Source organism: Aedes albopictus, chromosome 2 (genome assembly GCF_035046485.1).
Source record: "Aedes albopictus strain Foshan chromosome 2, AalbF5, whole genome shotgun sequence".
In the NCBI taxonomy this organism is placed as follows: domain Eukaryota; kingdom Metazoa; phylum Arthropoda; class Insecta; order Diptera; family Culicidae; genus Aedes; species Aedes albopictus.
Genome location: NC_085137.1, coordinates 162,260,047 through 162,379,726, shown reverse-complemented (window position 1 = coordinate 162,379,726; position 119,680 = coordinate 162,260,047). Strand labels below are relative to the sequence as shown.

Genomic DNA, 119,680 nt, shown 5'->3' with positions numbered 1-119,680 from the left:
TTTTTCCAAATTTAAAAACCCAATTGAACGATCGTTGACGTATGTGCATTACCCTTACTATCGCGACCAAATAAATCATAATCGGGATGAAAACCGCGGCGTGTATTTCCATATAACTAGTGCATCATATCACCTACCAAGAGTGGTTCCAGGATCCAAACCTTTTCCTACCCTACTAAAAATACTCCTTCTCGAGACAACTGTGGGGGTGCTGTGGATTCCACGGTTTCTAGTAGCAACGGTTGTCGAACTAACATTCCTTCCCCGACCGTAAGGACGATGACCGTAAGGACGTGGCCGGCGCCGTTATTGACTTTAAAATATTGAACTCTCTAATTGTGCACATTAAGAATGTGTAGCTAGTCCCAAGCACCATCCATTGGATCTCTGTGCAACTTCGGTCAATCACGGAGTAGCAACTACGATGTGTGCGGTTATCTTTGCTTTGCTTGTTCTATGCTCTGCATTTCAGCTGTAGATTCATGATAAACATTAATGAATTGGTTAAAGTTTGGCCGTAAGATGAAGAGAGCAAAAAGTTTGTCGCAAAATGGGGCTGACAAAATCGGGTCCTTACTGTATTTTCAGAGAGTTTCAGATCCGTTACAGTGGGTTACAAGAGGCGTTTAAAGGGGTTTCAGAGAGCTTCAGTAGCATTATAGGGGTTTCGAAGGCACTTTAGGAATTGCCAGAGAACTTTCAGCGGTTTTTTTTAACGATTTGCAGACCCCTGAAAGGGTATCTACTGGGCGATCTACTGTAGTTCCCCGGGTTCGGCATCGTAGCGCTACAGGAGATGTGTTGGACAGAATCCATGGCGTGTAAATGGTTGGTTGCCGATCGACGGACGAATTTGCAGGTTGAGGATCAAGAACTGAGTCTTCAACTTCAGCATAATCATCGTGCACAGCCCTCACACTTGAACGGCATTTCCCGGATATTATCAACATCAGGACCTATCGTGGTGCAAACATCGATACCAAAACGGGCTCTATACCTGAAAAGGGCTCTGTAAAACGCATAAGCGTAAAGAGAACCTATAGCTCATTAGAGCTTGTGATGTGATGCGACTTTCAATATGACATTGAAAGGCACGTTATCGGAAGCATCCTCAAAATTTTTAGAAACCACTCAAACAAAAACTACCTTTGAGCGAGTGCTCTCTTGAAAACGCATACAACTTTGTGTAGAAGAGTCACTGTGGACACACCAAATAGTGAAGCACGTGAGTTCACATGAATATACATTGCCACCTAAAACAAATGATTTCGTGGGAAGTTATCAAGCCGTCTTTATCGTCGGCCGGTCGACAAGGATTCATATCTTCTGAGACAAATCCTCCTGAAATACCGTGAATACCAGGTCCGAACATATCACCTGTTCAAAGAAGGTAACCAGACTGATCAAAGCACTGTGCGTTGCTTTGACAGAAACGGCCCCGTAATCGGGCTGTGTTTAAGAAATGGTAGGACATTTTACCATACTTTACCCTATATTCAAATTAAAATATCCTACTACTAAATCCCATGCTGATGATTTTTTGAATAGTAATGTACAAACTGAATATTTTATCTTTACAGAAATAGATGGCAGTGATGGTTTGTGGTGGAATTACGGGAGAACTCAAATAATAAAAATCGGTAGGGATCCTGACAGGAATTATGGAAAAATATTGACAGGAAAATTCCGGAGGAATCCTAACAATAATTCCAGAGGAATTCTAACAGAAATTCCTAAGGAATTCTAACAAGAGTTCCGGATTAATTCTTACAGGAATTCCACGGGAATCTCGACAATAATTCCAGCAGAATCCTGGCAGAAATTCTAGCAGGATCCTGACAGGAATTCAAGCAGAAATCTAGCAGCAATTCCAGACGATTTCTGGAAGGGATTCACATTTAAATCCTGGCATAGGATTCCAGTGGAAATCATAACTAGTAGAAATCCTGACAAGGATTCCAGTTGGAATCTTGACAGCGATTCCAGTTGGAATCCTGACAGGGATTCCAGTGGAAATCTAATTAGGATTTCCCAGAAATTTCTGTCAGGAATCCCCGTCAAGATTCCCCTGGAATCCCTGTGAAATCTTCCCTGTTATCCCAGTCACGATTCTCCTGGAATCCCTGCATGGATTCCCTTGTTGTCTCTGTCAGTAATTCCCTGGAATACCTGTCAGGATTCCCCTGGAATACCTGTCAGGATTCCCCTGGAATCCCGTTCAGGATTCCCCTTGAGTCCCTGTCAGTATTCTCCTGGAATCTCTGTAAGGATGCCCCTGGAATCTCTGTCAGGATGCCTCTGGGATCCTTGTCAGGATTTCTGGAAGCACCGTATACCATCAGCATCATCCCATCCTGTAAAATTGATAAAGTTAAATTAGAACATTACTATACTAAAATATCAGTATCGGATTTAAAGCGATATTTTCACCAAAATTATAAATATAGGGTGGAATAGGCTAGAATGGGCCACTTATTGAACTCAGCACCATACACCATCACTGCCATCCAATTCTGTAAAGATAAAAACATTCAGTTTGTTCATTAATATACAAAAAATCATCAGCATGGGATTTAGTATGATATTTTCATTTGAATTATAAATATAGGGTAAAGTATGGTGAAATGGACCATTTCTTGAATTCAGCTCCTCATCTCATCACTGCCATCTAATCCAGATAACATCCAATTATTGGACTAAGCATAACATGATATCTTCGTCGTTCAATTTTGTAGATATAATAGCATGAAACTTCTTCAGTTATGTTCCAGAAAATCTGAATGAATAGAAGATATATGCATATATTCAATAAAACAATAGATATAGGGTGAAATAGGGCAAAATGGGTCACTTATAAGGCTCAACACTGCATGAACTCTTCCTTAGTCTATTCTCTAAACATAATAATATCAAATTCGTCAATTTATATACGAAAAAATCAGCGGCATGTAGAGTTATGGGAGTATACCCATTGAAAACGGCTGATTTAGGATAAAATGGGGCAAAATGAACTCCTTCCCGAGGTCTGCACAGGATGAAACCATCACCATTCGATTTATCAGTTTGAGTTTTTAAACCAGCGGCTTCTAAATAAGCCGCCCTTCTCATCACTGCCATATACTTCAGATTACATCAAATTTGTCAATTACTTTGTAAAAATTCCATAAAACTATATTAAAGAGTTCTGTTTAAAAAATAACTTATATAGGGTGAAATGGGGTAAAATGGGCCATCACTTAGACATGTGGCAGCATGATCCCATCATTAATCAATGCTGTAGAGCATATTACTTGTTCAATCATGAGCTTAAATTTTTGCAGCATTGGAAGCTATATCGGCACCAACATTTCAAAAGGGCGTAACTGCATTTGGAAGTAATACCTTCTTTCAAAGCTGTAGGTCGTACTGCCTCCCTTACACTCAAACCATCGTGGTTGTCGGAAAGAGGAGAGTTTTTCCCATCTGGTACTTGTTGTGAAAAACATGGAAATCATAACACATGATCCACAGCTTTAAAAGAAGGTGATGATTCCAAAAGCAGTTACGCCCTTTTGAAATGTTGGTGTCGATATACGCTATATTCATCAATATTACTAATCTAGGGTGAAACGGGGTAAATACGCCACTTCTTGGACTATGCATATCATGATGTCATCGTCATTCAATTTTGTAGATATAATAGATGAATCCGACTCTGGCTATGATCGGGTATAGTGAGTGATCGTACCGCCTGTACAGTTCAGTGAAGTTTTTGCTATGTTTTGACTGCAGTTTCAATCTGAATTGCTGTTCAACAGTTTATATGTGCATGCTCTTTGTGTGGCCTATGGAGTTGTGCTGATTTAATGCTGATTATCCATAATATTGACGCAATTTGCTGATGGATATCTGAGTCACCTACTACACATTTGGAGCGCCATTCCTTTCATCCACGATATCAGCTGTCAATTTTTGGCACTCACCGTTTTATCTATCCGACCACCTGCACTCATTGTTTACTGATGATGGGTGGCGATGCAGCATTGGTACTGCAACGGAATCAAGAATTCGTCACATCTCTTGATGATCTTCTGGCGAGAATGCAGTCCATGTTCTACGAAATGGTAAACAAAACCATTGCAATTATCGAGTCTTGTAAAAGTTCTTTGCAAGCGGAAATCAACGTTCTTCGCGAAAAGATCCAACTTTTCCAGGAGAGGAGCCGAGCCGAAATTGCTACAGTGACGAATAGTGTGGACAAAGTTAAAAACAAAGTCTGTTCTATGGCTGGGCGTACTGCTGCTATGGAGAGAAGCAAGGATTTATTGCTGTTTGGGGTTCCCTTCCACCCGTCTGAGAATCTTCCTGGAGTTCTGGAAACCGTGTGTTCTGTGCTGGGATACAGTGGGAGAAATGTTCCGCTCACCTTTATCAAACGTCTTGCTCGAGCACCTATGAAAACTGGTGGTACTCCTCCTATCTTACTCCAGTTTGCCTTCAAAAGTGAGCGTAATGATTTCTTCAGACGGTACCTCGCAGCTCGAAATCTTTCACTGCAACATCTTGGACTTGCGACGAAAACCAGAGTATCTGTACGTACAAATCTCAATACGAGATTGAGAAAAGTTGGCTGTGAGCACATGAAAATTCCTTGAGCTTGAGACTCGCGATGTTGGTGCACATCACATTAGCATTGCGAGTCTCAATGAGACATCTCAATGAGACAAGCTCCAGGTACCTGACACCAACCTCATACACTCCCAAACCCTGCACTAGAATGACATTTACAGATAATGTTCAGCTGAGATTTGGTTGACGTTTTCCGGGGGCGGAAGGGGTTTGGGTCATAAGTATGCTGAGGCATATAGAATGCAGCCGGAGGTTGTTTTACGACGGGAAAATGGTAGGAGGAACAATCCTGGTAAGGGCTTCTTCCCAATTGACGTTAGTATGTATGTCCATAATGTTTTGGGAGACTGCAGTGCTATTGGTACACGTTTGATCAGCTCGTGTACTTCCAATTGATGGTTTTTTGGTGTGTTCTGTTTGACCAGCGGAGAGGGATGAAGAGTCTCACGAGACGTCTCATTGAGGCACGTACACTGGATTTTTCATGAGCATGCTATGATCTCAAATCTCACAAATTTTCTTGAGACGCATTTCAACCCAGCGCATGGCACACTGTCTCATTCATGTATACATGAGCTTTTAGACACTCTGACGAAAACTAGGATATATCTCAGCGAAAACCTTACCAAGCTTGGTCGAACGATCAAAGGAGCCGCACTGAAGTTGAAGCACGATGGGAAGATTCACTCCGTTTTCACTTATGATGGAATCGTTTATACAAAAGCTGCTGCTGATGCTAAACCAAATCCAATTTTCGCACTGGATCAGTTACCAACATAATCCTTATCCTTCTTAAGTTTCTATTTCCTTCCCAAAATGTTTCCATGCCTCCTATCCTTATCAATCCTTCGATTATTCCGCTCCTGAAAGTTATCTGCAAGTTTTCCTTTCCGAAAAGTTTCTGAATAATCCTTCCGTAGATTTCCGTGACTCCGTTCCTTATTTTTTCCCTTGTTTTCTTCCGTCCTAAAAGTCGATGAGCACTCTTTCATCGAGTTCGTCAAGTGCTTAATGCTGCTATGCTGCCGATGCTACTAGACCCGCTTTTGCTGCTGCTGTTGTTGATGCTGTTGTTGATGCTGTTGTTGGTCATTTATACAATGTATTTACTTCCTTTCATTCGAATTCACGAGCTGTACTACTTTTGTTAGTTTTATCAATGAGTTGTTTTTTGATAGGTTACTTATCATTCACCTTCGTTGCTGATCTGCTGTTGTTGGATGGGGTGGGGCCGTCTCGCTTACTATGTCTATAATAGATGCCGGATAACCAACCTAATGCTCGTTCAAATGGTTGTATTTCCTCGCTTACTATGTCTATAATAGATGCCGGATAACCAACCTAATGCTCTTTCAAATGGTTGTATTCCTCGTGCTGTAATGAACAGTGTACTTAATTGCAATTATCTGAATATTTGCCACATTAACATGCAAAGTATGTGTGCCCGACAGATGTCGAAATTCAATGAATTTAAGTTATGTTTTCTACAAAGTAAAGTAGATATTGTCTGCGTTACGGAAAGTTGGCTTACAAGTGATATAAATGACAACTTGATTGCTATGGATGGGTATAACCTCTTGAGACTCGACAGAGGTTACTGTCGTGGTGGTGGAATTTGCGTTTATTTTAAGAATGATTTGAAATTTAAAGTTCTTTGCCATTCTGAATTATTACCTGGTGTTGAATACTTAAATCTAACTGAGTATATATTCGTTGAAGTCCAATATAAACTGGACAAATTTATGCTTGGCATTTTTTATAACCCTCCTAGCTCAGATTGCTCTGATTTAATATTGGATCAATTGTCTGAACTGTCCGTACAATACCCTAACACAGTCATAATAGGAGATTTCAATACAGATTTAAATAAACCTTGTAGTAAAACACATAGATTCAAAAATTCTGTTGATTCTCTCGGATTTACATGTGCAAATTCATTCCCAACTCATTTTCATAATTCCGGATGTTCTTTGATAGATTTGATGCTATCGTCTAACCAGGAGTTTGTGCTTAATGTACAACAAGTATCAGCCCCAGCGTTTTCATGTCACGATGTAATTTTTTCATCGTTGAACATTGCACGAGAAGCAATCCCTAACAATTTCATGTACAAGGATTATAAGAACATAGACTTCGCTGGATTAACTCAGGCCATCAATTCAATTGACTGGTCTATCTTTGACAGTATTACCGACTCAGACAGAGCCGTTGATCTTTTCAATAGAATATTGTGTGATCTACATGATTGTTTTATTCCTCTGCGGTGTTCTAAGCCTAAACGTAATCCATGGTTCAACAATGAAATTCAAATGGCTATGGTTGAGCGTGATATTGCGTATCGTTTGTGGGTTTCCAATAGAACCTCAGTAAATCATAACCAATATAAACGGTTACGAAACAAGGTTACACAACTTATTCATGACGCTAAGTCCGATCTTGTGTCCCAAAGAATTAACTCTTCTAGCTCTTCTAAGGATCTTTGGAACAAACTGAAACATATTGGTGCAATTAGTGCATCTACAAGTAATAGAAATTTTGATAACACAAGCGCGGAAATTAATGAATATTTTGCTTCAAACTTCACTGTTGACAATAGTACTTTCCATATTCCTCCTGAAAATAGTCATGGATTCCAGTTTTCCCCGATTAGTGATGATGATGTCATTTTAGCTATTAAATCTATAAAATCAAATGCGGTTGGCATAGATAACATTCCACTCCAGTTCATTCGATTGATTCTTCCTTCCATAGTTTCTCAAATTAGTTCTATCTTCAACTTAATTATATCTACATCGAAATATCCTCGTGGTTGGAAATCATCCAAAGTGATTCCAATTCGGAAAAAAGCATCAGGAAATTCTCTTGACAATCTCAGACCTATAAGCATTCTGAGTAGTTTACCCAAAGTGTTTGAAAAAATCCTCAAATCACAAATACAGGAACATCTGTCAAACTTCAAATTACTGTCGGAATTTCAATCTGGTTTTAGAGCAGGACACAGTACTACAACTGCTTTTCTTAAAGTGCACGATGATATACATACTACTATAGACAAGAGGGGTGTAGCATTCCTTCTTATGATTGATTTTTCAAAGGCTTTCGATAGAGTATCGCACACGAAACTTTTGAACAAATTATCATCGGAGTTCATGTTCTCAAGATCGGCGGTCCGTTTGATGCAATCATATTTGTCCAATAGGTCTCAATTTGTTTGCATCGAGGATTGTTACTCGGATAGTGTTAATATATTATCTGGTGTTCCGCAAGGTTCAATTTTGGGCCCCCTGCTCTTTTCATTATTCATTAACGATTTAACAAGTGTTCTGAAACATTGCCGAATCCATTTGTTTGCGGATGACGTTCAAATTTACATCATGGCTACCGATCTTTCGACTGTCGAATTGGTCGAATTGCTAAATGAGGATCTATTGAAAATTTTGGATTGGTCTACGAGAAACCTACTGCCTGTCAACCCTGATAAAACAAAGGTTATGATGATTACTAGAAACAGAGATATAAATGTTCGTCCAAATGTTTGGTTTGGGAATGTGCTTATTCAATATGTTGAAAAAGTGACAACGCTAGGTTTCGTTATTCAAAATGATCTCGAGTGGGAGGGTCATATTAATGCACAGTGTTCTAAAATATACAGTTGCCTTCGTATGCTTCGTATCACTTCAAATACTTTACCAATTTCTATTAAATTAAAGCTGTTTAAGTCTTTAATTTTTCCGCATTTTATGTACGGGGACGTTCTTCTGCTGAACGCTTCAGCAATGTCGATAGGTCGTTTGCGAGTAGCTCTAAATTCTTGTGTACGCTATGTATTTAATCTTTCCAGATTCTCAAGAGTGACCCATTTACAGCCACAGCTTCTCGGTTGTCATTTTAAGGATTTTTATATGCTTCGTAGCTGCGTTCTTTTATTTAAAATTATATCTAAAAAGTCCCCTAGATATCTATTTACCAAACTCCAACCATTTCAAAATAGTCGTAATCGTAATTTTACTTTACCACGGTTCAATACGTCGCACTACAGGAATACACTATTTGTTCAGGGCATAGTGTTTTGGAATCATCTTCCAACCCATGTTAAAAATGAGACTAGTGTAAGCGGATTTAGACAGGAGTGTGTCACTTTGTTCAACAGTCAGCATCAGCAATAAGTTAAGTTTGTTTGTAAACTAATAGTCGGTATAGCTTCAGTTTCGGATTAAATTTGTATTTTTATTACGTGAATTCAACGTTTGTAGTATTTAAAAAGGAAGTTCCTTACGCTACATTATTATATGAGAAATAAATAAAATAAATAAATAAATTTCTTCATTCATGTACCAGAAAATCTGAATAAATTGAAGTTACAGGCATATCTTCATTAATACAATAAATATAGGGTGAAATAGGCTAAAATGGGTCACTTATAACATAATAACATCATATTCTTCAATTTATATACGAAAAAGGCATGTAGAGTTATGGAAGTATACCCATTGAAAACGGCTGATTTAGAGTAAAATGGGGCAAAATGAACCACTTCCCGAGGTCTGCACAGGATGAAACCATCACCATTCGATTTATCGGCCCATTTTCCATGGAAAATGCATCAGTTTGAGTTTAAAACCAGCGGCTTCTAAATAAGTCCGATTACGGGCCCCTTTCTGCCCACTGTGCAACGATGGACGCGTCGATTGACAAAGCTGTCTAAAAGTTTCGGGTAAACTATCTAGTTCATCTGTCCTTTTTACTTTATCATTTTTTTTAGGCTTATGCGCCAACAGGCATAACGGAGCCGAAATTCGTTCAATTTGTGTGCTTTGTGGACATGGGCATTATTGCTAGAAAATTTAAAACGATGGCAGAGCTGCAAGATTCAGATTAAGGGTGAATGCTCCGAAAAAATACAAAGAATATGCCGGTCAGTAGGCAGAACCAAGCACGACAAGTTTCGATGTCGATCGGGAAAACTTCTTGAGCCAACAACTTTTTAATAAGGAATACACTATTCTGTGCATTATTTTCATATCTGTATGACGAGAGTAATCCTTGGGAGGAAAAATGACATAAATTGTCGTTAGCCCTTTAATAGCATTCAAGAAAGGTAGTTCGATTGGAAAATTCTCTTCCACCCACGGGCGCTCTGACCAACCAGTAGTGCTAAAATATATTACGATGCATCGAAACGACAAGAACGATGAGCAAAGCATATAATCATCATCACCGCCATGCGCCATCGTCATCGCCATCCATTCCCAATTCTCGACCAACATAATGATCCCTTAATTACCTTGCAGCTGAGTCATGTAGGCATCGCTGTTTTGATTGTCGAAATCGCCGCCCCCGCCGCCGCTGTCGAGGTGGTGATAGGAAGACGCCGGAAATTGTTCGTACAGCGAGTGGATGTGGTGGTTGTTCACGTTGAGGCCCACCGGTGATGCGGACGCCGACGCTGACGCTGCCAGCATGTTGGGCCGTTCGTCTTCCAGGGTCCGCTCGGTGCGCTGCTCGTACACGTTGTAAATTCGGGCCACACATGTGAACTGGTCCGGTCCCACAGAGGGGCGGCAGTATCCGGATGGGCGTGTGATGGGAATGTGAAGGATTGTGGCACGATTGTGACGGTGGAATGTCATATGTTAATCAAGAGGGAGAACAGAATTCATTAGTACAATTGTTGCTGGAACATGGGAAATGTATAAATCGTAAATGTATAAATTGGCAGAGATATTGTTTTATTGAGTGACTTCAAATTTTTGCTCCGGAGTGCTTATATCTTATATCATATTTCCTGATTTTTCATCGAACATCCAATAAAGTATTTAAGCATTTCACTTAACGGTCAACTGCGCATTAAATACTGTTCATTTCGCCTCAGCTTACCTTCAGCTTGCTGCGGCCCACATAGTAATTGGTGACTTGGAAGAACAATCCCAGGATGGACGTTTCCAGACCATTGTCCGGATCCCGAACGATGGAGTACAGGACCGTCTGCTTCGGGCTGACCTGTGGAGTATGATGTATTCAAGAATATAAAGCCTACATTATAGATCCACACAAATATTGTACAGCTTTGGGCTGTCGTTCGCTGGATTCGATTCGCTTGCTAGCGCAGATGTAATGATGATTAAAATGAAATAACAGCCAGGGTTGGTGGGATGTACAACACGGGAGACTCACGTACTATACCTCATTGCCATTGACGAGCCACGTCAGATTGGCCGCAGGTTTCGAATAGTAAGATGTACAGTTTCCCATTAGCAGGTCTCCTATCCGGTAGTACGGCTTCAGTCCCGAGATGAGCGGTTTGCTCATGGGAATATCTGGAATGGCAAGGCGGTAATGACTATGTAGTAGCAACCACACGGCGATTGCATCGATGATGTGATGGTGGGACAAACGACATGCGGTGGATTTAGGGTGGTTTGTATATTGATGCATATTTATTGCTGCACGGATACAGTGCAGATGCCAAGAAATGACCTCAGGCTATTTCCGCAATGTTCGTTACATGTTATTATTCTAATCGATGATTATTTTCGATAATGTGGGACTTCACTTGAATGGTTTCGGTAGGCGCTTGAATTAGTTTTTCAGGTGTTTGCAGGCTAGACTGGCCCAAATACAAAAATGTCGAAAAATTCCACGGGGCACACTCTAGAATCGTGCCTTTGCATGAGAAGAACAATCTGTGAAAGATTCAGCTCAATCGGTTGGAAACTGAGCTGGTGCAAATAAGTTGAAGGTTTGCAGTTGAAAATTAGCGCATCATAGGCATCATTGTTCTTCATTTCCATTGCTCAATTTCCTTTCAGTAAAAAGGCCTCAATACTCAATATTCAATGGGAATACTCCCAATAGATGGGGTCGGAGAGCCCGCTCTCACTTCACGAAATGTTAACAACAGGAGGAGGCAGATTTGCACATCTTTTGCATTTATTATTTATCATCAAACACAAAAAAAGATCTGACTTTTTATCATATTCGTTATTTCAATCAGTTTTCTAAGACATGCTTTTATCAAAATCTGGGAAAAAATCATGAAGAGATTCATAGCCATTATGCTGAAATCATATTTTTTAGTTTTTTTCAGGCTTTCCCTGCAACGTAAAAACTATTCGAGATTAATCCACCTAGCATTTCTTGTAGGCTATGTGTCCCTGTATCTTAAGAATACTTTATTTAGAAAAGCAAGAATTTTATAAAAGACATCGTCCAATAGGGTTCTGAAATGAAAAATATTTTCTCGGTTTTGTTGTTTAACGCGAAGAAGCATGCTATTTTGATCTCACCAGTATTTTTTCTGAATTTAAACAGTTGACAGAATACTTAAGAAACTCAAAAATAAAATAATGGTAAACAGCTGTTGTTTGGCATTCGAGGTCAATCTTTATCGCTTTAGTTTTGTCGAGATTTTGTTCTTTTACACAGATTTATCGCGTACATTGATTTTGTCCGTTTTCGTAATTCTGACGAAGCACCCAACGCTGGTTCTGCAACACTACTGGTAGTCTCTATTATCGTCTAAGCCTATTTTCTTGCTAGCCGATCATTAGGATTTTAAAATCTGTGATTTGATGCGTCGCATACATGGGTTTGGTTCACTTTTACATCCGGCGGGACACCTGACACTGGTTCCAGAGCACTTCTGATTGTCCAAATATGATCTGAGACTATTTTCTTATCCTTCATTAGGTTATCAAAAACTGCTTCTTGATGGGTGGCATGTATGAGTTTGGTTTACTCACAGACAAACAGACATACTACTCAAACCTAAATCATCGCACGATTTAACGGTCATTTTGAAAATAACGTGTGGTTCGAACTGTGCTCACATGTGTCATGGTGGCGCTGCTGTGCCTACATCACCTCTTAATTTTGGAGAGAAATGAACGCGACGCCGATCAATGTTTACATAAAATGACTCAATCATGAACATTCATTCATGTTTTATGAATGTATGACGCCACGGGGGAGTCGTCACCTGCAAAATGGTTACATCGAGCCGAGGGAAACAACACCTGCAAATAAATGCTTCGGATTGAACATTACAGAGGGTGCTAGTGAGAGGCCAAATGATGTTTTTAAAGCAATTTTCTTCTAAGTAATATGTCTGTTTGTCTGTGGTTTACTTTCATATTTGACCACTTCCTGTGGGACACCCGGAATGGGGCCGGAACACAACGTTCGAGGCCATGCTGTCGTTAAATCGCGTTTTTTTTGCGAAATAACGTCCAAAAGTTTGGATGCGTTATAACATCCTATGTGCTTTCTTTCCTTGGATTTTGTGGCATATCTGCATGTTCGGACGTTATGCCATAAAAAACGCGTCATAAAATCATGGGACATTATGGCATCGGACGTTATGATACTGCGCCACTCGGAATACTTCCGGTGGTAGTCTTCGAAGTGTTCTGAGACTATTCTCTTGCTAACCGTTCTTCAGGTATAGGACAGATGCCCCGAACGCCCAGCGTCCTATGAATATAGCAGTCCCTTTGATGTGAATATCTTCAGAATTATGCAACATTTAAGAATACTTTTTTCAGAGACGATGTTATCCACATCCATACCTTGTTCATAGTGGATAACATAATTTGTGACTGGTTCACTAGGTGGCGAAAACGATGCTGCAAAGTTTACATATTGTCACGATCAAGCACATTTCCAATACGAGAGAAATTTATTTTCCTGAATCTTAACAATTGTTGATCGTTATAGTTCATGTCAAGCAATTCCATTCAAATTTGGCATATACATTCCTTTGGTTGTAGAGGTGATTATAGGGGTATTGGAATCCAAGATGACGTTTTAGGTACCAAAATGACTGCCAAAACCCTAGAATGTATGCTATTTTACTGCAACGCGCTTTCGGATACTGTACAATATGGGTCTCCATCGATAGGGTTTGATGAGTAGAACTTAAAAATAAATATCCGCCGCCATTTTGAAAACCAAGATGGTGGACTATAATCAAAGATGGCAGCCACGAAATGGTGGTGTGAGCTATGATACTATGCAATATGGATATCTAGCGATCGGGCTTGATGAGTACAGTCATAGCACAATCATGGGTCACCCACAATTATGGGTCATTTCCATTTGAATAGCATGGAGAACTGACTGACTAATAATTGTGACAGAGTGACCCATAATTGTGCAATGACTGTAAAGTAAAAAAAAAAACAATTTAAATTACATAAAAAGAAAATCGGGTTAAGTACGGTTCCTTTGAATTCCACTAAGAATTTGCATCCTTTGACAGATACGTATTTCGACCTCAAAATTCTCTAATAGATCATTGATTACAGTTGTAGATCAGATGCCCTTATCTCCAGGGAGTTCTCGGATACTCGCATACAACCATAGAACCCACCACTTGATAGAACATAGCTGCCTGGGGCTGTGTGAGTATAAACTTCATTCTTAATGCATTGCTCTTAGATATAACTAGTAGCCCTCGTAGATACGATGACCTACACTTAAGAGAGTTCCTGGAGACCCTTAAAGGTTCTGCAAACTCAAAACTTGATAGATCATGCTTACCTGAGATTGTGTGAGTATAAACCTTAGTCGTTAATCTCTTAGATACAACTAAATACGTTACCGATGACCTATACTCAAGAGTCAAGGAAGTTCTTGGAGATCCTCAAACTGACAACGAACTCACTACCTGACAGCACATAGTTGCATGAGGCTATGCAAGCATCAATTTCATTCATAATACTCCAATAGACCACTGATTACGCTAGTAGATCAGATGGCCTACTCTAGGGAATTCTCGGATATGCTACACAATCATAGAACCCACCTGGGGCTGTGTGAGTATAAACCACATTCATCATGCTCTTAGATACAACTACTAGCCCTCGTAGATTCGATGACCTATACTCAAGGGAGTTCTTGAAGAACCTTAAAGAATCATTGATATGACCGATGACCTATCCAGCTTTTTACGCTATGCTGAGGGGTGATTCAATTTTGACAATTCTTGCCGACAGCCCTTGCAGCATCAGAGCACATCAGAGTAGCCAAAAAAAAATTCAGTTCAATTCTATCAAAACGTCAAAAATTTTCACCATTGTTGTTGGGTTGCGTTTTTCTGCAGGACTTAATTCTTTTCTCTAACTTTCTTTTAATTTTATGCCGTTTTTCTTTTTTAACCTGGGTTGGAACTGGATTGGCGCAAAATGTGTAAACAAACAACGTCAAACAAACTTTAGTACAAGCGAAACCGAAGTCGGGTTGGGGTTGAAACTGTGATCTGATCCAGTTCCAACCCAGGTTGGAACTGGATAATAAAGAAAAACGGCATTAGGTTCATAATTGCCGTCACCATTTGTGGTACCGAAATTGATGGAATTGAAGGGCAAAACTATGAGCTGACATTAATGGGCTATCAACCAAAAAGACAAATCCAACTTGCTCTGCAATTAAAAAAATATCTAAACTTGTATCGTTTTCCCTGCCAGTTTACCTATCCAGTCGAAATTCTAGGTCGATGTTTCAAATGAATGCATGAAAGTATAAATCCATTATTATGTGGTGAAATCCTACAAAAATGGAATGACTTTTCTCTAGCTCTAGCTTGCTGGAAAAGGCTGGAAGGTAGGGTTAAGTTATTGAAAATAAACCATACCTATTGTTCAAGGTCACAAAAAGTGGTCACTCTGTCTTCTATACCATATAACCACTTCAGCCACGCAACGCATTTGAAAAAAGGTTTCCAAAGAAATTGTGTATATCATTACATTGAGCATATTCAACGTTTCCTTATAATCCTTTTCTTCGCTGATCCAGAATGTAATTGGTCAATGCAATTAATCTATTATGGAATCCTTTTTCTATGAATCAAAACATAGAAAAAAATTCGGACGAGTTTCGTGCTTCAGGTTTTTTAGTAATCAAAATATTTTTTTATACTCCCTACTTCTAGCCCTACGTTGCAGATAATATTTATGGTTCATATGTAGCATGCACTGCCGAGTGAATGGATGGATGTTCCGGTCATTTTAACAAAATCATTTATCCCATTAATGTCAGCTCCTAGGTCAGCTCATGGTTTTGCCCTTCGATTCCATTAATTTCGGTACCACAAATGGTGACGGCAATTATGAACCTAAAATTAAAAGAAAGTTAGAGAAAAGAATTAAGTCCTGCAGAAAAACACAAGCCAACAGCAATGGTGAAAATTTTTGACGTTTTGATAGAATTGAACTGAAAATTTTTTGGCTACTCTGATGTGCTCTGATGCTGCAAGGGCTGTCGGCAAGAATTGTCAAAGTTGAATCACCCCTCAGCATAGCGTAAAAAGCTGGATATGCATGAAAGTTCTTGGAGATCCTCAAACTGACAACGAACTCACCACTTAACAACACATAGCAACATGAGGCTGTGTGAGCATAAAACTCCAGGGAGTTCTCGGATACCCTTAAACTTTTAACCCTTAAACACTCCGTAAACGTCCCTTAACTCTTAATTCTGCTTTTTTCCGTAAACCAACTTTATCTGATTTCTTGAGTACTCCAACTGGCTCTGAACACAATCAAATTCCATTTGGGTAACGTTACCTAAATGGAGGGACCTAAATAGATTTTATCTAAATGTATCCTACCTAAATGGAGGTTTCAGTGTACCCTAGCAGTTTCTTCTGGTGTTCCTCCAGGAATTAAATCTGGGAATCCACAAAAAGTTTCTTCTTGGATTCGTCAAGTTCCTGAGGATTTCCTTTTAAGACAATTTCTCCAGCAGTTCCTTTTGGTGCTCCGAAAGTTTCATCTGTGATTCCTTAAGGAGTTCTTTCTGAGATTCCTCAAGGAATTTCTTAGAGTCTTTCTTGGATGCCTCCAGAAGCTCCTTCGAGGATTTTCTCAGGAGTTCCTTTACGAATACCTCCTTGAGTTTATTCTGGGATTCCTCCAAGATTTCCCAAGATTGATCAGAAGTTGCTTCTGGGATTTATCCAAGAGTTATTTCAAAGATTCCTATTTCTGGGAATTTTAAACGTGATTTCTTCCGCCAAATTTTGTTTAGGAGCAAAATATATTCAATTATTCCGACAATGATTTTTCATAAGGGCCTAACTTACTTGATCGATTTCTCTTCGTCGACTATCTCTTTCGCTAATAACTTGATCAAAACAAACAAAATCATTATTCGTTTTGTTTCTATAGCAACATGTAGTCGTCTTCTTCGCATACTCGAAAATGTCAGTTAGGCCCAAATGAAAAATCAGTGTCGATTTTAGCTTTTCCACGTTTTCATGGGATCGGGATCCTGGTTTCAAATTTTTATCTTAAAATTCAGGAAATTTGGCGTAACGTATAAAAAATCAGATACCATTGTTCCTTAGTTTTTGAGAAATTTCCCACGCAAAAAAAGCAATACAAGGCATAGTTGAATGACGAATTACAATATCAGGCAATTTTAGAGCAGCTAGTTTTAAATTATGTGGCCCTCTTTATTCAAAAAAATCATATCTCATAAACTAAAAACATACATCTCTAATTTTTTGTATGTTACGCCAAATCTCCTGAATTTTCTGATAAAAAATTAAATAAATAAATGCATATTTTTTTTAAACTATTAGGCTGAAACAAATTTATATTTGACTTTTTGTTCCCCCCCCCCCTAAAATTTTTCTGGATGGATTTTACATTTTGAGAGGGCAGTTGAAAAATATTTATCAAATTTCCTGTTCTTGCTAAAAATTCTTAAACAAATCAGATGAGTTTTTAATATTTTTCAAAATAAATGCTTTATTATTTTTATCCTCCCCCCTCGACCAGTACAAAAGTGGTGGGACAAAAAGTGAGATAAATATTTGCTTTCAAACAAAATAAAGAAGTTTATAATCAGTCAACTGGTTAAAAAGTTATGATTTATTGAAAATTTTTAGTTTAGGGCCACCCTATCTAAAAATTGGTCACCTCAATGACGAAATAAAAAAAATCGAGTCTAATTATTTTCGATGAACTGTAAATCCACCAAGTTTTACGAATAGAATTCAAACGCCATTTTTGAAAACCAAGATTTCGGACCATAATCCAAGATGGCGGCCGGAATGTTTAAGCTATGATATCATGCAATTTGGGTATCTATCAATCGGGCTCGATGAGTAGAAGCCAAAAAGCGATATTTGATGCTATTTTAAAATCCAAGATGGTAGGCCATAATCCAAGATGGTGGCCACGGAATGGTAGTATGAGCTATGATGAAGGCTGGAGGCTAGAGGGTTAGGGAAAATGTTAGGATGGAGAATAGTGTAGAGTGTATGGTGAAGGATTAGAGTAGACGGTACGGCCAAGGGCGTAGCCAGCTTTTCGGGTAGAGGGGGCTGGTGTGTGGGCAAGCACCCTTGGCAAATTTGTAGCTTCTAGCTTGAATAACTAAACTCAATACGATTAAATAATAACATTATATCCTAAAAGCATTATTTAACCCTTCAGCAGTCACGCTGTTGTATATTATACAACACGTTAAAAAAGCTCGTCTGATCTACATAAATCAACGTGGTGCTAGTAGCGGTGACCAATTCCTGGAAGATTAAGGATTTTTAATTCATTTGTGCATGATTTTGCTCTGATTTTTTTTTGATGATGACATTCATAAGAAATTATAGAAAAACATTCATAAGAAATTATATAACTTTTGAGGAATAACCTAGAATTTCCTGGTGCCTGTATAAGTCCTTTAAAAATTATCTTCCAATACTATTCTCTGGAGTATTTAGTTCTTCCAGAAATTCTTGAAATAATTAAAAAAAAACATCAGGTAATCCTGGAGAAGTTCTTGGGTACATCCCTGAAAAGATGATTGAAGGATTAATGAAATTTCCGAAAGAACTCCTGAATGAATTTTTGAAGACAACGTGAGAGGAATTTCTGTAGAAATCATTTGAGGAATTCCTGGAGCAATCCCTGGAAGATTTCCCTAAATCACTAAAGAAACACCTGGATGAATCCCTGGAGCAATTCCTACAGGAATGCCTGGTGGAAGCCCTGTAGAATCCCTGATGGAATTCCTGGAGCAATCCCTGGAAGAATTTCTGAAAGTCTACCAGGAGGAATTCCTGTATAAATTATGGGAGGAATACCTAGAGAAATATCTCAAGAGATCTCATGAGGAAATTCTAGAAGAAATCGATGAATTTCTGGAGGATTCCTTGGAGAATATTCTGGAGAAATTCCTGGAGGATTTCTGAGAGGAATCTCTAGAAAAATTTCTGAAGAAATCTCTTGAGGAAATCTTTGAGAAATCCCTGAAGGAATTGCTGGAGAAATCCCTGAAGCAATTCTTGGGAAAGTCTTTAAAGAGAATCCTGGAGAATCTTCTGAACAAATTCCTGGCGTAATTCCTGAAAGAATTCTTGGTTGAGACCCAGCACGAATTCTCCAGAAGAATTCTGGGAGGCATTGCTGGAGAAATATCTGAAAAAAAAAATCCCTAGGGAAATTCCAGGAAAAATTCCTCCAAGAACCCTTGAAGGAATTTCTGGAGGATTCCCTGGAAGAATCGCTGGGAATATCCCTGGAGAAATTCGTGGAAAAAGTCCTGGAAGAATCTCTGAAGCAATTCCTGGACGAATCTCTGGAGGAATGTCTGGAGGAATCCCTGAAAAATTCCTGATAGTATTTCTGGAGAATTTCCTGGAAATATCGCTGAAGAAATTCATAGAGGATTTCCTGAAGAATTTCGTGAAGGAATTCCTGACATACTTTCTGGAGGATGTCCAGGAGCAATTTCTGGAGGAATTCCTAAAAAAATACTGTGGTATTTTCTGAAGGAATTCCTGTAAAAGTTTCTGGAGAAATCCCTAGATAAAATCCTAAAGAAATGCCTGGAGGAATTACTAGAGGTATTCCTGTGAAAATTGCTGTAGGAACCTCTAGAGGAATTCTTGAAAGAATTACTGAATGAACTTCTCTTTTTCTCAAAAAATCTTTTGAGAAATTTCTGAAGGAATTTGTAGTGGAATTCCTGAAGGAATTCCTGGAGAAATCCTCGAAAGAATTCCTGAAGGATTCTGTTGCGATATCGCCAATAAAACTGAAATTTTGCTAGCTGCTACTGCACAGCTTCAAAGCTGCAATTATATTTACGAATCAAATAAAGGGTCAGTTTTTTACATTTGTGGTACTTACATTTCAGTGTAATTACTATATTCTACTTCGAATAGAACAGTTTTAGGCTGTGCCTTTGCGATATCTTTTGTCGATAACTGTGAATTTAGGTTTCATTTGAATTAAGATAGAACGTTGAATGAAATAAATGCTTACCTACCAAATAACATTATGATAGTATACGAATTCAATTTATAAAGAAAGAACTTCAAATAAAGTATTTATAATCAATAATCTAGGGAAACTTCAATTTCAACGTAATCGGATTCTCATACTTTTCTTTTGATGCAGGTACTTCAAATTTGCGGATCATCATCGGTTGACGTATTTTCCTGACAATCCTGTCCTGTAGGATAGAGGGAGTGCCCGGTCGCACTATTTACCATTGTCGACCCAATGGTTCCCGCAACAGATTCCTTGAAGAAATTCGTTTAGAAACTCCTGGATCAAATCCTGGAGGAATACCTGGAGGAATTCCTGGAGATATTCCTGTGAGAATTGCTGGAGGAAGCTATGATGAAATTCCTGGAGGAATTCTTGAAATATTTACTAGATAGAGTTCTAGAGAAATCTCTATAGAAATTCTGGAAGATTTCCATTAATTATCTATTTCTGAAAAAAATCCCTTGAAATCCTGAAGGAATTTGTAGCGGAATTTCTGGATGAATTCCTGGAGAAATCTTTGAAGGAATTTCTGAAGGAGTGCCTGGGGGAATACTTGAAGAAATTTTTTCGTGAATTTCGACTGGAATTTGATTTATGATTTCGAACTGGCTTTCTCAGTCTAGGGAAATTTAAAACGACTGGTTTTGTATTGCCCGACGTTTCGGCCTTGTGTATTTGGCCTTTTTCAAGGGACAGTTTTACCCTTGAAAAGGCCAAATACACAAGGCCGAAACGTCGGGCAATACAAAACCAGTCGTTTTGAATTTCCCTAGACTGAGAAAGCCAGTTCGAAATCTTGAAGAAATTTGTGAAGAATGCCCTGGAAGAATCTCTAGAGGAATACCTGGATGAATTCCTGAAAAATTGCTGAATGTATTCCTGGAGAATTTCCTTGAAGAATTCCTTAGAGGAACTTCTGGAGGAATCCCTGGGGAAATCCCTGGAGAAATTCGAGGAGAAATCCCTGGAGGAAACCTTGAAGCAATTCATGAAGGAATCTCAGGTAAAATTCCTGAAGAAATGCCTGAAGGAGTCCCTGAAAATTTCCTGAAAGTATTACTGGAAAATTTCCTGCAAGGATGCATAAATTATGAAAAAATCCCCTGCAGATTTTCTGGAATAAATCCTGGAGAAATTGCTGAAATAATTTGTGAATGATGTCCAGGAGCAATTCCTGGATAAATTTCTAGAGAAATTGCTGGAGGAATTCCTGAAGATATTTTTACTTCTTACTGGAGAATTTCTTGGAGGAGTTCCTTTGGGAATTACTGGAGGAATCATTGGAGGAATGCTTGCAACAATTACTGGATGAATTTCTGGGGGAATCTCTAGAGAAACTCTGTGAGAAACTTCTGAAATATCCCCTGAGAAATTCCTGGAGGAATTTCTAGAGAAATTTCTGGTGGAATTCCTGGAGAAATCCTCAAACGAATTTCTGAAGGAATCCCTGGGGGAATCCTTGGAGAAATTCGTGGAGAAATCCCTGGAAAAATCCCTGAACAAGTATTTTGAAAATTTTTTGGCGGAATTCCTAGAGGAATCCCTGCAGAAGTTCCTGGAGGAAAATCTGGAAGAATTCTTGGAGTAATCCTGGAAAAAAAATTCTAGAAGGTATTCCTAGAGATAATCGTGGAAGAAATTTTGAAGAGTTTCTTGGAGAAATTCTTAGATGAGACGCTGACATGATTTATGATGGATTTTTTTGATTAATTCCCGTGAAATTCCTGGAGAAATTCCAGAAGAAATTCCTGGAGGAATTCCTGGACGAGACCCTGGAGAAATTCCTGGAGGAATGCCTGCATGAATTTCTGGAGGTATCCCAGGAAGAACTCCTGAAGCAATCCCAGGAGAATCTCCTGGAGGAATCCCTGCAAGAATCCAAGGAGGAGTCCCTGGAAGAATGCCTGAAAAATTTCCTGAAAGAATGCCTAGGAGAATATCACGCTAAAATTGGGAATTTTCGACCCCCCCCTCTCCCCTTCGTATGGGTTTTTCCTATACTTAATACATTGCTTGTCACACTTTCACAACCCACACCCCACCTAGGACCGTGACGTACTTAATGAATGGCCCCTAAAGTTGGTCATCTATATCTTCTACTTTGTGTCAAAAAGTTCAAAATGTATGGCAAACATCCATTGTACATTTTGGCAATCGTCCGGTCTGAAATTAGTTGTATGTCAAGCGTTCGTATGGCAAACGTATTTATGGCTAATGGGGTGTTATTGATTTTTGGCGCCTTGTTTATATAGTGTGAACTGTCTTAGTCTCTTAGTCCCTTATTGCGTTTCGATCAACAATAGTTGGTCAAATCAAGTCACTACAAAGGTAGTCAGGAAAACTAGCTAGCAAGTATAAATGAAGGTAACGGAATACTCACTCACAACTTCCATCTCGCTGGAGACAATCATTGTGTGGAAGGAGGGCGCATCTGCGGACACTTCGCAAGTGTAACGACCGGACATCGTTGGCTCCACTGCGGTCAGCGTCAAATAACTTCCGTTGGACTGCGAACGCTACACCGGAGAGAGGTGAAAGAGAAAAATGAACCAGAGGTTAGTGAATGGGTGGGTGCTTCGTCGTTTGTCTGTGTGACGGCCAATTGTGGGTAGATGATACGAATTTTGAAAATGAAATATTGTTTGGATGCAATAAACAAATAAGGACAAGGAGTCATTAGTAGTCATATGCCCCAAGTTCTTACCCAAAAAAAAAAACATGCTGGGAAAACGAGGTCCGAAGCTACACCCAACATCTTCAATCTCACACGTTTTCTCCTGTGATTACATCGATTTCGCTGTAAATCTATAATTTACTCATTTACAGGATCGGTGCCCAGTGAGTCTCGATAGATGTTATCGCGGTAACACCTGCATTCAGGATGCTAGGCTACCATGCGCCTCCATGGGTTTGAAGCGTAATTTTGGTTTATGGAGAGCACTTGGTATTTTGTAAACCATAGCAAATAACAAACATTTTTTTAAAATCTGTTCATATAATATGAGTTTCCTATTACGCGATGTCAATTAACGCCCCTGAAAGGAGAGATTCCTGTGCCATTTATGTATCACAGCAACAGCATTATCATCATCGTTTTGGAGGTCAGTCTGGTTGGTTGGCTGCTGCGGTGATCCGACTAGTGTATACCGGGGTGAAACAGAATCATGATTCTCTTCCCACTCCCCAAATGACTTTCGATGCTTTCGCTTGTTTATCTTGTCCTGGTTCTCTCTCTACCTCCGTGCCTCAACCAACACACAATATGTTTGGAATAAAAACGAATGGAAGCCAGCAGAGCGGCAGAAAGCTGAAAGATGTCGTCGTCGTCGTCGTTGTTGGCGTTGTCATCGCTGGCCGGTGAGCCTGTCGGCGATGGACAGCAGCTGTATACGTAGACCAGAAGTAGACGACTCCGAACGGTGTACTCAGGGAGCAAGTGTTTACCGCGAGTACACCTACAGAAAAAAATCTGTCGTTCGTATAGAACCACCATGCACCATGAGTAGTCCAGGTCCTGGACTCCAGCAGGACAGTCTGAGTTGGTTAGCGTCGAAGCTAGAGATTTGGTTTGGTGCCAACAGCCAGCGCAGCGCAGCGGTAGATGGTTGTTATATCGAACGAATGGCTCTGGGAATTGCGGCGAGAAGGTGACGAAAGAGAACTAGATCGTCGACGACGGTGCGGTGACGTGGGACAAGATAAAATAGTGCCGGGTGGATGCTTCCGAACTGGTGAGTACGGTATGCCACTGTGGCAATATTCACGCAGTGAAAGGATCCAGCTGGGGTTGGCAAAATATTTGAAGGAAATGTGTTTTCCAAGTGTGAGCTCCTACGGTGAAACTGCACGCAAACATTTAGGACAGTTTACGTTCGCATCGATATGGGATGATAGTTGTATATGGGGCAGGGAATATGCATAAATCAATCGCGTTAGCGGTGTGCTAATGTGAGGATTTTTGAGGCGATTAATGGTAAGTTTCCAGTTCCCAAGTAGAGCGCTCAAGTAAAATTCCTCCTTTTTCCGTAAGTAGTTTTGACATTTGTTTAACCGACAGCATTTTTACGAAACGATGCTGTAAGAAGGATGTGAAGAATAGGGCACTGCATACGGCGGTTGCTAGATAAATTGTTCGTTGTTCGTGTGGCGTTTCGTGGCCTTGTTGTTTACGATTTGGACTTAGAGAAATTTCGCTCGTTTCCTCAGGAAGTGTGATTGAAATTTAAATTTAATTTTTGCGCGCGTATGGGGTGAGATTTCAACGGAATTCCAAGGGAAATGCTAATGAGAGACATTGCGCTGGGATTCTGAGGGAACTTTTAATGGTATTATAGCGAGAACTATGGTTGGATACTAATTATAATTTCTGCAATATTGGATTTCAGACTACGGTGGGAGGAATTCTGCTGTGACTCTGACGGTTACCTTGTGGAGTTTGAGATGAAATACGAGGTAGGACAAAGCTTCACGGGGAATTTAATGAAGATCCACGAAAGATGCTTTGTGATGAATCTTTTGGCATTCCGTACGAAGGTTTTTCTTCGGGGTTTCGCAGAAAGTCCTCTTGAAATTCTTCCAGATGTTCCACGGAAAAATCCATCAGAAGTTCGCACGGGATTCTCACAAAATGTATCTGAGATTTTCATTAGAAGTTCTACAAAAAATCCCTCCGTGAGTTCCTTCTAATTCAGGATTTATTTATTTGTTTTGTTTTTTATTTTGGGATCTTCTAGGAGTTCCTTCAGGGTTTTCTCCAGAGGTGTTTTTTAAGATTCTACCAGGAGTTTTTTCGAACTTTTCTACAATAATTTCATCCGGGATTTCTTAAGTATTTTTTATTCGGGGTTCACTCAGATATTTATTCGGAGATTCCTGCAGGAATTCCATTAGGGATCATTTCAAGAGTTCCTTCTAGGATTTCCACAGGAATTAATTCTTAGATTCGTCCTGGAGTTCTTTCAGTGATTCTTCCAGGAGTTCTTTCTAAGATACAACTTTTTGAGATTCCTCTAGGTTTTCTCTCGACGTTTCTTATGTGCATCCTCAAAGAATTCTTTTTGTAATTTTTCTATCTTCTTCCGGGATTGCTCCAGGAACTCCTTCTAGATTTCCTCTAGGAGTTAATTTATGGGTTCCTCTCATAGTTTCTTCTGGTATTTCTCAAGGATTTTCTTCTAAGATTACACCAGGGGTGGCATCAGCGACCTCTCCAGAAATTTTACCCGGGGTATCTTCCGGGAATTTTTCAAAAGTTCTTTCCGGAATTTCTTCAGAACTTCCAGACTCCTGGAAAAAAGTCAAGGTTCTTCCAGGAGTTCCTTCTAAGATTTGTCCAATAACTCATCCAGGATATCCTTCCGGGATTCCTCCAAGAACTTCTACTGGGATTCCTTGCAGATTACATATTCTGGAATTCATTCTGGAAGTTTCTTAAACTTTGCTCATGGAAATACTCCAGAAGTTTTTTTTATTCTTTATGGAAGTACTTCAAGACTTGCTCTTGAGTTCCTTATAAAATTCCTCCAACAGCTTCTTAAGGAATATCTCCAGCAGTTTTGTAGGGAATATCTACACGAGCGATTTCAGAGATTCTTTCAATAGTTTCTTCCCAGATAAAAATCTGAAGACATTCCAAAAGGTTTTGGAGAAATCATAAAAAATTTGTGAAGGAATACCTGAAAGAACTTCTAGAATAATTTCATAGGAATCTTCTGGAGGAATCTCGGAAGGAATTTCTAGAGAATTCCATGAAGGAATCTCTGAAGGAATCCCGTATGGAGTTACAGGAGTAATCCTAGAGAGAACTCCTGGAAGTTCTGAACAAATCCTAAACAAATTGCTGGAAGAATCTCTAAGGGAACTCCCTTTGGTATCCCAGAAAGAACTCCTGGAGCAATCCTGAATTAATTTCTAGAGAGATATAGGAAGGAATTTCTGTAGGAATCCCAAGCAGAAATTCTGAGGGAATCTCAGAGCAATTCTCGTAGGGATCTCGGAATGAATTCCTGGAATTCAGAAAGATTTCCTAATAAAATGGTAAATGACTACTTTTTACCAGGAATAGTGTATTACGTAAAGCTAATACCATACAAATTTCATCAAAATCAGTTGAATATTGGTGGAAATATCGTTGAAACAAGAAATTTGCCATTTGAGAAGTATGAGCAAACGAACGTTTTTAAAAATATCACTTCTTCACCGTTATAGCTCTAGAACCAAAAATACTGAACCGATTTCAATCAAAACTGTTCTGTATGTGAAGTATACATGTAGAAATATTGTGTAAAAATTTCATTCAATTTGATCTAGCTGTAATAAAGTTTTAGTCGCATATGTGGCACAAAGTCACAATAAGCAAAACTTTTTTTTGTGTATCATGACATTCAAATAGTTATAACTTGAAAAGTTTTCACACTAAGATCAGCTCGGTATTTTTTCAATGTTTTTACTGAGTTCTCAACAGCAGATTTAACTCGGTACGCTCGGTTGTTTCTTTTGCAGATATTCTGTAAATGAGTTACCGAGCTCAGCTAACAAACTGTCAAAAGTTGCTGATGCACGGTAAATATCGTTACTGGTGAACGGTAAATACGATTACCGAGTGTACCGAGATAAATCTGCTGTTGAAAACTCAGTAAAAAGATGAAAAAAATACTGAACTCAGTGAAAAAATTACTGAGCTGGAACATCTGAATCTTAGTGTGTTCAAGCAATTTGGCTAAGAACAGTTTTTATAATGGTTTTACAGTTTCAAATGTAAATAAAAATCGGAACAGTCATGACAGTTGTACAAACAAAATAGTACACACGGAATAAAATGATTCAAAAGTACCTAAAATATGCCTTGAAGCGATTTGAGTTTTGAATACTAGAAAAACGTATTGAACCGATTTTGAGATTTTTTTATCAGTTTTATTGATACTCTGTTAAGAACTTCGAGTCAAATTTTCAGACGTCTTGACGAGTTACATCAAAATTATAACCTACACAATTTTTAAAACGGGTGAAAAAAAAAATGCTAAAATCTTATTTTATGATATTAACAATATCTGCGCCAATATCAAACTGAATTTGTTGCCATTGTTATGGTATTAGCTACACATTATATATTATTCCTGGTCAAAAAAATATTTGATTTTGTGAACGCAATCAAAAGCTATACATTATTTTCTGTGTCCAAATTTCACCGAATACAGTCTTTACTTCCCAGGTTCTAGTGCACCATAGAACATTCAACAAACGAAATGATATGATTATGATGCAACAGTTTTTAGAATCATTGTCTCCTTATCAGCTAAACTCAAATGCTATTTACTTTTTTTCAAAACTCGAACTCGGGTGTCTTTATAAATTTTTAAACTACGTAACGGCAAATTATTCAACCTCAAGAAATTCAATTTCGTGTTCAGATGCAGCCATGCTGAGGGACGACGGAGTACACATTTTAGAGCGACACGGCTAAATACACTGTGAACGCGCAGGCGCGAAAGAAGAAACACAAAGAAAGAGAAATGTCCCTTTTACTCACGGAATAATACATCGACATATTATTCCGTACGGAAAAACAACAACATGACTGACAGCATCGCATGACAGTGCCATCTGTTGGCAAATAGCTTTCTGGTTGCGAATTACTTATCAACTGCGAACGCTTAAGTAATTTTGATTGCAAAAGTTTTACGTGAGCATTACTTATCCTATCCTTTTACACAGTACTTATCAAGTGGAAACTAGCCATAATCGAGAAATGTGAAGAGAATAGGATAAGGACTAGGAAAGGACTAGGATTGGGTTTAGATTGGATTTGGATTGGATTTGGATTGGATTTGGATTGGATTTGGATTGGATTTGGATTGGATTTGGATTGAATTTGGATTGGATTTGGATTGGATTTGGATTGGATTTGGACTGGATTTGGATTGGATTTGGATTGGATTTGGATTGGATTTGGATTGGATTTGGATTGGATTTGGATTGGATTTGGATTGGATTTGGATTGGATTTGGATTGGATTTGGATTGGATTTGGATTGGATTTGGATTGGATTTGGATTGGATTTGGATTGGATTTGGATTGGATTTGGATTGGATTTGGATTGGATTGGATTTGGATTGGATTTGGATTGGATTTGGATTGGATTTGGATTGGATTTGGATTGGATTTGGATTGGATTTGGATTGGATTTGGATTGGATTTGGATTGGATTTGGATTGGATTTGGATTGGATTTGGATTGGATTTGGAATGGATTTGGATTGGATTTAGATTGGATTTGGATTGGATTTGGATTGGAATTGAAATTCGTGGAGGAATCATTGGAATACCAACGGAGTCGCTGGAGATGGTTCTGAAGGAATCTCTGGAGAAATTTCAGGAGGATTTCCAGGAGGTATTGCTAAATGAATTTCTGAAGTAATTTCTAAATGAATTCCTGAAGCAATTTTTGAGGAAATACTTAGATACCCAAAATACCCTTGGGAATTTTTGAGTGAATTTCTGTAGGACTCTGCTCTGGTGGAAAAAAGTCCTTCTAGAACCTTTAAAAGAAATCATGCACAAGTATTTAAAGGGATCCCTGGAGGAAAATTTGTAGACATGTCATCGAGAATTTCCAATAACAGAATAACTGGAGGATATTCTTTAGGAATCTCTGAAAAAAAAATCTATAGAAAACTTTGGAAGAAATTCTAAAGGAAGAATCCCTGAAGGGACTTCTGAAGCAATCCCCGAAGAAATTTTCAGAAGAGTACATAAAGAAATCTATGGAAGGCTTTCTGAAGCAATCCTTGGAGAAAATTTTCGGCAATCTCTGGAGGAATTTGTGAAGGAAACTCTGTAGTAGTTTCTGAAGAAATTCTTACAGGAATATTAGAAGAAACCCCTTGGTAAAGATTTCCTACAAGATTCTCTCGATATATTTCAGAAGAAACTTCCAAAGGAATCTCTCAAAGATTTTTAAGAATACCTTTCAAAAATTTTCGAAGGAGTCTTTGAAATAATGGATTTTTTGGGAATTTATCGATGAGAAGCGGGATCAAGGAGATTTAAGAGGTTTAACAAGGCCTTTAACTGGTTGTAAGTAAGGATTGAGAGATCGTCAGGGAAGTTTTGAGTTAAAGTGTGGTCATTTAACGGAAGGAGGTCAAGAGGGCCTAATAAGAAATGAAGGGAGGTTAAACGTCAGTTTCAGAACGAGATTCGACGGAGTTTTCAGGGGTTTAAGGAGTGTTTATAATTGTATAAAGGATGATCAGGTGTGGTCAAAAAAGGCTTAATGTAGTGTGGGTTTTTTGATAAATCTTTTAGAGGAGTGGAGGCATTTCTTAAAAAATATAAGGAAGATTTTCTGGAGGAATTTCTGGAGATATTTTTAGATAATAAAGCAATTTTGAAAAAAAAAACCAGAGGAATCTCTTTGAAGGAGACTCTGAAGAAATCTCTGAAGCAATTCAAGCATGATTTTTTTGAAGGAATCTGTTCAAGATTTTCTGTAAGGAATTGGAGAATTTTCTTTCTGAATAAATTATTGTTGTAATTTTTTAAGGAATTTCTGGAGGATTTCCTCAACTTTTTTTAATAACAAAAGAAGAGTTTCAAAAGGAAATTTTGAAGGTACTTCTTAAAAAACATATTGATGATTCAATAAAGAAATCTAAAGAAGAATTTTGGAAGGAATTGTAAGAGGAATTTATCAAGGAGTTTCTGAATTTGAAAACGAATCTCTGATTTTTTTGTGACAGAATTGCTGGAGGTATTTTTGTAGCAACCAGAGGAAAATTTTCTAAACGATTTTCTGAAGGAAGTTCTGGAGGCTTTTCTATAAGAATCCATGGAGGATAACCGAGGAATCATTTGAGAGATTTTCTAAAGAAATTCTTGGAGAAATCTCTGGTAAATCTCAAGGGAAATTTCTTAAGGAAACAGTGAAGGAATTTCTGATACAACCTATGAACGACTTCCTAAAAGTATCACTCGATAAATTTGTGAAGAAACTCCCAAAGGAATTTGTGGGGATTCCTTGGAGAAAATTTCCAAATGAATCACTAAAAGATTTTCTGAAGAAATTTCTGAAAAAAAAATCCTGGAATATTGTCTGAAAAAATCTATGGAGAAAATTCTTTAGAAATTCATGACAGATTTTCATATGGATTATTAATTTGTGGAGACATCGTTAGACTAATTTTCGATGAAATTCCGGGAAAACTTCCTGAAAACCTCTCTGGAGTAGTTGCAGAAGAAATCCCAGTAGTACTTTCTGCATGAACCCATGGGGGAACTTTTGAATAACTCTGTTGAAGGCTTTCCAGAGGAACCCTTTGAGGATTTTTTAAAGAATCCTAGGAGGACTGGATTCAAGGATTTTCTGAAAATAATCTGAAAAAATCCATAGAAGGATTTGTTGAGCATTCTATGTACGATTTTTTTTTTAAATTTGGTAAATTTCTGGATGAAATTGTCGTGTAATTTCTCAATTTATTTAGCAAATTACTGGAAAAATCGCCATTGAATTCATGGGTTAATATTTAGAGAAACCCTTGAAGAAATTTATGGTGAAATTTATGAACATAGTTTGAACGTTTTTCTGTAAAATAATCTCGGGAGAGTTTCTGAAGTAATCTCTGAAAAATATTATACAGTATCCTTGAATTTCTGGAAGAATCTCTGGGTGGATGAAAAAAAGCCCTGAAAATAATTCCAATGAATATTTGGAAGATTTTTTTTTTAAGAATCCGTAAAGAATCACCTGGGAAATTTCCGGAAGAATTCATTAGGAAATTTCCAAAATCCAGAATCCCTGGATAAATGTCTTTGAATTTTTCTGAAGATCAAGGAGATTTAAACGGTCTAATGTGTGCTTTAGAAAGGCTGTGAGTGATGATTAAAAATCATTGGAAAAAATCTCAATAAATTATTAAAGAAACATCTAAAATATTCTCTGGATGAATTTCTCAAATTTTCTGGAATTTTCTGAAAGAAACCTGCGAGGAATTTCTAGGGGATGAAGAAATGTTGGACAGAATTCAGGCATTCTTAAACAAGCATTAGATTAATTTCTGGAAGAATCTCTAGAGGAATTTCCGAAGTAATCTTTGAAAGGATTTATATATTTTTTCGCCGAAAACAATCGATGAACCACCAACACATAAAAGAATCATTGGAAGAATATAACATGGAATGTTCGGAGTACAAATTCTGGGAAATCGCAGGAGCAATTTTTGAAATGTTTTCCAAAAGAATCCCCGGAAGATTTCTGAAAAAAAATTAGGGAGTCCATAGAAGATTTGCTAGGTAGTGCCTTTGATAAATTTGTGATTTTCAGAATTCTTTGAAAGAAAGGAATTGAAAGGATTTCTCAAAGAATCACTGGAAGAATTTAAGACGAAAACATTGGAGTAGAATTTCTTGATTTCTGATTACATGGATACTAGATGAATTTCTGAAAGGTTTTCCAAAAATATCCCCGGAGAAAGTCCCGAAAAAATCTATGGAGATTTTTTTTAGAAAATCCATAGAATGTTTGCTAGTTGAATAAGTTTGTGGAGGAATCTCTTAAGGATTTTTAAAGGAATAGTTGAACAAATTTCTAAAGCAATCCATGCATGATTTTTTTTAAAGAATTCCTGAAGAAATTTTTGAAAGAATCCATCCAGAATTTTCTGAAAGAAATCTCTGGGGGATTTCACAAAAGGAATCCCTAGAACACTCTGTGAAAGAATCACTGGATTTTTTTAAGAACCCATGGAAATTTTCCTAAAAGAGAGGGAGGGAGTTCTCCAGGTAAATTTCAAAGGAATCCTAGGATGACTTTCTCTAGTAATCCTGGAAAATATAATTCCGAATGACTACTTGGAAGACTTAATAAAAAACCGTGAATTCTTGGAGGAATTTATGGACTAATCGTTGAAAGGAAAAGGACTGTTGAAATTGCTAAAAAAATATCTAGAAGAATTTCTGTATGAATTCTCAAACGAATTTCTGAACGCAAAAATAAATAAATAAAAAAAAAGGAAAACTCTGTAGAAACTCATTTCATTCATGTTAGTTTCTTAATAAATTTATTTGATTAATTTGTGGAAGAAACTTTAGTTGAATTTCTGAAGAAATCTCCGATGAAAATGTTTATAGAAATTCATGATGCGTTCTAATGAATCTTTAGAAGATTTGTTGAAATCTTCGAAGGATTTGCTGAGGTAATATCTGGAGAAATCCTTGAATATATTTCAATGGAAAACTGGTTGTTTTTAGATGGCTGAAGCTAGTTTCATAGAGACTTGACGAAAATTGGATGAAATTCAGGCTTCCATCAACACGCATTGGAGAAATTTCTCCGAAGGAATTCCCGAAGCAAACTTTGAAAGGATTTCTAAAAGAGTCCCTAGAAGAATTTAAGAAGACAATTTTCGAGTAGAAATTCTGATTTTCTACATAAACTTCTAAAAGATTTTTCAACGGAAAAAAATAGCAAGGAGAAATTTCTTAGAAAGTCCATGGAATGTTTGCTAGTGGATGAATTTCTGGAGGAATCTCTAGAGGAATGTTTTGATAGAAACTTTCGACAAATTTTTGAACCAATCCGCGCGTGATTTATTTGAAAAATCCCTGAAGAAATTTTTGAAAAAATCTGTTCAAGATTTTCTGAGAGAAGTCTTTGGAGGATGTTTTGAAGGAATTCCTAGAAGATTTCGTGAAAAGCACTGAAATTAAAGAATGCATGAATAATGTTTTTTAGAAATCTCTGAAAGAATTTCTTCGAGAAGCTTCTGGAAATTAAAAAAAATGTACGGAATATGAATCCTTGGAAAAAAATTCTTAACTTTTTTTAAAGTTTTTTTAAGGAATTGCTGGAGGATTTTCTGATGCATTCCGAAGGAAATTTTCCAAACGAATTTCTGAAGGTTGTTCCGAAGGCGAACTTTCTATAGGAATTCGTAAAGGAATAGTCGAGGAAATCTTTGAGAAGTTTTCTAAAGAAATCTTTGGTGAAATCTCTGGAAAATCTCTGGGGAAATTTCTGAAGAAAACAGTACAGGTTGTTTTTTCTATAAAACTATGAACATTTTGCTAAAGATATCACTCGATAAATTTCTGAAGAAACTTCCAGATGAATTTTTGGATGATTTTTGGAGAAAATTTCCGAATCAATCCCTGAAAGGTATTTTTTAAATATCCGCTAATGGGTAGTACGCAGATCGCAAGAAATTTCTTGGCCTATCTCGATGCGTGGAAAATTCAGGCAAGGAATCGCTCAAGAAATAATAAAGCGTCGCTTTATTCCGGATCCTAGTATGGAGCTGAAACCAAACGTCAAATCAAATGGGACTTGCTTTGTTAAATTTCTTGACCATTCCGGTCACGGAAAAATAATGCACTGAACGAAAATTACTTGAGCGATTCCGTTTGAAGTGGATACCTCTCATAAAGAAAGAATTCATGAAAATATTTCTGAAAAAATCTCTGGTGGAAATTTGTAAGAAATCTACGACAAATTTTCAGGAGAAATCATAAGACCAATTCCTGATGAAAGCTCTGGACAACTTCCTGAAAGCCTTTTTGAAACAATAGGTGAAGAAATCCCTGTAGGACTTTCAACATGAACTCATGCAGGAATATCTGAATAAAGGTTCTCAAGAGTAATAGAAAGTTTTAAGGATATTCCAACGGGATTTTTAAGAGGCCGTTTGGCCCCTTTGGAGCCGGAGGGGTCATATATGACCCCAGCATAAAAACGGCTGTATAAATTCACACATTTGATAAAACAAAAGTCCTCTAATAAGCAAGTTGTAGCAAATTGAGTCTTCTATTAAAAAATAATGAAAATATTTGTATTTGAGGTTTTATTGACAAACTAGAACATCCTGAACACCATGAAGTTTGGAGAAGCGAAATAATTGACATACCAGTTGTTCATAAAGTTGAATTTTAATATGGGTTACGTTCATATGCATTCATTTAACCTTAGTTAAGATGATCCAAGCTGTCATATAGCGAAGGCCTTCAAATCTACAAGAATAATTTTATGTGTTTTCGCCATAATAATAGCATTGCATAATCTTGTGGGATCCGTGAAGCTTTAGAAGCCTCAAATGTCATTTATAGACACTATAGAGATATTGCAGGTCAGCTAAACTACCTTAGAGTTCAGAACTTCAGATCTTCTGCTATACTGAGTAACGTTGCATAATCAACCGCGATTATTGGAGCAATCTGAAGTCTACTAGATATTATTAGAAACCTTTGGGACATTCAGAGTCGTCCAAACTGTCCTATAATAAAGTCCTTCAAATCTACAAGATTTTTTTTTTGTGTTTTCGCCATAATAATAGCATTGCATAATCTACTGGAATCCATGAAGCTCTTGAAGCCTAAATGCCATTTAGAGACACTATAGGGATATTCCAGGTCAGCCAAACTACCTTGGAATTCAGAACTTCAGATCTACACTCGTAATAGTAGCCATATCTGCTATACTGAGTAAGTTTGTGTAATCAACCGCGGTTACTGGACCAATCTGAAGTCTACCGTTGGAACATTCAAGGTCGTCCAAACTGTCCTATAGTGAAGTCCTTCAAATCTACAATAATAATTTTATGTGTTTTCGTCATAAATAATAGTATAACATTATCAACTGGGTTCTGTGAAGCTCTTAAAATATATAATGCCATTTATAGACACTACATGGATATTCCAGGTCAGCCAAACTACCTTGGAGTTCAGAACTTCAGGTCTACACTCGTAGCAGTAGACATATCTGCTATACTGAGTAACGTTGTATAATCAACCGCAGTTACTGAACCAATCTGAAGTCTATTAGATGGTATTATAAACCTTTGGAACATTCAGGGTCGTCCAAACTGTCCTATAGTAAAGTCCTTCAAATCTACAATAATAAATTTATGTGTTTTCGCCATAAATAATAGTATAGCAAAATCTACTGGAATCCATGAAGCTCTTGAATCCTCAAATGTCATTCAGAGACATTGTAGAGATATTCCAGGCCAGCTGAACTACCTTGGAGTTCAGAACTTCAGGTCCATACTCGTAACAGTAGCCATATCTGCTCTGTTGAGTAATAATCAACCATGGATACTGGATCAACCTGAAGTCTTCTTGATATCATTATGAACTTTTGGGATAACTAGGGTCGTCCAAACTGTCCTGAAGTTTAGGTCTTGACAGTAACAGTAGTAATTCTCACGATGAACTGTTGCATCCCGAGAAGATTATTAGCTTATTTTGGTATTGGGTAGGTATTGCGTCACCGACAAAAAATACCACAACGAGTTATTGAATTGGTATTAGGAAGGTATTATTCAATTATGGAAAGAAGTTGCCGTTACACCCGAAGTCTTTGAAATCTAAACTCAAGAACAGTTTGGATAACCTAGGATATCAAAAAAATAAAAATAAAAATCTCCATCACATTTTATCCTTTTCATGCTGTTGAGCACCAACATTTCAAACATACGTTTGTAATTTTGTTTGTAAAAAAACTCTCTAATAATGTTTGAAAAAATCCGGCTTCAAAAAGAATTACTATTCATAGTGTAACGTTTTACGATTTTTTGTCGATAACTATTCAAAAAGTATTTTCTCTAGTAAAGAACATTTTTTTCCACCGCATAGCATAACTTAACCTCTCCGTCGTCGTCTGATCCATCGAAAATCTAAGCTTCTCATAGTGGACTGATTTCATTCAAAACTTTGCACTCAACCAGGTCGATCCACATCTACATAGCTTGCTAACGTCGTCGTTTGCTGACGGGTTGTCGAATCGAGCGGCAACATGAATCATAGCTGAGCGAGCGGTGTATTTTTTTTTTGTCAAGGGTAGAAAGCAAGAAAAGCTCCCATTCTAGAACCTAGAAGTGGTATTTCCATTTCGCTGGCCGAGGAGACCTAAATGGCAGGCTGCCTCTTCACGTTTAGTTCGCAGCAGAATTAGTTTTGCACCAGTTTAGACATTAGAAGTCTTCAGAGAGATGGTAGGTAGGAAGGTACTCACTCGTTTTATGAAAGTTCTTTTTTTTTCGTACTTTCTCTAGTGTCCTCTCCGTGTCATGCACATGGTTTTCATAGTTGGTGTGTGTGGTCAAGTGGGGGGTGTCAGGTTTGCGAACTTTTCTGAACAGTCATCTCCTGCCTTACCCACCCCTCTGAACCAGTGCAGTGGGTTCGTTGCTGTTGCATAAAGGAATAACGTGGTACCTACTCGTCGCTGTCGTCGGTTTGCAGTAAATGGTTGTTGAATGGGGTCGGAATTTTGCAGCACAGTATGACTGAAAGTGAACCGACCAAGAGGCAAGGGATGCAATATTTTGTTGTTCTCTGCCATATGTTGCAAATGTTGTGTTTTGTCGAAGTTTTTGACTCCGGAGAGAGATATGTGGTAGGTACCTGTTGTTCCATGTGTGATGGGATTTTTGGTACATGGGCTTTGCGGAAATCACTGATACTGATTGTTTTTTGAACGATTGTGGTGTGTTTTTTGGGTACGATGGGAACATTGTTGGGTTGGATTTTATTACTAGAAGGTTACATGTTATTTTACTATTGGATATCAGAACAGCATTGTGTAAGCTTGTGGGTTGGTTCTTGATAATGGTTACATCGATAAACAAAACCTGGCTGATGAAGATGCACGGCAAACAGTATTCATCGTGATTTATGTGAGGCACTATGACAGAAAATTTCGATCTTGATATATTCGCATATTATGCTACCTGTTAGTATATTGTTGATATTCTGGAAAAATGTACACTTTTAAACTTATTTTGGTACGGTAGTTGACTATTACCAGAAGCTAGACGAGCGGATACGTGAAATCAACGAGAGCGATAACCTCAACACTCGTGGAGTTTATCCACAGAACGATGAGAACGGCAGCGTGGGAGGTGATAGGCACTACTTAAAGACGACCTACGAATGGGTGGTTCGACGAGGAATGCCAGAGGGTAACGGACGAGAAAAATGTTGCCAGAGCTTTATGTCGGGGACATAAGAATGCAGAACGGGGAACGATATAGGGAAGCAAAAGTAGTCAAAAAACGAATCTACCGCAAAAAGAAAAATGAGCATGAGGAAGCAGAGGCGCAAGAGAATATGGAACAGAATGATATGCGGAGATTTTACGAAATAGTAAGCGTGCAGAGCGCCTGCTCCCGTCATGTGCAACGACCGTGATGGAAACATACTGACAGAAGAAAATGCGAATACCAGGTGGCTTTTCGTGATGGCCGAATGTTCACCCTGCGGGTACATTTTGCATCCATAATATGTTTGTTGATTCCGATTTGGCGTACGATTCAGTGAAGAGAAAAGAGTTTTGGCAGATTATAATCGAACATGCACACCAAACGCTTTCAGCAACATTTTGCTGAATTTTGCCAAGCTGACTCTAGCAAAATTTTCCCTGAACTTTCAGCAAAGTCAGCTGAATTTCAGCAAAATGTTACTGGTGATCAGCAGAGTTTACTGAACAAATCAGCAAAATTTTGCCGAATTTCAGCAAAATTTTTGAAAATTGTAGAATATTACTCATCAATATGTACATATGGTCGCCCAAGGGCGTAGCCAACTCTTTGGTCAGGGGAAGGGTCAAGCATTCTTAGCAAATTTGTACAGACTAGCTCTTATAACTAAACGCAACACGATGAAATTGAATATGATATCAACAACATTATAGTCTAAAAGCATTATTTAACGCTTCAGGAGTCACGCTGTTGTATTTTGTACAATGCGATTAAAAAAGCTCGCCTGTTCTATCTGGAGTTCAGGATTTTTTTTTTTGATAATTCGTAAGAAATTATAGCTGAACTCTTTTGGAAATTACAAACTCTTTTAAGAACTAACCTAGAATTTTCAGAACATTTTTTTTTCTAGTAGAACATAATGAAAGCCCGTCTGTGTTGTACTTTTTACTTACAACAGCGCGCGCGCTGAAGGGTTAAAGGCATTCTCGTCAAAGCCTTGAAACTATCACTGTAGGAAACCCTCGAGTTATTCCTGTGAGAATTCCTGAAGGGAATGTCTTGAGAAATTATTGATGATTTTCCTGTAGGCAGGTATTTCCAGAGAATTCTCAAATAATGGAATTTTTGAAAAATCCCGGAATATATTCCAAAATAAATGTTTGGACTGTCTGGAGGAATTTAAGAAGGAAATCCTAAAGATATTTCTGGTGCATTTCCTAGAGAAATTTTGGGCGGAATCCCTGGGAGAAATCCAAATGAGTCTTCCCTGGGTGAATTCATGAACACAGTTAGAAAAAATCATCGACTTCGGTAATGTTTTACCGAAATCTCAACCGATAAGTGTGTTTAACAGGAAAAATTCGGTAAAGGTAGCAACTTTTACCGAAGCTCGTTAGAGTTTGACAGATAAACAATATCATTTTACCGAAGTTTGTTAGTTTTTTACAGAATTTCGTTAAAAATCTATTACCGAACGCTCAGCGGTTGAGATTTCGGTAAAAATTACCGAACGCGATTAGCTGTGAAGGATTCCCCGAAGAAATGTCTGAGAGCACTTTAGGCATGTAAGTACTTATATGTTTAAAGTAAGTCACAGTGACTTCTGCGCAACCAAAACCTGCGCTGTCGTGATTCTTTTGTGGCATGTGTGTTGTTTGGAAGAATCTCTGGAACATTATTGTCTCGCTTAATGTAAGAATTCCTTATAAAACCCAAAGTAAACTTCTGAAGAACCTGCTGGAGGATTCCTAAAATAATCCCTGGATAATGTCTGGATTCTTGTATGCATCCTTTTCAGTTATCTTCTACCGAATAGGGAAGAATTCCTCTAGAAATTCTAAAAGTAGGTGAAAAACAAATCATTAGATGATCCTGGAGAAATTTTCGCGTACATCCCTGGAAAATATGATTGAAAGATTCCTGAGGGAATTCCTGAATGAATTTTTGAAGACAATCTGAGAGAAATTTCTGAAGAAATAACTTGAGGGCTTTTTGGAGCAATTCCTGAAGAAACACGTGGATAAATCCCTAGAGGAATTTCTACAAGAATGTCTGGAGAGAACCCTGTAGAATCCCAGGAGGAATTCCCGGAAGAATTCCCGTAGGAATTCCCGGTGGATTTCCCGGAAGAATTCATGTAGGAATTTCTGAAAGTATACCTGGAGGAATTCCAGAATTTATTCTGAGAGGAATCCCTAGATAAATTCCGGAGAAAATCTCTTGAGGAATTCCTAGAAGAAATCCTAGATAAATATCTGGAGGATTCCTTGGAGTAATTTCTGGAGAAATTCCTGGAGGAATTCTTGGAGGAATAACTAGATTATTTTTATCTGTATTAACGAGATTTTTATCCCTAGGCTAGTTTATCTCGGGACCCACGCTTCACTTCCCTTCCGAAGGAAGAACTCACATTTCGTGAGTTTGTCGGGAATGGGATTCGATCCCAGGTCCTCGGCGTGATAGTCACGTGCTTTAACCATCATACCAGGTCAACTCTACAACTAGAAAAATTTCTGAAGAATTTTTTAGGAATTCCTAAGGAAATCCTAAGGTTTCTCTTGAATCGAAGCGAAAATGTCTTCCAGCACCTTGAGCAACTTCACCAAACTGACTAGTTCAAACAGAAGACGTTAGCATGTTTTGATCATTTTCAGCGTTTTTGGTGATGTTGGCATCATTTACGGATCATTCGGTCAACAATACTTTGTCCAACTTTTAAAAGCCTGTCTTGCGACATGTCCATATTTTACGAAAAAAAAAGCGATTGAAAGATATTTCGATCATTCGTTATTGCCTTTGCCACGCTTATTGATCTTTATTGAATCAAGACTTGCGACGGTTTTAAGTTCGTGAATATTTTCTCCTGGAGATCGTTCTTGAAATCTTCCAGTAGTTTTTTTTTCTGGAATTATTTTTCAGGAATTACTTCTGGGATTCTCCATGCATTTTTTTTTAGAATTTATCAAGAAGCTCATTATGAGATTTCTCATGGATTTCTGTACTGTGTTAGTTTTCCTAATGTTTCAATGTTTAAGACCATTGTTTATTTTGCAATTGCAAAGCACAGTTATTTTTACAATTACAAATATAAATTTGGGGGTTTCCAAGTATTTCTTTTCGTGAAGCGGACCTTGTATGACAAGCACGTGACTATCACCTCGATAACCTGGGATCGAAAATGTGAGCCCTGGTTTAAAAAACTCGTTAAGACGCTGCTCACCAATGCGTGAGAAAACCCAAATTGGCAATTCCCTTCATAACGTAGCATCTCACCAATTTTTGCTAAATCGGTTTAAAAATGATATCCTACCTTCATATATTTGGCAACCCAACCCAACCGTTGCTATCTCGTTCTTTTTGTTTTGGACTAGGATACCAAAACAAAAATCTGTTGCCCGACACCAACAATTTTGAATGATTGCGTTTGAGCCGTTAAGGAAAAGATGGATATATAGGGTAGATAAAGTTCTTTGTCGAGCATGGTTAGGAGAGTCCCTAAACTAGATTGTCGGAACAAACTAAAGTACAAAAATTGAAATTTGCAGAGAAGACACAGAAGACACACAATACGCAGAAGACACAGAAGACACAGAAGGCATAGAAGACACATAAGGCACCGAAGACACAGATGACACAGAAGACACAGAAGACACATAATACGCAGAAGACACAGAAGACACAGAAGGCATAGACGACACATAAGGCAATCAATCACACATTCAACTTTGTCTGGTTATTACTTTTTTATTTCATTACATGATTTTCATTGCTAAAAAGTTACTTTCGCAATCTCTGCAGTGTAGTTGCAGTTCAGTGCAATCTTTCAGGGGGCTACACTCTTATATATTTAAAAAAATGTGGACTTCGTGGCCGTGCGACTAGAGGCGTCAGACATCTAGTCGTTTCATAAGCCTCGGAGTGTGGGTTCGATTCCCGCTCCAGTAGGGAAAAACTCTCGTCAAACGAAAAATTCTCCACTGAGCCACTGGGTGTTACGTGTGATGTTCGTTGTCTAATGTTAGTGCTTGTTCAGTCTGTACAACCTCTGGAAAGCTACGGAAATAGCCTTGGTTCCGAATTTTCTGAAGCATGTGCCAATACCTGTCCGCAAATTGCATCTCATCGTCTTAAGAAAAAAAAAAGACGAGCAGAACACTTTACAGGTATAAATATATGTTTCATCAATAAGGCAGAATTATTGTTTAATGTTCTAAGTTTAATATTCTTGCGTTCTCTGTGTTATATGTTTTATTTTGACTTGAGTTGAAGAAATGCAATCTCGTTTTGATTGCAAGGGCACTTTCGGGAAAAGTTAAACCACAATCGTTTCCTAACACGGACATCACATTGTTGAGCTTAAGTAGTGAAACTCAAAACGGGGTGCCCGATTAGGATCAGCTTTCCTAGACAACAACAAGCTATGAATGCAGCATTACAGATATTGCAGACTACATCCCAAATTGGACTATCACACTTTTTTTGGTACGTGATAAAAGTGCACATTTGCCTCGGATCGTCTCGACATCTTCGGTGCACTTATTCCTCCATTTATAAGGAATAAGTGCACCGAACACCTCAACTCGATCCGACGTGTCCCTGCGCTGCAATCACACTTTGAAGGTGTGTGCACACTATTGTGACAGTCCAATTTGGGGTGCAGTCAGCAATACTGCGAGCTATAAGGCGAATCGCCATACAAAACACAATTCCAGGATGACTGATGAACCTAGAACAATGGATCACTAAAATAACTAAAACGGCTGCTGTGGACTGAACAAAAGGCACCATCGTAGCCTTGTGTGTTTGACATAACTCCACTGCTGTTACAATGCTAATGTACATATACGGCGGTGACTTTGTTTATATTCAACGAACGCTTAAAAAGTTTGCTTCATCGATCCATTATAAAACCTCGTCATCCTGTGATCGGAACGTGTTCTCCATCTGGATATTAGGTCATATATAGAGGGGATAGACAAAATGGTCGGGACAGGCAATATTGTCTCTTTACAAAAAAAAAAAAGATATCAAGTAGCTGCAACTATTCTCAAATTTTCAGTGTAAGTTGATCAAATAGTTGTGTATCCGAACCAAATGCAATGAAATTTTGACCATTTATAATATTTTGACTTATTTATATCTTACAGTGAAAATTTTAAAATATTTGATGCACTTTTCAAAAAATTACAGGTTCTTGAAAATTTTGTCTGTCCCGATCATTTTGTCAATCCCCTGTATGTTTTGTGTTGTGCTGTGTTAATTGGTAATATTTCATATTTGTGCATTTGTTGGGTTCTGTCGCACATTGGAGTAAACCATATCGAAACCTGATCATAAGTGCAAAAACTCAAAATTACTCAATTGGGTTTTCCGTTGTATTTTGGTCCAGTGTAGTTTTCACGTAATCGTGGGACAGCTAAGCAGTGTCCAAATGTTTTGTTTACGCGCACATCGCGTGCAAGTTTTGACCGTACAATGTGAATAAAATTTTGATTTTCAACCAATTCAATAATGCAGTTTGTTAAATAAGGTTAGTGATATTATTCTGTTCATTTTAAACCCCAATTGGCGTAGTTTTCCAAACAATATATGAAAAATATTTGATGAAATCCTTTACCGTACATTCAAAATAAAATAAGTTGATTTTCCGGCTACTTCCGGAAAATCATCTTTCAGTGTATAAAACAACTATTGTTCCTCTTTCATATGGTGAAAGAAAATCTCCTAGATGTTTCCGGTTTTAAAAGTTGCAACACTTAAAAAAAATCGTGATATTAATATTATTATTTGATATTATTTGCCTAGAAACACAATTTGGCCCCTTAAACGTATTTTTGCTGAAAAGTAGAATTCAACAGCTTTCAAACAAAAAAAAAAGAAGTTTAAAATCGGTCAACTGGTTTGAATGCTGTGATTTTTTGAAAAAAATAATAGTTCTAAAAATGATTTTTACACAATCATAAAATTTGTCACCCTAATGACGAAATAAAAAAAATACAAGTCTAGTTATTTTCGATAAACTACAAAACCACCAAGTATCACGGTGTTCGGAGACACACTATATTGATTTTCTATGGAATGGTTGTATTTAAAAAAAAATTCGATGAAGTCGGTTAGAGTAGCTGTTTCTCACTGCTAGGTGAATTTATTGCTATAAAACTCATTGAAAACTATGAAATACGTTTTATTACTAATTTGGGTTTCATTTGGGTTGCAAAAATACGTAAAAATAATTTTGATCAGTTTTGATGTATTAGGTACTCCACTGTGTGTCGTGATATGTTAATGCTTTGTACCAAATTATTTTCTTTTATTTTTTAAAAAGTTTCTTCTCACATTCATCAAGGATTTCTTCTGCTGTTCCTTCTGGAATTTTAGAAAAAAAAAAACTTCTGTGACCAGAAAAATTCCGTAAGGCCACTTTTCTCAAACTATGGGTTGCGATCCACCTGACTCATAGAAAATACCAGAATGAATTTCTAAGAAAATCATTCAAACATCTCCAAGATCACAAAAAAATCTGAAAATTCTGGAAAACCTCCTGTAGTCCTACGAAGTCTTTTAATACTGGGGCTTCCATCGAAACGTTGGGAAAATAATTAACCTCGTTTTCCCATATCAAAATACTGCGTACCCGTTTATTAAAACCCTCAGTCGATCCGCCAAAAGAGACTTCTGTAGTTCTTTGCTGGATTTTTTTCAGGATTATCCAGTGCTCCTCCTGATATTTATTCTGGAATTTTGGAAATGTCCTTTCGGAACTCCTCCAAAAGATTTTTATCTTAAATTTTTGTATTACTCCAACTTGAGTTTTTTTATAGGATATTTTCAGATTTTTTTTGAAATTGTGGGATCCTATAAAAAAATCTCAAAAATGACACCTTGAGAAATATCCCAGCAGGTAATGAGAAGAAATTACAGAAAAATCCTAAAAACTCATTGAACTCTGTAGAAATCACAGAAGAGATTTTTGGAAGAGTTTCAAAAAAAAAAAAAATACGTCCAAAATTCTTAGAAGGAACTCCAAGAGAATATTATATAAAAGTTCAGGGAAAATCTCTGAAAGAATTCCTTGGAGGTTCTCAGAAGAACTTTATGCAATAATCTCAGAAGAAATACCTGGAGGAATTTCGGAAGGTATACTTGGAAAATACTATAAGAAACTTCATGAAAAGAACACCAGTAGATAATGCTGAAAAAATCTCAAAAAAATAAATAGAAAAAAATCTCTGGAATTCAGCAGGAATCACTGACGGTTAGGTTTTTGAAAGAATATATATTACATAGATCCGTAGAATAATATCATATGTGTATTTTATTTCTGAATGTCTTTCAAATATCCTCAAACAATTTGAAAACATCTTCTTCTTCTTCTTTTTCTTTATGGCTCTACGTTCACATTGGAACTTGGCCTGCCTCTCTTCAACTTAGTGTTCTTAGATCACTTCCACAGTTATTAATTGAAGGGCTTTCTTTGCCTGCCATTGCATGAATTTGTATATTGTGGGGCAAGGACAGTGATACACTATGCCCAGGGAGTCGAGAAAATTTTCCCGACTGGAACGGGAATCGAACCCGCCGTCTCCGAATTGGCGATCCGGATCACATCATTTCAATCCAACAAGTTATTTCAGAGTTGTATTTTTTTTTTGAAGAAAATGTTTAGGGTTTTCTCATACGCCCTTTTCAAAAGCTATGTGAAGAATATTGCAAAATGAATAACGTGAAAAACATTTCCAGGTAGAGGCTCATACATGAGCAAAATTTCATTTGATTTGAAATGGTCGCGTCTACGTGATTCGTGCGTTGAGCTGGAAATGCTCCATAAGTTGACGTAAAATATTAGGCTTTCCGCCCTTTTTAAGCCGCTGATTAATAGTAATCATCAATTAAGCTTACTCTTCAAACATCTTCCAATAAGTGAACCAATGATTTAAAACTGAAAACACTAGCGCCGTGACACCGTATTTCCTTCCAGTAGCACTTACCTCGACGGTGATGCCAAGTACCGGGAACGTCTTCAGCGATGGATTCTCCTTCGGCCGGTAGCGGAAAAACTCCCGCTTGCCTTTGTACCACTTGACGGAGTAGAGTGTGTCCCCTTCCATGTCGTAATCGCAGATCAAATTTGCATTATCGCCTCGCCGGATGGCTGCCGGCACGCTCACGCGGACATCCTTCAGTGGGATCACGAAATCTGCGAAAGTGAGAAGAAAAAAAAAAACGAAGGTGGAGGATGAGATAAGTGATTGCGTCGAAGGGGTTTTTAATTCGTTTTCGTAAAGTGGCAGGGAGTAATTGCAAATAAAACCGTCCAAAGTGTAATACATATGTAATCTTTTAACTTAACGTAATGAACCAATTGAAACACAAAAATAGATGCTCATGAGCTGTGCACTGATACATGATATCCAAAAGCATTTTTATAATATTGAGCAAGTATCAACTTCAACAAACCTAAAAAAAGAGAAATAATTAGAAATCATTATTCAATCACATAAATATGCCAATAACACATAACTGTAATAAGAAATCAATTATTTTTTTCTCTTGTTTATGCTATCGTGTGCAGCAGGTCATCACCCAAACATACTTCACCCCAAAACCAACGGGGGTTCAAAAACCTTCCCGGAAAGCATATTTCCTACCCCCAGAAGAACCACGTTGACACCGAGAACATCAGCAAAAGAGATGCCAGCGCTACGTGTAGATAGATATATGGGCTGGTTTAATTGAACGGAATTATTCGGAGAGATTCATCTCGAATGCCATTCAGCCAGTGGTAGGTGCCTACTTCCGGAAAAAGAGGATCCTTTTCCTCTTTTTTTTGTCGCACCGAAAAGTTGGTATGACAGGCGGCGGAATGGCGAGATAATTTTCAATCTGAGTTTTCCCGTGCGTTGTTGGGTTTGACAGATTTCATTGATTGCTTTCATCTTTTCGGATGCTGATGGAGTGTACTTGGTTGGCACTGCCCATATTCGCATAGTCGATGTAACCACCACTGGCAATGCCATCGTTCTTCTTCTTCTTCTTGGCGTAACGTCCTCACTGGGACAAAGCCTGCTTCTCAGCTTAGTGTTCTATGAGCACTTCCACAGTTATTAACTGAGAGCTTCCTCTGCCAATGACCATTTTGCATGCGTATATCGTGTGGCAGGCACGAAGATACTCTATGCCCAAGGAAGTCAAGGAAATTTCCTTTACGAAAAGATCCTGGACCGACCGGGAATCGAACCCGTCACCCTCAGCATGGTCATGCTGAATACCCGTGCGTTTACCGCCTCGGCTATATGGGCAATGCCATCGTACAAAAGCTAATATATATCTCGTGTGCATATTTGTGACCAGTTTTATTCAATAGATCACAACATCTAACCCTTAGTTAGATGTGAACGTGGTAAAAATCTTGAAATTTTTTATTTATTCATTGTTAAAATTCCAAAAGCATGTTGAAAAGTACAATGGCGCTTACATCGACTATGCGAATATGGGCAGTGCGGCAGTACACATTGGTTTATGTAATTGCTAGTGGTATCATATCTCTTTGGATTTTCGATGATAAGATTCTGATTAATAATACAAAAAAAAAATCAGACAAAAACGTGCCCTATTTAGTATGAAAACCTATCAGTGACTGATTGTGGTAACTCAAGCACAGCACAGGGCCTACATTTATCCGGCAGAAAGAACCTCTTCCTACCTGTTATTTCCTAATAAGTCGGATACAAACTCTCCAGTTAGGGAGACTCTCCAGTTTAAACTAGTGGTTAAGGCTATGGATCGCCAATCCGGAGACGGCGGGTTCGATTTCCGTTTCGGTCGTGACAATTTTCCCGACTGCCTGGGCATAGTGTATTATTGTGCATAACTCACAATACACAAATTCATGCAATGGCAGGTAAAGAAATCCCTTCTATTAATAACTGTGGAAGTGATCAAAGAACACTTAGTTGAAGAGAGACAGGCCTAGTTCTAATGGGAACGTAATGCCATAAAGAAGAAGCATTGCACCAAAAATCTTTTGATTTTTGAGCCCCAATTTCTATAAAACAGCCGCCATCTTGAATTTTGAGTAGCTATCTTGGATTATGAACCGCCATCTTGGATGTTATTGTCACCATTTTTGAAGTCCAGGCTTCTTCCTCATATCATGTTGCATGATTTTAGAGCTTAAAATCTCATTAACCAGTCGCCATATTGAATTTTGAGACTCCATATTCAATATTCTGTTCGACAACTCCGGCTATCTTCCCGGTACCAAGTTTACCTACATTGCATAGTTTAAGAACCTAAAACTTGATTAAACAGCCGCCATCTTGGATTTTAGACCACCATCTTGGATATTCTGGTCGCCATTTTTGGTCTCCAGACATATCCCTTATACAAAATATACCCATTTCATTTATTTAGTTAACATCAAATTCATGATAATACTGAATCAACAATTTGCCGCCATAATACTCGATTTGCAGCTGCAGCTCTCCAACGAACGTCGGTCACGCCCAACACTCACCAGATCACGCTCCACCTGGTCCGCCCATCGTGCTCTCTGCGCTCCACGCCTACTTGTACCAACCGGATGGTTAGCAAACACCAACTTTGCAGGGTTGTTGTCCGGCATTCTTGCATCGTATCCTTCCGGCTTTGACCACTTTCTTGATGCTGGGTTCGCCGTAAAGTGCAGCGAGCTCGTGGTTCATCCTTCGCCGCCACACACCGTTCTCCTGAACACCGCCGAAGATCGTCCTTAGCACCCGTCGCTCGAAAACTCCGAGTGCTTGCAGGTCCTCCTCGAGCTCGTCTGTCTCGTCATGTCTCGTGTCCATAGAGAACCACCGGTCTTATTAACGTCTTGTACATGGTACATTTGGTGCGGGGGTGAATCTTTTTTGACCGCAATTTCTTCTGGAGCCCATAGTAGGCACGACTTCCACTGATGATGCGCCTTCGTATTTCACGGCTCACGTTATTGTCAGCCGTTAGCAAGGAACCGAGGTAAACGAATTCTTCTACCACCTCGAAAGTATCCCCGTCTATCGTAACATTGCTGCCAAGGCTTGTCCTGTCTCGCTCAGTCCCACCTACCAGCATGTACTTTGTCTTAGCCGCATTCACCACCAGTCCGAACTTTGCTGCTTCGCGTTTCAGGGGGGTGTACAGTTCTGCCACCGTTCCAAATGTTCTAGCAATAATATCCATGTCATCCGCAAAACAGACAAATTGGCCGGATTTCGTGAAGATCGTTCCCCGGCTGTTGAGCCCGGCTCGTCGCATAACACCTCCCAGGGCGATGTTGAATAGTAGGCAGGAAAGTCCATCACCTTGTCGTAGTCCCCGTCGAGATTCGAATGAACTGGATAGCTCACCCGAAATCCTTACGCTGTTCTGCACACCGTCCATCGTTGCTCTTATCAGTCTGGTAAGCTTCCCGGGAAAGCTGTTCTCGTCCATGATTTTCCATAGCTCTGTGCGGTCGATACTATCGTATGCCGCTTTGAAGTCGATGAACAGGTGGTGCGTTGGGACCTGGTATTCACGGCATTTCTGGAGGATTTGCCGTACGGTGAAGATTTGGTCCATTGTCGACCGGCCGTCGATGAAACCGGCTTGGTAACTTCCCACGAACTCATTTACTTTAGGTGAGAGACGATGGAAGATGATCTGGGATAGCACTTTGTAGGCGGCGTTCAAAATGGTGATTGCTCGAAAATTCTCACACATTAACTTGTCGCCTTTCTTGTGGATGGGACAGATTATCCCTTCCTTCCACTCCTTTGGTAGCTGTTCGGTTTCTCAGATCTTGACTACTAACTGGTGCAGACAGGTGGCCAACTTTTCCGGGCCCATCTTTATGAGTTCTGCTGCGATACCGTCCTTACCAGCCGCTTTGTTGTTTTTGAGCTGGTGAATGGCATCCTTAATTTCCCTCAGCGTGGGAGTTGGTTCGTTCCCGTCCTCTGCTGCACCAACATAGTCATTTCCTCCGCTGCCTTGGTCCTCCGTGCCTACATTCTCTTCGCCATTCAGGTGCTCGTTGAAGTGCTACTTCCATCTTTCGATCACCTCACGTTTGTCCGTCAGGAGGCTCCCGTCCTTATCCCTGCAGATTTTGGCTTGCGGTACGTAGCCTTTGCGGGATGCGTTGAGCTTCTGGTAGAACTTACGTGTTTCTTGTGAACGGCACAGCAGTTCCATTGCCTCGCACACCGCTTCTTCCAGGTGGCGCTTTTTCTCCCGGAAGAGACGGGTCTGCTGCTTCCACTTCTGTCTGTATCGCTCCACATTCTGTCGGGTTCCATGCTGCAGCATTACCGCCCGCGCTGCATCCTTCTCCTCCAGAACCGCTCTGCACTCCTCTTGGCACTCCTCATCGAACCAATCGTTTCGTCGACTCCGTTCTACGTACCCGATGGCGCTCTCGGCTGCGTTGTTAATGGCTGCTTTGACTGTACTCCAGCAGCCCTCTAGAAGGGCCACATCGAGCACACCCTCGTCCGGCAACGCTGCCTCGAGATTCTGTGCGTATGCGGTGGCGACATCCGGTTGCTTCAGTCGCTCTAGATCGTACCGGGGCGGCCGCCGGTACTGTACATTGTTAATAACGGAGAGTTTTGGGCGCAGTTTAACCATCACCAGGTAGTGATCAAAGTCGATATCAGCGCCACGATAGGTCCTGACGTCGATAATGTCGGAGAAGTGCCGTCCATCAATCAGAACGTGGTCGATTTATGATTCTGTTTGTTGTGGTGATCTCCAGGTGTAACGATACGGGAGGCTGTGCTGGAAAAAGGTGCTACGAATGGCCATGTTCTTGGAGGCGGCGAAATCGATGAGGCGTAGGCCATTTTCGTTCGTCAGCTGGTGGGCGCTGAACTTTCCAATCGTCGGTCTGAATTCCTCCTCCTGGCCTACCTGAGCGTTTAGATCCCCTATGATGATTTTGACGTCGTGGTTTGGGCAGCAGTCGTACTCGCGTTCGAGCTGCGCGTAAAATGCGTCTTTGTCATCATCAGTGCTTCCGGAGTAAGGGCTGTGCACGTTTATTATTCTAATATTGAAGAATCGGCCCTTGATCCTCAACCTGCACATTCTTTCGTCGATCGGCCACCATCCGATCACGCGCCTCTGCATATCACCCATCACGACGAAAGCTGTTCCCAGCTCGCGTGTGTTGCCGCAGCTCTGGTAGATGGTATGATTACCTCTAAACGTTCGCACCATAGATCCTGTCCAACACACCTCCTGCAGCGCTACGATTCCGAACCCGCGGTTCTTCAGTATATCGGCGAGTATGCGGGTGCTCCCGATGAAGTTGAGAGATCGGCAGTTCCACGTAACGAGTTTCCAATCGCAAGTCCTTTTTGTTCGCTGGGGTCGTTGCCGATAGTCTCGGTTCGTATTATTCTGTTGCTGATTTTCCGTTACAATGGGTTTTTTACGGCTGGCTCGTAGGGCCTGACACCAACCCCCTACTCTCCGGAGGACCATAGTGCACAGTTGAGCTTAGAGTCCTTCCCTGGCACTCGGACGTAGATCAGCCGCCCCTAACATGGGGATCAGACGCTGTTGTGAGCCGCTCCTCCTGCAGAACAGTCGCTCAGATTTGCCGAAACAAACCCCCCTTCCCTGTCAGCCTACGACCAAAGTTCCCACCGGGGTTGGTTACCCGATCTTCCTTAAGGTTGCTCATAGCTTCCGGCCGGTACCGCGAGGATGTAGGGATAGGAGTTGCTGGGCAGAAACTAGTGGATCACAATGGGTCTGAATTGCGCAGCATACCCATCCAGCCTTTACCGTGCCTTTTTTGAGGGAATCCCAAGATGAATTTCTTACGAGCTTCCTGGAGAAATACTTGGAGAAACTTCTTGAAAAATTCATAGGAAAAAAAATCTAGGAAAAAATAATCCTTATTTTTTGTGCTTTGATAAAGCACAGGAAGGAGGTAACCTTCATAATAGCGGTCTACGCCTGTAAATATAAAAAAATCAATGAATAATAAGTACATTGAACTAGAAGTTGATAAAAAAGCAACTGACGAAAAATTACAAGTGTCGGTGCTGGGATAGAACCCATGATCATCCACAATAAACGTGTGACCACTACGTCACGGTCCCCGGAATTTTAGTAGATCCTTAAAGGAGATCTCATTGGACATATCTAAAGTCAGATTAACCGCTGTGATAGTATAATTCGCAAGAACGACCTATTTTAAAAGAAGGCAAAATATAATGAACAATTATATTATTAGTAAGCACGCAAAAAAAAATGTCAAAAGCATTACTAGAAAGAACAGTTAATTTTTCAAAGAAGGCAAAAATATATAGGAATCAGTAATGTGTAATCACGCGTATAGCCGTAAATATGTTACTCCTAAGAACTGACATTAATCTATTACACTAAGCCCAAATTCAAGTCGAATTTCTAGATATAGTGTAATATTGTGTTTGTTATAAAATATACAAGTTAACGCAATGGCAGGCACAGAAAGCCCTCCATTTTATAACTGCGGAATTACTAAAAGATCACAAAGTTGAAAGATGCAGGCCAAGTTGCAATGATAATGTTAAGTAAGAAAGAAGAAGATTAAAAATAATATGATCTTTTTCGGTCGGTTTTTTTTCTTTCGAACTTTCGACCTTTTGACCACTTGTACTTTCGACCTTTTGTCGTACTTTTTTTATTTCGACCTTTTGATCTTTCGACCTTTTAACCTACAAACTAATTGGCTGATATCATCATTTATTACCAACAACGCTATTCAAGGGCGTAGCCAGCTTTTCGGCCAGAGAGGGGCGAGCACCCTTTAGTAAATTTTTACTTACTAGCTTTTATAACTCTATAAACGCAACACAATGCAATTGAATGTAATAACATTTTTATTCTAAAAGCATTGTTTAACCTTTCAGAAGTCACGCTGTTGTATTTTGTAGGTATGTTGATAATAGATCGCCTGTTCTACACAAGGTAGCGGTAGTTAATTTCTGGAAGATTAAAGATGTTTCTTTACTCGTGCCATATTTTTTCTGGAGCTCATTATATTTGTGGCTTCGTAGCCGTGCGGCTAGTGTTACCAAGCACTTAGTCGAATCGTGCTGAGGAGCGTAGGTTCGATTTCCGCCGCAGCTGTCAGGCAAAGTTTTCGATTGTGCTACTGAGCATTGCATGCTCCATCCGTTGTCTAGTGTCGTGCTTCTTTCAAAGAGCATTATAGCATTGGAAGCATTGAACGTGTCCGTGTCTTTTTTAATATTTTTTTGTTATAATATCCACACATCAATGGATATTCTTCATGATTTGCTCCAACATTTTTTCAAACATAATGGAAACCCATCGGAAGTTTTTTTTTTTTGAAAATGTTTTAATGTTCATCATCTTTATAACTAACTGGAGTTCTTTCAGAAAATAATCGTCTAGTTTGTATATGCTTATTAGCAATAAAGGAATGCTCGGATCTGTATTCCTTTAAGAATAAACCTTCAGTAGTATTGTTCCGTGGGCACCTTTGCCGGAATTTTTCCCAAAGATAGTTTTATATACTCATATACTGGAGTATATGCCCCAGAAAATAGTCCTAAAGAAATGTCAATTGACGTATTCCCGGAAGTATCCTTGCAAGATTTTTTGGAGTATTCAAAAAACCAGCAAAAATCCTTGGGAGAATTGGATGAATTCCCGGAAAACTCCCCGGAGGAGTTCCTGGAAAAATCCCTGGAAGAGTTCCTGCGGGAATGCCTGGGGGAATCCCTTGAGAAATATCTGGAAGAATTTCTGGAGGAATCCCTAGAGGAAACACTGGGGGTATATCTGAAGCAATATCTGGTGGATTTCTTGATTTTTCCTAGGAGGAATTCCTGGAAGAATCTCTGGAGAGATACCTGGATGAATTCCTGGGTCAATCCCTGAAAGAAATTCTGGAGGAATCTCTAATTGAATTCCTGGAGGAATTCCAGGAGGAATTCCCAGAGGAATTCTGGGAGGAATCCCTGGAGAAATTTCTGAAAAAATCCCTGGAAGAATTTCTGGAGGAAAACCTAGTGAAATTCCAGAAGGAATCCCTGGAGGATTGTCTGTTAGGCTTTCTGAAGGAATTCCTGGAGAAACTGTTGAATTAAAGCCCTGGAGGTAAGCCTGAAGGAATGCCTGAAGAAATCCCTGGAGTAAGGAATCTCTGGAGGAGAAATTCTTAGATGAATTTCTGGGAAATCCCTGGATAAGTTCCTGGAAGAATTCCTCAAGTAATGCCTGAAAGAATTCTGAAGGAATCCTTCTCATTCAGGCAATCGTAGAGGAATTTCTGGAGGAATCCCTGACGGAATTTCTGAAGGAATATTTGGAGGATATCCTTATTTCTCCTGAAGGAATTCCTAGCGGAATCTCTGGAGAACTACCTGGATGCTTTCCTGCAGCAATCCGTGAAAGAACTCTTGGAGGAATCTCCGATTGAATTCTGGAACGCATTCCAGGAGGAGTCTCCAAAGGAATTTCTGAAGAAATCTCTTGAAGTATTGAGGATCCTTTAACTCTGGAAAAAAACCTGGGGGAATCCCTGGAGGAAATACTGGAATTTTCTGGCAGAATTCCTGAAGGAATGCTTGAAGAATTTACCGGAGAAAAGCCTGAAGGAATTCCAAAAGCAATTCCAGATGCAACTTCTGGAGGAACCCTTGGAGAAATTCCTGGCTATCATCCAGAAGGTGGTCAAAGTCGGCAGGATACGGTGTGGTATCACAGTGGTTGATTTCGTCATTTTAGCGCGCTTAAATAATAACTTTTTAACTATGACGTTTAGCGTCTTGGTGTCTTCGAGAAAGTTTTTCGCTATAATAAAGAGCTTTTTTTGAACTATTGTAAAAAATGATCAATCCCCCTAAAAGTGAGATAAAAAAATTATTTTTTGCATTTTATAAGATACAAGGTTGGTGTCTTCACAAAAGTTGTAGATAATGTTATTTGGAGCAACTTTTCCGAAGACGCCAAATGTGTAAGTCCGTTACTTTTCAAGATACGTTACGTTTTTTATCATCAGCCCCTTGGAAAGGGTTTTTGCGCAATAACTTTCGAAGGATTGATTCTACATTTTTCTGATGTTCTACAAAGTTATAGATAATGGTAAAATACATAACTTTGCCGAACACGACATCCCGCTAATTTCAAAAATAAAATAGTTATAACGGTTTTTGTAGTTTTTTGGGCCATATTTCAAGCATATATACCCTAGCTACACACCAAAAATCAATTTAAGATTTCAGCAAAATGCTTTGCTGAATCCCAATCAGCAAACATGAACTTTACTGAAAAAATCAGTAAACCGACTGTGTTTGCCGAAAGCCAGCAAAGTCGTCTGAATTTCTGAAAATTCAGTAATTTTTTCCGACAGCTCGCCACCTCGACCAGCCACCTGTCAAAATAGAAAAAAAACATGGCTGTGTACACCACTTATTCCATCGATGCCTAAATCCAGTATTATTCGAGGAGTGTTTTCGTTGTAAAGTGTTTTAAATGCATGATTCAACAGTACTATCCCTCCATGCAGGTATGTATCAATATTCAACGCAAATAACTGTTATTATATTCGTATCTTTCTTCTTTTAGACGATACAATGTCCGCAATTGCAAGCATCCGAATATCAACGGATCCAACGACATTCCCGTGATCTTCTGAAGCATCCGGTCTCACTACCAACAACTCATCCAACTTCCACAAATATTGTACTTTTTTTAAATCAATTTTCAATAAAACTGAAAATCAAATAAATCTTTACCTTGTTAATCGAATAAATCAGTTAATTCCAAAATTAAAAACGGGTTTTTATTATTTTGATTTTTTTTGCTGAAATCCATCAGCAATGTGCTGCCGAATCCCACGCCGGTCGAAATCACTGAGTTTTCAGCAATCCGCAACAATTTGCTGATTTTTTTCAGTAAACTTCTGTCATTCGCGATGACATCCGAAATTGCTGAAAATTTCAGTAATTTTTATTGCTGAACGGATTGCTGAAATTTCAGCTCGGCAAAATTCAGCAAAACTTTGCTGATTTTCAGCGAAAAAAATTTGGTGTGTAGGCAATTATATGCAAATTTCCTTTTACGCATGTGAATATACAAGTAATTGCCTCTCTTAGAAAGCCAAAACCATCAAACTGTAAGAGACTGTAAGATGGTTTTTGTACAGAAACTTTCAACCATCTATGTTACTTTTATATGGGATTTATTCATATCTTCACCATATTTTTTTTAGAGTTCGTTACAGCTCGCATTTTTATTGTTATTGTAAATGTGTGAATATATAGAATGGATTGTGGTGCATTCTGCAACATTCATGAAGTACGTTACATTAAAACTTAGCATCTACTTCTATTTTCTGACTAACTGACAGTGCTGCACGTAGTCCACGCATAACGCATAACGTGTTACTTGTTTTGTCAGATCACGATTAAACAGCACCTTACTGTAAAGTACAATAAGATTTATAATTAGCTATAACTATTGTAGACATGCACTAGAGGGAGCGTTCACAAAATATGTCACGCGCAAGTGTAGAATTTGAGAAAAAATGGCACTTCGTTCGCTCATTTCGTGGACTACATGCAGCACTGTCAGTTAGTCAGAAAATATAAATAGATGGTAAGTTTTCGGGTAACGTACTTCATGAATGCTCCAGAATGCACCACAATCCATTCTATATATTCACACACACGTACAATAGCAATAAAAATGCAAGCTGCTATGAACTGTCAAATAAATATGTTGAAGATATGGAATAAATCCCATATAAAAGTAACATAGATGGTTGAAAGTTTCTGTACATAAACCATCTTACAGTTTCTTACAGTTTGATGGTTTTGGCTTTCTAAGAGAGGTAATTACTTGTATATTCACATGCGTAAAAGGAAATTTGCATATAATTGCCTATAGCTAGGTTATATATGCTTGAAATATGGCCCAAAAAACTATAAAAACCGTTATAACTATTTTATTTTTGAAATTAGAAGAATGTCGTGTTCGGCGGAGTTATGTGTTTTACCATTATCTATAACTTTGTAGAACATCAGAAAAATGTAGAATCAATCCTTCGAAAGTTATTGCGCAAAAACCCTTTTCAAGGGGCTGATGATAAAAAACGTAACGTATCTTGAAAAGTAACGGAGTTACAAACTTGGCGTCTTTGAAAAAGTTGCTCCAAATAACATTATCTACAACTTTTGTGAAGACACCAACCTTGTATCTTGAAAAATGTAAAAAAAAAAATTTCTCTCTCACTTTTAGGGGGATTGATCCTTTTTTACAATAGTTCAAAAGAAGCTCCTTATTATAGCAAAAAACTTTCTCGAAGACACCATGACGCTAAATGTCATAGTTAAAAAGTTATTAATTAAGCGCGCTAAAATGACGAAATCAGCCACTGTGGGTGGGTATCAGCATTTTGCATAAATGCCGGACAACAACCATTCAAAATTTGTGTTAGTTTCTGCTCCCCGGTTGGCACGAGGTTTGCAGCGCAGAGAAAACGATGCATCGCGGTGGGCGGACCAGGTGGAGCGTTATCTGGCGAGCAATTTGCATGACCGAGGGGAGCGCCAGTCGCAAACCGAGTACTGTGGCGTACAATTGTTGATTATATCTTATCTTGAATGTAATGTGGAGAAAATACATGTATGTTGTATGTATGTTTTCATGGTAAAAATACTTTTTTACGAGAAAAGCCCTCTAAAATAAAAAAAACCCGATTTAATCCACCTATGGTGAATAGAACCCTTCTTACACTTATTAAAGTTATTGTTGTATTATTAATATTTAACATATTTATTTTGTGTAATTGACCAAAAGTTCTAGAAAATATTGTGGATTTGGCAACCAATCCACTAGGTTTCCAAAAAAATCAGACCATGGCCTAAACTACCAGAAATGTCAGACACCTCCTAGAATCTTTTATGGAATGTTTGAAAAATAGCTTACATATTCTGGAATATAGTATCTCTTGTTAACCGCCAAAAGATCTTGAATCGATTAACAAATGGGTAAGAAAATCAGCGAGACACACTTTATCTAATATCTCTTAATCAGTCGGTTAAATTAGCTCCGAAGTACTTGGTATTCATGGTTATGGTGTAGAAAGGACAAAAATGATATATCTACTAAGTTAATCAGTTTTGGCATTAGCTAGTTATTTTGGCTGTTTGGTTCATGCATTTTTCCCACAATATATAAATTCAAAGCTTTCATTTAACATATTGTTAGTTTTCATAGAATTCCTGTGTATTTGTAATTTGTTATTTATAATTTTGTTGAAAACAATAACCTGCTAGTATACACTTTGTATGAGGTAAGCGTTATTTATTGAAAAATAATTTCCCATAGACTGGTCAAAAACTCATGCAAGATAACAAATGAATATAACAATAAAAAAATAATTTATTGAGATACTCATCGTAAGATATAGAGCGATTCCAAGCAACAGCATCAAAATTTAGGACTTTTTTTAATTCATGATTTTCTATTGAGCTGAAACTTTGCACAGTTTTTCAGTTCCATCTAAATCACCATTTTTCGATATCATATCTTCATGTTGAGTCACGACTAACTTTTCAAAAGGGTGTATATGAAAATGGTTGAAAAATATTCAAAAAGCTGCACAGCAAAAACGGTTCGTTCGATTGTTATGAATTTTTCAGCAAAGTTAGATAACTAAATGGTGATTACTAAAAAAATATACACTGTAAAAAAAATATTTTTTTTGCATTAAAAAATATAATTTTTGTCACAAAAACTTAAATATCTCAAAACCCTATCTTTTTACCAACGTCATTTTTTTAGGGAAAATGGTCCGTTATATTAGCTATCTACCATAAAAATTTGGTGATGGTAAACTAATAAACAAAAAAGTTATGACATTTCAAACATTTCACAATTTTTTACATTTAGTAGAAAAAATTTTTTTTACCGTGTAAATTATTTCGAGAATCACAGTTTGGTGCTGTTTTTTTTGTTAAGGGTCTTGCGGGAGTTGAACAAGTTGTTTTTACGATATTCAATATTTGTGTATTCATTTGTATTATGTATATTATATGTATAAATATTATATGTATTTATATTATATGTATATTAGAGTGGGTCAACGTTGTATGGAGAAACTTTAAATTTGACCGCATCAACCCGGAACAAAGCTTTTTTGACTCCTTTTTGCGTCCAAAACAACTGTGCAAAATTTGGGAGCGATTGGTTGTGTCCCCGTATTCCGCATTGTGATTGAAATTTGTATGGAAGTTAGTATGGGAAAACGTACTTTTTTGCATTTTACTCATAAGTTGAATTCTTTTGTCTAATACCGTTTAACTAATGACGTTAAAGTATAGCCTAGGATATACCAAAAAACTTTGCCGAAGACCGCAAAGTGATCCAACACTTGTGAAAAAAGTTATTCGCTTGGTAACTTAGGCCAAAAACTGAGATTTTATTATTGATGTTATTCCTTTACATGCTAAATGATAAGCACCACCAGGCAATCTGTGCGTTATAACTTTCTTCACAAGTGTCGGATCACTTTGCGGTCTTCGGCAAAGTTTTTCGGCATATCCTAGGCTATGCTTCAACGTCATTAGTTAGATAGTTTTAGACGAAAAATTTCAATTTATGAGAAAAATGCAAAAAAGCACGTTTTCCCATACTAAATTCCATACAAACTTCAATCGCAAAGCGGAATACGGGGACGCAACCAATCGCTCCCAAATTCTGCACAGTTGTTTTGGACGCTAAAAGGAATCGAAAAAGCATTGTTCCAAAAAATCGACTTTGTTGACCCAGTCTAATGTATATACATGTAATATATATACATATAATATATATACATATAATATTTATACATATAAATGAATTCTCAAATTACACAACAATAATCATAGATTTGACACAATAGGGGTAAGAGAGGGCTAAGAGTTTTGGGTTTGGATTTTATTATGGGTTATGAGATTATGAAAACAGTTTTACTTATTTTTTATTTGATTTTATTTATTTTTTTACAATATCGAACACTTTGGCATTATTGTCAGAACAGTTTGAGTATAGTTTTGCTTTAATTTTATTTTCTGACAATGGAATGAAACAATGGAATTTTTGGGTTCCTTGGATCGTTTTCGCGTTATTATATTGCTCGCTGAGCTCTGAAGCCTTTATTTCGTACTCTTCCGTAGTAGTAAAACAAAATGATAATTTGGTTAAATCTTTTTCTTTTCTACGATTCGCCCATTTAAAAAGTTCTTTCGCAGTTTTAATTGGATGCTCACGTTCTTTGGCTAAACTTGCTCTTGTGGCCATGCGCTTTATTGTTCCTCCAATAGCATCACAAGGACCTTTGCCATGTGACGTAGCAAAAAAATGCCATTTTGCATCAATTCCGTACATTGATTTAAATTGACATAGGCTCGAAAAATTCTTACGGTTTTTGTACTGCGACGCTGCTCCATCAGACATAAAATATATCTTTTTGACTTCTTTATGTTTATCAACGCGTAAAAAGTTAATCATTTTGGCAATGAACAAGTTTACGGATATTGAATCGTGCCTTAAATCTTCGGAAATTATAATGAAACTAAAGTGTTCAATTTGCGAACTTCCATTAAAATAAATAACGAATGGATGAATTGTAGCTTGTTGCACGTTCCAGTGATGGGACTGAACTTCATCTTGCAATACAAAACTGTAATTTTCAGAAAAATCACAAATGACTAAAAATTCACCATTTTGTAACGTATTTTTCGTATTTTTTAAAAAGCTGGATTGCTCTGTTTTAATGAAATCGTGAGGGATTAAACTTTCTAACTTCAAGCAAAAATATGACACAAACTCATCTACAGGTTTTACAATTGTTTCTAGGTCACACCTATCCGTGGTTACCCATTGCTCAAATGATAACTGATCAATATATTTTTCTTCAAACTCACCGAATAAAGTATTTTCCAATAATGAAGAATCTGGACAATCCGAACAAGATCGTAGATAGCAATTTGATGTTGTATTTTCACACAAAAGACTACCAGTTAACATGTAAATATCCTTTGTTAAATTTATTCTTTTCAAACTATGTAAAATAAGGTTAATATTCTCATGGGTTGTGCACACACAAACATTATGTGTTCCTGAATTGGAAAGAAGCTTGCATTGCCTTGGCCGAAGGCTTGCAAATGAGGAAAAACCTACTTTAATATTATTGTGAATTTCCTTGAAGCGTGTGTAAGCTTCTTTCAATGTCGTCATCATTAATCGTTTTTGGATTGCTTGACGCTTTCCATCTTGTTTTACTGATACATAATCTTTCTGGCCAGGCATAGCTCGACTTACTTCATCATCTTCAAAATATTGAACTACTATTTCTTTTGCCTCGTCTGTTAACGCATTACTAGACCTAGTATTTTTGGTCGAAAGACAGTTATTCTTAAATAGTTTTGCCTCTTTTACTGTATATCTATTGGTTTCGAACTCATCAATGGCATCTTGAATAGACCACGAACTTGGCAGCATCGACAAAATCAATAATTTTTCTTTCCTTGTCGTGGCTGGATTCGAGAACCTTTCCTTCATATTCATAATTACCTCATCGTAGTCTGTATTTTCCACATCCTCAGGTCCTAATTTGAAGAGGTTTCTACGTACAGCTTCGTTTATTTCACGGTATTTTTTCTCTGGATAATAAACGTAGTCCATCTTCGTCCATTTAATCGGAGTCACTTTTATCCCAGCTATGCCCTCGTTAAAGCGTTCGATGTTTACCTTTTGAATACACTCATCTTCCGATTGATTTGTTGAAACAGATGTCGCTGATGGTACGGTGGCAAGGCTCTCTGCACTTGGAACTTCTAGTAATTCCTCAGTTGTTGTCGTTTTCGAACTTCCTGCGCCCTGCTCTTCCGATGATATACAGATTGCTCGTTTGTCAACGTTTAGACGGCAGGACGTGCAAATGCGTAAATTTGTATTCAATGTGGACATTGGAGCATAACCTGTCGCTTTCAGTTTATCTATGGTGCTTTCGGTGAGATTTCGTAACTCTTTTGAGCACTTTTTTTCTGCAAACGGCCTACAACAGTTGAGAAAGCGACTACTCATGTTGTTCGTTAGATTTTAATTAACAAAATCACTTTCAAGTTTTTACTGACTAGTTTGGTGTCGTTTACTTGACTGAAGAAAACTTTTACTTTACAATCCTTAATAACCATAGCGGTAGTAATTTTTTGCTTTTTCGTGAGCATTGTCATGGTACCTATCATGCATTAAATGCAACACAATTTTGTTGTTGTTGAAGTTACTCGCTTCCTCCCGATATTTATGATTCTATTCTCTGATAGGTAAATTTTTGCAGGTAAACTAGACGTCTAGAGCATTGTCGTGGTATGCACCTATTATGTATTTGTTGGTGTTGCAGTTACTCGCTTTCTCTCCATCATAAAATCTATTATCTAAGAGGTAAGTTTTTTGCAGGTAAACTAGACGCATTCGTCTATATAAAACTTTTGTTTTGCAGCTTTAATCTTAAAAATAATATTACTTATGTTTCTTATTATCAACAGGTTTTAACCCTATTAACAGAATTTTTCGCCAGTCACGTACAATAAAAATAATGACACTATCAATACTTTTGATCACTACACTGGATCGCGTCTAAGTTTCTAATAGATGCTATAATAGTTATGAATAATTAAATAAAAATATCATGAAAATAACTTGTTTAATTCATGCGGTAGCCTTAACAATAAAATCAGCATCATAATGCGATTCTCTGAATAATGTACACGGTAAAAAAAACATATTTTTTTTACTAAATGTAAAAATTGTGAAATGTTTGAAATATCATAACTTTTTTGTTTATTAGTTTACCATCACCAAATTTTTATGGTAGATAGCTAATATAATGGACCGTTTTCCCTGAAAAAATCACGTTGGTAAAAAGATAGGGTTTTGAGATATTTGAGTTTGTGTGACAAAAATGATATTTTTTTAATGCAAAAAAAAAATTTTTTACAGTGTATATTTTCTTAGCAATCCCCATTAAGTTATCTAACTTTGCTGAAAAAATCATAACAATCGAACGAACCGTTTTTGCTGTGCAGCTTTTTGAATATTTTTCAACCATTTTCACATACACCCTTTTGAAAAGTTAGACGTGACTCTATATGAAGATTTGATATCGAAAAATGACGTTTTAGATGAAATTGAAAAACTGTGCAAAGTTTCAGATATTTTTGAAATGGTCGCTCAGGATCGACTTGCGTGCCTCCGTGGAATCCCTCTATATTAGTAATTGAATGTCGAATCGAAATAAAACTTCATGGCCTTTTACAAGGATATTGTAGCTTTGATTTGGTGCTTAGAGAAATCAAATCGGTTGACAGACGGCTGAGATATTTATTATGGTACCCTTGGTCAAAAATCTCTCAAAAAGTTAACCTGTATTACTCCCAAGTACTCTCTGAAAAATATCTCGGTAACCATATCCAACCATATCCAATCCTAATGAAATTGTTTAGGGTTCTACTAGAATGTTGTAGCTTTCATTTGGTGCCAGGAGAACCGAAATCGGTTGACAGACGGCTAAGATATTTATTATGATACACTTGGTCAAAAATCTTAAAAAGTTTAGATGTATGACTCATAAGTACTCTTCGAGAGATATCTCGATAACCAAACGTCCAATCGAAAAAAAATTCAATAGCGTTCTACTAGGAAGTACCGTCAAGGCGCCATCCACCGTGGGGGCTCCATTCACCGTGCGCCTTCGAATATTTTTTCATTATTTCCATATTATGATTGAATGATATGACAATTTCCCTTCAATTTCACCAATACAACACTAATGTATTGTTACCATGTCAAAACGCTTATTAGAATCATTTAAAAGTATCATTTTGACACCAAAGTGTGTTTACATGAAGCGGGTTTCTGCTCGTTCACTGCATTCATAGTGAAAAAAACGAAAACTGCGCTAAGGTGATTTAAGCGATAAACTAAATGTAGTAACGTTTTTATTCCACCAAGAAGCAATTAAATTCACATATCAGGTATGTATTTTGCATTACCGAAGTAAGTTCAACAAGAAAGTACGATTACTCGTACTTTTTAATTGAAACAAAAAGGCACGGTAAATGGGTACCCTAAAAATCAATGGTCTCCATTCCCCGTGCCCCATATTGTCCCATATATCTAGAAAAAAAATCGAAAATTTGAACATTCGTTTTTCTAATAAAATCTTGCAAGTTATTACTTGAAATTAATTTAAACGAAGAAAATTCCCTTGGCCGGATTGTTTTGATCATTTTTAAACAAAGTAGAATAAAATTTCTCATACACGGTGAATGGGTCCCTACTACCACGGTGAATGGTGACCTACCACGGAATTAGGCGACCCTACTACCCTTTACTATTTGTACTATATCACCAAATTTTGTACTTATGTGGATATTGCTTTAATTTTAACCTATAATGAAGGCAATTAAAAGCGGCACCAACAATGTTTATAAGGCTGGTGTGAAATGACAGCCTTAATTTGCCCCGAATCCTCTTAGATCCACGGTGAATGGTGCCTTGACGGTAGTAGCTTTCATTTGCTTCCAAGAGAACCCAAATCGGTCAACAGACGGCTGAGAAACGTGCGTGACTTTTTTTTGTAACGCACATACACATACACACATACACACACATACAGACATTTGCTCAGTTCGTCGAGCTGAGTTCATTGGTATATAAGACTCGGCCCCCGGGCCTCAGATCGAAAATAGTAGTTTACGCAACAAGGTGCAGAATGAAGATTTTTACAGCACGAGTCGTACATTTATCCAACGAGGCTTGCCGAGTTGGATAATTACGACGAGTGCTGGAAAAATCGAGTTCTGCACCGAGTTGCGTACAACGTTTTTTGCAATTTCATAAATTACCGCTTGAGGATAGTTTTTAACGAAACTTTTCATCAAACTGTACACTGATGCTCATAGCCATGTTTAAGAAAGTCTGATCGTAACAGGTTATACTGTGCATTTGTCACATTTTTTCAGAGCTGCGTCCAGAAATCATCAAGAAGTTGATCAAAACTGAAAACAGTGCTGTAATGGTTCATTACGCAACGCAAATCAGTGCTGTAATGAACCATTACAGCACTGCTAGTTTGGTGTGGGAAAGTAGGCCTTTTCCTGTCAGATTTGCATGAGGTAAAACAGCCTATTACGATGAGAAATTGCAAAAACCAAATAACGATATTTATACCCTTCTTTTGGGTGTAAGAAGGGTAAACAGATACATTTTAGACGAATATTATTACATTTTGCAACATTCGGCTAACAATTTCCGGTAATTACTCAAGTATGAATAGGTTTTATTTCGCAATGTGCAACTACATTCGGCAGCACTCAGCTTCAGTTTGGCTCATTAACTGCACAAACATCAACCGCTCTGAAAGTCTCGCATCTTTTTGCAAATATAAACGTAATTAAATTTATTTTGACTTGAAGCAGCTTTTATTACCTTTTGAAGCACTGTTGTTGAAAATATACCGGAGCTTGGCTCTACGCTGGAGACCATTTAATTGCGTTTATCCTCATCTGAAGAGAGGGAGAGACAGAACCAGTACACAAAGAGGGCGTATACCTACCAACATACAAACAGAAATTCAGTCACTGACTGCCATGAGAGCTGTATCGAGCTTGGTGCATTCGGTCGCATTTTAGGGCGTACGTATACAGAATGGAAACGAAACCATCGCATTTCCTCCTTTTGTAAGGGAGCCAAAGCTAGAGAATAAAAAATGAACAAAACCTATAAATTGTATTGCACCACACACCGTCGTCGTTGTCGTCGTCCTCGTCATCGTGAGTGTTCCATTTCCATTCGCCATTTGCACAAAGCACAAATGAAAGCTTGTGGCACGCTTTTTCAAATGAGTTTACATTGTAAAAGAAATATACGCGGGCCGGGCTTAGTTCTCTACACTCACTCACTGGTGGTTGGTATACTATAGTTGAAATGTGCCCTAATGATGAGGGCTGCTGAATGCCTTGGAACTTGAAAGAAAGCAAAACAGTCTGCCCCATAATACCTTTAGGGTTGGGAATGTCTTTGATTTTAAGCTCAGCTGACATGGGATAAAGTCAAGAGAGCACAAGTTCACATTATAGTGCTTATTTAATAACTTTTCATATTTTTCTACTTTGGCACGGTAAAGGCTGGGTAATTCGCGCAATACAGATTCCTTTAAGATCACTAACCTCTGACCAGCAACTCCTATCCCTACCTCCGCGTGGCACCGGCCGGGTTGCGAGCAACCTTAGGGTAGATTGGGAACTTTGGCCGTACGCTGACAGGAAAGGGCGATTTTGCTTCTGAAAACCTGAGCGTCTGTTCTCCAGGAGGAGCGTGTTCACAATAGCGCCTGATCACCATGTTAAGGGTGGCTGATCAACGCCTGGATGCCAGGGAAGGACTTTAAGCTTAACTGTGCACTATGGTCCTCCGGAAAGTAGGCGGTTGGTGTCCGGCCCTACGAGATAGCAGTAAAAACCATTGTAACGGAAAATCAGCAACTGAATAATACGAACCGAGACAAACGGCAACGAATACAGCGAACAAAAACGACTTACGATTGAAAACTCGGTGCGTGGAACTGCTGATCTTTCAACTTCATTGGGAGCACCCGCATACTCGCTGTTCTACTGATGGACCGCGGTTACGGCATCGTAGCTCTACAGGACAAAACGAATGGTTCGACGAGGATTGCAGAGCGGTTTGCAGGAGCAGAACACAGCACGGACGGTAATGCTGCAGCAAGGAACCCGGCAGAACTTGAAACGTTACAAACAGAAGCGGAAACAGCAGACCAGTCTCTTTCGGAAGAAAAAGTACCGCCTGGAAAGTGCGGAGTGCGAAAAAATTGAACTACTGCGCCGTTACCAATAAACACAGCGATCATACCAGAAGCTCAACGCATCCCGCAACGGCTTCGTGCCGTGAGTCAAAATATGCAGGGAGAACCTTTTGATGCACGGACGTGAGGTGATCGAAAGGTGGAAGCAGCACTTGAATGGGGCGTTTAGGACGTAGGCACGGCAGACGACAACGGAGGGAACGACTACGCCAATACAGCAGAGGGCGCAAATGAGCCAATTCCCACGCTGAGGGAAGTTAAGGATGCCATTCACCAGCTCAAAACCAACAAAGCAGCTGGTAAGGAAGGTATCGCAGCTAAGCTCATCAAGATTGACCCAGAAAGTTGGCCATCTGTCTGCACTGGTTGATAGCTATAGTCTGGGTGTGGGAAACCGAACAGCTACCAGAGGAGTGGAAGAAAGGGGTGATCTGCCTCATTCACAAGAAAGACAACCATTTTGGAATGTGAGCACTTCAGAGCGATCACTATTTAGAATGCTGCCTACAAAGTCATCCTCCGTCGTCTGTCACCTAAAACGAATGAGTTCGTGGGATGTTATCAAGCCGGCTTCATTGATGGCTGGTCGACAATGGACCAGATCATTATCGTATGGCAAATTCTCCAGAAATCCGGTGAATACCAGGTCCCAACTCATCACCTGTTCATCGAGTCAAATCAGCATACGACAGTATCGACCGTGCTGAGCTATGGAGAATCATGGACGAAAACGGCTTCCCTGGGAAGCTGACTAGACTGAACAAAGCAACGATGGAAGACATGCAAAACTGCGTAAGAGTTTCGGGTGAACTTTCCAGCTCATTCGAATTTCGCCGGGGACTGCAACAGACTATGATGCCCACAGTCTACTCTTGAACATAGCTCTTTTTCTCTAATCCATAGGGGGGAAATCTGCTCAACAGACACCCTATCAGGAAGGTTAGGGTAGTGTGAGGTTAAGGCCGTCTTCTACAACAATAGTATAAGCCAGGACTAATCTCTCCTCGACCCACTAAAACACATTCCTATGGTCGCCAAATCCTTCGTCTCTTCGCAACCACCAATAAGGCATTGCTTCAGAGAGGGGCTAGTGCACATCGCACCCTCAAGGTTAGCTGCGTAGCCTGCAGCTACGAACATCGATGACTCGCTTTGGAGAGTCCATCACGGTAGCATGCTGGCGCTTAGCTAGTTTTCCGAGTGGTCCTCACCACTTCCTATGTCCTCGGAAGGCGGGTAGGGTCAACCCCGCCCGCGCCCAACTGCTTGGCAGACATCAAGAACTGATGCCCACGTGCAACCCGATCTGACCTGAAGGCAAGGATATTACTACCCTCCAGGCCCTATCAGCTGCACCAGAAGGTTGCTGACAGCAGGGTCTCCACCTGTCCCAACCCTTGCCGGGGACCCCTTTTCCAACCGCGGGCTCTGATCCAACCCAGTAAACTGATGCCACCACAGCACCGCTACCAGGACTTCCTCTCCGCGGCCACTTAATCGCTGTAAGGGTCGATCTCGACCGCAAGGCACCGGTATGACCTACGAAGCCGACTCCGAACCCCTGGGCCACCTCTTGTACTGCATATGAACTAGCCCTTCTCCGAGTCCACGCGCCACCTCCTCTGTAGCTCCCTGACGATATGAACACAGCTCTGGAAGGTGTAATACGACGAGCCGGGCTCAACAGCCGGGTACGATTTTCACAAAATTCGTTCAATTTCTGTGAACCGCGGACGACATGAACATTATCTCCAGAACTTTTGGAACGGTGGCATAGCTGTACACCCGTCTTAAACATGAACCTGCAAAGGTCGAAGTGGTGATGAATGCGTCAAGAACAATGTGCATGCTGGTAGGCGGAGCCGAACATGATCTGATACGTTTAGGTAGTAATGTTACGATAGACGAGAATAACTTCAAGATGGTGGAGGAATTCGTCTACATCGGATCCTTACTGACGGCTGACAATAATGTGAGTAGTGAAATTCGAAGGCACATCATCAGTGGAAGTCATGCCTACTACGGGCTCCAGAAGAAGCTGCGGTTTAAAAAAGATTCACCCACGCACCAAATACAACATGTAGGTACAAAACGCTTCTAATACCGGTGGCCCTCTACAGACACGAGACATGGAGCATACTCGAGGAGAACCTGCAAGCACTCGAAGCTTTCAAGCGACGCGTGCTAAGGACGGTCCTCGGCGGTGTGCAGGAGAATGGTGTGTGGCGAAGAAGGATGAATCACGAGCTCGCTGCACTTTACGGCGAACCCAGTATCCAGAAGGTGGCCAAAGCCGGAAGGGTACGATGGGCAGGGCATGTTGCAAGAATGCCGGATAACAACCCTGCAAAGTTGGTGTTCGCTTCTGATCCGGTTGGCACAAGAAAGAGTGTAGCGAGCTTAGCGAGCATTGGGCGTGACCGAGGATGGAGAGCCTTGACAATGTGTCGAACAAACGGGTCGTCCAACTCTTGAAGCGATTTGTTGTTAATATGTCTGGTGATGCATTCGGATTTGATAAATAATTGCATTTCTGTCCAATATAATCCATCTCTCTTCTTTCAATTACAATTGATTGATTGACTTGTAAATTACCCGATGAACTTCATTTAGAAAACGGTCTAATGTAATGCACCGACTTTTCTGCTCCAACAAAGTGCATCGTCACGAAAGAATTGTGCAATCGTTCCGCTCGATGGATGCACGAGTCAAGTGGAAAATTCTGATTTTTTTTCGTTTGGAGCAGGTAGGTAATCGATATCGTACGCGTGCAATCTTTCGTTGAATGCGCTCGTGATCTGCAGAACCAACCTGATCAGAGCACAGCCAGTGCATGAATCCTGAATGCAAATACAATCCCAATGCAAACACGAACTCTAGCAGCGGCGAACGTATTCCATCACGTAAACGCATCCACACCGAGTGTGCCATCACGCGCTGCCGCCGTTCCCAGAGGCAAAACTCTAAACCAAACTCCTCGAAGGATGTGCTCGGAAAGCTGATCCATGCAAGTTTGAGAAAGTGAATCCCTTTCATCCCATTCGGAGGAGCTGCTGCTGCTAGCACGAAGGTATACCTTCGTATCCCTGGTAGGTATGTATATACACCTTGATACGAACAGGACATTTCAGTCTGGGGTGGGAGGGAGAAAAAATGCTGCGAAAAACTTTGCCACATCACTGAGCATTCATTTATGCAACATCAAACGAGCATCGACTCTGGTGGCTCCGATGCGATGATGGTTGGTATGTGCCACTTCATGCTACTCGTGATGTTTCTTTTGCAGTGCCTGACTCTGTGCTGGGAAGGAGTTACTATAGATTTGTAGTATATGTACATGGGAGCAATATGGTCTTTTGTGCTTGGTTCTTTTTAAATCAAGTAGGTACTTTGACAAGATAAACATTTCATGGAATGGCAGTTTGTTGACGTATAATAAGACTTACTAAAGTATCCATTTTCTAAGTCAATTTAGAAAGTTTTTGTGCATATGGGAAAACATGTTACAATGACAACGTGTTTTCCAGCTTGTTTGCATACACATTTTAAAATATGTGTTACATGTAACGAATTGTAGCGTTCAACCAATTAAAATCCCCAATAAGCCACTGAATATCTTTCGTGTCTGCCGCTCGATATACGAAAGCAAAAATGGATATTGGCGAAGGAGTGGTCAGCTGAGAGCTCTGTGCTGAGGACATAACCCCAAAAAAGTAGAAAAAAATAATGAAAAGAAGATAAAGAAGAAGCAGAAGAAGACGAAAAAGAAGATGAAGAAGAATAATAATAAGAAACATGAGAAGAAGTAGTCATTGAAGAAGGAGTAGACGAAGCCAAAGTAAGAACTCCATAAATACAACATAATGCTAAGGAAGTCAAAAAAAGTCGTTCAACTGGCAAAAGGGATAAGACTAATAAGAGTACTCTGAAAGGGTGTTCCCAAGGGTATGAAGGAATACAAACGAAAAAGAAAACATGGTTCTGTTTTGCATGTTCTTTGATGTATTTGCGTGTATATCAAATAATCAAATCCCTCTTTTTTGTCTATTCCAAATTATCTCATGCCACCAAAAAAGGGGCTTGAAATCTCATTTGTATTCAAATCAGATAAACACGTTTATTAGTTTCATGTAAATGCTGTTTGGTTTATTTTTCTTTATTTCTGAATAATTTAAACGCTAGCTAGCTAAGAAAGTAGGATAGGTCTGGTATACCCTATTTTTGCAATCGAATCAATCAATCCCTATACAATAATGTCCCGATTTTTTCACCCCCAAGTAAATTTTGTAGTGAAAAAAAAGGCACAAATTCATATTTAATTTTAAATAGATTTCAACGTAATAATGCAAGTCATATGGGTAACAGACGATTTTGACATGGGACGAATTTCGCGCCAACCCTTCTATGGGGCTGGCAGCACCCTCTCAGAATCGAACGAAACTTTGTGGGCATAAACAATAGGTCTTTCTAAGCAACTTTGCATATTTTGTTTTTCGAAATTTTTCAAGAGTAACATTTGAAGAGGACCTAATTTTTTTTTCACAGATTTTTTTCAAGTCGATGTAACTCAAAAATGACAAGACCTACAAAAAAGTGTTGTATGGCGGACTATCGTGAAATTCCATGAAGTTTTTTAGAAAAATATCAAAAAACACAAAAGTGATTCCTACACTGAAAAATAAAGGTTTTAAAAATTTAAATCGATATTACAAAAAATCCTATGTTTTTAAATCGATGAATTTTTCCGCGGGAAAGGTATTTCAATTACCTACATTTTCTCCAAACAATGTTGCTGTAACATATTTAAGGAAAAAAAGTTTTTCTAACAAAAACTTTTTTTCATGTATATATTGAGTGAATATGTTTCATCGTGTTTCGTGCCAACATGGCCATATATAGGTTCGGTAGCCTCTAATCAACCAATGAAACTATATGGATGTTTATAAATTTGTTTAAGAAGCAATTTTGCATAATCTAACATTTATCTAGACTAACATTTGAAAAGGGCGTATTAGGGTGGCCCACACTTATAAGAAAACATAACATTCGAAAAATGACAAGTTTTACCTCCTGCATCGAATGTTTTGGACTCCCAGGAGCTACATTCAACATTAGAGCGAAATCGATTTAGTGTAGGGGTGATACACAAATTATGTCATCCAAAATTCGGCTTTTCAACCCCCCTTCCCCTCTGTCACGCTTTTTGTATGGGACTTCACCACTGTTTGTATGGGTCGTCACGTTCTGCAAAACCTCGCCCCTCAACTCCTAAAGCCTGACGTAATTTGTGCATGGCCCCTAAGGAAGCGCTCAACGAGCTTGAAGTTTGTATGGGAAAACTTGGCCAAATGTATGGAGAAATCTTAAGCTTTTGATTTTTGCCGCTAGGTGGTGCTGTAAGCGTTCAATTAATAAAAACTTTGGTATTATTGTAGGTGACTATATGCCAAAATGGGGGGTGGTGGGGGTTGCGAGGTTTTGCAGAACGTGACGACCCATACAAACAATCGTGAGGTCGCATACAAAAAACGTGACATAGAGGGGAGCGGGGGTTGAAAAGATCGAATTTTGCGTGACAAAATTTGTGTATCACCCCTTAGACTAAATCGATTTCGCACAAATTCTGAACGTAGCTTCTGGGAGTCCAAAACAACTGATACAGGAGGTAAGGCTTGGCATTTTTTGAATTTTATGTTTTTCATATAAGTGTGGGCCACCCTAATACGCCCTTTTCAAATGTTAGTCTAGATAAATGTTAGATTGCAAAAGTATTTGTTAGAAAAACTTTTTTCCCTTAAATATGTCACAACAACATTGTTTGGAGAAAATGTAGGTAATTGAAATACCTTTCTCCAGAAAAAAATCATCGATTTAAAAACAGGGATTTCTGTAATATCGATTTAAATTTTTAAAACCTTTATTTTTCAGTGTAGGAATGAATTTTATATTTTTTGGATATTTTTCTAAAAAACTTCATGGAATTTCACGATAGTCCACCATACAACACTTTTTTGTAGGTCTTGTCATTTTTGAGTTACATCGGCTTGAAAAAAATCTGTGAAAAAAAAATTGGGTCCTTTTCAAATGTTACTCTTGAAAAATTTCGAAAAACAAAATATGCAAAGTTGCTTAGAAAGACCTATGGTTTATGTCCACAAAGTTTCGTTCGATTCTGAGAGGGTGCTGCCAACCGTTGGTCGAGTTGGCGCGAAATTCGTCATGGGGAGGTCTCCCGTAACGTGCGTAGATCACCTTAGAATGGTGCGTTGCGGTGTAACCAAATCAAATTTTGATCTTGATATTTACCGTATTTATAAATATTCCAAGATCAAAGTTTGATGCACTTTTTGTGTTTTGTAGTATTTTTGTTTCAATGTACAGCTAACTAACATTTTATTTCAGCAGGATTTAGGTAAATTTATCGTATGATATAAATAATATTGTAAAAATTTGTAACTGTGGCGAGCGTATCACTAATATTTAGCTTCCCGAGCAAAGCTTGCAAGCAAATTGAAAACTAATTTTGATGTTGTGATATTGCAAATTATGATAACTTAGGTTGTTGTCATTTTGGTCGTTTTAACGGTTAAAACATCAAAAATGAGAGCAGAAAAGTGTTCCCGTAACAGCAAGCTGAAAACAATTCCTGCCATCAGTGATATCAAATTGATAACTGTTTTTGGTATCAGTGTGAAAAAATGGAAAAAATCGTTAGATGTAGAATTTTTCGAATGATATGAAAACTTAAATACATTATGTTAAATGTACTGATGGTATAGCACTAGTTGTATTATACAAGGCCACCTAGAAGTTTGAAATTACTTAAAAACTTTAATAATTATAATAAGTTGAAGTGACAGCAAAACGAAATCAAAATTTGAAATCAAATTGAATCAAGACAATCTGATATCAAAATGTGATATCAATTTGCTGCTGATTACAAATCGTGTTTTCGATTTGCTATCATTTTGTTGTTAGACTTTGCTCGAGTTATTGGACGTACGATGTTAATATTATTTTATATTTCAGATTAATAGTAATTCAACCAAATGCCATCAAGATGACGTGGAAATCAGGATGGATTGGGCAGACAACTGATTCGAAACAGTCTAACAATGGTGTGCCTGAACGTTGACCAAGCGTATCCTTCCACTAACAACACCCAAATTCCCGTGACACCAAGGCATGAGAGATCGTAGAGTTGTCTACATCTTTCATAGGTGTCCCAAACTAACTATCCTTTCCCATTCCTCAGCAGTCGCAAGGACGTGGCTAGGACAGTGTTCGACCATTGGAATCTTTATGCTTTGGTTCGGACGGAATGGAGGCAACCCTCATAACAGCGGTCTAGGACTGTACCACCTACGAATTTGCGCGACTCGCTTAATGGTAATGCTAATGATAATGCTAATGCAGACGTTTTTGACATGGGGACGTTGACTAGTAGCTTCAGGCAAAAATCCAAATTACAACCCCCATCCCTTAAGTGACAAAAGCAAAAGTCTCCAAAAATTTTATATGGACCGCACAGAGGTCCAATTTTGAGAAAAGCTGGCAGAAACTCAATTTTTGAACATGTCTTATATGGTGGAAAAAGTGCTGAACAAAAGAACACAAACAAGTTCATCCACTACAAAAGTCTATTGATATAACTAATACAATTGCTTTCGAAAGTTTATTTGTAAGTTCTTGTTTATATCAGACATCTGCAATGAAGTAGGAGATCAAAATAACACCTCTGGCTTCAAAATTGACATTACATGTCATTAGTACGAAAAATTCTTACAGTTGGACTTCAAAGTGTCTTACAAATCGCTCCCTGCTACTCTTCCGTTTAAATGCACGTTTACGTATGCAGAATCGGTTAAAGAAAAATACAACTGCCAAGAGCTGCCAAAACAATAGCGCCATGATGATATGTGTATAGTAAAATTGTATGAAAAACATCAATTTTGTTCGGATTTTGTTCGAAGAAATTGACAAAAAAATGCCTTTAAAATGAAATTGAGCGCTAAATCATATTCCAATACACTCATATAGGCTAAAACTAGCAGACTACTATGGTTTGGCAATTTTTGCCAGGTATTTTCGAATCTGTGGACCACTGTGGACCGTCACGCTGTTATGAGCAAATCTCTCACCCTTTCTATAAAAGCGTGACGTTCTCATAATTTGTATGATTGTTTATTTTGCAGATATTTCTCGAGGGTTTTCTTAGTGATTTCTCCATACATTATTCTCCTAGATGTTGTGTTTTCCTTTTTCTTGGCGTAACGTTCCCACTCGTACAAAGTCTGCTCTTCAGCTTAGTGAGCACTGCCACAGTTTCTAACATAGAGCTTCCTCTCCCATCGATAATTTTTCATATTTAAAAGGTTATTGCAACCGGAAATCGCACCCTCAAGCTTGCTTGATATTTTTGAGTTTACCCATACGGGTTCTCCGGGATTCTTTACGGAGCTTATTCTGAGATTGCCCCGAGATTCTTATCTAAGGTTTTTATCTAGGCAATTCCTTCAGGGATTCCTCGAGGAATTTCTACAAGTGTTTTAGCTTTCTTGTTAGTTTTTTTTTCATGAATTCATTCAAAAATTTATCTGTTCTTCATAGGATCATAGGGGTCTCCAGTTTAGCATAGTGATCAAGGCTATGTATCGCCAATCCGGAGACGGCGGGTTCGATTCCCGTTCCAGTCGGGAAAATGCATTGTACTTGCCACACAATGTACAAATTCATGCAATGGCAGACAAAGAAAGCCCTTCAATTAATAACTGTAGAAGTGCTCTTATAACACTAAGTTGAAGAGAGGCTGGCCAAGTTCCAATGCGAACTTCGAGCCATAAAGAAGAAGAAGAAGAAGAAGAAGAAGAAGAAAAAGAAAAAGAAGAAGAATAAGGAAAAGAAGTAGAAGGATCATAGGATCATCAGGGATTTCATCATAACATTTCATCAGGAATGGAAGAATTTTGGTCGAAAAAAAATTCTACCGTTCTAACTTAACAATTTCATATTTATCAACATTTCGCTTGACCAAGGAGGTTTTTCAAAATATATAAAATAGTCTAGTTTAATAGTTTCTTGCACGATATAAATTATTTTCCATCAGCCATGGATGTACGTTAAAAAAGGTTGACGTGTATTCATCCTGGGTTTACTCCAGGGATTTCATCTCGAATTATTGTGATTACTATTTAACATATTTCTCGCGTAAATTCATAATGGATTTCTTCAGGGATTATCTCTGAAATTTCATCAGGGACTCGTCCTTAGGGTTTTTCTACAGATTCCTCTCAGGATTCTTCTAGAGATTTGGTCAGAAATTCCTCCAGATATTTCTACTAGGCATCTATCCAGGACTTGTCTGGACTGGATACTCTTTTCAAAGCTCTTGCATTGATTTGGGACCTCAAGGATTCTCAGAGTTCTTCAAGAGTATCTTTGGAACTCCCTCTGTCCGGCAGGTTCCTGCAGGGATTCTTCCATGGATTCTACTTGGGATTTCTTCGGAGATTCTTTTCCTTTCACGAATCCTTTTGTTTTGTTTTTGGAACTCCTCCATGGATTACGTATGAGATCCCTTCGGGGATTCCTCCAAGGATTCATGCCCTAGTAACATTTTGATGGTTATACAACGTCTTGTAGACGTTTTGAGAGAAGTGTAGAAGTAGCATAAGTTAAAATACCTACACATTAATGAAAACAAAAAAAGTGTTTTAATAGCCGTCATAAAAACTTATACCTTTTGTATTGGTTTTATGGTGGTTTTAAGAACTTCTTCTAGTCTGTATAGCTAAAAAATGTTACTTGAAATGGATATTTCGTGAGAATTCATGACAGATTTACTCATTAATACACCAGGTGTTTTTTCAGTCAATTATTTCCAGTGTTTTTTTTTTAAAGATTATTCCCAATTATTCTTGTATCGCTGGAAGTTATTTTCATTATTTTTGCAAGAATTAACCCTATGGTTGCATAAGGGATTGTCCCGCATTTTTCAGAGATTTCTCCAGAATCCTTCCGGTATTTTTTAAAATATTATTTTTTCACGATTACTTTCCGGATTCGTCCGGGGCTTCGTGCAGGCAGACCTTCAGAAATACCCCCAGAGATGGCTCTCGCCTTTTTTTTTTCTAGGTTATTTACTACCCTGTTCAGAGATGCATTTCTGCAGAGATTCCTTGAGGAGTAGGAAAATGAGGAGAAGAGATAATAAAATAAAAAGATGAACGGTTACACCATGTTATCAGCTTCCAGTTTGGTATACTTTCTTGTTTGTGTAACCAACTTGTTAAATTTGCCTATTGTTATTTTACATGGACTAGAATGTAACATAGGATTTGCAGTTCATGTTACGCGGTTTCAAAAAAATAATAATAAAAATAAAAATTTAAAAAAATCTCAGGCGTTGGAGACTGATGAAATTATGTGGCACTTTCAGAAATTACATCGGATTTTTTTTTCGATAATTCTCTCTGCCAATGCTTTGTTCTCAATTTTTCGATTTTTCTTAGGCTAACCAAGCCAAGTGGGAAATACATCAATGGCAATGTCTTTGGAATTTCCTACGGCAATTCCATTGGAACTTTTTCAATAATTCCATAGGGGTTTTCTTTGGGAATTGATTGGGTTATTCTTTTAAGATTTCTTTCCGCAATTTCTTTTTGAATTCTTCCAGAAGTGCCTTTGGATTCTGTATTTTTCAAACTTCTTTAGATACTCTTTTTGATAATTCTTCGGAAATTATTTTGGAACGCCTTTATAACTATTAAATTTTATAACTATTATTTTGGAAAGTTCGTTGAGGGTGGTTTAAGCTTTATGTATGCGAAAGTTTTTTTGGGAACTTTTCTGGAAATTAACCTTGATTTTTTAATTCGTTTAGAAAGTCCTATTGAATTTTCCTTGGTCATTCCATGTGAGTTCTTGGATTATTTTTTATTCGTAAGATAATACGTAATGGAATATCTTAATAAATGGCAGACGGAATTTTGGAAGGAACTACCAAATAAATTTCCGGAGAAAACTACAATAATCTGCCAGAGAAATTTTCAAACAAATTGACAAAGGAATTTTCAAGGTACCTGCCTATTAAATTTTGAAAGGAACTATCGGAGAAAAAAACAAAGGTATTGCCAAACAGATTACCAAATGGTTTGCCGGTGAAACTTCTAAAAAATTCGGAAGGAAATAACTAAGAAAATCCAATTTGAGTGGTCTAATAAATTTCCAATGCAGTCGCCTAAAAATTCTTCAAAAGTAATGCTGTAGAGGTATTTTTCAAAAATAATAATCGAAATCAATTCCTAAATGCATTGCTGAAGAAGTTGGCGAAATAAATTCCAAAGGAATAGTTTACAATAATCAAGGAAATGTAGGATCAAATAACAAAATGCCCACAAATTTCCAAAGGAATTACCGAAGAATTTACACCAACGGTAATTCCAAAGACATGATCAGAAATTATCACAGGTAATTCTCCAAACCAATTTGAAAAAAAAAACGAAAGGGTTGCCCAATTGGTTCCCGAATGAATTGGCGAAGAAGTTTCCGGAAGACCGTTATTGGGAGCACCACCTTTACACGGAAAAACACCTATTGACAGCAGCTTTCATCTTAGCAGCTTCAATGCTGAAAATTGATTTATTTATTTACTAATTAAAACATAATTACAATATTTCAAACTTACATTTAAGTGTACACATCCGCACTTCACAAAGGCAGTCTACTTTCAACTCTTCGCTAAGCGGCTGGGTTCTCCAAAATCTTCGTATTTGTGCAGTGTTGCCAGTTTAACTAGTAAAACCGCCCCAACATTCTTCCCCCAATGAAACTCGCTACCTGCAAAATCTCAAACCTATTTTTTCCAATTTAAATTTTTTCTCGATCCTATCCTTAATTCACCTGGCAGAAATACAAGCGTTCCCAAATAAATAGTATTCACAATTTTTCCTCCAGGGTCATAAATAATAAACGTTGTCGCTGTCGGCATCATCATCAACCTAAGTGCTTCACACTGACTCAAACCGTTACATTCGTTACATCTGTTATAATTGTTGTTGAATCCAAGATTGCATGCAATTTCTTTGATGCAACTTGTTTTGCACTCAACCATTCTTGCACTGAAATAGCGCCACAATCCGCCATGCATTATTTCTCTCGCGATTCCACATGAAACGTTGCCAGCATTCAACCATTGCTCAGTAACGGTATTGTTCCTTGGCTGTCTCGGTAGTTGTTGATTAATTACCTTGATTGGGGATGTAGTGTAAACGGATGATGATATATCAGCATCAATGACCGGCTGCAGTTCTGGTTTTGAACCTTTCGCGACTTTGTCATCACCGAATTGTTTTTTTCATTCCATTCCTTTTCGCAGCAAACTCTAGCTCTATTTCCTTCGTAGCATTATCGAACTCTTCTTCAATTTTCACCAGCTCTTGCTGGTACTCCTCTGCGATCCGACGTTTTTCCTCGTCGTAATACTTCCGCCGCAGCTCCCTCTGCTTTTCCAGTAATTGGATTCTACGCATTGTATCCTCCATCTCGTACTTGGGTACTACTCGTAGGCGCTTTAAATCATTGAAGATTATTGGGAGCACCACCTTTGCACGGAAAAACACCTATTGACAGCAGCTTTTATCTTAGCAGCTTCAATGCTGAAAATTGATTTATTTATTTACTAATTAAAACATAATTACAATATTTCAAACTTACATTTAAGTGTACACATCCACACTTCACCAAGGTAGTCTACTTCCAACTCTTCGCTAAGCGGCTGGGTTCTCCAAAATCTTCGTATTTGTGCAGTGTTGCCAGTTTCACTAGCAAAACCGCCCCAACAACCGTCGAAGAAATTCCCAAAGTAGTTACCAACATATTTTCCAAAGAAATTTTCGATGAAAATCAGAAAACACATTATGGAATGCATTCCATAAGAAATTGCCTTGGGAATTCTAGAAACCATATAAAGAAGTTTCCAAAACCTTGGCCAAAGCAAGAATTTTTAAGGAATTTCTTTAAAAAGTTCAAAGAAATTTTGTAGGGAGTTCCTAACACAACAAAGGTATAGCAAATTCAGTTTTACAAACAAAAAAATTCCAAAGAAATTTCCAATAAATAACACTTAAAGCATTCAGGAACAAAAAATTTGATAAATTCCCAATAATGGAATGGCCGCAGGAATTTTGAGAGTAATCGCCGAAAGGATTCTCAAAAACAAAAATCCGAAAATATTGCAAAAGTAACGGCTGCATGGATTTCAAAAGTAAAACGGGAAATCTTCCGAAAATCAACAGAAAAGGTGTTTGGTATTTGGATCAAACTAATAGTTCTGAAGAACACAAACGCCAAGCAAATTTCAAATTGAATTGATCTTTTTATGTGAAAGCTTTCAGTTTTCTGAGCAGCTTCTGCAAAGACAGTATCATACGAAATGTTCCATAATGCGAGATATATAGCAAGTACATCAAGATTTTAGCTTCTAAGACCGGTAGTGCCACATAATTGGGAAATTTAGTACTAAATTGTCTTCTATTGGAAAAGTTTTCGCTCTTCTGAACCACTTATCCGAAGACAGTATCCTAACTAGTTTAGAATGAAGGATATGCGAGGTTTATATCAACAGCTCATGTGTAAGAACACTAACGCAACCTCGTGAACGAATTTTAAACTAAAACGTATTGCTTGTGGAAGGTTTTTTTTTTTCTTCGGAGAAACATTGCCTAAAGAATCCTTTATAATTGTTCAGAATGAATGAGATCAAACTGACAGCTCTTTTTTAAATAATTTGAATTCTGTTCAGAAATCGCATCACGTTCGCTGCACATCAGTCGCCTCGTAATTTCACTTCCTTAAAATAGAATTATTTCTCACTGGAGGTGTACCTGAGTTGTACATAACTTTTGAAAAGAAGGGTAGGTTTTGTGCCTCTTGGAGAAGTGAATCAATTGTTGGATTTCCGCTCCCAGGAGGTTTTCCCTACTCCAAATAAAAAGTATATAAAAAAGTGAAGTAAAAATTACATCTTTTCTACGCAGCCAATTAGCCGCCGCAGATTCAAAGTGGGTCTAGCAATCGCTAGAACCGGATGATTTCTGCGTTCCTGAGCTATGACCAATTTTGTGGAAATTGTTCAAATGTGCTATATGAACCATTTATTTAAAAAATCACAACTTAAGAACGAAGCATTGTAGACACAATGCTTTTTTTTCTTGTGAAATAGTAAGCAAATTTTCTCGGCAATTCAAAAAAAAAAAGAAAAAAAAATGATTTCCATAAAACTTTTCTATGAAAAAAATTTCAACAAATTTAGAGAAAAGGTTCTCAGATACGATTTGATGATAATAAAAAAAACAAGCTTATATCACGAATGAAAACTAAAAATCGTTGTATAATTATAATACTTTGCTTGATCAAGAGCAAAGTATTATAATTATACAACGATTTTTAGTTTTCATTCGTGATATAAGCGAATAAATACTGTAGTTCAACAACATTCTATTCCTATTGACATTCATCAAAATTGTTTCAAGGTGCTAATCGTGGGCTCATTATTACATGCATTATTTGATGAACATTAAAGTCAGTAAATACGCTCCATGTTTCCCCGAAAATCTTTGCGAAAGAACCGCCTCCGGTACTTACCTATCGTCGTGAGGAGCGTCAACACCAACGCGGGTCGTAAATCCAACATGTTTGACAGCATCATTCTATTTTCCACTTTTCTTCGGACGACTGTAGGCTGCCTTTTTCACCCAGATCATACGTGCTGCGCCGCTGCTCCAACCCCCGATGGCAAAGAAACGCCAACCGTTTTTCCCCTTTTCTTCTAATTCTTCTCTTCTGGGAGACAGGCAACAGACGTTTGATTTTCCGCCAACCCGGTTTTTCCTCTTCCCTCCCACACTTGGGATCTTTTTACACTTTTCCGGTGGTGGTGGGGGTGGTGGTAGCCGCCGTCGCCCTCGTCGTACACGAATGTAAATGAAAAATCGCCCAAAGCGCGCCCACACAAACTCGAACCCGTGCTTTCTTCAGCAGACGAGCACACACTGTTCACTCCTTCTTGCTTCTTGTTGTTGAATGTTGAGTTATTTTTTTTTTCTCTTCTAGTCTTCTGGATGCTGACTTGCTAGAGGACACAGAGATGAAAACAACGCTGGAATCCGAAAGGAAACTTCACTCAAACAGAAGGTTTATTTATTTTCAGTTCTTTCCATTTCGGAAAACAACCGCCTCCGGACAGGAGGAGCACAGAGCTCGGTCTCTTCCGCCACTACTCCTGCAACACCCCCGCCCCCCACAAAACACATCAATTCTTTTTATTTCCATTTCGGCCGCCATCGCACAGTGTTTCTCGTTCGTCCGTCTTATCAATATTTTCGATGGATGGAAAACGGTTCAATTTTATTACCCAGGAGTAAGCTCAGCAGCATCAGGTTTGCTCGACATGAAGCTTGGTTCAATGGTCGAAAGCCTGAACGTCGAAATTTTAGAGATTGTTATGGTTGGAATGGGCAAAATATCCGTTTTGATCAGTAAGCGTTGAGAAAACTTTTGAACTTACAATGTTTTGTTTTTTTTTTTGAATTTTTTATCAAAGAGGAATGAATCTAAACAAAAGTTTACTTAGCTGAAATGTACTAGAATTAGGAGATGATTTTTTTGTCTGTATTTATGAGATTTTTATCCATAGGCTAGTTCATCTCGGCGGTTAGAAGATGGTTTGTTAAAACTTTTGTATAACATTTAGTCCTTTCAAAGATCTATTCTTGAATCAAGTTTGAAATTATTTCATAAGGGGAGAATAAAAAAAAAACTTTTGGAATGTCTACATAACATTTCTGAAATCCATTAATTTTTTTTAAATAAATAAATAAAAAAAAAAGCAATTATGGAACAAACTAGTAGCTTGGCGTAGGGTTCGGTTACTTTTTGAAAAGTTCCAGGTTTCAATTCGCCTGCTCCAGACCTCCGAGTTTGAGACAAAAATATTGAGATTTGGAGGTTGTGAAATTGAGGCATTGAGTTTAATCTTCAAGTTATATAAATATGCTTTCACTTTAAGGCGAAACTGGAAGCATTTCCTCATTGTTTGGTATTTGATTTTTTATTAAAAAACGAAGCAATATTTTCAAAATCGGTTTTCGTGCACATGTAGAGTATGGATCAGGGTATCTTCTAATTTTTTTACGCGGTAGAAAATGCTTTTCGTTTTTGCAGAAACCATTTTTGAACAAAATTTCACTAAAAATGGTTTCTGCAAAAACGAAAAACATTTTCTACCGCGTAAAAAAATCAGAAGATACCCTGATATGTACTCTACATGTGCACGAAAACCGATTTTGAAAATATTGCTTCGTTATTTAATTAAGAATCAAAAACCAAAAAAATGAGGAAATGCTTCCAGTTTCGCCTTAAGTGTATGCAATAACTTTCTCAAATTTCTACCGATTTTCAATCTTTTTATGAATCTCTTTGAAAATGATTTTTGAAAAAAAATGTAGCAATTTTTTTACAAAATCATGCAAAATATGAGCTTTTAAGATTTTTTCTAGTTTTTTTTTTCATCTAGGGGTAGGCGGGGCATTATGGACACCCTAAGGTTTTTGCCAACTTTACTTGGCAAGATGTCAAAAAAGTTTAGTTTTTTGATACATGTATCCTTTTAAAGTCTATTTAGCATCTATTGCATAAGAATGCTCACGAAGAAACATGATTTACACCAAAACCTCCATTTAGGTAATGAGTCGGGACTGCCTAAATAGAATTTTTACCTAAATGGATTCATTACCTAAATTGATTCAGTCTATTACCTAAATGGAGTACAAGGTTGAAAATAAGTTGAAGAAGGGAGATTGACTAGGATATTTGAAGGGGGTCATGCAGAGTTTCAGAAGACTTTCAAGGGAGTCTCAGGAAAGGAGGGGCTTTAGGGGCATTTTCGGGGGGTTTGGAGGGTCTCAGGTCAGACTTGTCATTCAAATGACTAGATGGGCACGAAACACGAAAAACTCTGCAAAATTCCGCCAGACTGAAAAATTGTTGAATGTCGGGTCAAAGTCGGGTCAATTTTTATCGTATGTTGGGCCACTGTTGGACCAACATCGAACAACTGTTAAGTCTATATTAGGTTTGCCGGCCAAAATGAAAACAGGTCAATGATAGGTTGATGTCGGGTTTGACGTCATCAATGATGACCAATGGCAATCAAATTCCATTTAGGTAACGTTACCTAAATGGAGGGACCTAAATAGAATTTACCTAAATGGATCCTTTCTAAATGGAGGTTTGAGTGTATCCACTTCAAAAAATGTTAGTTTTTCATGACCGTCTTCAAGCATACGGGGCAGAATGGACACCCCCATGGGGCAATATGGACACCATGAGACTTTTACGAATTTCGTACATTATTTACACCTATAAAGTCATTTCATTACAAAACAACTATAACGGATGAATAATACGCCGAAGTAGTTCATTTTTGTTCAGTTAATTTAAATTCAGGCTATTTTGGATAAAGCTTCGTTTTTGTCGGCATGTACAGCTGTGCCTAGAACAACTATTTTCCACTGCTGTCGTTTTTTGACCAATTTGTTTCATCCTATGTCTACTATAGTGAACATTTAACCGGAAATGTACTGAAATCGAAGAATTTGGTTGTTTTGTGATTTAGCTTATATTTTTCCCTTGCCGCTTCTTTCAAAAAGGTGAGTGTCCATTTTGCCCCGGCAGCTGAAGATATTTCCAAACTTGATTTTTGATATAATAAAGAAGAAAATATAAACATGTTAAGCTTGTAAATACAGCAAAACTACTTGCATCTGTTCTAGAAATATCAGGTTTTAATCGACCTGCAATAAATTAATCACTAAATCTTATTTTAGATGGTGTGAAAATTATAATTTCCATGCACAAAAAACGGAGGACGCAACTTTTTCGTGTAAAATCAAGTATAATTTTAATTTCGAATGTTTCTTTCCTGAAACTACGTTTTAGACAAATGGACTATATTCTCCATTCATTAAAAGTTCAAAAAAGTTCGCATATTTCAAAATATTGAGGGTGTCCATTCTGCCCAGGGTGTCCATAATGCCCCGCCTACCCCTACTTTTTGAGATATTCTTGTTTCCTGAATATTTCCTGTACAAAGTATTAGTTAAAATATAAAAATTAATATATAAAAATAATGTTATCAAAAGACTACCAAAAGATGTTTGAAAACATGATTTTTTCATGTAAAATTAAAGTTTTTTTTGCTGTTTTTACTCAAAATCAGATTTTAGAACCATGAAACGCAATGAAAATTTTTTTCAAAAAAAAAGTATATTATTAATTCATAACACTTCACAATTTCAAATTACAGACTTCCATATTATTATTTAGAAGAAATTTTCTATTTTGAGAATCTTTGCATTAAAACAATCTAAATTTTGGCGATGTTCTAATTTTTCTAATCGAATACCGTGATTTCGGGTGAAATTGATCGACGTGAGGACAATTTTTATTTGTCAAAAATAAAGCTTCGAACTTAAAATAATTTGTAGAAAATGACCATCATCTGGCTCAAGGGTTATTGAATGATGAGTTTACATGTTTTACAACTAATTAGTCACATATTTCTGTATTAAATTTAATATTTTCCGAATCTGCGTGTTTGGCGAATTTCAAGGACACTTTCAAACTTTTGTAACCGTAACTGTATCGCGCATGGAATAAATATTCGAATGAATGTTTATAGCTGCCAAGTTTTCGATAAACCTGATTTCGTCATCAAAAATTCTATAAATATTGATATTTATGCATAAAATTGTACTTTTGCTAAAGTAATGACTTGTTTAGTATGAAAATTGCATACTTTTAGGCGTTTTCTTTAGATTTATTAAACTTTAAACTTAAATAATTAAGAATATACTAAACTTGTATAAGTTTTACAAAGCTTTTCGCATTCTGGGATGATTAATTCAGATGGAAAAATTATTTTCAGCACTTCCAAAGACATTTCACTGACTGATCAATTTCATTACTCAAGAATGAAGCATTTTTTTATTCCTGTTCGGGTCTGTCACTGCGACCAGTTAAGAACGAAGCATTGTAAAAAAAAATTTTTATGAGATGAAAGCAAATTTTCTCTGAAATAAAAACAAAACATGAGCTGGAAAAAGTTTTCCACAAAATTATCCTCTATTAAGAAAATTCACAAAAAAAGCCGAAAAAACTATGCCCGAACTCGTGGAAAATGAAAAAAAAAAAAAATTGTGAAGGTAATTTCATAAGCTTTAACCGCTGAGACTTTTGGAATGCCCTTTTTTCGTTTTTTAGTTATGGCCAATTTTGTGTAAAATATCCAAATGTGCCATATAAGCTTTTTTTTTTGAAAAATCATTACTCAAGAACGAAGCATCGTAGAAACAAGGTTTTTTTTTATGAAAATGAAAGCAAATTTTCTCAGGAAACCAAAAAAAAATGTATAAACTGGAAAAGTTTGCCAAAAAATTTTCAACCGTCGAGAAAATTCATAAACTATGCTAAAGTAAGTTAAAATAATAACAAAATACGCAAAAATAAAAATTAAAAAAAAAACTATGCCCAAACCCGCTTAAAAATTTTAATACAATATATTTGAAAAGGAAGTTTTATAAACTTCAGGATGTACTTTTTTTTGTTCCTGAATTATGGCAAATTTTGTAAAAAATTACCATATAAGCCTTTTCTTTGAAAACCCAGATTTCAATCGAAGCATTATCTTCTCAAAAAAATGTTTTTCGAAAATTTTACACGAGTTCGGGCATAATTTTTTGGCTTGTCTTGACGAATTTTCTCAACGGTGAAAAGTTTTGTGGAAATTTTTTTTCAGTTCATATTTTTTTAAGATTCCTCAGAAAATCTTCTTTCATTTTCATAAAAAAACTTTGCTTCTACATACGAAGCTACGTTCTTGAGTTATGATTTTTCAAAGTAAGTAGTGTCAGGGGAAAACATAAAATATCCACCTGAGTTTTCTGGGAAAATAGGCGACCCTGAATTTTTCTCAATTTAGTTTAATCATATATCCATGAGTCCTGCCTGTGCAAAAAGTTTCATGAAAATCTGAGATCCTTTGGCTCAATTTAGACGATAATAAAAAAAAAATCCCAGATTTTACATAAAAATATCTACTTTTTTGGGTGATGTGAAACTCAGTAAGAAGATTGTTTTTCAAAAAAAAATACCTCTTATCAACGTATTGTATATCAGATGACGCACAAAATACTTTTCTGCATTCATGGTAGGCTTATTGAATATAGCTTTGAGTTTGAGTTGATGTCAACTTATAAGTTTTGTTTGGAAAAAAGTCAGACTATTTTTTAAGAAATTGCCTACCTTTAAGCGTTTAATGTCGGAAATTCTGTAACTTACTAAATTTTATTTTACATTTAACATACAAAAAAAACACTAGTTGTAAGAATTTTGAAAACTTATTTAGATTCAGCATCCTCAAATTTAGTTTGTTCAATAAATTTCCTGCCATAGAATGTTATGTCATTGGTTGATCAACTTCACCCCGGATTGAAAGTTTTCAAATGTGGTAGTTTCATTTTTTTAAATGTAGCAGTTTCTTGTAAGAATTTTGTTTACAGAACATGAAACAGATCCACTCAGTACATGTTTAAAAAATATTTGTTTGTAATCATATTCATTGTACCTGATTATAAGGTACACCGGGGCAAGTTGAAACGGGTGGGGCAAGATGAAACAGCGGGTTAACATGATGTTTTCTAATGATGATAAACAGTTCGATCGCCATAACACATAGTTTTTGATTCAAACAATCTTTTAGCGAAGGATAAATTTCCAAATTGTATTGAAATCTATTTCAAAACTTCGTGTTTCATCTTGCCCCACCCGTTTCAACTTGCCCCGGTGTACCTTATTGAAAAGAATTGATGAAAAGTGATAAACTTCCCCCCAGATTACGGTAACCGTTTTTGAGAAGTTTTTGATTTTTATCCATGTAGAAACAATTTATGTATCGAGTTGCAATGGGGGTCGCGATCGGATGGCATTGTTCGAAAGAAAAAATGAAAAAAAATATGCGTGTTTGGGGCAGTTGCGATGGGGACCGCGATCGGGTTGCTTTGTTTGAAGGAAAAAGTGAAAAAATGATGCGTAGGGTAAGTGTACCAATTATGGCTATAGTACCAATTATTCGCCATAGCTGATTTTCACCCTTTGACGATGTAAATCAACAAGAAAAAAAAAATGTGAACAACAGATGACGTTCAAAAAAGATGGTTGCACTCATTTAAACTCCACATTTTGCTCAAATTATGGTAGAAATAAATCATTTTCCTTAAAGTTTCGGCTTCCTTGTACCTAATATCACCATAGTGTACCAGTTATGGCATACCCCATAAGGAAAGCATGTAAATAATGCGAAAAGGAACCGAAGTTAAAAATGTAGCCATAACTGGTACAGGGTTCCTCTCATTTGCACACGCTGTAATAAGTACTAAAAGAAGTTTTGATTCCGTTTCTAAATATACTTTTCCTGCAAAGTATGGAAACTAAGCTATCTTTTAACATATTGTTGACATTCGTTGGTCTTCTCGTTATTTTTGTACAAATAGTTTTCTTTAGGTAATGCCATAATTGGTACAGGCACCCTATTTGTGGCAATTGTGATGGAGACCACGATCGGGTGGCTTTGTTCGAAGAAAGAAGTGAGGAATGATGCATGCTTTGGGCAATTGCGATGGGGATCTCGGTCGGGTTGCATTGTTCGGCGGAAAAAACGAAAAGTGACACTTGTTTGTGGTAGTTGCGATAAAAATCTCGGTCGCGTTGCATTGTTCGAAGGAATAAGTGAGGAGTGACACGTGTTTGGGGCAGGTGCACATTTTCCTTCCTCGTGAAGTGATAAAAATGGATGCACACTTGGTAGCAAACAGTATTGCAGAAAATTGAAGGAGTTAAAGAGTGGTTGCGGTCATCCGATGACATGGAACTGGGTGGGATCATTCCGAGTTTTTTCTTTTCATACTAGAAGAAGTTCGGGTAATTTCGCCAAAGCGTTTTCATGAGGACTTCTGGAGTCTGTAATATCTGCAAATTATCGTGGGAAACGCGCGACTATTTTCGTGAGTCGGTCGGTTTTCTCAGTAGATGCGGATGCGAATATTGAATGCAAAATTAGAAGCGCGCGATAACTTTCTTGGGAAAGTCGATTTTCACGGTAGTGTAAAGATCGATGCGGTGACGCGTTTAATATAGAATGATCGTTGACGTATGTGCATATTACCCTTACTATCGCGACCAAATAAATCATAATCGAGATGAAGGCCGTGTCGTGTATTTTCATATAACTAGTGGATCACATCACCTACCAAAGGTGGCTGCAAGATCCACACCTTACCCTACCCTGCTAACAAATACTCCTTCCCGAGACAACTGTGGGGATGCTGTGGATTTCATGGTTTCTAGTAACAACGGTTGTCGAACTAACATTCCTTCCCCTTTCCCGATGACCGTAAGGACGTGGCCGGCGCCGTTATTGACTTTAAAATATTGAACTCTCGATTTGTGCACATTGAGAGTGTGTATAGCTAGTCCCAAGCACCATTCATTGGATCTCTGTGCAACTTCGATTGTTCTGGTCAATCACGGAGTAGCAACTACGGTGTATACGGTTATCTTTGCTTTGCTTTGCTTTAGAAACAATTTATCTAAGGTACAGTTTATTTTCATTCAGCGAAGTAAACTACCGGAATAACTGTAACGTATGGATACCATGGGCATACTTTATTGATGATGATTGGTTTAACCTAATTACACAAGATAAACTTATGAAAGGAGCACAAAAATCGTAAAATGATGCAGACTGGGATCGATCCATGAGCGTCGTGATCACTGAGCTCGTGCCTAACCCACATGGCTCTCGACGCTTGTTTTTTTCAGTAAATGTTTCTTTGGGCTTAAACTCTTGTAAATCTAGCAGAAAAGATTCCAGTTGTTATCACCCAAAAAACTACTAGTGAGTTTTTTTATTTCCAAAAACAAATGAAATATTCCATGATTTCCTTCAGAAATTTAACCTAGTATTTCTTCCAAATTTCTTGTTCTGTTGTGTTGTGTTTCTGACGGGCTTGGTGGTCTAGTGGCTATAGCTTCTGATTCGTATGCAGAAGGTCATGGGTTCAATCCCTGGCCCGTCCCTTTCATCCTACTTTGTATCTTTCTATCCACTATCTCTCTCCTTCTCTCTCTTCTCTACATATACAACTCATGTATATTCATATGTTCATAGCCATCGAAACGAATTGAAAAAAAGTCGTTTCCCTCTCTTCCAAATTTCACTCACAGCACGGTGTATATGACGTCTACAAGTTATGCAACCAAAAGCGTGCTGTGCCGCTTGACCTTATTCACCACACAATCTATCACCCTACGAACACTATAAATAACCCCTATCCATGGATCGCATCACCGACCCAACGGTGAATCCCAGATCCTTTCCGTCTAACAAATCTCATCCTTTCCGTCTAACAAATACCCCAGTCCGTGCTGGTTTTGGGGATGCAGAGGAGATCTCGGTCTTTAGTAGCAACAACCAGCACACTCTAACATTCCTTTCCCTTCCCAACTGACTATAAGGACATGGCCGGCGCCGTTATTGTTCCAAAATGCATGACCTGCTTAAATTGCACTTTGAGAATAAGTGGAGTGTCACAGCCCTTGTTAATTTGGATCTCAGTGCAATTGGTACCAGCTCAGATCAATTACGGAAGAGCAACCATTGACATGTATAGTAGACTGGGTCAACAAAGTCGATTTTTCGGAACAAAGCTTTTTCGATTCATTTTAGCGTCCAAAGCAACTGTGCAAAATTTGGGAGCGATTGGTTGCGTCCCCGTATTCCGCTTTGTGATTGAAATTTGTATGGAATTTAGTATGGGAAAACGTGCTTTTTTTGCATTCTTCTCATAAATTTAAATTTTTCGTTTAAAACGATCTAACCATTAACGTTAAAGTATAGCCTAGGATATGCCGAAAAATTTTGCCGAAGACCGCAAAGTGATCCGACACTTGTGAAAAAGTTATAACGTACAGATTGCCCAGTGGTGCGTGACATAACTTTTTTCACAAGCATCGGATCACTTTGCGGTCTTCGGCAAAATTTTTCAGCATATCCTAGACTACACTTTAACGTTATCAGTTACATGGTATTAGACAATAGAATTCAATTTATGAGTAAAATGCAAAAAAGTACGTTTTCCTATACTAACTTCCATACAAATTTCAATCGCAATGCGGAATACGGGGACGCAACCAATCGCTCCCAAATTTTGAACAGTTGTTTTGGACGCTAATATAGGTTGAAAAAGCTTTGTTCCGGGTTGATACGATCAAATTTAAAGTTTCTCCATACAACGTTGACCCACTCTAATGTATAGTCAGATTTGATCGTTTTCTTGTTGTGTTGTGCTTCTTTTTTTAATATTTGTTTTTCAAAACTTATTCGAAGGAATTTTTTGAAAATTGTTTGAAGAATTACTCCAGAAATTCTTATAGAAACTACTTCAGGGAATCTTAAAAAAATCAAATCAAAAACTCTTCTGGAGATTCCTCTCAAAGTTTTCTGAAGTATTCCTTTAGAAATTCCTCCATAGAGGCTCCCAGGAAGTTATCTAGGAATTTATTCAGAAATTTGTCAAAGAACTCCTCCCGATCGTATTATATTGGATAATCTTCTATGATTTCATTTATAATTTTTTGCAGATAATCTTTCAAAAAATCTTTCAGAGTTAAGATTGGTCAGTTTCTTCAAGAGGAAATTTCTCCATATATCCCTTCAAAAATATTTCTAGGGCTTGATACTGAGCTTGGCCTGGAAAACCATCAATGAATTTTCCCGAGATTACTTCAGAAATTCTCATGGAGATTACTTAGAAACTCTTCGATAGATTTTCTCAGGAATTCCTCCTTAGATTCCTATAGAAAATCCGGCAAAGATTCATTAAGAAATCTCTCTGAGAATTCCTTCAGAAATTCTTCCAAGATATTTTTTAGAAAATCTAGTATAGATTTCTGTAAAAATTCAATCAAAGTTTCCTTTAGAAAGTCCTCTAAAGATTTTTTAGAAAGAAGAAATCGCTCAGAATATTTCCCATTGATTTCTTCCGAAATTGTTCCATGTTCACTAGAGATTGCTTCATAAATTTCTGCTAGAATTCCTATAGAAAATCTTTCATAAATTTCCTCATAAATTTCTCCATAACATCATAAATTAGGAATTCCTGTAGAAATTTCTCCAGGTCTTCAATTGGAAAGTGAGCCATTGATTTCATCCAATATTTCTTCAAAAGTATCTTTTGATTGGCGTCCGGCCATTTGATCAAAAGCCGTTTGGCCGAATTATGGTCAAAAGAATTTAGAGGTGTCGGCAAAGTCTGGATAACAGTCTATCCGCCAATATCATCATCAAATATATTTGCTCCTTTTGATCATTGACTATTCTTCCTAGTTTTACCATGAAGGGATTAGTTGGCGTTGAAACTGTGACTGTTTTTGTCAGAGATTTTTCCATCCTTGAACCTTAGGCTGTTCTTTCGAGTTATGCTGATATAGGAAACTGTGGAATGGTCACTTAAGTTCATCATTCCTTTTTCGGTTAAACAACATTCGGCCAAATGGCATTCGGCCAAATCACCCGGAACCCTTTTGGAAGCCTTTCATGGATTCCTTCAGAAATTCCTCCAGGGTTTTCTTAGGAAACTTTTCCAGGGATTCCTTCCAAAATTCTTCCAGTGATTCTCTACAAATTCATACAGGCATTTCTTCACGGACTGCTCGAGGAATTCCTGCAATATTTACTCCATGAATTCTATTGGAAATTCTTGCTGAATTGTCTCCTGGATTTTCATGAGGTATTCATCTGGATATTCCTGCAGAAATTTCTCCAGAGATTATTCCTTGATTTCGCTTAGTGATTCCTGCAGGAGTTCTTCTTAAGGAAAAATATTTTTGTAAACAAAAAATAAAAAAATAATAAAATTCAGTCAGATTTCAAAAAATAAAAATTATGCATTAGGGTAGGTAATCAAAATTTGAACCAAATTGCGGCTTTCTGAAGCAGTGCAAATTTTAAGTGATTTTTTCTCCCACATGGAAATAATTTACTACGGCAAAATCGTATGTACATGAAATCCACGGGTATAAGCTTTCTGTTAAATGGTAAAAAGTTTGTATTTGCACCGAATTTCATTGAAATATTTGATTTTTCATCAACAATGATTTTAATCTTAATTTGAACCATCGTAATCATAATTTGAACCAATTTTAATCTTAATTTGAACTACTGGCAGCAGCAGCTCGAGCATCTCACAAAACAGTCAATTCCATGCTAAACAATGAAAAATCACATGAATCTGCTAATTCTCATACCTATTTTTCATTAGGCAGTGGAATCTCAACTCAGAATGTTCGAAATTCTTTAGGAATTTGGAAACTAAATTTGGATTTTTTCATCCCCCAAGAGTAAACAAAGCAACCACTAGCGCAATCTACAGGCCAACACTAGAAGCGCATCCCCGTTTACTAGTTCAAATTTAGATTACAAATGGTTCAACTTAAGATAACATTCTCCAAGTAAGAATCACTTAAATTGGATAATTTTATGACAAATAATGCGGAATATTATTCGGTTGGTCGATTCTACGATAAATAAGCTTCCATTTGACGTGTTCACATATTGCGTGTGATACAATGCATGAGCCGTACGAGTGCACCGAAAATGTGCTTTCCCTGGGGGGAAATGGGTGAAATCACAGTTATTTTTCAATTGCCTGTTTTCCATGACAAAAACGCTTTTTTCAATGCTTTTAAAGTCCATGTTATCAGGTTTTATTACGGAAAGCTGTTTAACATCTTTTTCGGGACAATATTTGCCTGAAAAGTACGCCGTTTTAATGAATTTTGAAATGGTTCAAATTAAGATTACAATTTGACTAGTTCAAAGTTTGATTTCTTACCCTACTCATGTTAGGAACATGAAATTTCATTTCTAATTATTGTGCTGGTCTTAGTGAAATTTTTGGAAATGCATATTATAAGAGAAATAAATTTGGGAACATTTTTAGGTGACTCCCATTGAAATTACTAATGAAATACACGAGTGAAAAACATTCGATGAAAATAAATGAAATTGGGAGGAATTTGTATTTTCGCAACGCCAAAACGAAACTTTTTAGGAAACTTTGAAAAAATGAATACATAACAACACTTTTCCAAATTAATCATGTCAAATTATTGTGGGCGCCAATCTGGATACTTGCCAAGGGCACCATGGGACCACCCTACGGCTCTGTTTGCACCATAGAATTGTATAAATGACGCTTGGCTTCGATTCATAACCCTGAGTACCACGTACTTTGGACCAAACTATTTGACTAATGGATGTCAAAGCTATATTATTTTCTAGAATGATCAAGAGGCACAATCACACAAAATAAATATGTTAAGGACAAACTTCTTGAAATCCCGTTTCAACGGTACACCAGAACTTCAGGTGCACAAATCTCTAAAAGTATTTGAAATTTACATCTGTGAATTTACTACAGTGCATTTTTTAGTTTGATCCCACTTTTCTTCTTCTTCTTTTTGGCGTAACGTCCTCATTGGGACAAAGCCTGCTTGCTTCTCAGCTTAGTGTTCTATGAGCACTTCCACAGTTATTAACTGAGAGCTTCCTCTGCCAATGACCATTTTGCATGCGTATATCGTATGGCAGGCACGAAGATACTCTATGCCCAAGGAAGTCAAGGAAATTTCCTTTACGAAAAGATCCTGGACCGACCGGGAATCGAACCCGTCACCCTCAGCATGGTCATGCTGAATACCCGTGCGTTTACCGCCTCGGCTATATGGGCCCACTTTTAATAATCCTAAAATAAGAATATCAGGTGCGCTGGTTTTGTTTATTTTACAAATCCGAATCCGAATAATACAACAATAATTTTAAAAACTGTAAGGAGGGTTCTGTTAATCCGTTCATCTTTAAATTAGTTTTTTTTTAAGTTTTTTTTTCCTACAATTGACTAGGAGATAATGTTGTTTCAACGTTTTGTATGTCGTTTCATTTCGACCATGTGTCCCTAAACCCGCTTGCGATCCACCAATATTCTGCGCGATTCTCCAAACTGATTTCCTTCCAGCTACAACCTTGTACTTTATGGTCCCCACCAACATCATCCGCCCGGTTTCTAGGACATACTCTTCGTCCCTCTCTCCTTTATGGGTTTTGCTGTTTGATGATGATCCTTATTTATTGTCAGGTTTAGCCAAGCTCCGCTTTTATGACCGCTTTGGCTTCTCCGGTTTCCGGTTCAAATCAATTTCGAAATGTGTCGATACCACCATTTCGGGGGTGCAATTTATTGTCCCCGTGACGACGACGTTGATGTTATCTCACGTAAGTAATAGCTTTTATGCACTTCGTAATGTAGCGAAAGTGTCTGAGACCGTATGAAAGTGCTTAAGAAAGACAATCACAATTGTTTAACCCAAGTAGGATGTTGGGGTCTATGACCCAAAACTGAACTTCAAACAGCAATATCTGTTTCATTACAGCTAGGATGGATTCTAATTTTACTGACTCTTAATATTTAATTGAAACAATGGAAATGGCATCATTACTTTTTTTTTTATTAAGGTAAATGTATACCCAGCCGTATACACTCTATTCAAACTCTTATAACAAAGTAAAACTTTGACTAAACTATATTTTTTATGACAATCGAACAGAAATGTTCTTAAGGATTGTGCGATATTTGCCAGAAAACCATTTGCCAGAATGCCATTGGCCAGAAAGACATTTGCCAGAAAATACCATTTCCCAGAAAACCGTTTGCCAGAAAGAACCATTTCCCAGAAAACCATTTGCCAGAATGTACCATTCCCCAGAAAGTATCATTTCCCAGAAATTTTCCAAAGTTTTCAGTCCAAAAGTGTTACTAATCTAATGATAATTTACAACATTCTTAATGAAAAATAAATCGTGTTTTTTATGTGTTTGGGATCGATTAGCCCACGATAACGATTGTAAAAATGTAAAATTTTATTTTTGTTCAGATTTATATGCGAAAGTTAAATAAATTATTGGAACTGATGTAAGAGCAAACAAGAAATAGTTTTAGAGAAACTTAAAAAAAGCCTATATTTTGAGGAAGGGAAAATCACTCCGAAAAAAAAAATGATGTGAACTCAAGCCTTTCAAACTTTACAATACATTAAATCTTTTATGTTATTTCAGGCCTATTTTTGCAGTACAAATCAAAAGTCGATTGTTTAGACCATCGTTCTATGCAAGGAGACAATCATAATACAAATAAACAGCTGGAATATTAACGAAAGAGAGGGAAACCAACGAGAGCCTCTGTTTTGCAGATAGGACCTTTAGACATGTTTTACCTGATTTAATTATTTTATTGTGCACAACAGCTTATTTTTTCAATTAGAACATTTCCACAAATTTGTATTGTGAACAAGTTGATCATGATTTGGATCCAATTGATCAAATATTTTTTTAACGAAATTTGTTCAATACTAATCAAAGATTCCCTTCGACCAATGGAAAGTAATTTTCAAGCTTATTTTTGACAATAACATGATCACTTTAAATAATAATTTTTGTTCCAAACAGTAAAATTACCCGGAATTATTGATCACACACTTAAGTCAATCCAATACCATAACAAAACCTTCTGGAAGCAACGAGTAAAATACACAGAAATACCTCGGTCGGTATAGTCGGTACAAGAACACAGAAATAATTACTTAAATCAAGACCAACAATTGAAAAGGCCACAACAACATTTTGTGAACAAACATGTTTCCATCGACTTGAGGCCTTTTGAACTCCACCCACACACCTCACCACCACTAACAGAAAGCGCAAACATCAAGTTCTCTGTTAATGGTGGTGAGATGCGTGGGTGGATCCCAGAAGGCCCTAAGTCGACAGAAACGTGTTTGTTTACGCAATGATGATGTGGCCTTTTCAATTGTTGGTCTTGAAATGACGGTTTTACCTATACCATTTGCCAGACTGTCAATGCCCGAAAGCCACTACCCCCAATATCACAAGCTTGAATGTACCATTAGGCCGAATATCACTTGATCAAATACTATAAAAAGCTTGTTCTTGAGGAAATCAATTCTAATAATTCCAGCAGAGTTTTTCCTTCTTTTAATCATCTGCTGTTCTTTCTAGATGAAATTTTTAGTTTATTTGCACCATTTATAACCAATACATTCTCTTATCACGGTGATTGTAACATGTGAGCTTAACATATTTGGGCTTATGGTATTATGACTAATGGCGCTCCGGCTACACTGTTATAATCTTAATATCAATGATGTTGCCCTGGCTGAAGGCCGTTGGGTCGAATGTTATTTGGTCGCAGTTCCTTAGGTCAAAAAGTGATTTTGCCGAATGGCCATATTTTTTTTGTTTTCTCCTTTTGTGCTGTTAAAATAATTGTTGAGGTTGGAGCTACTGTATTTTACACATGAGTCTTTCCTTTTAAATATAGGAACAATAAACGGGTTTAAGATCTGTTATTTTTTTCAATAATTAAACTATTAGTTCCGTAATACCAATATTGCTTTATGGTTCTAACATAATCAACAATTTATGCTAAAAGCTAGTCTTACAATGAACTAGAAAGAACAGCCTGTGTTTAGAAGAAGGAAAAACTCACTATTTGAACTAGAGAGAATAGTTTTGCATTGATTACAGAAAAATAGTTTTTTGCATTGAAGCCGTTGATGTTCAACTTGTGAATTTTGCCTTCTTTTAAACATAGGCTGTTCTTCTTAGTTAGTAAGACTAGATTTTGACATTATTTGTTGATTGCGGTAAAACAATAAGGCAATAATAATATTGTAGAAGTATCAGCTAATTATTGGAAATCCGAACAAATTTAAGGAATTATTCCGTTTCCTGTTCCATAATCACTGAATTGCGATTCGTGATCATCATTCTACTCATTGACCATTCGACCTAATGGATTTCGATCAGCAGTATTTTCATTGTACCAGATGTTTGTGCACCTATGCACTTATAGCCTAGTTACATCGAAGTCTAACGTGTAGTATCATACAGGCGTATCTGCAATGATCGATTTTCTCTTTGCTCAAAAACTACCGCTGAATCATTTCGTTGTAGTAGTTGTTTTCGTTGTTCTAGTCCTAGTCGTCCTTTATCGAAACAAACCAAGAGGTCATCCTAGCAGTGAACATTTTGAATTATTGCAAAAGATTGAAACTGGCGACATTTTTTAGGTCAACGGACTGAAATATATCCACCAAATTCTCACAATCACATCATTAGTTTCAATTAATTCTTAGAAAACGGAGAAAATTTCAATTTCCCGAAAGTACCATTTGCCAGAATGTACCGATCCCCAGAATTTAATATTTAATATTAAATTCTGGGGATTGGTACATTCTGGCAAATGGTACTTTCGGGCAAATAGTATTCTGGCAAATGGTACATTCTGGCAAACAGTTTTCTGGCGTTTGTCATTCTGGCGAATGGTTTTCTGGCGAACGGTTTTCTGGCAAATATCGCACAATCGTTCTTAAGAATATGGTAATCAAATAAAATACTGGTTACGGTAACAAATGGTCACCGGGAATCGACTACAAAGGGGATCATATTTGTACATACCACCACCGTTCGACGGATCTTTTTTCATGGTTTTTGGTAGTCATGCTGATGGTTGTGGTGGAGGTGACCATGACCGGAATCTCCGAGGTAATTCGGGGAAACCTATAACATGAGACAATTTCGTGTTTTCACCAAAATATGGCGGGTGACGGTTCTTTCCTCATGATTCATGCAGATAACACAGCGCATCATTTTCTTTGTCTCAAGAGCAAACTTGTGCGTCTTCGATAGATTTTTTTCCCGCTGAATCCGACTTCAGGCTCTAGACTCCATATTTGCTCTAGCACGCCACAATTTTGAACTATACCTCAGTTTATAGGGCAAAATAAGCAATAAAAGGGTAAATTGGTTTTTGATTTATCTTTATTTGAGAGACTTTCAGCCCTTGGCTGGTTCGTCTCTGGGTAAATTGGTCAATAAACATGTAAATTAACGACTCATGCAAAATATTTCGTTTTACCAAAACAAATTTTAATTTTAAAGAATGGTTAGAAAACAGCTTCAGTTCCGATACCCAAAACATGTTTTCAAATGGACATTTCGTAGTGTGTTTTCATTTCCTCTTCCATGAATAACATACAGGTTGCGGCAGGAAAAAATGCGAAAAGTTCAAGGCGCTATTACACGCTGAATATGGGATATATAGTTATGGACATTACCCCACAACAACCACACCGGATGCATACTCCTGACGCAGCAGTTCATCGACCAACCAGTAAAGCCGATCGGTATGCGACCCAGCAACAGCCGGTATCAAAACATCATCGACGGATTCTTGCAACCCAGCAGATTCATACACAAACGACGACGACGACTACATCAGCAGCAGAACCAGGCCGATACTTCTGACTCAGCAGTTAGCCAATCGCCAGCTAGGGACCCATAGTCAATATGCAGGGACTTCACTTTCAATGTAATTCTTACCTCTAACTAGTGCGGTCGTGCGTGCGATACTCGGGTTTTCGTTGTCGCGATTAAGTGATTGTGGTTAAGTGACTAATGTAAAAAGTTATTAATATCAATAAAGATTAAAAGTATTTCTAATATGCTTTTTTAAAAACTCTTCAAGAAAAGAAAGCATATAAGTATATATGACTATTTTTAAATGGCAGTGTATCAGTCAACGTCTATATTCTAGCACTACAAAATAAAAATTAACACATTTGATTTTTAACATGTGATAATATAAGCCTAAAAAGATTGGTATCAATAAACTGCGCGCCCAAAGGTCTAAATGGCTATAATAGTAAAAAATAGCTTCAATTCGATGAAAAACCAGGCCATACTAGTCCAGAGCCATGTAGTTTCACAACGCCGAGAGAATTGCGAACCAATTGCCGAAGAAATTTCCAAAGAATTACAGAGTTAATTACTGAAGAAGGCATTATCGAAGGAATTCTCAAAGGGATTGCCGGAGGGATTGCTAGATCCAGAAAAAAATGACAAAAACTTGCAATGAAAACTACTATTAAAACTGCTGAAGCAATTGAAGTAATTCTCAAAATGATTGGAAGAAAAACTCGTGGGACAACTTCCGATGGTTTTGTTGTTAAATTTACTTCAAAATTTCAAGTCAACTTCTAAAGGAATTATCGAAGCAGTTTCCACATGAAAAACAGCAATTTCTTGAGAATATGCAGATAGATTCATTGAAGAAATTCCCAAAGAAACTTCCGAAGGGGACTCAAAGAATTGAACCGGAGGAGTTCTCAAATATTTAAATTGCATAAAAAAAATCCAATGAAATTGCAAAGAAAATGTAAAAAAAACAGGAAGAATTGATAATTTTTTTAGAATAAATGCTCTCATGCTGAGAACAGTTGAATCGAATAATAAAATGTCGTTTAGTACACGAAATTTCACGAATATATCATTGCTCTTTGTGCTAAGAATGTATTGTGAAAATAAATCCACGTGCTCCGATAAGAATCGAACCCACGATTTCTAATTTGCTAGAAGCACTTCTATTGCAAGTTGATGACAACATACTTGTCAATAAATTGGAAGTTTAGTCTCAAACTGATGCTTTTCGTTAGTAGTTAAATAAATGTCAAACAAACAGTTTTTCATTTACTCCCAAGTAACAATTTTGATTTTATCGAAGTTTTTTTGCGATGCAAAAACCCTAAACATAAAACCATTGATGCCGACTTTTAAGTCATCTTGAGTTCTAATATGCCTCCATAAGCCCACGTTCTGGCTAGTTGGCCCAGTCTTATTACGATCTACAGGATATTCGTATGCAAACCGGCTTAGGATTTCGGGTTGTATCATAGTTTTATCGTATCCCGATACAACCTTCTAAATAAAACTATCTTCAGACTTGTCAAACATTTCTTTTGTTTATTTCTCACTAATGTTCGAATAAATTATGCTTGGTTTTTGCTTTTCTCATACACCAAGGTGTACCGACAGGCTATATGTTCACTCCAAAAACGAAAGTTTGATAAAGCCCCCGGTGGGGTCAAGTGTTATATACCAATCGACTCAGCTCGACGAGTTGAGATGATGTCTGTGTGTATGTGTGTGTGTGTGTGTGTGTGTGTGTGTGTGTGTGTGTGTGTGTGTGTGTGTGTGTGTGTGTGTGTGTGTGTGTTGTGTGTGTGTGTGTGTGTGTGTGTGTGTGTGTGTGTGTGTGTGTGTGTGTGTGTGTGTGTGTGTGTGTGTGTGTGTGTGTGTGTACAAAAAGTCACCTCATTTTTAGATAGTAAATATGAACCGATTTCAACGACCGATGGTTCATTCGACGGGGTACATTGTTCCATTGTTTCCTATTGAAAATGGTTCAGATCGGTTAAGCCGTTCCGTAGTAATGGACATTCAGGTGTTCCGGACCGCTACCCCAGGAAGGGGCCAGATATGAAAATGCAACAAACCAATGCATGCGACCCATCAAACCACGGCATTTTCGATTATCTGATGAACGGGAAGTAGGAAAATAGTCTCTGACTATATCTGAACCGGTAGTGTTCCGGAGCCGGTTCCGGGTGTCCCGCCGGAAGTGACCAAACAAGAAAGTGAACCAATCCCAGGCATGCGACACATCAAAGAGAAGCTTTTTCGATAACCAGATGAACGGTAAGCAAGAAAATAGTTTCAGACCATATCTGAACCAGTAGTGTTCCAAAACCGGTTCCTGTTGTCCCATCGGAAGTGGCCAAATATAAAAGTGAACCAAATCTATGCATCCAACATATGTATCAAAGTGAGGCTTTTTCGATAACCATATGAACGGTAAGCAGGAAAATAGTTTCATACCGTATCTAAACCGGTTGTGTTCCGGAACCGGTTCCAGGTGTCCAGTCGGAAGTGACCAATTAAAAAACTAAACTAAACCCATGCATGCGAAACATCATATCATCAAAAATGTTCGTTAACCGGATAAACGGGCAGCAAGAAAATAGTCTCTGACCACACTTAAGATTACCGGCAGTGTTTCAGAATCAGGATTGGATCCATTGCTGAAATTACGCAGGTGAACAAAACAAAGTCAAATTACATCATTTTAGATTCCTGAGGCGTCATTATACAGTAGGATGGATCAACATTGTATGGAAAAATTTAAATTTTATAGCACCAATCCCCTTTTGCGCCAAAAATTACTGCGAACAATTTTGATGCAACTGATTGAGCCCTCGCGCTCTGTAACACGGTTGAAATTTGAATGGGCTTTAATAGGGGAAATTTCGCTTGCTTGCACTTTTATTTATCAAATTTGACATGAATCTTATAACTAAAGATAGTAAAATAAAATTTGCCGAAATGTCTTGATAATGATCGGCATCCAGTGCTAGTGAAGGTGGTCAAGCAGTCAACTGAGAGACTTGATATTTTTCAGCTCGGTCTAAACGTTTAACATAGCTTCGGAATATGAGCCATCAATAAGTTTCCAAATTGAATTATGGCTTTGATAAAATTCTTGCTTTTCTGAATAAGGCTGACACAAATTTCGATTTTCTCTTAAGTCCAGAGGGGTCCCCCCTTGGAAATTTTGGTCAGAATTCAACATATTGAAGAAGTGCACAAATAAATAAACCAATATTTTTTTCAATTTTAAAGTGAAATTAGAGTCTTCCAGAAGTTTTTTTTTATCAAAACCGATGAGTTAAGCGGTTTTGCTTGTTTTTTTTTAAGAATTTTTTCATCAAATACATTTATTTTTTATCAACTCCACCCCACATTGACGAGTCAACGAGCACTGTGACAAAAGAAGAAAATGAGATTTATCCCGTTCTAGAGTATTATCAGGATTCAGGAACACTTCGGCTTATGGCCGGAAAAATGTTGACTACACCCAAGTAACCACGAAGCCGTACATAAGTGCATCAATTTTGCCATATATTGATAATTAAAATTGTGAATATAATGCTGCATTGCTTTAAACCCCTCATTGAAGCAATATTAAAGTCGAAAAGGGTCCCACTAAAATCAAATTAGTGCCACATATTGCAGCACGCTGACAGCCATTGCTAAAGTAACATAAATGCATGTGCTGTACATTTGCACATGCTTAATACGTGCAACACGAAAAACCAAAACAAAAATCTATTTTTAGCACCGTTTCGTTATCAACGGTATGATGCCCCCCCCCCCCCCCCCCCACACATGACTGTTTTAACCATTTTTTTTTGTCGCCGCCGCCGGGTCGGGAGTCGAACCAGAAGTGTTGAAGACCGCTAGATGAGCTCCATCGCGCTGGCGCCTTGGACCGTTTCTGCTGCAGTGATAACAACAAATTTTTCATTAACTAAAAGGAAACTGATCTTTGATTGATTGAGACATCATTGCAGTAGAAGCCAAAACGACTATGTCATATGTAATAGAATACAGTAATTTATCACATTCTGATAAATTACTGATAAATACATAATGCATTTTAGAAGATATTCAATCAATAAGAAAATTAAAACACCTTTCGCACACTGCTCATATGCTAATTGTGATTTCCATCATTATTAGCATGTGATAGCAGCCTACAGAAAAGAGAAAAGGTCATCTACAAAATGGTTTTGCTGTCGTCGATCGGTGGCTCAAATGGGGATTAAGTTGGTCGGGAGTCGAACCAGAAGTGTTGAATACTGATGGATTTGACCGTAAAGTTGTTGAATCTTCTTGATTTGATTTGTTTACCATTAGAGTCAAGCTTTTATAAATGTATTGTTAGAGCAAACTTTGCTTGTTTGTACATTGCATTTATTCAGTTTTTGCAGTGTTGAATTATTGATTTTTTTTTATCTGTATTAACGAGATTTTTAGCCCTAGGCTAGTTCATCTCGGGACCCACGCTTTACTTCCCTTCCGAAGGAAGAACTCACATTTTTGTGAGTTTGGCGGGAGTGGGACGAATTATTGAATTATCTTATATCACCTTTTAATGAACCCTAATGTAAAGAAAAATGCAATGCATCATTACATTGATAATGCCAATCTAAAGGATTATTGCATGAGAAGTATGAAATTACTGATGTTGATATTCAGTCTAATTCGTGCAATGATATAATGCTTGGGGTTACTTGGGCATATTCGACGAAAAAGGCACTATCACCACTAGGTGGATTATTCTGGTTTTTTTTTATACAGTCATCAATTGGAATGATGTCGATCTGGAGTTCAGATTTGTTTTCCTATTTAATACGTGGAGACATGCCACGGGAAATTTGTGCTGAATATGACTGTGCCCGAGCAGAGGAGAATAGCAAATCTATAACTACAAAATAACAAAACCTGTTATTATATCTTGTTTTGTTATTAAGAACTTATCAAATCATTACTTTTCCATAACATGTTTTGTTGGACAATCTTATTTTGTTATGATCATGCTATTGGTAATCACCCATTGAAAAACATTTCAATAATACGTTTTGTCGTGGAACAAATTTAGTTATTATTGTGCTATTGAGAGTGTACAATTATTTAATCATCAATAGTATAACAATAACAAGTTTTGAAATCCAAAATGCAGCATACAAGATTTACGTCGTTTACAGCATTACATGATGGGCAGCACGTGCAAATTCTCTCATCAGTTCCAATTCTTCTTCTTTCTGGTATTACATCCTAACCAGGATAGGACCAGTTTCTCAGCTTAGTGTTTTATAAACAGTAATAATAACAATAAATAATAAATAAATACAATAAATAATAAAATCTCGTCATTTTATTGATCGGGAAAGGCATAATAACTTTTTCCACAAACATCGCATCGCTTTGCGGTCTTCGGAGGTCTGATTCCTCGTAAAGTTTTCTATAGAATTATTTATTTGATATTATAACTTACTTTGCAATGATTTTGATATTATAACTCATTTTGTGTGCAGATTGTTATCAATAACATATGCATTCCATAATTTGTTATTGACATATTTTACAAAATCGCTATTATTAAGTTGTTATTGAAACTAACGAAACGTGTTATTTAAGTGGTCTTCCAGGAACATTTTTTGATATGATTTTTGTTATTTTGCCGCTTATGACAGATAAAGTTTATAACATGATATGTTATGTTAATAACATGAAAATAACTCTTTACGTTGCTCAGTTATTTTGCCAAAATAACATATGTTATTATGCTGTTGCTATTCCTTTCTGCTCGGGTGATAATGACAAAAAATAAGTGCGCCACACAAACTGTGCATTAATTGGAAGTTAAATGCCCTTAATTTACCCGATGGAATTGGGTGCCTAAAAGGGTTTTTCAACATTGCGGAGTTTCAAAGACATTATGTAATTTTTCGGAAAATAAGCATGACGAAAACATGTTGAATCGTTAAGTTTGATCTCAAGCTGTACGTAAAATCAAAATATTTAGTAATGATTTTTCTGTATTTGAGGAATTCCACGGAGTCATGTCAGTCGATCCTGAGCGACCATTTCAAAAATATCTGAAACTTTGCACAGTTTTTCAATTTCATCTAAATCGTCATTTTTCGATATCAAACCTTCATATTCACTCACGACTAACTTTTCAGAAGGGTGTATGCTAAAACAGCTAAAAAATATTCTAAAAGCTGTACAGCAAAAACGGATTTTTCGATTGTTATGAATTTTTCAGCAAAGTTAGATAACTAAATGATGATTCCTTAGAAAATATACACTGTAAAAAATTTATTTTTTTACTTAAAAAAAATATGATTTTTGTCACAAAAACTCAAATATCTCAAAACCCTATCTTTTTACCAACGTTAATTTTTTAGGGGAAATGGCCCTTTATATCAGCTATCTACCATAACATTTTGGTGATGGTAAACTGATAAACAAAAAAGTTATGACATTTCAAACATTTCACAATTTTTACATTTAGTAACAAAAAAAAATTTTTTTCTGTGTAAATTATTTTGAGAATTATTTTTTGATGCTGATTTTATTGTAAAGGCTACCGCCTGAATTAAACAAGTTGTTTTCATGATACTTTTGTTTGATTATTCATAATTTCTATAGTATCTATTTGAAACTTAGACGCGATCCAGTGTTTTGATCAAAAATATTGAGAGTGTCATACTTTTTATTGTACGTGACTGGTGAAAAAATCCCTTGATAGTGTTGAAAAGCTGTTGATTATAAGAAAAATGGAATTAAACTTATTTTTAAGACAAAAGCTGTATAATAAAAGTTTTATATACGCGTATACGTCTAGTTTATCTTCAAAAAATACCTCTTAGAGAACAGACTTTATGATCGGAAGAATGCGAGTAACTTCAACAACAACAAATGCATGAGAGTTACCTACCACGTGAAAATCCATCGCCCAGTTCACACTACCCCCACCTGGTGGAAATGTTTCACGAAATACTGCGATGTGCAATATCGTCATCAGAAGGCGCTAGTGTGAAACGTCAAACGCAAAGAAAAATGAAGGGCACTCTTCTGGTTATGAAAGCCACAACCAAGATTCAAAATGATCGTTAAAGGCGTGGTCAATGAAAATTTCGTCAGTGTTACGTTTGTTTGTCTGTATACATACCATGACAATGCTCACGAAAAAGCAAAAAAAAAAATACTACCGCTATGGATATTAAATAGTAAATTTTTTCTTCAGCCAAGCAAACAACACCAAACTAGTCAGTTAAAACTAATAAGTGATTTTGTTTATTATAATCTAACGAACAACATGAACAGTCGCTTTCTCAAAGGTCTTCAACTCAACTCTCTCTTGTAGACCGTTTGATGAAAAAAAAATGATCAAAGGAGTTACGAAATCTCACCGAAAGCACCATAGATAATCTGAAAGAGACTGGTTATGCCCAAATTGAATCCAAATTTACGCATTTGCACGTCCTGCCGTCTAGACTTTGACAAACGAGCCATCTGTATATCATCGGTAAAGCAGGGCGTAGGAAGTTCGAAAACGACAACAACTGAGAAATTGCCAGAAGTGCTAAGTGCAGAGAGTCATGTCACCGTACCATCAGCGACATCAGTTTAAACAATTAATCACGCCCCTTTTCAAAAATGCTTTGATATATACTTCAACATCTATACCCATTTCAATATTTTTAACGTTGCAAAACACGCTTTCAACATTCATTTTGAAGAAGAGGGAAAACACTTGTCCTCAAATGTAACAGCAAATAATGAATAAACGACTAATGCGCGGAGGGCGTGATAAAATCGGAACATTACTGTACATATAATATACATAATACATAATTAAAACAGCTTGTTTTACTCACGCAAGGCCATTAACAATAAAATCAGCATCAAGCTGCGATTTCCGGCCGAAATAAAGGCAGGAACAAATCTCATTTTCTTCTTTTGTCACAGCGCTCGTTGACTCGTTAAGGGGGAGGATGATAAATAATAAATGTATTCGATGGAAAAATATCCAATCAATTAGGCAACATAGATAAACTCATCGGATTTATTAAGAAAGTTTCTGTGGAACTCGAATTACACCTTAAATTTGTTGATTTTCTTGAACATTTTATTTGTGCCCCCCTCAAAATGTTGAATTCCGACCAAAATTTTCCGAGGGGGCGGTGACATAAGAGAAAATCGAAATTTGTATTAGCCTAATTTACACTAAAAAAAAATTATTACTAAATGTGAAAATTGTGAAATGTTTGAATTGTCATAACTTTTTTGTTTATTAGTTTATCATCACCAAATTTTTATGGTAGATTGCTAATACAATGGACCGTTTTCCCTAAAAAAGTTGCGTTGGTAAAAAGATAGGGTTTTGAAATATTTGAGTTTTTGTGACAAAAATGATATTTTTTAATGTTAAAAAAGATTTTTTTCACAGTGTATATTTTCTTAGGAATCACCATTTAGTTATCTAACTTTGCTGAACAATAAAATCAGCATCAAACTGCGATTTCTGACCGAAATAATTTACACAGAAAAAAATATTTACCAAATGTGAAAATTGTGAAATGTTTGAAATGTTATAACTTTTTTGTTTATTAGTTTACCATCACCAAATTTTTATGGTAGATTGCTAATACAATGGACCGTCTTCCCTAAAAAAATTGCGTTGGTAAAAAGATAGGGTTTTGAGATATTTGAGTTTTTGTGACAAAAATGATATTTTTAATGTTAAAAAAGATGTTTTTTTCACAGTGTATATTTTCATAGGAATCACCATTTAGTTATCTAACTTTGCTGAAAAATTCATAGCAATCGAACGAACCATTTTGGCTGTACAGATTTTTGAATATTATTGAACCATTTTCACATACACCCTTTCGAAAAGTTAGTCGTGATTCAAAATAAAAATTTGATATCGAAAAATGGCGATTTAGATGGAACTGAAAAACTGTGCAAAGTTTCAGTTCAATAGAAAATCATGAATTAAAAAATTTCCTTAATTTTGATGCTGTTGCTTGGAATCGCTCATTTACATAAATTATCCCGGCTAGGCGACATATTTTTCTGATAAAATGTTCCTGATGATTCCTCCAATAGGACTAACCCTCCTGAGGTGGTCATATCTGAGCTCAAGACAGAACTAGCGGTTTTATCACAGCATTTTTAGGTCTATGTTACGGCCACGAAATCTTTTGTTGGTTTTATGCATTCCCTCACAGTTTTGTGTATTTGTTTACAAAAAAAAATCTCTCCGACAACAACCGCAAATGAAAGTTTTATTGAAATGGTATATAATAAGTGATAAAACCAATCCATGACCACTTGCTAGTGTTTAACTGAAGATGTTTATAGCAGAAGTTATATGATAGTTTTATGGAATGCCAAAGGTGTTAAGTAAAAAACTACCATATAAAACTTATATAGAACAACTAGCTTTTTCACATGCTCGTATAAAACCAGGATAAAACATGAATGAACCTTCAAGGCATGCTGATTGTTACTTGGGATGGCCTCAATTTTCGTAGACACATTTCAAATTCACTTCGCAAAGAAAATTGATTTCACAACGGAAAAACATTTTCCTATCTTGAATCACAACCTTGTCTGGTTACAACCTCTAGACATCCCAATATAAAATCCAAGAAACTTATTTCATTTGAAAATCAAGCTTGGCTAGCTCCAAAAGAATTATTTCTTTAGAAATGCTATCGAGCATTTTAGTTTCAAACATAAGATGCCATTAGGTTACAAAACTTTCATTTTACCTGTCAAACCATTATCCATCTTAATTTTTACAATTTTACCTAAAATGAAAATTAAAATATTATATCTTGTTGATGTAACACACACTCTCTAAGCTTGTTTGCAGTAACCATCAGACACTGATATTTAAGATTTTTCCACTCTCATGTCGTGTCCGAGTAGCAGCTTTTAACCCCGAACTTGGACATCATCACATCATATGTTTGTTCACAATCCTAAAGTTTTCCCTCGAGGCACCCACCAAAAAAAAATACACACAGCTTTTCCAGCACATATCAGTCGATGGCACCGCACATCTTCATCCTTCTAATCCACTTCCCCTGGGTTCCGGTTGACGATATGGTATCGGAAATAGCAATCAGGTCGCCAGTTGTCCTAGGAATCTCTCTTTTCCCAAACGGGTTGTTGACACATAAATTGGTTCGCTTCCGGGAACAATATCATATCCTCTTTCTTTTTTTGTTTTGATGCTCCCCAACGCTTCTCGCCTCAAACGAAAACACTGCGCTTTACGGGTTTTTATTCACCAGATTCCACACTGGATTGAAAGTTGTGAAAGAAACTCTTCCGGTTTTCTAGCCACCACACATCACCCATTCCGGGTGGACACCAAGAGCAATTAAACGCAACAGTTTTCAATCAAGTTTTTTTTTCTCCTCACTGAAAACTTGAAACTGTTGAAACTGATATCAGTAGTAGCAGGAACATAGTACAATTAATCCTCACATGGACCAGAACCCGCACGAAAAGGCGACCGAACCGACCGGAGTGACTGATGGTAGTCAACTGAGAATGGTTCCAGAGTCCAAACAGTTTTAGTCTAGAGATGTTGAAGATCATGGACCATCATTCTGGTGGGTTACCTATCGGCCGTTCGGCCAACTTCGGTCAGGCTGAGTCACGTGTAGAGCTGATACGAACCTGCGGATGAACTGCACGAGCAGTTCAACACGTGGCTTGTCGGATGATGTTTACAGTGTCAACAGGTGGATTCCGGTGGGTTCGTGGTTGAAGTCGGCTAATTTATGGAGCATGCGCGACCACAATTGAGTGGTAGCGACGATTTGAGACGATTCATTTCATTTCTTGGCATCCATGGGTGATAAAAAGTGCAAGGATGCTGGAAAGGAACTTCAGTCGAACGTGAACGTGCGATAGACGACTTAATGTTTGTTATTGCAAGGAAGCTTTCAACGCTAGTAAAGTAAAATAAAACAAAAACATGTTACTGATAGCGTTTTTGTACGTACATGTGATGTTTGTAAACTAGCGCTGTTCACATGATAAAACATAGTTTGGGTTGTATTAAACCGGTTCATGACACAGATTAGTTTTATTTCGCCATTAAAAGAATAGTTGACGAAAGCATGGCATATTGACTCTAACATTTTGTGACATATTGGCTCTAACATTTCGTTAGTGAAAAAGTTCAATAGTCAACAAAAAAACTTAAAGCGTTTATACATATCTCATTTTGTACAAAACATTTCCACAAAAATGAACATTAATTTTACCCGCATAGAAAAAATACAGTTTGTCTTGGATTCCAAACAGTAAAATTCTTCTTACTGTTAATGTTGTCTTATCACAGACTGTTGCTTTCATGTTGAACGATACAAAACTTGACGCTTTGTATTATAAACAATGGTTTAAGCAATTCATACCAAACTGTTACAATTTATTGTACAGTTAAATTAACGTTAAATTATATGGACATAAAAACCCGTCATGTATTGTTGAAAAACAACGGCACCTTTTGACAAACGGTCGGTTGGCTTGCTTATGCTTTTCACTTACACACGCGTTCACTACTATACATAACAATTTTTAAGCAATTTGGCAAATAGTTGCACACATTGGTATTTGTGGATTGTGCGATATTTCCCAGAAAACCGTTTGCCAGAAACTTGCCAATGTTCTCAATCCATAAGTGTTCCCAATCTAATGATATTTTTTTTTCTTTATTAGAGTGATTTTCAGCTCGAGGCTGGTTCATCTCTTAATCTAATTACATTTTAAAACATTGAAAAATTAATCGTGTTTTTTTTTATTTATTTGGGATCGATTAAACCACGATAACGATTGTAAAAGTGTAAAATATTATTTTTCAGATTTATATGCGAAAGGTAAATAAATTATTGGAACTGATGTAAGAACAAACAAGAAATGGTTTTAGAGTATTTTTGAAAGAAAGCAGTTTGAAGAAGGGTAAATCACTCTGAAACAAAAAAAAATGATGTGAGCTCAAACCTTTCAAACTTTTTATTTGTTTGGGATCGATTGAACCACGATAACGATTGTAAAAGTGTAAAATATTATTTTTCAGATTTATATGCGAAAGGTAAATAAATTACACAAGTTTACAAAATAAATCGAAAGTCGTGAACTTCTGTCAACGACCACCATTTTTAAAGCACAATTTAGTGCTGATTTCGAAACCAACTTTCAAAAAATTTAAAGTAGAACAGTTTTTGAGTTTTAGCTCAATATCGAGTTTTGTAATTTTTCAAAATATGTAATTTACTAAAATTCAAATATATTGCGTTTTGTTCAACCAATTTTATTTATTTTTCCATAAATTGAAAGCTGAATACAATACCATTCGACCATCTGAATACAGGTTTTGCGTCAGATTGATGAAATTCAAGATATTGGCGAGTTTTTGGGACGATCTTCTTAAATTTTAGCAAAATTCTCAATTTTTTTGAAAGAAATGTATTTTTTTCAATAAGAAAAAAGCAACTTAAAAATTCTTTCCCGACGTTTATTTGACATATCATGTGTAGGCGAGTTACAGTAAAAAATTCAGCTCAATCGGAGCATTTATTACGGAGAATGAAATGTTTGAAGTGAGCGACTTTGCTTAAAAATAGAACAAAAATCGATTTCAAATCATCAACCTTGTATGGAAAGTCGAAAAAATTTCCGCTCTACTGTATTTTTTTCCTTCGACTTTTCGTACTCGGGGCATAATTCCACACCAAAAACGATCATCAGCTTACCGAGTTCAAAAATGCTGTAAACTAGTGTAATGTTTCCACATGATTTGTGCAGAGTAAATGACTTTTATTTGATGTCTTAAATCTTTTGCACAAATTAGCGCAGGACTCTTGTTAACTATTTTACACATTATTTCATTTATTTTACATAGATTTGCTTGAATAAAACTGAATTTGGATGAACTTCACTCGCATTTCAAAATCTTTGTGAATGTGACGCAAATGTAGGAATGATTTTGACAGTGTTTGTTTTGATTTTATTTCTCGTTGGGTGGTGAATTGGGTGGTAAGTAAGCGGCTGGAAACACGTGGTTTCTCAACTGCAACTGCACACGACTGCACTGTGGCAATCGGTTGCCTAGGTGTCGCTTGTGAAAATTAACATAGATAATTTGAATAAATTTGTTCGAGCTAGAACGTCTATCTGCGATAGCATATATTGTATAGTATAGGTTTGATTTCAAACAATTAAATGTACATTAAATATATTTTTTGAATTTCGAATTTTCCAGAACGGCTTGGATAACTTTTCATATATAGGATTACCCACGTCTAAATCTGGGTAGTCTCTAATTGCATTAGCAGTTGAAGCTTAGGCTCCCATGCCCCACTGGCCAGATAACTGGGTTTTGTAAACTAAGCATTATTTGTGGCAACACTTTGAGTAGCATGATGGAACTATGCCGAGCGCGTTAAGTGTTATTAGACCACTAATGCAGTTGTATGAAGTGGTTGACGAGGAACATAAGTAACATTACAGCGTGCTCAACCGTTATTGCAACATTTGAGGCACCCGTTTGACAAAAGCTTGGAGTACAATAACAAATTGTACATCAAATTATATGATAGTTCCCTCAGAGGTTAAATTATGAGAAATCTGTCAAGTTCTATCCAGCTACATATAAGATTTGTGTTCCAGACTTTAAAAACAAACCAGCGGACGAACCGCGCCGAAAATGCTCGGCAACTTTCTTAAATGCCTCTGAAATCCCACTAAACCCCATCGGACCCATGTAACACACTTAAGAGGCAACCCCCTAAAAAAAGATCTACCGTAACGCTTCCGTAACGCCTCTGTATCCCGCCAAAAATGCTCTGCAACTTCCTGAAATGTCTCCGATGTCTCCCTTAACGTTGAACCATTCGTCTCTGAAATCATCGTCATCATCAAACATTTGAAAGCCTTTTTTTTCGTTCAAATCAATATTTTTTGCAACGAAAATGGATTCACTGTATTCCATATGAAGAATAGAATACAGTGAATATATTTTCGTGGTCATTGTTTTGAATTACAGCGAAAAAACTGCTATTCTATTTCCAAAAAATGATGACGGATGCTTGAGCCTTAAACACCCTCGGACTTCATGTAACACCCCTGAGAGGCTCCGAAACCCCCGAAAAAAATCCGCTGGCAATTCGCTGAAACCCCTTGGGACCCCCTGAAACGCCCCTGCAACCTTCTCTTCTGCTCTCTCCTATAACCACCCCCTGGCCACCGTTGCAATAGTTCCCGTCATTATTAAATATTCTTATGCACAATACTGGTTCCCAGTAGCTTTCCCTCTTTTTATGCAGGGCATAAAAAGGTGCATAAATTAAAAGTGCATAAAAATAACATGCATAAAAAGAGGTTTTAGTGTATTAAAAGTCGTTTCTGTGTCCAATCCTCGATCCAGTCCATATGCTAAAGATGGCTCTATTTTTTATTCTTCAATCACTTAACCTAATTTACTGCTCTATTGTCCACTAGGGCATTACGTGAGCGATTCCAATTGGAAGATGTACATACACTTTTGTACAGCGCCTAAATGTATTGTATTTCTAATTGTACTACATCGAACTGGTGGACGTTACGCTGCTTTCACTTTCTACCCTATCATGGTAGAATGATGAGCTCGAGAATGTTGATGTGTGGCTGTTGGTTGTTCCTGTTTCCTGTCCGATTGGGGGTCCATTACGGGTTGCCGTTTACCGATGTACAAGTATCCCGGTTCATTTGAGCCATGGGCTCAGAAGAGGGTCAGTGTCAGCTGCTCTCAGGAAGAAAGAGCAACTGACGAAAGTGCCGGGGCTGGGATCGAACCTATGACCATCTGCTTATGAAGCAAACGTGTACCCACTACGCCATGGGCCCCGGCTAAAATGGCTCTATGTCAATGCAAAATTTCGTCAATCGCATTTGATTCGGTTGTGGCAAGTTCAAAAGGGAGAAGAGGAGAAGACCTCCAAAATCAGATATAAAAACCCGATTTAATCCACCTATGGTGAACAGAACCCTTCTTACACTCATTAAAACTATTGTTGTATTATTCGTATTTAACATATTTATTTTGTGTGATGGACCAAAAGTTCTAGAAAATATTGTGGATTTGGCATCTAGTGGATTGGTTTCCAAAATAGCATCATGGATCATGGACTAAACAACCAGAAATGCCAGACACCTTCTAGAATCTTGTGTGAAATTTTTAAAAAATGGCTTACATATTCTGGAATATTATATCTTTTGTTAACTGCCAAAAGATCTTGAATCGATTACCAAAAGGACAAAAATAATATATCTACTATGCTAATCAGTTTTGGAATTAGCTAGTTATTTTGGCTGTCCGGTTCTTGCATTTTTCCCACAATATATAAATTCAAAGCTTTCATTTAATATATTGTTAGTTTTCATAGAATCCCTGTTTATTTGTAACTTGTTATTTATGATTTTATTGGAAACAATAACCTGCTAGTATACACTTTATATGAGGCCAGCATTGTTTATTGAACAATAATTTCCCATAGACTGGTCAAAAGCTCATGCAAGATAACAAGCGAATAAAATAATAAAAAAAGGAATTTATTGAAATACTCTTTGAAAGATATCTCAGTAACCAAATGTCCAATCAAAATAAAATTTCAGGGTCTTTTACAAGGATACTATAGCTTTCATTTGATGCTAAGAGAACCCAAATCGGTTGACAGACGGCTAAGATGTTTATTATGATACACTTGGTCAAAAATCTCTCAAAAGATTAACCTATATTACTCCCAAGTACTCTTTGAAAGATATCTCGATAACCAAACGTCCAATCCTAATAAAATTGTATAAGATTCTACTAGGATGTTAAAGCTTTCATTTGGTGCCAGGAGAACCGAAATCGGTTGACAGACGGTGAGATATTTATTATGATACACTTGGTCAAAAATCTCAAAAAGTTTAGTTGTATAAATCCTAAGTACTCTTCGAAAGATATCTCTGTAACCAAATGTCCAATCCCAATAAAATTTCTGGGCAATCTACTAGGATGTTGTAGCTTTCATTTAGTGCCAAGAGAACCTAAATTGATTGACACACGGCTGAGATATTTAGTATGATACACTTTGTTGAAAATCTCAAAAAGTTTAGTTGTATAACCCCTAAGTACTCTTCGAAAGATATCTCAGTAACCAAATGTCCAATCGAAAAAAAATTCAGAGCGTTCTACTAGGATGTTGTAGCTTTCATTTGCTGCCAAGAGAACTCAACTCGGTTGACATACGGCTGAGATATTCATCAATATGCTAAATGTTAAAAATCTCTTAAAAAGCTAACCTATATTACTTCAAAGTTCTCTTCGAAAGATATCTCGGTAACCAAATGTCAGATCGTAATAAAATTCAATAGGGTTCTACTAGGATGTTGTAGCTTTCATTTGCAACTAATAGACTCCAAATCGGATATCAGACGGCTGAGAAACGTGCGTGACTTTTTTTTGTAACACACGCACACACACATACATACACACACACACACACACACACACACACACACACACACACACACACACACACACACACACACACACACACACACACACACACACACACACACACACACACACACACACACACACACACACACACACACACACACACACACACACACACACACACACACACACACACACACACACACACACACACACACACACACACACACACACACACATACATACACACTAGAGTGGGTCATCGTTTATATGGAAAAATGAAAAATTCAACGATATCTCATCAGATCAAAGCTTTTTTGATCCCATTTCAGGACCCAAATAAGTGTGCAAAGTTTGGGCACGATCGGTTTTGTCTACGTTTTGCGCATCGCGTTTGAAGTTTGTATGGAGTTTTACATGGGAAAACACACTTTTTTGCATTTCTCTCATAACAAGCTCGAATTTTTCTAAAACCATGTAACCAATGAAAGGAAAACATAGCCTAGGGTGTCCTGAAAAATTTTGTCGAAGACCGCGAAGGGATCTGATGCTTATGAAAAAAGTTATAGCGTTGGCATTGCTTGGCGAAACAGCATGATTTTGTTGCTATTGTTATTCCTTTACATGTAAAAACATAAACACATACATGCGGTTCGTTGGTTATAACTATTTTCACAAGCATCGGATCGCTTAGCGGTCTTCAACAAAGTTTTTCAGGACATTCTAGGCTATCATTCTACAGTATCGGTTAAAAAGTTTCAGACAAACTTTTTCAACTTATGACAAAAATGCAAAAAAGTACGTTTTCCCATACAAAATCCCATCCCCAGTTCAATACAGTAGAATAGAATAGAATAAATTTAGGCGCTGTACAAAAGTGGAAGTGCAGCGTCCAATTGGAATCGCTCACGTAGTACCCTAGTGGACAAGAGAGCTGTAAATTAGGTTAAGTGATTAAGAATAAAAAAAAAAAAAAAATGTGTAGATATCTTGAGAACAGAAGTAGAATATCTTAGGATATCAAAACTAAAATGTAATGACAATGATGCACAAAAATGCGTTTTTTGAAGAATGATCCAAAAATTGTCATTGCATTATAACTTTTTTCAACGTTCAAAGTGTACCTATGTTTTGAGGGCTTGTGAAGCATTGATATATTGTTGATAAACGTTCAAAATTTCATTCAATTTGGTTCACTGGCTTCGGAGATATGACAGTTCAAGAAAAAGATGTTTAAAAAAATGTGATTTATTTACGAGAACGGTTCTAACTTCGCGAAAGATTAATTAATTGAGCTCAATTTTGTGTGGCTCCGTGGTCGTGCGGCTAGGGTCACCAAGCTCTTAGTCGCATCATGCTGAGGAGAGCGGGTTCGATTCCGATGGGGAAAGATATCTCTGTAACCAAATGTCCAATCCCAATAAAATTTCTGGGCAATCTACTAGGATGTTGTAGCTTTCATTTAGTGCCAAGAGAACCTAAATTGATTGACACACGGCTGAGATATTTAGTATGATACACTTTGTTGAAAATTTCAAAAAGTTTAGTTGTATAACCCCTAAGTACTCTTCGAAAGATATCTCAGTAACCAAATGTCCAATCGAAAAAAAATTTCAGAGCGTTCTACTAGGATGTTGTAGCTTTCATTTGCAACTAACAGACTCCAAATCGGATATCAGACGGCTGAGAAACGTGCGTGACTTTTTTTTGTAACATTCGCACACACACATACACACACACACACACACACACACACACACACACACACACACACACACACACACACACACACACACACACACACACACACACACACACACACACACACACACACACACACACACACACACACACACACACACACACACACACACACACACACACACACACACACACACACACACACACACACACACACACACACACATACACATACACACAGATGATGGCTACACTCACAGCGACCACCTGGCGGTTCGCTACAGTATCGACTACAACAACAGCAGACAGCGGATAGAAGAAGAGGCGGCTAGGCCAAGGCCAAGCCCTCGTAGGTGGAAGACATCATACTTCGACGAAGAGGTATTTAGGGAAGCGCTCCGCCGTGAGCGAAACTTACTCGGTTTAGACGGCGACGAGCTGGTAGCGGTGCTCTCACGTGCGTGTGATGCGACCATGCCTAGGCGAGTCCACCCTAGAAATGGGAGGCCACCGGCTTACTGGTGGACCGACGCGATTGCGGACCTGCGCCGCGCCTGCCTACGGGCTAGGCGGCGGATGCAGCGAGCACGATCAGAGGAAGAGCGAAACGAACGGCGGGTGGTGTTCGCCGCTGCAAAAGCCGCGCTCAAGACCGAGATAAGAGCAAGCAAGAAGGCCTGCTTTGAGGGTCTCTGTCAGAGTGCCAATACGAACCCGTGGGGTGATGCCTACAGGATCGTTATGGCCAAGACGAGAGGTGTGATGGCTCCTTCAGAGCAATCTCCAGAGATGTTGGAGGGGATCATTGGAGGACTTTTTCCGCGTCATGATCCTAGTCCTTGGCCTCCTTTCGTAGGACAGCCGGGGACTGGGGCTGGCGATGAGGAAAGGGTAACCGATGTGGAACTTGCGGGGATAGCTAAGTCCCTTAGCGTAGGTAAGGCCCCAGGTCCGGACGGAGTTCCGAACCTGGCCTTAAAAGTAGCTATTGCAGAAGCTCCCGAGATGTTCAGGTCTACTATGCAGAAATGCCTGGACGAGGGAGTTTTCCCAGAAGCTTGGAAGAGGCAGAGCCTGGTACTATTGCCAAAGGCGGGGAAACCACCCGGAGACCCGTCGGCATATAGACCAATATGCTTGATTGACACGGCGGGGAAGGTGCTCGAAAAGATCATCCTCAATAGAATGTTGAAGTTCACTGAGGGCGTAAATGGTCTCTCGAGCAACCAGTATGGCTTCCGGAAGGGGAGGTCCACCGTAGACGCTATCTTGTCGGTTACAAAAACCGCCGAGAAAGCACTCGAGCCTAAGAGGAGGGGAATTCGCTTCTGCGGGGTAGTGACTCTGGATGTAAGGAATGCATTTAATAGCGCCAGTTGGGCTGCTATTGCCGATGCGCTCCTGCGTCTGGGGATACCGGAGTACTTGTACAAGATTCTCGGAAGCTACTTCCAGAATCGCGTACTAGTTTACGACACGGAGGTGGGTCGGAAGTGCTTTCACATAACCTCAGGAGTCCCGCAAGGTTCCATCCTGGGTCCGGTGTTATGGAATGTCATGTACGACGAGGTGTTGAGGTTAGAGTACCCAGTAGGAGTGGTGATTGTTGGATTTGCCGACGATATTACGCTCGAAGTCTACGGTGAAACGATCAAGGAGGTGAAGTTGACTACCGACCACTCGATCAAAGTTGTGGAGGCGTGGATGCGGTCCAGAAAACTGGAGCTGGCTCACCACAAGACAGAGGTGACGGTTGTGAACAACATGCAGTCGGCGCAGCAGACGGAGATCAGTGTAGGAGAGTGCACTATCCTGTCGAAGCGCTCTGTCAAGCACTTGGGCGTGATGATCGACGATAAGCTTACCTTCGGTAGCCACGTCGATTATGCCTGTAAAAGAGCCTCCACAGCTATTGCGGCACTGTCCCGGATGATGTCCAATAGCTCAGCGGTGTACGCCAGTAAGCGCAAGCTTCTGGCTAGTGTTGCTACGTCCATACTTAGGTATGGCGGCCCGGCGTGGGGTACCGCGCTAAGTACTGAATGCTACCGACGGAAGCTGGAAAGTACTTACAGGCTTATGTGTCTGAGGGTTGCAAGCGCGTACCGTACCGTGTCACACGACGCTCTCTGTGTCATTACTGGTATGGTGCCCATCAGCATTCTTATCAGTGAGGATATGGAGTGCTTCGAAATGCGCGGCACAAGAGGCATACGCAAGACTGTCAGGATGGCCTCTATGGTCAAATGGCAGCGCGCGTGGGACAGTTCCACCAAAGGAAGGTGGACCCATAGGTTGATACCGAGGGTAGATAGTTGGATTAACAGGCGCCATGGGGAAGTTTCATTCCACCTGACACAGGTCCTTACAGGTCATGGTTGCTTCCGACAGTATCTACACCGTTTCGGGCATGCGGATTCTCCCGAATGCCCAGTGTGCAATGGTTTAGAGGAAACGGCGGAACACGTTTTGTTCGTGTGCCCGCGTTTTCGCACAATGCGTGACCGCATGCTTGCCACATGCGGGGAGGACACAACTCCGGACAACTTGGTCCAGAGAATGTGTAGGGATGAGATTAGCTGGAATGCCGTTTCAACGGCTATCACCCATATCGTCTGGGAGCTACAAAGGAGGTGGCGCGTGGACTCGGAGAATGGCTAGTCCAGATGCAGTACAAGAGGTGGTCCAGGGGTTCGAAGTCGGCTTCGTAGGTCATACCGGTGCCCTGCGGTCGAGATCGACCCTTACAGCAATTAAGTGGCCGCGGAGAGGAAGTCCCGGTAGCGGTGCTGTCGTGGCGTCAGTCTACTGGGTTGGATCTGAGCCCGCGGTTGGAAAGGGGTCCCCGGCAAGGGTCGGGGTAGGTGAGACCCTGCTGTCTGCAACCTACGGATGCATCTGATAAGGCCTGAAGGGTAGTGATACCCTTGCCTTCAGCAGGTCAGATCGGGTTGCATGTGGGCATCAGTTCTTGATGTCCGCTCAGCAGTAGGGCGCGGGCGGGGTTGACCCTGCCCGCCTTCCGAGGACAAAGGGAGTGGTGAGGACCACTCGGGAAACTGGCTAAGCGCCAGCATGCTACCGTGATGGACTCTCCAAAGCGAGTCATCGATGTTCGTTGCTGCAGGCTACGCAGCTAACCTTGTGGGTGCGATGTGCACTAGCCCCTCTCTGAAGCAATACCTTCTTGGTGGTTCCGGAGAGACGTAGG

The 119,680-nt window shown here is 38.0% G+C and overlaps 1 non-coding gene across 1 annotated transcript; it reads right to left on the bottom strand.

Moving 5' to 3' along the window:
- Positions 1–9,904: 9,904 nt before the first annotated feature.
- LOC109407210 (uncharacterized) lies at positions 9,905–81,070 on the bottom strand. The gene is made up of 6 exons (XR_003893744.2): positions 80,405–81,070; positions 44,847–45,055; positions 22,270–22,405; positions 10,792–10,925; positions 10,486–10,608; positions 9,905–10,145 (listed from the first exon to the last, which is right to left on the bottom strand). It is a non-coding gene; the product is annotated as an uncharacterized LOC109407210 (transcript).
- Positions 81,071–119,680: the final 38,610 nt, after the last annotated feature.